The sequence below is a fragment of the Pipistrellus hanaki genome (genome assembly GCF_964339955.1).
Source record: "Pipistrellus hanaki genome assembly, chromosome: 13".
NCBI classification, from domain to species: domain Eukaryota; kingdom Metazoa; phylum Chordata; class Mammalia; order Chiroptera; family Vespertilionidae; genus Pipistrellus; species Pipistrellus hanaki.
The window spans coordinates 23,562,990-23,692,436 of record NC_140515.1 but is presented as its reverse complement, the minus strand read 5'-3'; the positions used below and the strand labels follow the sequence as shown (position 1 = coordinate 23,692,436).

The 129,447-nt window shown below is 54.3% G+C and overlaps 4 protein-coding genes across 5 annotated transcripts; 3 read left to right on the top strand and 1 right to left on the bottom strand.

Annotated features, from left to right (window-relative positions):
- The first annotated feature begins 7,246 nt into the window (after window positions 1-7,246).
- Window positions 7,247-13,047, top strand: GLYCTK (glycerate kinase). Of its 2 annotated transcripts, XM_084902533.1 has the most exons (5): window positions 7,247-7,335; window positions 9,753-10,168; window positions 10,394-10,545; window positions 11,337-11,512; window positions 11,852-13,047. In XM_084902533.1, exons 2-5 carry the CDS (start codon window positions 9,792-9,794, stop codon window positions 12,710-12,712), a joined length of 1,566 nt encoding a protein of 521 aa, XP_084758659.1. In that variant the 5' UTR covers window positions 7,247-7,335; window positions 9,753-9,791; the 3' UTR covers window positions 12,713-13,047. The 2 variants fall into 2 exon arrangements, with proteins under 2 accessions (XP_084758659.1, XP_084758660.1); XM_084902534.1 differs by lacking the exon at window positions 7,247-7,335 and having other exon boundaries at window positions 9,516-10,168.
- A 20,000-nt stretch (window positions 13,048-33,047) lies between these two features.
- On the top strand, window positions 33,048-101,653 carry DNAH1 (dynein axonemal heavy chain 1). Its single transcript, XM_084901864.1, has 78 exons — window positions 33,048-33,100; window positions 38,154-38,523; window positions 39,477-39,549; window positions 41,633-41,807; window positions 42,238-42,394; window positions 43,300-43,432; window positions 46,106-46,267; window positions 46,850-47,102; window positions 53,422-53,579; window positions 54,090-54,301; window positions 54,930-55,228; window positions 55,963-56,113; window positions 56,844-57,037; window positions 57,123-57,348; window positions 57,919-58,038; window positions 58,495-58,577; window positions 59,008-59,149; window positions 59,632-59,787; window positions 60,169-60,367; window positions 60,447-60,700; window positions 61,560-61,772; window positions 63,307-63,471; window positions 63,947-64,068; window positions 64,198-64,303; window positions 64,881-65,060; window positions 65,686-65,826; window positions 66,386-66,549; window positions 66,791-66,904; window positions 68,381-68,569; window positions 68,845-68,950; window positions 69,571-69,684; window positions 70,088-70,237; window positions 71,684-71,770; window positions 71,885-72,071; window positions 72,528-72,619; window positions 72,788-72,942; window positions 74,518-74,695; window positions 75,473-75,667; window positions 75,756-75,875; window positions 76,124-76,282; window positions 76,380-76,484; window positions 77,721-77,861; window positions 77,965-78,125; window positions 78,551-78,708; window positions 79,042-79,215; window positions 79,963-80,001; window positions 82,693-82,871; window positions 83,861-84,091; window positions 84,731-84,927; window positions 85,394-85,529; window positions 86,412-86,620; window positions 86,844-87,015; window positions 88,203-88,394; window positions 88,781-88,891; window positions 89,733-89,918; window positions 90,307-90,498; window positions 91,500-91,667; window positions 91,758-91,949; window positions 92,143-92,274; window positions 92,765-92,890; window positions 93,744-93,863; window positions 93,984-94,133; window positions 94,240-94,400; window positions 95,146-95,371; window positions 95,581-95,776; window positions 96,094-96,245; window positions 96,646-96,842; window positions 97,064-97,208; window positions 97,415-97,573; window positions 97,645-97,776; window positions 98,125-98,295; window positions 98,368-98,547; window positions 98,618-98,794; window positions 99,241-99,411; window positions 99,574-99,704; window positions 100,052-100,403; window positions 100,711-100,945; window positions 101,480-101,653. The coding sequence occupies exons 2-78, from the start codon at window positions 38,188-38,190 to the stop codon at window positions 101,599-101,601; spliced, it is 12,798 nt and encodes a 4,265-aa protein (XP_084757990.1). The 5' UTR covers window positions 33,048-33,100; window positions 38,154-38,187; the 3' UTR covers window positions 101,602-101,653.
- A 783-nt stretch (window positions 101,654-102,436) lies between these two features.
- On the bottom strand, window positions 102,437-111,321 carry BAP1 (BRCA1 associated deubiquitinase 1). Its single transcript, XM_084901865.1, has 17 exons — window positions 111,140-111,321; window positions 111,006-111,035; window positions 110,842-110,896; window positions 109,772-109,904; window positions 109,056-109,175; window positions 108,540-108,601; window positions 108,315-108,457; window positions 107,973-108,051; window positions 107,428-107,551; window positions 106,996-107,143; window positions 106,383-106,567; window positions 105,799-105,932; window positions 104,769-105,247; window positions 104,490-104,650; window positions 104,152-104,244; window positions 103,953-104,025; window positions 102,437-103,741 (listed from the first exon to the last, which is right to left on the bottom strand). Exons 1-17 carry the CDS (start codon window positions 111,174-111,176, stop codon window positions 103,608-103,610), a joined length of 2,190 nt encoding a protein of 729 aa, XP_084757991.1. The 5' UTR covers window positions 111,177-111,321; the 3' UTR covers window positions 102,437-103,607.
- A 260-nt stretch (window positions 111,322-111,581) lies between these two features.
- PHF7 (PHD finger protein 7) lies at window positions 111,582-126,606 on the top strand. The gene is given in 12 exon segments (XM_084903138.1): window positions 111,582-112,303; window positions 113,516-113,619; window positions 114,857-114,909; window positions 115,295-115,386; window positions 122,871-122,972; window positions 123,327-123,451; window positions 123,929-124,088; window positions 124,654-124,760; window positions 125,225-125,341; window positions 125,752-125,876; window positions 126,081-126,133; window positions 126,135-126,606. Coding segments are annotated over 11 exon segments (1,152 nt in total). The 5' UTR covers window positions 111,582-112,303; window positions 113,516-113,581; the 3' UTR covers window positions 126,315-126,606.
- The last annotated feature ends 2,841 nt before the right edge of the window (window positions 126,607-129,447 follow it).

The following is a 129,447-nucleotide window of genomic DNA, read 5'->3' as shown; positions in this document are numbered from 1 at the left end:
AAAGACAAATTTAATTCTGTATATACAGAGTGGGGCGAAAGTAGGTTTACAGCTGTTCATATGGAAAATAACACAACAGTGAATGAATAGTAATACAAGAATGAACTCTGTTTCGTGTACTTACAACTGTCAACTTATTTTTACCCCACCCTGTGTGTACAGGAACCCCACAAGGCCAGTCTCCGAGGTAGGCAGGCTTTGATACCATCCTGAGCTAAGGAGAAGGTAGGGGTCTGGGATCTCAAAAGGGGATAAGCCTTTCTGGTGTACCACGTTGTCTCTGGTAACAGCTCTCCCCCTGGTATAAATTCTTTTAGGCAGGTAATGGAGAAAAAGCTTTTCTCGAGGCTGCTGGCTTTTAACTGCCTTCAGCTCAAAACAATCCACACGTCAAAGTGGCCCCTTATGGAGAGGCTTGTTCTGCTGCCCCTCAGGTTTTTGCACAGGTCTTCACAGTAGCCAGAGTCAGGTGACTCTCTGGGAAGGCCGTGTGTGTGTGTGTGTGTGTGTGTGTGTGTGTGTGTGAGCTAAATTGCCAGCGGAAAAGCAGAATGTTGGAACATGACTGCAACCCACAGTAATTCTGAATAGCACGTTTCAATTGTCACACGCAGTCTCATATAACGGCTTCTTACCTGACAAATTGCTTTATTTTCTAAACGAATGCATCATTTCACTTACCACCAAAAGGAAATAAATGTTCTAGCATGACCATGAGCAGAAGTAACATTTTACATCAAATGGGGAAATTACAAACATCTTCTGTGGAGTCAAAGGCAACCTCAACAATGGTTTTAATTCATTGAAACACACTTTCTATTTGTTTCTTGCTTGTTTTATTTTCTTCTGATGACCAGATTAATATGTGCTTAAAAGCATTTTAAAAGCATAGAGGCCCTGGTCCATACAGCTCAGTGGTCAGAGCATTGGCCCACATACAGGTTCCATTCTCGGTCAAGGACAAGTACCCGGGTTGCATGTTCAATCCCTGCCCCAGTTCCAGGGGCACATGCAGAAGGCAGCCACTCCATGTGTCTCTCTCACTTCTCTTCTTTCCCTCTCTCCCCGCCCTCCCGCCCTCCCTTCCACTCTACCTAAAATTCAATGGAAAATATATACTCAGGTAAGAATTAACAACAAATAAAAATAAAACCGAAAAGGGTAGAATATTTACTCTGTCTGGTGTGGCTCCGTTGGTTGAGCATTCCTGGTTCAATTCCCAGCCAGAGTACAGGGTGGTGAACTCAATCCCCAGTAGGGGGCGTGCGGGAGGCATCTGACATGGTTTCTCTCTCTCTCTCTCTCTCTCTCTCTCTCTCTCTCTCTCTCTCTCTCTCTCTCATAGGCATTTCTCCCTTCCTCTCTCTAAAATCAATAAAAACATTTTTTAAAATACATTTTATTGCTTTTTTTTACAGAGGAAGGGAGAGAGATAGTTAGAAACATCGATCAGCTGCCTCCTGCATGTACCCTACTGGGGATGTGCCCGCAACCAAGGCACATGCCCTTGACCAGAATCGAACCTGGGACCCTTCAGTCAGCAGGCCAATGCTCTTTCCACTGAGCCAAACCAGTTTTGGCAATAAAAACATTTTCAAAAAAAAAAAAATTAGAACATTTGATTTTGTGGGGTTTGTTTGTTTTGGGGTTGTTTTTGTTTTGTTTTGTTTTTGCAAGGAGCCTGTGGCTGACTTCACAGAATTCCTGCAGCCACTTCTGAATTACAGGCCGTGCTTAGTTTTCTCAAGGAATCAGCCTGTGGGAGACCCATAGTGTGACCTTCAGCCACTGAGCGAGCCAGGCCCAGGGTTTCTAGGCCTCTTGCTTAGAGAGCTCTCCTGGGCCACATGGCCAGATGTACCTAACGGGGGAACTCAGACTCTGTCCTTACAGCCTCAGGGGAACTCAGACTCTGTCCTCACAGCCTCAGGGGAACTCAGACTCTGTCCTCACAGCCTCAGGGGAACTCAGACTCTGTCCTCACAGCCTCAGTACCGCCCCGGGGAGCAGTGCCGCCTCCGCCTCACCCAGTGTGTAACCTGGGCCCTCCTCACTGACGGCTTCCTCAGACAGGTCCTGAGACTCCCAGGCTATGGGGCCCATGACGCCATTCTTCTCCAGGTGGTAGGACTGGCTACATACTCTGCCCGACCCAGTGCAGAATAAAAAGATGGGCTCCCCCTCAAAGAAGCCATTAAGAATTGCGAGACATGCCCTAACCGGTTTGGCTCAGTGGATAGAGTGGACCGAAGGGTCCCAGGTTTGATTCCGGTCAAGGGCATGTACCTTGGTTTCGGGCACATCCCCAGTGGGGTGTGTGCAGGAGGCCGCTGATCGATGATTCTCTCTCATCGATGTTTCTAACTCTCTATCCCTCTCTCTCTCTCTGTAAAAAATCAATAAAATATATTTTAAAAAAAGAAAAAAGAAAAAGAATTGCAAACAAACTCGTAAATCAGGTGCGGGAGCCCTTTTGGCCTCCTTCCCGGGTGAGTAAGGGTCGCACACCCGTGAGTCTGGCCCAGCTCACACACAGTATGGCCGCAACGTGGAGCCTTCCTGAGCGCTCTCTGGACACGTTTCATGCTCCTAACCCCATTTCAATGAGGAAGACTCTGGGGTTTTGTGAGGTGAAGTAACTTTCCCAAGGTCACCCAGCCAGCGAGCCCCGGAGGCGGGTTTGCACTCTTCCAGGGCAAAGAGTAGGTAATTGTTTCCCTTGTAACTGAGTCGTTGCAGCTCAACAAAGCCTTCTTGTTGTGGAAGGAAGGGAGAGGAGCTTCCCAGATAAGCCGACTGCTCCGAGCCAGAACTGCCTCGCCTCCCAGAAGCTCCTGTCTCTAAGAAGGCAACTGTTTCCAAAGGCTTAACTGCCCGTCGGACAGCCCAGCCCACACAGCCTCATCATTCCTGCCCCCGTTCCCGGGGCACATGCAGGAGGCTCCGTTGGCTGAGCATTCATCAGTTACTCACCAGCCCAGGCTGAGCTGTTAGTATGCTCCCCTACTCCTCCTTAAAAAAAATAGCTTTAAGGGGTTTACAGTCCTCGCCTAAAAGAGCTGTTCCATCTCCTCCAGCACCGCCCGCCCGGCGCCTGCCCCCTGGAGAAGCCTTCACAATGCCATTCCAGCGCCAGAGCTTCGGGCTCCCAGGGCTCCCCGGGCCCTGCCCTGGCCAGCGTCCAGCAGTGCAGAGCCCAAGGCAGCGGCGGCAGAGGGTGGGGGGAGGTGCTCACTGCAGAGCTCTTCGGTGCCTCCATGCACTCTTGGGGGGCATTAGGGTTGAAAGCGTAGGAAGAGGGGGCTGAACCCCAAGGTCCCACATGTGGAGGGAGGCGGTGAAGACCAGGAGTGCCGCCCTGGGAAGGCAGCTGCCTCCAGTTTGGAGTTGATGATGGCACCCTCTGACTTACCTCAGGTTTTGCACGCATTAAAAATAATAATAATAATAATAATAATAAATCACAGCTTTACTTTCACAGCGGATTTTACGATGGCAGAGCTTTTTACAGGTTCTCTGTGAATGCACTATAATAATTCACAATACTTTTCAGGGCTGAATAACCAAGCATTGTTTACATCATTGGAGAAAAGACAGAACACAGTCATATTCACTATGTTTATTTCTGGTTCTAAAGCAATCCTGCATTTCCTGCTGGTCCTGAATGATTGCCATCGTTTACCTCTGTTCAGTCGCAGGTAGAGTGCAATAGGAAGGGGTAGGGGCAATCCTGGCCAGTGTGGCTTAGCTGGTTGAGCATTGTCCCAAGCACCAAAGGGTCATCGGTTCCATTCCCGGTCAGGGCACATGCCCAGGTTTTGGGTTCAATCCCGGGTCGGGGTGCCTCTCTCACATTGGTGTTTCTCTCTCTCTCTCTCTCTCTCTCTCTCTCTCTCTCTCTCTCTCTCTCTCTCGTCGATTGAAAAAAAAAAACATTTAGCCGAAACCGGTTTGGCTCAGTGGATAGAACGTCGGTCTGCAGACTGAAAGGTCCCGGGTTTGATTCCGGTCAAGGGCATGTACCTTGGTTTCGGGCACATCTCTGGTAGGGGGTGTGCAAGAGGCAGCTGGTCGATGTTTCTTTCTCATCGATGTTTCTACCTCTCTATCTCTCTCCCTTTCTCTCTGTAAAAAATCAATAAAATATATTTTTTTAAAAAAGAAAAAAAACATTTAAAAATACATAATCTTTTAAAAAAGGTGGGGGTGGGGGCAGAAGCCATATAAACTGATGGAATAAAAATCTGCCCCACTGCTGGAATCGAAGACTGATGCAAAGAATTTCTGTTTGTGAAAGCTGCTTTCTGTTTTGTGCCCCCGCTTTGAGGTATTAATCAGTGCACAAGACTCTCCTGAGTTTGTGTATACGAGAAAAATGTTCTTGATCTCTTCGTTGGTGTTCTATACCTCAAGAAAAGGTGTGCAAGCATGAACAGTATGTGACCTGAAGCACGTCTGGCAAGGGGAATGCCAATGAGAACAGACATTTTCTGGATGATCTAACACCGACAAGAGTAGATCTAGCTTCTAAGATGCAGGTCTGCAGGATTAAGTGAGCTTATCAGCCAGGATGGCGCAGTAACACAAACCCCATCGTAGTGATTCAAATATCAGGGGTTTATTTTTTTATATGTTCAGTATATGTTTGTTGTAGGTTGTCAGGGAAGCTCTTCCTATTGCTCATTCAGGGTCTCAAGTTGAATGTTGCCAACTGCCAGGTCCAAGAGAAAAAATGCTCAGGAAAACCTCACGGGCAAGTAAATGGCCAGAAATGACCCTCATCACTTCCACTCACAATTCATTGGCCACAACTAGTTGACTGCCTGAACTAGACCACAAGGGGGCAGGGAAGTGCTGGAAGGGGAGAGACCTGGATTTTGGGGTAAACTGCTCTCTTGGTTGGAAGCTGGAATACAACAGGATGAATGGGAGGAGGAGGAGGAGGAGGAGGAGGAGGAGGAGGAGGAGGAGGAGGAGGAGGAGGAGGAGGAGAAAAGAAATTCCTTTTTTGTGTCTGGTCCTATGCAAGGCAGTACAAATACAAAGTAGACCAAGTCATGACATTCCAGAAGCTCATAGTCCAGTGGGCATCTACTAGTAAATCTTATGCTGTTGTTAAATGCATCTTGTGAGTAGTTGCAGGGTGTGGTGGGAGGTTAAAAAATGGGTACAGTTAGTCCCCTGCTTACATTCTGACAGAAAAGCACTGTACATGGTGTCTGTTTATGAGTCTCTGGCACTAAATAATTAGTGAGGTGCTCAAATTTACACTCCTCTCACCAATGTGGGAATGTAATTACAAAAGCAGAGTGCATTTCCCGTCTGAAAGAACCATGTCTTCCTCACTGCAGTAGTTACAGCACTTGGCCCACATGGAAGACACTCGGGAAATGACTGTTGAATGATGGAGGGGTGAATAAATGCATGCATGGATGAAGACAGCTTACTGTAAGCAAGAACAAATTGAAATTTTAAGTTTTTACAATCTCCCCAAATCTACAGAAGATCTGGGGATATAAAGTAGAGCATAGGGAATATATCAATAACATTGTAGCCCTAACTGGTTTGGCTTAGTGGATGGAGTGTCGGCCTGCAAACTGAAAGGTCCCAGGTTCAATTCCGGTCAAGGGCATGTACCTTGGTTGTGGGCACATCCCCAGTGGGTGGTGTGCAGGAGGCAGCAGATTGATGTTTCTCTCTCATCAATGTTTCTAACTCTCTATCCCTCTCCCTTCCTCTCTCTTAAAAAAAAATAAAAAGTCAATAAAATATATTAAAAAAAAAATAACATTGTAATAACCATGAGTGGTGCCAGATGGGCACTGGAAACATGGGGATGGAGGGAGAAAATACTGTGTAAAGTATCTAATTATCTCACCTCTATGCGGTACACCTGAAACTAATACAAAACAATACTGAATGTAGCCGAAACTGGTTTGGCTCAATGGACAGAGCATCAGTCTGCGGACTGAAAGGTCCCGGGTTCGATTCCGGTCAAGGGCATGTACATTGGTTGTGGGCACATCCCCAGTAGGGGGTGTGCAAGAGGCAGCAGATAGATGATTTTCTCTCATCGATGTTTCTAACTCTCTATCCCTCTCTCTTCCTCTCTGCAAAAAATCAATAAAATATTTTTTTTTTAAAAAACAATACTGAATGTAAACTATATTTGAGAAAAGAATAATAATAAAGGCAACTCCTCCTGAAGGTGTCTGTGCTTGGATGATGGGGTGGAAAAGCATTTAGGAGCCGTTGATAGAGAATAAAAGGTCCTCTAGTTACTATCTAGGGCAGTGGTCAGCAAACTGCGGCTCGCGAGCCACATGCAGCTCTTTGGCCCCTTGAGTTTTTAGCAAAGGCCAGCTTAGGAGTACCCTAATTAAGTTAATAACAAAGTACCTACCTATATAGTTTAAAAAATTTGGCTCTCAAAAGAAATTTCAATCGCTGTACTGTTGATATTTGGCTCTGTTGACTAATGAGTTTGCCGACCACTGAGCTAGGGGATATCCCTATAAAGAGTCTAGTATAAAGGCAAAAGATAATCCAGGGAGACAGCTAGGAAGGTGGAAGGAAGAGTTTATGACAAAAGCAGAGCATGGTGTGGAGACCTATGGAGAGATGTGGCAGCTGCTAGGGAACGGGTGTGAAAAATCTAAGATTTTTAGGAAGTCTATTCTGTGATTTGTCATGTAGCTCTCCCCCATACCTCCCCAGGAAAACGTAGTAAAAATAATGTGCCCTCCTGTGTCTTTGGAATGTGTGAGGCATCGCGCCCTGCTCAGCCTGAGCGCAGGGTGAGAGCAGGGACTGTGTTTTACAAGCCCCTTGTGTCTCGGAACTGAACTCTCTCGCTGAGTCGAGCTGGTATTTGGACGCGAATAAATTACTTGGGACCACAGCGGTGGGAGGGGCGAGGATGACCTACCCTGGCTCCGGGGCGGGTGGGTTGGGTAAGGAGAGATTCTGGGGTTCTGGCCCGTTTGCTCAGTCCGGTGCCAGGCACCCAACAGGAGCTTGGGAAGTATTTGCAGACTGATTGCACCAAACAGGGAAAACGAGGGGACGGATCATAGCAACCAGTGAGGCGGCAATTACTACCCCCATGGCAGCGAGGAAGAAACCGGGGCGCCCAGCGACTCCCTCCACGTTCCTCCGCGGCCTGAGCGGAGCCGAAGCCCAGGGCCTCCCTCCGGAGACTCCCGCGCACCTCCCAGCACCATTCACCCCGGTTACCCCCACCCGCCCCGCCCCCCCAGCACTTCCGGATTCCGTCCCGCCCACCAGCGAGTACTTCCGGCCTCCAGCGAGGGGAGCCGCAGCCGGGAACCGGAGGTAAGTCTCAGCTGCGAAACGTGCGGAAGCAGTCCTTGGGCCGGGCCACGGCGGGCCCAGGCGGCAGCGGGCTCCTGTTTCTCGGGTTACCACCCAATAGTACGCCCCAGTCATTTCCCTCGCAAAGTCCTGCTCCACCGGCCAAGGTGACGTCACTTCCGGGGCCTGTGCCAGCAGCAGGCGACGCCGGAAGTGGCTCTAGCCCCATCTGGCGGCGGGGAGGAGTCACGGCGGATGTTCTGGGAATCCACAGATTTGGCGCTGTAGTGCCTGGGAGTTTGAGTTGTCCTGATTAGAGTTGCTGGGTTTAGCAAATAAAAATACAGGAAGCCCGTTTAAAATTTGAATCTCAGAGAAACAACAAATAATATTTCAGTATAGGTATGTCCCAAATATTCTAGGGGATATCCCTATATTAAAGCAATTCCCTAATCACTATGTTGTACACCTGAAATTAATATAATTGTTTAAGAAAAAAAATCATTTGTGTGAAATTTAAATTTGACTGGACGTCCTGTATTTTCTCTGGCAACCTTCACCTTGAATGCCCTCCTCCCCTGGGCTCTGCTATCCAGTAGCAAGGCAGGGATCCTCTAGGCCTGTGTCCATTTGGGAAATAAGTACAAAGTTCACCCAGCTTTGGCTAGATGCTAAGATACTTTTAACTCCAGGCCTAAAGGGGGTCAGCACCAGGAGCCCCCTGGAAAAAGCTGGGCCCATTTTCAGAGTCTGCATGGTGGTGCTCTCTGTTTTCTTTTTTCTTTTTCTTTTTTTTTTTTTTTAATATATTTTATTGATTTTACACAGAGAGGAATTGAGAGGGATAGAGAGTTAGAAACGTCCATGAGAGAGAAACATCGACCAGCTGCGTCTTGCACACCCCCTACCCGCAACCAAGGTACATGCCCTTGACCGGAATTGAACCTGGGACCTTTCAGTCCATAGGCCGACATTCTATCCAATGAACCAAACCGGTTTCGGCTCTTTGTTTCCTTTTACAACTGGGGGATGAACAGAGTTGGTCTCTTATAGGAAGCGAAAAACCAGCAAGCTAAGTGGCAGAGTGCTAGACGTTGCCGGTTTTTTTGAGTGTGGGATAAATTGGTGTTGGGTGTCCAGGTTTTGTGTGTTAACGGTGGACTGCTTCAGAGAGCCCAGGGACTTCAAGGGGGAAACATTAGTCTTAATCTTATCCCACTTCTCATTTTTTTAAAGGAAAAAATTTTTATATATAGCTGATGCTCTATCCACTGAGCCAAACCAGCCTAGGGCTCCCACTTCTCATTTTGCAGATGAGGCCAGTGAGAGAAATGGAGCTCTCCCAGCCTCTCAAAACACCTCTCCCAGCCACTCAGGGAGAGCTGGAACCCGATTCCCAGCTGCCTTCCCCTGCTCTGTCCACACACTGCCGCAGTCAGCTGGCAGCCTTTATGGTGGGCATTCATTAACGTAGATGCCTTTTTAGAGATAAACTCCTCTACAGCCTCCTGACCTTCACCTCAAGGCTTCTTTAGCCTTTTCCCTGCCCCGAGGGGAAAATGACTACTTGGGCTCCGCTGTGGGAGCCTGGCCTTTCCCTGCTGTAGCCATTTGGCTCTCGCCGCTGTGGGTGGCGTGACCCAAGACTTGTTTTGTTCTGTGGGAGCCAGAAGGCATGCTTTTATCAGGGGTGGGTCTGGCCAGCCATGTAGGTGGAAGGGCAACTTTTTCAGTCTGGCAGATTGGGTCCCCTGGTACATTGCCTCATGGGGTTTCTTAGAGGTTCCACCACGGGTGGCACTTTGCTGCCACTTCTGATTTGAAACGGAACCTTTGCTGTACTGGCCGTGAGTGCTGGGACTCCTCAGACTGTACCTGTGAGGGCCCCGGCGATCCTGCAGCCTCCCCACACACACCCATACGTTAACGAAATGGAGCAGGTGGGAGGTCACCGGGCTTGAGTCAGCTGGTGGGACAGCCAGCAGCCTCCTGGCACCAGAAGTGGTGAAGAGGCGAGGAAGCGGTGCCAGAAAGGGGCGTTGCACCTGGGCCAGGGCTCGGAGTGAAGCGGTGGACAAGGGGCGGGGCGGGAACCCGCTGATAGGAATTGCTCCCTCTGCGAATGATTAACCCTCAGCCAAAGTGGGTGACCCAGGAGGAGGGCCAGCTAACAGGACCTTTGGACTCCAGGCAGAGCGGCCAGAGGACCGCCGTGCGGCCTGCGCAGAGGAGGACATGGCTGGGTGGCAGGCCTGGGCTCCGAGGGCCGGAGTGAGATCCATCAGCTGGGAGCCCCGGGACGTCTCCTGGGACTGGCAGATGGTCCATTCTTGCAGCAGCAGCAGCAGCAGCAGCTGTGGGGTCCACTGCCCCTGAGCCCTCAGGGGCACCCTTCTCTAACCTTGCAACTGCCTCATTCGTGTATTCTTCCCCTGCAGGCGGCTATGGGTGCCAGGCGGAGCTGAAAGCAGTGGGGCATGGCTGTAGCCCTGCAGGCCTTGCCCCGCTTGGCCCGAGCCCCATTACGCCCGCTCCTCCGGGGGGGCCCGGGGGCACGGCTGGCCAGCGGCATGGCGTTGGCAGAGCAGGCTCGGATGCTGTTTGAGAACACCATCAGTGCCGTGCTGCCGGGCCCCATGATGCACCGGGCACTGTCCCTGGACCCCAGCAGCGGGCATCTGAAGGTGCGGGACCGGAGCTTTCAGCTGCGGCAAAACCTCTACCTGGTGGGCTTCGGCAAGGCCGTGCTGGGCATGGCCGCTGCCGCCGAGGAGCTGCTGGGCCAGCATCTGGTGCAGGGAGTGATCAGCGTTCCCAAGGGGATCCGTGCTGCCGTGGAGTGCAGCGGCAGGCAGTAAGGAGCTTTGGGGGGCTGCTCCCCGCTCTCCGTCTGGAGGGGGAATCTGGCTGGATCGGGGCCTCCCTTCCTCACCAGCTTCCCTTTTCTACTGGGTCCAGCCTGGTGCCAGGACGGGTATCCGCAGGCATCCTTGTTCATGCCCCCCTCACCTGTTCAGCTGGGAAACGACTGGGAGGAGAGGAGCCCGCCCCCTCTCTTACTCTGTTCTCTCTCCCCGAGGGAGATGCTGCTGAAGCCACACAGCCGTGTCCAGGTGTTTGAGGGCGCGGAGGACAACCTGCCGGACCGGGACTCGCTGCGGGCCGCGCTAGCCATCCGGCAGCTGGCGGAAGGGCTGACGGCTGACGACCTGCTGCTCGTGCTCATCTCAGGTGTGGGCGCCAGATTGGCTGGGGAGAGATGGGGGGGGGGGGGGCGGGCAATATCAGGTCTTCAGAAGCCATTGGTCTGAGCCCCCAGGGACACAAAGCAGGGAAGGCAGTGAGGAGCCTGGATGGCTGACTTCTAGACGGCCCTGGGCCAGTGGTCTGGCCTCCCTGAGCTGTGGGTCCTCCCCTAGACAGGTGGTGGGCAAACTGCGGCTTGTGAGCCACATGTGGCTCTTTGGCCCCTTGAGTATGGGCTCTTCCACAAAATACCACAGCCTGGGCGAGTCTATTTTGAAGAAGCGGCGTTAGAAGAAGTTTAAGTTTAAAAAATGTGGCTCTCCGATGAAATTTCTGTCGTTGTCCTGTTGATATTTGGCTCTGTTGACTAATGAGTTTGCCAACCACTGGGTTAGACTGACCCGTTGGCAGATCATGAGGGCACACAGGGAGCACCTACCTCAGAGTCTTGCAAGGAAAATGTCACTGCTGTTGTTGCTGTCTGTACCGATGTCACCTGGGGCTAGAACCCAGGCCCTGCAGCCCCTGTGGGGCCTCCTTGGTTCTCCATCCCCTCCCCCATATCTGCTGCCTATACCTTAAGGAATAGTTCTTCCAGTGCCTGCTGGGGACCTGGGGTACCCCAAGGCAGGGCACAGCCTCAGGTGCCCAGGTGTGGTGACTGTACACATTCCCTACACGTTCATGTAGGGGCACCCTACCTCTACCTTCCAGTCCCATCCCTTCCCTAAGGTGTTCGCTGTCCCCTCTGTCTGAGGTCCTCAATGTCTCTGCAGGTGGGGGCTCAGCCTTGCTGCCCGCCCCCATCCCACCCGTCACACTGGAGGAGAAGCAGACACTCACCAAGCTGCTGGCGGCCCGCGGAGCTACAATCCAGGAGCTGAACACCATCCGGAAGGCCCTGTCCCAGCTCAAGGGCGGGGGGCTCGCCCAGGCTGCCTACCCCGCCCAGGTGTGTGAGCCCCGGGTTAGTGGGACCAGGCCCGCACGTGCCCAGCAGCTGAAAGCCTGAAACAGCTTACAGATCAGCAGGGGCCTGGCATGGAGTTCACAGGGCCATCCGAGAGGGAGCTCAGAGGGCAAAGTTGAGTCCACATGGCCAGGTGTTCTGCAAACCCACTCGAGAGGGGTTGGAAGCGGGCCGGGAAATGCAGCAGGTGGTGTAGGGTGTAGGGACACACATGGGAAGTGGGGGAGGAGGGGGGGGTGGGAAGGGGCAGTTTGCCCTCCTAGCTCTGGGGTGAGGACCAGGCAGGCGGGACTGAGCTTTGCCTCTTCCACCCCTCCCCAGGTGGTGAGCCTGATTCTGTCAGACGTGATAGGAGACCCCGTGGAGGTGATCGCCAGCGGCCCCACCGTGGCCAGCGTCCACAACGTGCAAGACTGCCTGCAGATCCTTAACCGCTACGGCCTGCGCGCCGCCCTGCCGCGCTCGGTGAAGACCGTGCTGGCCCGGGCCGACTCGGACCCCCGCGGGCCGCACGCCTGCGGCCACGTCCACAACGTGATCATCGGCTCCAACGCGCTGGCGCTGGCCGAGGCCCGGCAGCAGGCCGAGGCGCAGGGATACCGGGCCGTGGTGCTGAGCGCGGCCATGCAGGGCGACGTGAAGAGCGTGGCCGCGTTCTACGGGCTGCTGGCCCGGGTGGCCGGCGCCCACCTCGCCGGCGTCTCCGCGGAGGAGGAGAAGCAGCTGCACGAGCAGGCGGCCGCGCTCCAGCTCCCGGACCTGCAGCTGGAGGAGGCCCTGCAGGCGGTGAAGGAGGCCGGGGGCCCCATCTGCCTGCTGGCCGGCGGGGAGCCCACCGTGCAGCTGCAGGGCTCGGGCAAGGGCGGCCGGAACCAGGAGCTGGCCCTGCGGGTGGCGGCGGAGCTGGGGCCGCGGCCGCCGCCGGGGGCGGTGGACGTGCTGTTTCTGAGCGGCGGCACCGACGGCAGGGACGGGCCCACCGAGGCCGCCGGCGCCTGGGTCACGCCGGAGCTCGCCAGCCAGGCCGCCGCGGAGGGCCTGGACGTGGCCGCCTTCCTGGCCCGCAACGACTCACACACCTTCTTCCACCGCCTGCAGGGCGGGGCCCACCTGCTGTACACGGGGCTGACGGGCACCAACGTCATGGACGTCCACTTCCTGTTCCTGCGGCCGCGGGGGTGACACAGGCGGTGATCTGGGAGTGCAGAGAAGGCCTACCGGGCAGCTTCTGGGGCAGAGCAGGGTCAGTCCCTAGGGCCTCCCCAGGCCTCAGGGCCCCGGCTGCGCGGCTGGCCTTAACACGTCTCACCCAGGGCCTCTGCTTCACGTCCGTTCCCCCAACCAGAGTGGTACGATGGCGGCTCTCTCCCGCCCCTTATTTCAGCCGCGGCAGCAGCACCCCCGAGGCCAGTTCGCTGTTCCCGGCATTCCCCAAGCAGCCCCACTGCTGAGCTCCCGAGCCTGTTTCTCTGTGGGGCGGAACAAGAAGGACTGGAAATAAAAAGGACCGCTCACTCCGCGGGGTCTCAGTGCATCTTCCCTCAGAGCAAGGGCTCACAGGGGCGGCTGGGGAGGCAGTGGGTCCGGCTGCAGCCACCCCAGCAGGACCTGGTGGGAGCTCCCCACACAGCACACCGGGCACTTGTTTCACCAACAGGAGACCGGGAGGGTTGAGCCTGGCTCCCAGCATGCTCCACGGGGGTGAGCAGAGACCCCAAGGAGACAGGCCTAAGGACCACCAGCTGTGGGGCCTGGGAGGGACTGGCCACCCTCCCAGCAGTAACTTCCCCCGTGGCATCCCTGCCCCGGTCTCCAGGCTCCGCCATACGCCGCACTGGGTGTCCGCTCACTGCCTCCCTCCAGGCCCCCTTCCCGCTTTGGACAGCTTAGCCACAGAGCACCCCTTCTTTGGTTGAGCAGACCTCTCTCTGGGGGCCGCCCAGCCTCATAGGACACTGGCCCTGTTTCCTTGGAGCAGCATTTTCCCCGGGCTGAATACCCCGAGTTCCTTCAGCCACTCCTCTGGGGACTCAGTCCCATTCCTGGTCCCCGCCTTGCTATGGGGGTCAGCCTTGGGTGGTGGGTCAGAGCAGTGATGGGGTCCTTCAGTCCCCTCCGCCCGTGGGGAGGAAAGCAACAGGAGGGTCCCCTGGGCCAGGCCAGCCGCCTGCGCTGAGGAAAGGTGGCCGCTGTCCCCGTTCTCCGCGGGCCCCTCGCTCCGTATCCGCGCCCTCCGCCGGCCGCCCCCGCCGTGCGCCACGGCTCCAATCCCTATATGAGTGAGCAGTAGAATCACATAGGAATAAAAAGCCATAGAGAACAGCGAGGCCTGGGCTGCTGCTGCTGGCCCCTCTGCCCCCCCGGCCACCGCCTCCTTTCCGAAGGCGTGAGGGGCTCTGGCCTGCCCTCCCCCGGGGAACAGCCTTCCTGCCCCACTTGAGCTCTGGACAGCCCAGCTTGCAGACGGTTCGTGACCGGGGACGGCAGGCACCTCGGGCAGGCTGGGGACTGAGAGGGAGGGGAGCAAGGAGAGCTGGGCGCTGGGCACGGAGGTCTGGGGAAGAGGAGAGTGTGCACCACTCCGATGCAGAGGCGCCAGTTCCTCCTGTCCTGCACGGAGTCTCTGCGGATGGGGGTCACCGTCTCGGAGGGTGGTGTCCCCATGTGACAGTGCCTGTGAGCTGGCTCTCCTCTGCCAACCTCCACACATGCCCTGACTCTGCTCCACTCCGTGCTCTTGGGACCAGGAGTCTCAGCACCGGGTGTCCGGCTCCAGGCCCAAGCGGAAGAGGGCTGGCCTGTGGCGGAGGGCCTATCTGCCACGTCCCCAATGTATTCGTGTTGGCATGCCGAGAGGGGGATGCATGTTTGTATTCATAGAGCAAATGATATTTCAGCACAAGAGATGCTGCTGCGTGCCCATGCCTGTGGACACAGCTGCCGAGGGGCTGGGCGGCAGTGGGGCCTTGCCAGCGGCCTGCCCGGTGCCACCTTGGCCCCTGCCCTGTGTCTGTGGGGACTGGGAGGCCAGGGGCTGGATCAAACCTCACCCATTAGATTTGGTACCCCAGAGATAAAAGAGCACATATTTGGCCTCAATCTAGATGAAAATATGAGGTAAACCCTGTATGGTGGGTGTTCATAGGGCTTATCATTTGCTCCATAAATGTCAAGTTGCTCCCATCTCGTGGCTCTTGGCTTCTCTGTCTCTCCTGGTTCGGATTCCTTGCACCCACCGCCATCTCTAGCCCCGGACTCTTCCTGGCCCGGCGGGAGCTCCTGTGGAGTGCCTGGCACCCTCAGCTGCTCTCCCAGGCCCTCCCGTTCTCGAAAATGGCCACGGACCGATAGCAGCTGGACCGTGAGCTTGGGTAGCCCCTAGGTGTCGGCTCATCCAAATTCCTTTGCTTTATAGTTGGAAAAACAGAACGGGAAGGTGGCGTGTCTGGGGCCACACAGAAAGTCCTGACACAGAACAGAATCAGAACCTGGGACCCAGTTAACCATGTTCTGCCCACCTTCTGGGGCTCAGAGACCCTGGGGTCCAGCGAGAGCTGGGCCAAACCCGGGGACCCACTCCTGACTCCCTTCTGCCCCTCAAAGGCTTGGGGATGGTGACGTCTCCAGGGATCCATAAATCAGAGTTGTCAGACCCTTCTCGGCTCAGATTTCCCAGCTCCGTGGTGTGTGTGATTTGGTAGGAAGCCACACGCACACGCAGTTGGGTGGTGGGCTTTGATACAAAGGTGTGTGTCTGCATGTGAACGGCCCGGCCTGGGAGAGAGCCCTCACGTCCCAGAAAAGCAGGCAGGGCAGCCTGACCCCTCTGGGCCTGGATCACGTGAAGGGTGTGATGAAGCCCAGACCAGGGCACACGTGTGTCTCGTTGAACCCATCACCAGCCACTGAGCTGGCCTCTGAGCTGCGCTCTGCTCCGTCCCAGGGTAGGGACACACAGCAGTTAGAATGTTGGGGATAAGGTTAAGCAAGATGGGCCAGGAGGCCTCAGAGGTTGGCACAGGCCGATTGGCAAAGGGCCTTGTGCGTCTGGCCACGGGGTTGGACTTCACGTTGGCGGGGGTAACAAGCCTCGGGAGGATGTTTGACAAGGCCTCATGCCAGGAGGCGTTTTAGGACTTTGCTACGGAGGCCTGCCTTGTGCGGGGCTGGGGGACGGGGCCCGCAAGGAGGTGGAGGAGGTGTCGCAGGTGGGAAAGAGGTACGTCTCCAGCTCAGGAACCTCTCCCCACCTCCCCTTCGCCTGCCCCTCTGCAGCTTTGTCCCAGCAGCCTTCAGCCAGCCTGGGCAGCCTCCCTCCCCTCCTAGGGTAACCGTGCCCCTCTGTCCCTGCCAGTGCCATTAGGGTCTTGAGGATCTAGGGGGCAGAGAGGCTGGGCACTTTGGTCAGCCTCGCTACCCTGTTCTCATGTAGGCACTCACCAGGGTGTCAGTCAGAAGTCCTCGGTCCTTATCCTGGCCTTCGTGTTCTCCTCCGACTGGGGACAGCATCCTTGTCCGGCTCACCTCTCTGAGGAGGCGTCAGCAGCCGATGGGTCTGCGTAAGAAATTGGTGCCAGTTGGGGGCTCAGAGAGGGATGAAGAGAAGGGAGAGGCGCTGACCTCTTCCAAGGGAGAAGCTGGGGGCTGTCAGCTGAGGGAAACCACCTCTGTCCAGGCAGCGCCAGGCTTACAGCCAGCGAGGCCTACTGACTAAGACCATGCCCAGGAAGACTGCCCTCCAGTCCTGGACTGGCTGCTCGCAGGGGCTGGTATTTGAGTCTTTAATGGCCGCTGGGGCACACAGTGCCCTGGGAGGTCACGGAGCCCTCGGCAGAGGGTCAGCTGGAACTAGAGTAAGCTGGCCCCGCCTGGGAGAGAGCCCTCATGGCTCAGAAGAAGAGGCGGAGCAGCCTGATCCCTCTGGGCCTGGATCACGTGAAGGGCGGGATGAGGCCCAGACCAGGGTGGGGAGACCGCCCTCGGCCCCAGGGCGGAAATCTTTGGCTCAGCCCCTCCCTGGAAACCACTGGGGCCGGTCCTGAGGCTTTGCTCCCCCAGTTCCCCATCCCCTGGCTCAGGCCGCCCTGGGGCCTCTGGAGGCTGCATGGGGTCGGCTAGGGATGGACCACCTGGGCTCTGGAGACTCTGATTCCATCTCTGCCTGGGAGGGGCTGCTGCCTGCTCAGAGGAGGAGGCTCTGGCCAGGGAAGAGGATGAGGGAGAGGTAGGCCCCAGAACAGGTGTCCCCTTCGCCCGCTCCTAGGCAGACAAGCATCCTTAGCTCTACCTCGTGGGATCTCTACCCACTACGGACTTGCCCACTGCTGGTCCCTGAGGGTTCAGGGAGCTGTAGGATCCAGCTCTGCCCTGGCCAGAGAGCCAGGGGCAACCCCCTGCCCCTCCCCCCCGCCAAGATGCACTCTACTGGAAGTTTCCCTGGACCCCACACCCGGCTCTCCACTCTCCTCGGCAGCCAGTGGAGCCATCCTGAGGGAAGGTGAGCCACGCACTCTGCGCTCACCTAGCCCCGCTGCTCCATCCCCAGCTTCGCTGAGAGGGGGCGGGGCTGCTGGTAGCGGCCCATGCCTCTCCCTCCACTCCACCCCCCTGTCCCGGCTTCAGTCCCAGGACCTCCTCCTCGCAGTTCGGGGTCATCTCCGATGACCGCACTTGTAGCTCACTCAGGATTAGGGCTCTGCTTCCACCTGCCCCCCAGCTCCCCACATTCCACCCTGCCCCGTTCAGTTCACCCCCTGGAAGCTGACCTCCAACGCATCTGGGCTCTGGCCTGAAACCTACTGCTTTGCAATCTGGGTAAAGCTGTCCTAGGAGACCCTCCTAGGGGAGGGAGAAGGGCCCCTCCCCCCCGGGCTCTGTGGGACTGGCAGTCAGTCCCTTGGGGTGAAAGCAGCCAGCCTGTGGTGGGGGCAGATCTCTCCTCTGCCTACTCCCCCACCCCCCACCTGGGCAGTGGGAGCAACCCAGCAGCACACCCCTTGTCCTGCAGCCAAAACCCCAACTAGGGACAGGCACCTGTAGGGGTCCCAGGCTCCCTGACAGCACCATCACCCCCTGCGAGGACTCCATGCAAACCCTGAGGAGTGGCGGTTCCGGGAGCCCAGCCCCTGCCCGCCCCGTCAGGTCCCCCGGAGGGTCCCCCTCAGCCCGGGACCACCCACAGAAGCCAGCACTCGGGCAGGGACAGAGCCCGTTAGCTCCCGAGCAGCTTTGTCCACCGCCAGCCCCTCTGCCCTCGGCTCCTCCTGACCACGGGGCACCTGCAGCTGGCACTCGAGGCTCCCGCCGCCCTGGACAGATGAAGGGAGTGGGGCTGCCCGCTCTCCCCACCCGGCCGCCCGCCCCCGGGCTCCGCTGCCCGCCTGGGTCCCCGTCCCGGCTCACCCCGGCGGCGCTGTCTCCTCACCGGAGGGCTGCGGTGTGGGGACTGTCCCGAGGAGCCGGTTCGCAGCTGAAACAAAGAGGTGGGGAAGAGAGGGGGGGCAGCGGGAGAGGGAGAGGGTGAGTGAGCAGGCGAAGGAGTGGAGGCTGGAGGGGGAGAGACGGGAGAGGATGAGAGAGGAGAGGGAGGGGCGGAGAAGGCTGGAGAGAGATAAAGCCTGACTCCCAGGGACTGAAGGGCCAAGAACAGAGGGATGGGGTGGGGGGGGGGGGGGGGAGAGAAGGAGGAGTGAAGGGCCAGACCCAGAGAGGAGAGATTGTTAGAGAGGCGGACACGGAGCAAGTAAGGGGGCGTGGGCAGGAGAGGGAGGGGTGGGAGGCAGGTTGCAGGGGGCAGACAGCTGGGCTGGGGGGGCTAGAGCTGCCTCACCACTGTCCCAGGATGGGGTCTGGCATGTGAGCCCGCAAAAGACCGGGAAGGGGACTGGCAGGGAGCGGGGAGCAGCCGGGCCAGCAGCGAGGCCCGGGGCCGGTGGGCTGGCTGGAGGGACAGGGGCCGGGGACAAAGGCGGGAGGAGAACAAAGGTGTCTGAGTGCAGGAAGCGGCCCTGCTGACCTCAGGGTGCCGCAGGCCGGAGCGTCCAGAGAGTCTCCTGGGCTGAGGCGGGTCCGCTCTGGGGCGGTCCAGCTCTGGGGTGGCAGCCTGGGGTCAGGGGGAGAGGGGCTGGGCTGTGGGGGGGCGGGCCCCCCTGCGGTGCGAGCGGGGAGCACACCTGTGAGTGACCACACACGGGGATTCCGCCCCCGCCGTGTCTCTCTGTCTCCTTGGGAGGGGGGCGGGGGAAATCCAGAGCTGGACTGGGAACTGGTAGGGGAAGTGCCCTTTTAGGAAAGAACATTGGGGGCCCCCAGGGAGGAGGGAAGGCTGGCAGGTGCAATGGGCAAGAGGAGGCTGGGGATGGAGGGATGGGCAAGCAGGGCATAGGGACGGGATGAGGGGGGAAGCGGGATGAGGGGGCAGGTAGGATGAGGGGGGAGGCGGGACGAGGGGGCAGGCGGGATGAGGGGGGAGGTGGGATGAGGGGGAGGCGGGATGAGGGGGGAGGCGGGATGAGGAGGAAGGCGGGATGAGGAGGAAGGCGGGCTGCAGGAGCTGCAGAGTCCCCTTCCCCATCCACAATCCTCAGACCAACTAATCAGACCAAGGATGGAGCTCGGAGCCGCCTCCCTCGGCTGCCCTCGGCTGGGCACTGCGGTGGCAGGCCAGGGCACCGGGGCTGCCTGTGGCTCCCGGCCTGGCAGGAGGCTGGCCCAGCCCAGGGCAGCTGGGCATAGGTCTGTGTCGGCGCTGCTGAGGCAGGCGAGGTGCGGTGGCCTTGCCCGTGGCTGCCCCATCCCTCTCTACTCCAGGGCACCCTGCCCTGGGCCGGGCCAGTCTGCTGCCACTCCCGGGGCCACAGGCGGCCCTCCCAGGCCCCTGACCAAGGCAAGTGCCTTGTGTCCCGAGGGAGGCTCCTCATAGGGACTCCAGAGCGCCCGCCTTCTCTGGGGGGCCGGGAGGAGAGGGAGCGTGGGTGGAGCCTGGAGCCTGGAGTACGGAGAGGGAGACTCAGCCCCACCCCACCCTGCTACCCTCCCCTCAGACTCTGCGGACCCACTCCCTGCCGCCTCCTCAGGGAAGCCCTGCCCCACCCCACCCTGCTACCCTCCCCTCAGACTCTGCGGACCCACTCCCTGCCGCCTCCTCAGGGAAGCCCTCATGCCCCGCAAGCAGGGCCACATCAACCTGCTGCCACTGGGCCAGCCGCCTCGTCTTGTAGCCTAGAAACCATGAAAGGAAAGGACTTTCCGTCCTCCCTCCCTCCTTTCTTTTCCTTCTACTTTTTTTTTTTTTAAGAAATAATTTAAAACTTACAGGAAAGTTGTCAGAATAAGAATAGTATGACACCCATATACCCATTAGTCATATTTGTAACATTTTGCATCACTTTCTCTCTCTCTCTCTCTCTCTCTCTCTCTCTCTCTCTCTCTCTCTCCCTCCTTCCCTCCCTCCCTCTCTCCATATGTGTGTGTGTGTGTGTGTGTGTGTGTGTGTAGTCATACATCAGTTTTTTCCCTGAGCCATTTGTGAGGAAGTTGCAGACATCACAGCTGAAAAGACAGTTTGTTTGTTTCTGTCGCCTAGAGCCGGCCATGGAGCCCAGGCCACACTGTGTGGGATGAGGAAAGGCCTGGGACAGGCACTGGATAAGGGGACATCACCCCCTGGGCGCCTGAGGCTGGGAGCGGGAGGGGCTTGGCCGAGGCTGCCGTGGAAGCCGGGCCGGTGTAGAGCTAGGCCCCACGTCCTCGTGTTCTGCTCCCTCCTCCAGCCTGGGCGGCAGGGAGCCATTGCCCACCAAAGTGAGCATGTGGTGTTTTCTGGGTGTGGAGCCGCAGCATATGTCTGCGGAGATGGCAGCAGATGGGCGGGGTGGAGCTGGGAGAGCAGGGCTGCCCACGCTGCGGCCCCTGGGCCCGCTCAGGAGCCTGGGCACAGAGTGGGCTTGAGAAGACCCAGCGCTGGAGGCCCCAGCCACAGGGCCAAGGACATGAAGGACAGGGAGGGATGGGGGCCCTCCTTGACAGCTGGCCCTACTGATCAACTCGGAGCGGGGAGGATGGAGGCTGTGGTCAACCTGGGGCTTATGGAATGGTTCCTGGCATAGGACTGGCATTCCTGTGTCCTCCAGGCAGGCCCTCAAAGGGGTTAGATTCCCATCTGGAGGCTGTCCTTCAGATAGCTGCCTCTTATCCCTCCTCACCCCCACTCAAGGTTATGGTTAAGAAGTCTGGCATTTAAAAACCACATCTGGAAAGATAATCTGAGCTCTGAGGCCCTGATTTCCTTTTTCCCTCTAGGTGAAGTCCTCCTCCTTCAGGAAGTCCTCCAGATTTCCTCAGATCATCCACCTCACATGCCAACACTGTTTGTTCCTTTGCTGGTTCACACTGACATTGTCCCACCACCACCACCTGGGGCCTAAGGCTTTGCTCAGGCCACCAGGCAGAAATGTAACTGCTGCCCCACAGAGGACTGACAGTGGCTCCCCCTGATGCCACTGTGCCCAGTATGTCTCAGAATCCACAGGCTCTGGACCGGCTGGGGTTGGGGGTGAACTGGGAGACCCACTTTTTCACTTGAGAGAGGAAAAAGACTTGTTCAAGACCACGAGCCTGTCAGGGCAAAGGCAGGCCTCCAGCCCGGGTCTCTGACCACGTGTTCGGCAGCTTCCGCGTCCTCCTCGGTCCAGGGCGGTGACCGAGGGTCCTCACCTGGGTGACCACAGGACCTGCTGAACTAAGGGACACGCCCCCCTCCTCCTTCTTCATCCTCCCTCCCCACCTCTCCTGCCTCCAGCCCACCCGTCAGATAACCCGGGGGACACCGGCCTCCTCTCCCTCCCTCCAAGGCCCCTGAAGAAATTCCAGCCAATTAGCACATACAGTATTTACTTAATTAGGGTAATGGCATAATTAGTGCGATGTGGGCTCCATCACATGGCTTCCACATGCAACTGGGAGCCTCAGTGGGAGGCGACGTTGTGAAATGCTCCTTCAGTTTTGGCTCCAGCATGGGAGGCCGCAGCAGCTGTCTCTGCTCAGAGGGGAGGCGGGGGCGGCTGCTGTGCGTGTACACGGGGTGGCTGCTGGCAGCTGACGGCCGCCTGGGACGGGAGAGTCAGGGAGGACGGAAAGGCACAGTCCAGGGCTGATGGGGTCCCCGACGCAGCCTCTCCCATCCCATCTGGGCATCGCCAACCCGCACAACCCCGGCGTAGAGACCTGGCTGGGGTGGCTGAGACTCGGGGCCTGAGTGTTCTAGGTCCTTCTGCCCTCCGTAGGGTGCTGTCTCTTCTCTCTTCAGGGCTTTGCTGCTCACAGGAGCCACTGTCCCTACATGGTGACCCTACTAGGCCACAGGTCTGGGATGCCTACTCTCTTCCTTATTGGACTAGGGGGAGACTGAGATTTCTTGGGGTTGCCATGTGCCAACCCTAAAGGCAGCCCAACGTGGCTAGAGATGCCTCAAGCCCAGGTAAGTCACCCTCAGCTTTAGGGAGGTCTCCTGCCCCCATGGAGGGGGCAGGGCTGCCTTGGGAATCAGCCTTCTCCACCTTCCTCTTACCGCCTTCAACAAAGCTGGGAGGCAGGTCCCGAGAGCATCACAGCCTTCCCATCAGGGAGCCTCACAGCTCTGAGGGAAGGGGGTGCAGGGATGTGAAAGAGGATGGGAGCCCATGCTCAGCAGCCCTACTCCCCACCTGGCTGGGTCAGCAGGGCTGATCCCTTATCTCGGGCCTCAGTTTCCCGGTGTGAAGAGTCTCAGATATCCCGGGCCTTCCCAGAGCCTGTGCGAAATGGGACCCAAGCAACTTGCCATCTATCGTCCCTCCTTCCAAATTACATCATCACATTCACCCATCCCTTTGTGTCCCACTTAGTTCTGACTGGCAGTTCTGTGGGCCCCTCTGGGCCCCCTGCCCTTCCGAACTGGGTAACCCGTGTCTCCTGTCTGGGAGGCCTGGATTCTGACCTTCCCACTCAGCGGTGCTCCATCCTATACTCCATTCCCCTCGCCATCTGGGCCCTGCTCTTCTCAGAGCCCCTCCTCAGGTCTAGAGCCACAGGTGAGGGTGAGCAGACTTGTGTGCTAATCACTGACTATGGGCCAGCCACCTTGGGCCTGGCTGCTGGGGCAGGATAGGGGGGTGACAGGCAAGCAGAGATGATGGTCACCACTTCCAGAGACTTATACCTTCTCAGTACAATCAGACCCAGGCCCAAGGAGTCTCCTCCGAAGGATAGGCAGAGATAGGTGCAGGGAAGAGCCACGGCCTAGGGCCGAGCCAGGCGTACAGTTCCGACAGGCAGAGGTCCAATGCTCTCCCTCACTGGTCAGAAGCAGCACGGGGCCTGGGAGGCAGGGTGCCCTGCCTCAGCTGATGGGGAAAGGAGCACTTCGGGTGTTGAGGGCCGTGTGAGCTGAGCCCTGGGGGCCAGGGTAGGATGTGGGGATGCCATGCTCAACTGTGAGGTGCTTGAGTGGGCCTGGGGAGCTCGAGGAAGGTGGTGGGGACTCTGGCTGTTTGGAGGAAAGTCAGAACATTCCCTCAACATCCACTCAACAGAAAGTCCCTATGGTGGGCCAGGCATACGGTGCCGTAGGCTAGGGATTCAGCAGCGACCAAGACAGGTGAAGTCCTTGGCCCCACGCTGCCTATTCTCTAGTTGTGGGAGACAGGAAACAAGAGCAATGTCATGTAGGTGCCATGCAGGAGCTCCTCATACGGTGATATGCCAGGAGACCAGGGTATGGGGCCAGGAAAGACTGCAGTGACATTTAAGCCAAGATCCGAGGGACCTAGAGATCAGGGGGAAGAGCATCCTCGGCAGAAGGAGCAGGAAGTACAAAACCCCTGAGCTTTAGAGGCACTAAAGGGCAGCCCACGTGACCGGAGCAGGGACAGGAGAAAGGAGGTGATGAGACCAGAGAGGCGGGCAGGCACGAGAGGTCAGGCTAAGGCCTCTGGACCTTACTCTGTGTGGGACAGGAAGTCCTTGGAGGGTATTGAAATGGGAGTGACTTTTGAAAATCACTGTGGCAGCTGTGTGGACCGTGGGTTGTGGAGGGCTGCTAAGATGGGAGATGAGGGTGGCCAGGATGGGGTGCTTGCTGGGAAGTTGGTATCCGGGGATGCTGATTGGACGCATGACCATCAGGACTCCGGACAGGTAGCTGTGGGGTGTCCAGGGTGGCTCTCCGTTCCTGGCCTGAACACATCCGTGAATGGCGTGGCCACTTTCAGAAGAGGGGAATGCTGGGAAGAGCTGGCCGCTGAGAGGGACATCCAGGGACAGGTAGGGCTGGAGGAACCAAGGCAACAGTTGTCAGATGTAAGCCTGGGCTTCCAGAGAGAGAGGACCGCTCCAGGGAGAGAGGGTTGATCCATCTTTAGCCGAAGTCCCCTCAGCCCCGGGAACCCAGAGACCCAAATGGGCCAAATCATCTAGGACCCACTCTTCCCACTCGCCCAGCACCCCCAGCTCAGCAGGGCCAAGGCAGAGGCCAATTGGAAAGGACCCTCCTCTCCATGCCTCCCTCATATCTGCCCAGTGAGCCAAGACCACCTCCCCTCGCCCCAAAGCTGGAGAAGTTTACACAAACTGTGTTTGTTTGTTTTTTGAGCCAAGGCCCAACGAGGGGTGGAAGGTGCTGCCATGGAAACCCTGGAGGCCAGCTGTACGGGTGACCCTCTGTCCACCCGTACCCGGCCCAGCGTGGGAAGGGCTAGACCCCGCCCTGACAGGATCCTATCCTGCTTTGAAAGTCTCCTTCAGAGGGACTCCATCCCCACACGTTAGCTGTGTGTCCCCAGGCAAGCCCCTTACTGCTCTGAGCCTGGCTCCCCATCAGAGGCAGTTGGAGAAATAACTCCGAGCCCCACCGGCCCCTGCCAGAGGTCTGTGAGTGCCAAAGCCAGCCAGGTCCTGCCTGCCACACCCTCAGCAAGCCGCGTGCATTAGCCCCAGCTGGGGCAGGGCAGCCAGAAGGATGGGACTGCATGAGGTGGGGCGGGGGGAGAGGGGGGAGAGGGGGGAGAGTGCTATTCCCACAGGCATGGCCCTTGGTTCCTGCCTCACCCTCCACCCCCAGACTCTCTGCCTCTGGGGGCCTACGCCTGCCGCCTGCCCGTCAGGCATCTCTCCCGGCATCCTTTCCGCAGAGAGAGTCTGCCGCCGCCAAAGCCATCCTCCAGGCCCCGCGCCTCCACGCAAGCACATTTACGGGATAATTAAGTAAAAATAGGCCTTCCGACCAGTGTAGCTCATTAAGGCCTAATTAACTTAATTCGTTCCAGGTGTGAATGGCTGAGGCTCCAGTGAGGCAGAGGCTGCTGGGCGTAATTGCATTTTCACAGAAGCAGGGGTGGTGGCGACAGCAATGGTGGTGGCAAAGGTGGCGGCCTCCTCCGAGGCCTGGACGCCGGCCAGGGAGTCAGGAGGCTGCCACTCAGCTGGGAGGGGGGCGGGGGCAGCCAAGCAGGCCGGGGGGGGGGGGGGGGGAAGACCACTCGGGGGGAGAGTGGTAGCTGGAGCTTCCGGGTCAGCCAGGCCAGGGAAAACCTACTGAGCTCTCCAACGTGTTCCGCTGTCAGGGGTCGGGGTGGGAGGTTGTACGAAGCCACCAACAGGCCTCTCTCCCCTCTGGCTGAGCAGAGTGGGCACAGCACGGCTGGAACGTGGTGGGCACACTCCCATTGGCTCATCCGTTCGGCTGTGGTTCACCGAGCATCTCCTCTGTGCGAGGCGACTAGGGCCAGGGCTGGGGACACAGGCTGGGCAACTCAGGTGGGACCCTGCCCCATGGTGTCTTTGGTTTTTTATTTATTTTTTAAAAATATTTTATTGATTTTTTACAGAGAGGAAGAGAGAGATTTAGAAACATCGATGAGAGAGAATCATCCACCAGCTGCCGCCTGCACACACACCACCCCCTCCCCCCACACTGGGTACATGCCCCTGACCGGAATCGAACCTGGGACCTTTCAGTCCGCAGGCCTATGCTCTATCCACTGAGCCAAACCGGTTTCGGCGTCTTTGGGTGTGTTGTTGTGTTTTTTTTGAGGACACACGCACCAATGGCTCCCGCCACACAGTTTTGTGGTGGCCACGGGGGCACAGGGGCACTTCACCCAGACCTGGGGGGAAAGGGCCTGACTGCGGTGACTATGACCCTGGTGAGGAGGGGGCAGGTCCTTGGTGTGTGGCAGGAAAAAATAAATGGGCCTCCCTGTGGCCAGAGGACAGCACCAGGTACCAAGTGGGGAGAATGAGGGACCCAATCAAGCAGGAGTGAGGGGCCGTGGAGGAGCCCATGCAGGGCTGCTGGGGAGAAGAGGTGCTGGTACCTGGCAGTGAGGAGGCCAGGGCTGCGGCTAAAAGTCTGGAGAGGAGCAGCTGAGTGGGAGGGAGGCCAGCAGAGCTGCCGGCCCCTGAGAGGGGCCTCGGGAGTTGGGTTGGGCTCTGAGACATCCCCATAGCACCGGGACTAGGAAAGGGACGTGCCCAGGATGCAAAATTTGGGATGCTTACTCTCCGCCTTGTGCTCCCACCTGCGCTCTGTCCCTGGTCCTCTGAGATTTCTCACTAAGAAAGTGGAAGTCACCCCTGGAGACGGGGCAACAGGGGAGGAGTTCTGGGCAGAGTGTCCCCACTGTCCCTCAGCCCCCTCCTGGAGATGCTGCTTTCTCTGTACGCTCCAGGATCGGAGTGGGTCTCACACACTCCGGACTAGTACTCTGTTTCCATTCTGATGCCTGAATGACAGGGCTCCAGCCAGCTTCTCCTGGCTTGTCTCTCATGACAGGGAGCTCCCTGCCACCTGGGTAGCCTTGACTTGGTCCATCACAAAAAGTTTTCTCTCTGCCCACTGGTTTGGCTCAGTGGATAGAGCGTTGGTCTGCGGACTGAAGGGTCCCAGGATCGATTCTGGTCAAGGGCATGTACCTTGGTTGTGGTACACTCCAGTAGGGGTGTGCAGGAGGCAGCTGTTTGATGTCTCTCTCTCACCAATGTTTCTGGCTCTCTATCCCTCTCCCTTCCTCTCTGTAAAAAAATCAATAAAATAAAAATATATATTTTATTTAGGGAAAACATAACACTGTTTTCCCTTTCCTGTCAATGTGGCTCAGAGGTTGAGCATCAACCTATGAACCAGGAAGTCTCGGTTTGATTCCTGGTCAGGGCACATGCCCTGGTTGTGTGCTTTATCCCCAGAAGGGGGCGTGCAGGAGCCAGCCGATCCATGATTCTTATCATTGGTGCTTTTATCTCTCTTTCCCTCTCCCTTCCTATCTGACATCAATAAAAATATATTTTTAAAAAAATGTTTTCCCTGAGCCCAAATATGCCTTGCACTATCTTCTACCTAAAAGTGGCCTCAGCTCCAGCCTTCCCCATTTCACAGGTGGGTCTGCTGATCTCCTTTCCCAAGACAGCTTAACCTCTCTGGGCTGGTGCAAGGATTAAATGACATAATGTGCATAGTCCTCATGACACATGCTAAGTCCTCGAGAATGAGAACATCATGCACAACGACAATGATCAACTACAGAGACGGACACCGTCCTCCTGGTGAGGGTTGCCCAGCGAGGCAGCCTCAGCTCAGGATTTGGCATCCAAATGCTGGCCTCAAGGACCAGACCCCACCGCTGCCCCCTCTCAGCTCCAGCTCGGGCGCAGAGCTGACCCCAGAGGAAGATGTTCACGGGGGAGAGGAAGTGACATTTTCTTGAGATGGCCGAGCCCAGCCGTGCTTTGAGGCAGGGCCTGCCCTGCTTGTGGGAATCGGTTCTCTGTTCAGTATTCCTCCAGATGCAGGGGCCCGTCCCTTGTGGCCTCCTGCCCCTCAGCTTCATTCAGGGAGCCAGTAGTGGCAGAGAGGGAGGATGCAGACCCACCCTGAGGTGTCTACCTGGAGGCATCTCTGGAGCGTGTCACCAGACCCCGTCATGTCTGGTCTGTCCTGAGTGTGAGGGGCCTGCAGGGCCCCAGGTCCTATGGAGGGTGGCAGATCCTGCAGAAACTCACTCCAAACAGGCTAAGCTCCTCCCCGTGGGGGTGTCAGAAGGAGGGATGATCGTGAGGCTCAAGTTGCGTTTGCTTTGAGGGGTCTGATGCCTTGATGTCCTGGTTTCCCTGCAGGCCTGGCTCTGCCACCTGCTTACTGTGCTGTGATCCAGGCCAGGGCCCAGCTTTGCTGCGTGCCTCAGTTTCTCCAGTTGTACAGGGGAGTTATCCAACCCTGGTTGGCCCACGCTCTTTCACTTCCCGTGGCCACAGTGCACCAGGGGAGAGGGGCTGTTCACAGCTGCACTCACAGAGGAAAAATGAAGCTCAGGAAGGGGACAGGAGGGCCTTGGCCCCAGGTCACCCCCAGGCTCGCAGACCCTGCTCAGGGGGTGTGGTCAGCCACTGGGAGAGGAGGCTGCAGGGGTCAGGGGCCAGCAAAGCCCAGTCTTTTTTTTGTCTCCAGTTTTCTTCCACCTGCCCTTCCACCCCCTCTGCTGCCACTCACAACTCCGCCCCCCTGCGTGTGTCCTGAGGCAAGGCCCCCTGCTCCATGCCCCCAATCATGGCTGGCCCACAAAAGCTGGACCGTGACCAGACAAAAGGACAGGGATGAAAGTGCTGGTTGTCATGACAACCCGGCGCTCGCTGGGACCCAGGGGAGGGGCTTGGCTGTGTGCCTGAGCCCAGGCATCTGGACGACCTCTGAGCATCAGCCAGGGTGGCCCAGGAGCTCACAGGGAGGGACCCCCTCCAGAGCCAGGCGGACAATGGCAGCCTCACCCCCTCCATGGCAGCACCTGCTTCCTGGGTCTCCCCCAGTGGCCCCATTATCCTGCACCTGCTACCCCCACAGACACCACACCTGCTCCCCAGCCCAGGCACCCTCCTCACGGCAACCCCTGCCCAGCCCCAGGCCCAGCTGCCTGCTCCGAGGGTCAGCCAAGAAGGGCTATGGAACCAGAATGGGTAGCTGGGAGGTCCCCAGGCAAGAGCAGAGGATCCAGCGGCCAAGCCAGCTCTGCCTGGTCAGCAGTGTATGCGACCTTAACAAGGCCTCTAGTTCAGGGCCTCAGTCTTCCTTCCTGTGAAATGGGAGCATGGAAGGAGATCTGAGCTGGGATGTCCCCAGAGATGAACAGCTCTCTGTGGCTTCTCAGGGCCCCATGGAAATGTCGGAAGGCATCACTGTCCTGTCGCCTGTCACCCGGTAGGTAGGGGACAGTGGGATGGCCTCCTGGCAGCTGCTCCTGGAGCCTCAGCATCCTGGACCCTGTCCCCTGCTGTGGTCTGGAAGTCCAGGTCAGAGGGCGGCGATGGGGGTCGGGGTCGTGCGCAGCCGGGCTGCTGTCCGGGCCACCACCTTCAGCGGGGTGGCTGCGGTGTGAGCTGCTCTGCCTTCTAGTCATGCCCGGAGGGTCTCTCTAGGAGTGACGGGTTGGCAGGGCTGCTGGGAAAAGCAGTAACCCTTGGTCCTGTCACTCCAGCCCACCCTCCGGCTGGAGGACACAGCAGTGAGGTCTGTGTGGTTGCCTACCAAGGGGCACTGACCACGGCCCTCTGGGAGAGTAGGAGCGAGCTCTGTGGGCTGAGGGGGGCTTCCTGAGGCGGTAACTGAGCTGCGATGGGAAGTTGTAGGGAGACTAAGAGGAAGGAGGTTCCTGCTGGGAAGTGCAGGTGGGAAGGAGCTTCAGCGGGGGAGGGGAGGGGAAGGGAGGGGGGCTGGGATGGGAACTGAGCATCCATGGGCCAGTGCTTCTCAATCCCACAGCCCCCCAGGAATTCCTTCCCACCCTCCTCCCTGTGATCCGGGCTGTCAAGCTGACCGTGTGGATCAAGGGAGGATTTGTTTCCATTTTTATTCATCAAAGGAAATTCTGGTCAGAACTGCTGAGGCCAGCTGGCCAACGGCAGGGGCAGGGGGGCAGGAGGGCAGGGGAGGCCTGAGGAGAGGGCGAATCCCAGACCTCACCAGCCCTCTCTGGCACCCCCAGGCCTATGACTAGGTTTTCCTTGGCAGCAGCTCAGAGCCCCTGGCCTGGCAAACCAGAGGGAGATCCTGGGCCCCCAGGGCGGGTGGGGAGCAGGTAGTTCCCCCTCCTGTCACCCATTCTCGCAGACTTTCATCTCGGCAGGCTGGGAAGCAGGCTCAGGGAGGGAGCACAGGGCTGCTCTATGGCCTCACATCCCTTGCCCAACAGGGCTGGGCTGGGCCAGGGCACCCACAGCCATTTGTCTGCCCAAGCCCTGATCCTCCAGAGAACTGCCGCCGCCTACAAAACTCTGGCAAAGTCAGGTTTCCCCTCATTTCAACAAGAGCAAATCTGACCCCCTTTCCCGCCAATACAGGGCAAGAGGCTGCCCTCCCACCACAGCAGGGGCAAGGAGCTTAGGGTGTGCTCATGGCCCAGCCCCTTGTTCTCCTCCCAGGGATCAAGGTGCTATGGCGGCCTCCAGGGCAGGGCAGGGACATCAAAGCCTGATCCCGTCCCCAACCTTTGGGGAAGATGGGGCCATTAGGGGGTGGGCACGGGAGATGCAGATGGTGCCACGGTCTCCTGCCAGGGAGAGAGGGAGGCAGTCACACCCACTGCCCGCACCTGGAGAGGCGCAAGGTGGAGCTGCCAGGGCTGCTGGGAAAAGCAGCACCCCCTGGCCCTCATTACTCAAGTCCACCTTCCAGCTGAGGGATGCCACAGGGGTCATTGCACAGTAGGGGTGAGTGACTCTGGGAGCCGAATCTCCTGAGAGTAAACCCTCTCTGCGGTCGCCGGTCTGTGTGCCCATCCGCCATGGCCCCTGTGATGTCACCAACCCACTGTGTTGCTTGGCAACTTTCGGGATTAGCACTCTGCCTCTGTCATCCCTGACGTCCCGCCATGGGCTGATGTTGCCCTGGCAACCAGATGGGTACTGCAGCTTTTTGGACAGCTGTACCCAGTGTGGGAAATGCCGGGCAAAAGCAGGGAAGCAAGTGCCTCTGCACAGGCCAAGTGGGGCACACAGTCTGACCCCAGGCTGCCCGAAACAGGGCTTTGGGGGGCTCCACCCCCAGAAGAGCTCTGGCCACTCTTGCTTCCAACCCCCCTTACACATCTGTTGCCCATTCCTTCCACAGTGAGCGAGCATGGGTTCCGCCTCCTTCTTTCCTTCCACAATGATCACTATCCACCATGTGAGCGCCAACAAGAAACGCAAATAGAACCGTGGCGGGGGCTCAGAAAAGGCTGCACCAGCAAAGGGTGTTGAGGAATGAAAAGGAGTTGGCCAGCTGAAGCCAGTTTGGTTCAGTGGGTAGAACGTCGGTCTGCGGACCGAGGGGTCCCGGGTTCGATTCCGGTCAAGGGCATGTACATTGGTTGTGGGCACATCCCCAGTGGGAGGTGTGCGGGAGGCAGCTGGTCGATGTTTCTCTCTCATCAATGTTTCTGGCTCTCTGTTCCTCTCCTTTCCTCTCTGTAAAAAAAAAAAAATCAATGAGATATATTTAAAAAAAAAACCAAAAAACAAAAAAAGAACAAGGAAAAGGAATTGGCCAGGAGCAGGAGTAGGTCACAGAAGTCTGTGCAAAGGTTGACTCACTGTTTCCAATCACATCTGATGCCTTCCCGCTGAGTTCCTCACGCCTGGCCACTCCGGCTCTCTTTACTCGACAGGCCTTTTATGGTCGGGACAGGGTCCAGTTCAAATCAAAGACACTTAATGCTCAGCACAGGCCTGGCACCAAACTAGCATTACTAAGATGTCAAATAAAATAAGACGTCTATGTAATGGGCATCAGGTCCTATTACCTCCTCCGACAGGAATCTCTCTTACCAAGCCTCAGTTTCCCCACCGGTGAAATGGGGCCAATTCTGAGAAGGCTTTGGGCAAGGCTGGGGTAGTTTTTATTTTATTTTATTTTTGGGGTTTGTAACCCATCTCTTTTCGTTACAGAAAAATTGAAAGACTGGTAGAGTGGACATCTGTAAACCTTCAGATTCCCTAAGTGTTAGCATTAGACCACTGTTGATTTATCTCCTACCTATATTTATTTATTTAAATATGTATTTATGTATTTATTTATTCATTTATTTATTCATTCATTTATTTATTTGTTGATGGGAGGGTCGGGGAGGGAGAGAAAAACACTGATTTGCTATTCCACTTATTTATGCATTCACTGGTTGTGTCCTGTATGTGCCGTGACCAGGACCAAACCCACAATCTGGGCCTATCAGGAGGATGCTCTAGCCCAGTGGTCCGCAAACTGCGAGCCACATGTGGCTCGGGAGCTGCGATTTGCCGCTCTGTTGACTAATGAGTTTGCCGACCACTGTTCGAACCAACTGAGCTACCAGCCAGGACCTACCTACACTTACCCATGTATCAGTTTTGCTGAACCATTGGAAAGGAAGTCGCAGCTGCAGACATTGTAACATCTGTTCTGAACATGTTGAGTCCACACCAGCTAAGACAAGGACAGTCTCCTGTACAACCGCAATACCATGATCACATCTAGGAAAATTAAACATAATTCAATATCCAGAACAGGCAGGAGGATAAAAGCCCGAACCTATACCAGGTCCTGGGAGCAATGGGCCCATGAAACTAGGGAGGGGAGCAGGCGCACCCCTGCCCACCCTGGGAGATGGAGGAGGAGTTGGGTGGGAATAGCTGTTCCTCTGAGCGCCTCCCCTTCCCTTCTCTCCCCCCCACCAAAAAAAAAAAAAAAAGAACCAGAAGCCACAGAAGCCACGGTTTGGGCGATGATCTGACCATCAGTCCTTCAGCTGTGGCTTAAATATAAACGTCCAGTTCGTACATTTCCCCTATTATTCTCCCCCAATTATTTAGACAGCTTTAAAAAAAATTAAAAAAAAAAAAAAAAAAACTGGCCGAGACCGGTTTGGCTCAGTGGATAGAGCGTCGGCCTGCGGACTGAAAGGTCCTGGGTTCAATTCCGGTCAAGGGCATATACCTTGGTTGCGGGCACATCCCCAGTGGGGGGTGTGCAGGAGGCAGCTGGTGGATTTTCTCTCTCATCGACGTTTCTAACTCTCTATCCCTCTCAGTTCCTCTCTGTGTAAAATCAATAAAATATATATTAAAAAGACAAAACAAAACTGGACTCATCCAAGTTCTCACAGTGCACTTGGCTGTAGAGTAGTCTGGGATGGGAGGGGGATTACAGGTAACGTGACCAGACGTCCCGCTTTCTAACCATGTGTCCCGCGGCGTTTTTAAAAAATCGGGACTGTTTTAAGACGCCGCGGAGACGCGGGACACATGGTTAAAAATCGGGACTGGCGGGACGTCCGGTCACCTTAATTATAGGGCCTGAATCTGAGACCCCGGAGGCTGACACGCCCGCGTCTCCGGGCGCCCGGCGCCAGGGGAACCTCCGGTAGGAGAGGCGGGAGGAACCCAGTCCCAGTGAGGGGGGCGGGGCGGGCGCAGACTGGGGCGGCTCCGACGGAAGCTCCGCCCCCGGAGCTCGGTGGTCCCGCCCCTTAGCAACCGGCCCGGCCAACCCCCCTAGAGACCGGTGGCAAGACGCGACGTTGCTCTGTGCAGCCGGTAGGTCGGAGGGTCGGTAGGTAGGTCGGTAGGTAGGTCGGAGGGTCGGTAGGTCGGTAGGTCGGTCGGTAGGTCAGTGGGGTGGAGGCTTGGGGGGCGAGCACAGGCAGGGCCCCCCCCTCTGGTCAGGCGCAAAGGTCCGTGGACAGAAGGAGGCCGCTCTCCCGTCCCCGGGGCCACATCCCTGCCCATGAGTCTGAGCTTCTTGTCCTGAGCCTTGGCAAGTGGGAAAGGAGTGGCGCATTTTAATATATATATTAACAATTTGTCCCACGTCCCGCGGCGTTTTAAAAAAAGTCTTGATTTTATATATATATATATATATATATATATATATATATATATATATATATATGCAATAAGCTCCAAAAAATATATATATATTACTGATTTTAGAGAGGGAGGGAGGGAGGGAGAGAGAGAGCGCGAGAGCGAGAGCGAGAGAGAGAGAGAGAGGAGCATCAGTGATGAAAGAGAATCACCCCACACTGGGGACCAAGCCCGAAGCCTGGGCCGGTGCCCTGACCAGGAATTAACGTGACTTCCTGGTTCATAGGTGGAGGGTCCACCCCTGAGGCCCGCAGGCCGGGCAAATAGGCCCTGTGTTTACCAGAGCGGTTTGAGGGACTCTGCTCCTCGACTCCCACCTCCTGTGGAAGCCCCAAGAAGAGACACCGAGATCCTGGCCCTCATCGGCCAAGCAGTCGCCCTCCCCTGCCTACCACATCGTCTCCTTAGTCCTTGGTGTCCGCATGTAGAAATTGGCACAGAATTGAGGCACCTATCTCACAAGTCGCTACAGAAATCAACAGCCTCCATTTCCTTCCTCCCTCCCTCCCTCCCTCCCTCCTTTCCTTCCCTCCCACCCTCCCTTCCTTCCTTCTTCCTTCCTTCCTTCCTTCCTTCCTTCCTTCCTTCCTTCCTTCCTTCCTTCCTTCCTTCTACAAACACTTTAGGCACCTACCCTGTGTGTGCAAAGCCTGTGTCAGTCCCCAGCTACGTACCAAAGTTCTAAAGATCAATGTTCTAGAAACTTCCTCTAATTGCAGCCCTCATCCTCAGCAGGCCAGTGAGTCAGGTGTTTACCTACAATAAGGGACATGTTCACTGGTGGGAGGAGCCTCACACGGGTGGGAACACAGAGGGGGTCACATCAGGTGAGTGCTCCATAAAGGAGAGAGCCCCAGCCTGAGGGGGTTGTTAGCACCCACAGTACTGTTTGCCAGGACAGATACTTCCAACAACCTTAAGCCACAGATCCATTTGTCAAGTGAGGTCTTACACGGAACCCTAGTACGTGAAACACAAAGGTACAGGGGTCCTTGTTGAATCAGGGTGGGTGGCTCACCTCCCCACGGGTTCTCACTTAGCAAAACTGCAGGGTTCCTTGGTACACAGTTTGAGAACCACTGTCATGGGACACGGACGTTTGGTTCAGCCAGAGGTGAAGACCTCAGTTTCCATTCTGGTTCTGCCAGTTCTTGGCTGTGTGTCCTTTGCAAGTCTCTAGACTTCTCTAGACCTTAGCTTCCTTGTTTGTGATAAAAATAGTACCTGTTGTGAAGATCAAATACACTTTTCATCCGTGTCCATTCAGCCCGGGACCTGCCAGGTTGTTGGGTCACATGGGGTTGAGTGTCTGTGAATCTAACCTGAAACTTCCTCCAGCTCAAGCCAGGAGAGCTCCCAGGTGATCTGACTGGGGAAAAAGAATAAATTGGGTTCAAATTCTAACTAAGCTTCTTGGTGGCTGTGTGACCTTGCATAGGCCACTTACCTTCTCCGATCCTTGTTTTTCCCACTTCTGAGAAATGGAGATGGTCTCAGCTCCCACCTCAGAGTTTAAAGAGATGACACATGAACTACATTTAAACCTCTTAATAGCATTCATCGTCCCCAACTCTAGCATCTTATGGCCAGTTCCCTCACACCAATGAAGGAGAGTGCCCAGCAGAGGTCTTGCTGGGAGCCATGTCCTCTCCCTCTTGCTAGCCACACTCATTCCCATGCAGCAGCTGCCATACCCATGGGCTGTGACAAAAGAGAGAAGTCTGTCAGTCTGTCTGTCATAGGCCCTGTGCACACTGGTCCAAAGCTGGGATGGGTGGGACTGGAAGAGAGCTGTTGATCCTTGTGGAGGGTTGACAGAGAGGAAACAGGACTCCCGGGTTTGCAGCTCACTCTTCCATCTTCCTTACTGGGACATGCCTGGATGGGTGCTGCCACTGTCAACCTATTCAGAGGGAAATGGCTCACAGAGGCAGCAAATCCCCCAGTCACAGGCTCCCCTCAGCAGCACTGATTTCCTGGACATTTCTGCATCTCTCTCCATCAGTCCTTATAATACACTGAGTGGCCAGATTATTATGACCTCTAAATGCATAATAATCTGGCCACTCAGTGTGTGTGTATATATATATCTTACCTAATAGTAGACAAACATGTAAGTTGACTGTACCTCTGCTATGCCCACAGCCAATCAGAGTGAGTATGCAAATTAGAAGGCCAAAGATGGTGGCCGCCCAGCAGCTCCAGGTGCAGAGTGGCCAGGCGGGCCAGGATGCCTGCTATGGCAGGGCCGGGCCTGGGGTGGTGGTGCATGAAGGGATATACCGGAGCCGAGTGCTACAGCGGAAAACAAAACTGCAGACTCCGGAGTCTGTAGCAAAGATGAAGGCAGCAGTCTGCAGCAAAGATGGCAGACTCCAACTGGAGTCTGCAGCAAAGACAAGATGGCAGACTCCAGCCGGAGCAAAGGTCTGGGTCCCGGATGTCAGAGGAAAACCAGTGCTGGAAGCCAAGGGAAGGAAGGCCCATTGCACAAATCTCTTCGTGTGTGTGTGTGTGTGTGTGTGTCCCAATGCATGAATTCATGCATGGGTGGGGTCCAGCCAGCCTGGCCAGGGAGAGGGGACATGGGCGGTTGGCTGGCCTACCTGCTGGTTGAACTCCTGGTTGAGGGAGCAATTTGCATAGGCATTCAGAGATCATAATAATCTGGCCATTTAGTGTATACCAGTGAAGCAGCCGAGCATATTCAAGCCTATTTGGGAGCTGGTGAAACCAGGGAACAGAATGCTTTCCGGTGGAACTGGGACCTTGGCCTCTCCAAGGTCTGTGTTGATTCTGTTCAAGGATGAGACAGCCATCTGTAGGTTGGCAGCTGTGATGGGGCTGATCCCCAGTGGGACCTCTGTCCTTCAGGATGCTCTAGAAAGAGCATCCTGGTGACTGCTAGAGAGGTGGGCCACACTTAGCATTGTTTTCAGCACCTGTTCTGGGAGGCAGCTGGCTACCAGGAGTGGGATTCAGGGAGCAGAGTTCTGGTAACTCCCAGCATGCTTAACTGGATAGAAGCTGGTCAGCCTTTGGGCTGAGTCTGGGACTAGGAAGCCAGAGCTCCATCTGCTCTTCACAGTCCCTCCAGTTGTCTTGCCAACTCACCATCCCCTTCCAACTGCAGGCTGCTTCAGCATTGCTGGGGAGCTTGCACCAGACGGCCCCGACTGCCTACCTGCCTTCAGGTCTGTCCAGGCAAGATTCCCCTGCCATGATCCAACAGGAGGCCTGCACGAGCCAGTCCCTACAGTGGCTAAAATAGAGATGACGGAGCATGGAACTCCTAGTCAAAAGAGTGACCTGTATTGCAAATTCAGCCTCCTCCCAGCATGCATAGGGTGGGAAATGGGGAAGGGGAGAAGGTATTACTTGGACCAGGCCCTTGTGTCCTTTTGTTAAGACGTTTCGCTTTTTTTATTGACATTTAAATATATATTTTTTAAAATTGATTTTTTACAGAGAGGGATAGAGAATTAGAAACATCAATGAGAGAGAAACATCAATGAGCTGTCACTTGCACACCCCTACTGGGGATGCCTGCAACCAAGGTACATGCCCTTGACCGAAATTGAATCTGGGACCCTTCATTCCGCTCAATCCACTGAGCCAAACCAGTTAGGGCTTTACTGACATTTTTTAGATAATTGTAAACTCATTCATTTTAATTTTTGCATGGGTATTATATAGAAACCTCTTCTCTCCCATACCTTTGTCCAATTTCTTACAATGCTCCCCTGGTGCATTTTGAGGTAGCCAAGGGCTTGTTCACCCAACAATGAAAATTCTGCTCACCCTTGACCTTAGAGTGGTGGTTGATCGTGCAACCCAGTGGCACTTGTGTTGCTCCCTTTGGGGGAGACTGGGAGCGGGGGTGTATGTTTCCTAAACTGGCTGACCCTGAGCAAAGTTCCTGGCAGTGGGAACTGTAGGCGGTGGAGAATCGTGTCCCTCTGTGGAGGCCACTTTGTCTTCTGGATCCTGGGGTATGGTTGGGAGGGTAGGCATGGGTAGGGGAGGCATCACAGCCAGCAGGGCCGGACTGAGGGTACCAGGGCTGCCAGTGGGTGAGTCATTTTAGGGAAAACCAAAACAGGGCCCTCCTTTTTTTTTTTTTTTTTTTTAATATATTTTATTGATTTTTTACAGAGAGGAAAGAAGAGGGATAGAGAGAAACATCGATCAGCTGCCTCCTGCACACTCCCTACCGGGGATGTGCCCACAACCAAGGTACATGCCCTTGACCAGTATCGAACCTGGGACCTTTCAGTCCGCAGGCCGATGCTCTATCCACTGAGCCAAACCGGTTTTGGCCAGGGCCCTTCTTTGAGTGAGTGAGCTCTGGGCCGCCCTCTGTCCCCGTTGTGAGAAGCCAGGCCTAACTCTCTAACACGGGGAGAGGGGGGAGCAAGTGCAGGAGGGTGCATCGGGGTAGGGGCATTTGCAGAGCTTCTCAGTCTCTCTTACTCAACCCTGACTCTGGGGCTCATTTCTCACAGGCAATCTGCAGGGAGGGCCCTCTCTCCTGATGGGACCCTCCTGCTCTGTGCCTGTCCAGACTAGGCAGAGACCATCCCTTCTCGGCGCTCCCTCTCCTCCTATCCATGCATATAAGGCTGGGACTGTCTTGGGTGGCAAACAGGCATCCTGTATGATGGTGTCCCTGGGGACGGAGCAAAGGCTGGCGAGGCCCAGTGATGCCAGTATCTTCTCCTAGGAGCTCTGGCTGGGACATTGCCCCGAGAAGCAGCATGGAACGGGCTAAGAAAGAAAGCTTCTGTTCAGGAAGTAGCTCTAAGAAATGCAATATTCCTGAGGCCTCACGGTACAGTGTGAGGAAGACGCCTGCCAGTCTAGAGAAGAACCTGAGGAAGAATTTTCTGGGACCAGATTCTGAGCTGGAGAAGCCTCCAACCCCTGAGCTCCAGTTCCCAGGTGCAGCCTGGCCGGTAGTCCCGCCCACACTCCCGGATTTGGAGCAGCTCCAGAAATTGCCCCTGTCCAGCTCTGGTAAGCAGTACCCACTGATGAAGCAGCGTGGATTCTACTCTGACGTCCTCAGCCCTGGATCCTTAGATGAACTTGGGGTGAGTGTGGCTGCCATCTCCTATCAAAACTGAGCCCTCCTTATGGGTTCCGTTTGCCCATTCTTTTCCCTTCCTTCCATCTGTCCATCCACCCATCCACCCACCCACCCATCAGTTCATTTGTTTACTTATCCATCCACCTGTCGATCCATCCATCTATTAACTTGTCCATTCATCCACCCACCCACTCAGCCACCCACCCTTCCTTCCGTCCTCCTGTCCACCTATATATACTCATTCAACAATTCATTACTGAGTACCTGCTGTGTGACAGGCCCTGGACTGAGCACTGGATGCAGTACAGATGAGAGATGATGTCTCTGTTGTCATGGGGCAATGGCTTTGGTGGAGAAGTTATGACTCCCCAGCTCTGGTTTGGGAGGGGTCCTTGGATGAGGTTGCATACTGCTGAGATCTAAGAGATAAGATGATGTCTGGGTGGGGGGACAGTTCCCAGGCAGAAGGTACAAAGGCTTAGGCTCCCTGACAGAGCTCATGGCCCATGTGGAGGAAAGTACACAGTGAGAGAAGACATAGAGGCTTGGGGCAGGAGAGGACAAAGAGGGGGTTCACTGAGCCATTCAGGCAGCAGACAGTGTTAGGAAGGTTTTAGGCGGGGGAGGGGCCAAGAGAGATAGGACAAGGACCCACTGACACCCACTGTCTGGAGACGGGAGGTCCACACAGATCCTGCTGGCCTTGCACACCTCTGCCTTGCGGCTCAGTTCCAGGACCTACACCAGGAGTGCTCTCGGAGGGAGGAGTGCCAGACCGGAAGGGGTAGGGCTCACTGCAGCCCGAATGGGGAATTGTACTAACTCTCAGGTCCTGCCCCATCCCCATTCCCCTGTGGTGCTCCCCAGTGAACTCCAGGGAGACACCTGGCCTTGGGGTCCCTTCCCAGGTCCTACCTGTCCCCAGGATGTTTATGCCCTCTTGGGGTTTGCTTCTAGGAAGTATGCTGTGGCCCTTACATGAACCAGAACCTCTTACGGCAGGCCGACCTTGACAAGTTCACCCCAAGAGGTCAGTGCCCTGGAGGGCTGGGTGGGCGAGTGAGGTTAGAAGCAGGGCCTCTAGCTTCAGGGAGACCCTGGCTGCTGGTCTCCTCTAATGTGAAATGGGGATAACAAGGGATGAGGTGCTTTGCAAGGGCCCTGCTCACTGAACTGGGTGCTGAGTGAGCTGCTTTATCACACTCTCTCAGAGCTGTAACGAGGGTACCGCGTGGAGGGCGTGGGTGCTGAGGGCCCGGGCTCCTGTTCCCTCCTCCCAGCTGGGGATGGCAGGGCTCTTACATGTGCCTTTTCTGCCTCCCCTGGGACGGGGCTTGGGGAAGGCCAGGACTGGGTCTGAGCTGTTCCCTGCTAGGGCCTCAGCACCTCGAACAGAGCCTGGCACAGGAGCTGTTTGCTGAGAGAGGACAGAAGGACTCTGTCCTGTGTCTGTGGTGAGTCTGGTAAGGACCGGGACAGGTCTGCAGGAAGGGGGGCAGTCCCAGTGGTGGAGGGAAGAAAAGGCAGCGAGCAGGGTGGGTCCTGAGTGGCGGTGAGGAGTGTCCTGCTGGCAGACAGGACAGCCCTTCATCAGGCACAGATGTCCCACGGTCCTAGCTGTCTGCCCCTGCTCTCCAAGCCCAGCAGAGACCTGGCTCTTCGTTGGCGCCACTCAGATTAATCCTGCCAGGACCCATGGGTCTCGTGGCATCTATGAACCCCCAAAGTGGCAGAGGAAACATCATATGTGTGCATTCTGTGATCTGAGGATCCAGCCTGTTGTGTTCAACAGTCTCACAAGTACATGTGGCCCAGGAAATGGTTATAAACCACAGATGTAAGAGCTGTGAGGGTGCTGGGAATGGTGCTGCCACCATCCAAGGTAGGGAAGGTGGGGTGGTCAGCAGCTCTGATGAAATGCCACAGGGTGGTGTCAGTCAGGGTTCTGGGCAGCCAGCAGGAGAAGTCCTCTGTGCTGCCAGTAGGCTGGTCCAGGCTGCAGGGGCCAGAGGCCAGGCCTTGCTTCCTCGCCCTGGCTCTGTCTTGGCCCTGAGACTCAGGGCAGGCCCAGCAGCCCATGTTCTGGCAGTGAAATGGTGTCATGGACCCACAGGCTCAAGAACAGATGACCAGGGGTCTGAAAACTGCCTTCTTGGCCAGACCTTGTGCTGCGAGGTTCCCTGAGCACTTGGCAGTTCTGGCGAAAGAACGGGCTCAGCTGAGCCTCTGGAGGCTTTTGTGGGGCCCCAGAGAGAGGGGGAGGCACAAGGAGAGTCAGAGGCCCCCAGGAGATGGAGGGGGGCCATCACTGAGCTGTCCTGAGCCCCTGCAGCCCCTGAGTCTCTGAAGCATCTTCCCACGCCTCATTCCCCAGCGCCATGGTCTCAGTTTTCCTGGAACTTTCCACTTAACAGCCTGAACCCTGAGCAACACCTCAGCGCCAGGCAAGCTGGAATGGTCACCCTACCAATGAGTCTCTCTACCAGCAACCCCAGACATGGCATGACGCCTCTGTCTGGCCTGGGTGTCTAAGGAGAGGTGTCCATTGTGTGACTTGAAGGTGCCCAGGGCCCATTGGTGGTGCCTCTGCCCTGTGGCCACCAGTTGCCCTGAGTTTAAAACGTTCCCAGGGAGTGGCTGGATTCAGACTGATATCCTTTGGGTGGGGGGAGGGGAGGAGGGTGGGGATAGCAGGAACCCATCCCAGATGTGCAGGGAGCTATGCCTTTGCTTCCTGGCCAGTTGTAGTCCTCACGGGAGGTTTGGTTCAGCATCTGGCCTGAGTAAAGGCCACTGGTGCCGGGGTTGTGGGTGGCGTGGAAGGGAAAGATGGAGCATGCTGGCTCTGGGCAAGGAGGGCAGGACCAAGCAGACTTTCGGGAGGCTTCGTCCCTCAGGCTGGCACTCCCTTGGGTGCCTGGCGCCATGTCTGGCTTCTCCCACCACTGCCCGGCCATAGGCTAACATACACACCATGTCCCAGAGCAGTGTGAAAGCCTCATGCCTGCCTAGTGCTTTGCTTTTTTTTTTTTTTTTTTTTTTTGGGGGGGGGGGTTGAGCTCCAGCCTGAGTCTCTGCAGCTCCTGCCCCCCGCCCCCCCCCCCCCCCTGCAGTCAGCACCTTTGAGCTTCCTGAGGACTTTGAGGAGCGCCTGAAGTGGGAGCGCATCGGCGCCACCACCGAGGTGCTCACCCAGGCCGACTTCCCGCTGCATGCCTACGAGCCCAAGGTGCAGGTGCCCTTCCTGGTGCTGCCAGGCCAGTGCCCGCGCAAGATTGAGATCGAGAGGTATGGCTGGTGGGCTGTGGGAGGGCCTGCCCTCTGGGAGGCTGTGTCCCCACAACTTGGGGTGAGGGACAGCGGGCAATTCAGTGACCCTTCCCACAGAGGTCACTAACATGAGTCCAGGAGCAAGTTTTCACATCAAAGCCTCTAAGCCTTTGGTCTTTTAATAGGAGCAGAGTGCTTTCCTTGCTGTGGAGTCGGGGAGGGTGGCATTTGGGTCAACATGGTAGAACTGCAGGCAGGACAGAAGGGCAGTTGGGGTCCAGTATACCAGCTCCAGTCCTTGCCTGCTTCCTGATGCGTCTCAGAGGGGCAGAGGGCTCTGGAGAGGTCCCTGGGCCAGATCCCTGCCACCTCGATCCTATGGGCTTTGGCTGACATTCTCTCTGTTCACACAAGCCATCGTGAGATTTCCCTCGTCTTCCTCTACCAGGCGGAAGCGACTGTACCTGAGCCTGGACATTGAGCAGTTGCTGGCCGATGAGGGCATCGACTCCGACAAGCTCATGCCCAGGCACCCAGACCTCTACCACCCGCAGACCATCGAGCAGGGCAACGACCCTCTCTTCCCCATTTATCTCCCCCTGAAGGTGAGCCCAGCTTCCACGGAGGACTGGTGGTCAGGGGGTTGGGGTGCAGGACCTTAGTTGAGGGGTCAAACCAGAAAGCGGTCCCCATGGCAATCACAAGTACTTGTCAATCATGGCAACTGCATCATGGAGTCCCCTAGGGGTCTCAAGCATCCCGGGCTGGGACAGAGGGGCCCGAGGACTAATGGGGTGCTGCTTCTCCACTCCTTCCCTGGGAGCCTAGGCAGCCTGTAGGCCTGCTCCTGCCACCCCCCCCCCCGCCCACTCCCCCCCCCCACAAGGCACCACAAAGCAGCCCAGCTGGACTGTGGGATAGGTACAGGCCTCCCTGACACCGTTCTAAGCTCACTGAGATGGGGAGATGGAGTGGAGGACATCATTGCAGCCCCTTTGGGGTACCGATGGGGAAACTGAGCTCAGGGAGAGAAAGAGGGAAGATAAGAGCCCTGGCTTTTACCCGCCTCCCCATCCTTCCTCTCCACGGCCCTGAGGTCTCTCGGGGAGGCAGAGCTGAATCCAGTTGCACATCGCCCTGCTAAGAGTGGCCTGACAACCCTGGCTCCCATCATTTCCAAGTCTGGGTGGGGTGCTCAGGAAAACCCAAAGGCCACCTCTCGCCTCGGACCTGAGCTAGGTGATCCTGAGCAGTAGGAGGGATCCCCCTGGGGGTCCCCAGGCACCCTTCTGCCTGAACCTCCGGATGGTTCGGTTTGACAAGGATCCAGGCTCCATGGACAGAACTCATGGGCCCTGTGGACAGCAGAGGGGTGCTCAGCTCTCTGGTCCCCAGTCTGCAGCACCTACACCTGGAGGAGCCTACGGAGGTGCCCCATCCTCTGCCTGCCCAGCCACCCAGGCCCCAGTGGGTGGGGCTGCCTTCTCCTACATCTGCTGCTTTCTTCCAGGTGTTTGACAACGAGGAGTTTGACTGCCGGACTCCCAGCGAGTGGATCAACATGGGTTTGGAGCCAGGCGCTCAGGTCAGGAGACCAGTCCCAGGAAAAGCCCTCCTGCCCACCGATGACGTCCTGGGGCATGGTGAGCAGGGCCCGCCTGGGAGGGGGCAGGACCCTGGATGGGCTGCCCTGGGACCTGGGAGCCCTGGGAGGTGAGGACCCCACCTTTTTAGACTTCCCAGATGGCATTCAGGCCCAGGGGATGGCTATACAAAGGCCAGAAATGCAGGGACCAGGGGTGACATCAGTGGAGGGCTGGGGAAGGGACTGCTGGATGGTGTCTAGAGTTAAAAACAAAACAACTTTGACTTCATGGTAATAAAAAATGTACGTCTGTTAGAGATGTACAAGTGTGAATAGGGGCACAGTTTGAACCCTTTCATCCCGCCACCCAGAACTCACCATTGCTCCCGCTCAGATTGTGGCCTCTCAGCCTTCACCTCTACATGAATAATGCACACACTCACACACTTGCAAACTCTCAGAGACATAATCACACACGTTCGCAAGCACACTATCCCATGCACCATTCCACACACAAACATGCAGTCTCTCTCTCTCTCTCTTGCAACACACTTGCAACTACTATCGCACCCCTCCCCCACCCCACATACCTACACTGCTGCCCAGGTTTGCTCAGCCTTATCTGTGTTGGCATGTCCTTTGGAGCGGGGTCTGCCTGGGGGCCGGGAGGCTCTCTCCAGTTGGCTGCTGCTGGGAACAGTGCCAGGGTGAGCTTCCTCGGCCACACACACACACACACACACACACACACACCCTCCCCCCCCCGTCCTGTGTGGCTGGCTCTGTGCAGGCATCTTGGAAGGTCTGGGTCATGTGGTTGGAGTTTGGAGGTGGCCATGCCCCTGTGCGAGGCTGAGGGTCACTCTGCTTCCTGCCAGTGGCTGGACCAGCCACCATGGAGCACAGGAGGGGGCCGGGTGCAGGTAGGCGTGCGAGAGCCATGTTGGTTTTCAGGCTGCTCCGCGTCCAGGGGGCCCTCAGTGAGTCCGTTAAGCATGCTGTTAACTTTATGTTTCAATTTAAAATCAGGTTAATGCTGGAATCAATTTCTCTGAACTAGACAAGAAGCCTAGAATGTTCCCTTTATTTTTTACTTAATTACAAAAATAATTTAACTCAATTGTTCCCAGATTGCCAATTCCTGGTGATAAAGCAGAAGGTTTGGGGCTGCATTAACCTTAAATGCACCAAGTAGCAGCCTCCCGGAATGCTTCTGCTCCTGCCCCTCGGGGGCCTGGCCTTGAAGCTGGAGGAGGGCTGGCCGGGAACGTCTCTGCCAGAGCGCTCGTTTTCCGTGGGGCTTCTGGTGATGTCTTCTCCTCTGAGTTGAGCCAGGACAAGGTCATCATTTTCAAAAAAAAAAAATGAACTTGCAAAGAAAGGAAAACAAAAACAGAGCCAAAACCTGGCTCGTGTTGCTCAGTGGTTGATTGTCGATCCATGAACCAGGAGACCCCAGTGAGATTCCTGGTCAGGGCATATGCCAGGGTTTCAGGCTTACTCCCCAAGGATGTGCAAGAAGCAGCCAATCAGTATTTCTTCCTCATCGATGTTTCTATCTCTCTCTTCCTCTCTCTCTAAAGTCAATAAAAACATATTTTAAAAGCCCAAGCAGAACCACAGCCAGTGAGGTATTCCACAGCAACCTCCTGTACTCATCTAGCCAGCATCGGGCTCAGGGAGCGCTTTCCGGGAACGCCAGCCCTTCCTTCCTCCGTCCACTCTGTGTTGCCCACATTTGTTTTAAGCCGCTGTATTGAGGCCTTCTCTGCCAGGCACCATGCCATGTCTGTCTTAACTTCTATAAAAGGTGATTGAGCACCTACTATAAGTACCAGATTCCATTCTAGGTATAGGGATGCAGCTGTAATCAAAGTGGGACAACGGTCACTCCTGCCCTTGGGGCGCGGACGCACCAGGAGAGGCTGCTGCACTGTGTGACCTGAGCGCTCAGAGTGCCTGGGGCAAAGGCGCTATTTTAGGCAGAGAGGCTTCTCCCAGGGAGAAACCACTTGAGCAGGGAACAAACCAGCAATAAGGTAACTCAAGTGAAGCCTGTTGGCAGAGGGCACAGCCAATGCAGAGGCAGGAGCGAGCTCCAAAGTCTCAGGGAGAGCCAGACTCCAGGAGAGAAATGTGTGGGGTGCAGTGGCAGGCGGGAGCTGCAGAAGCAGGCTTTCAGCCTGGAAGTGGAGGAAGGAGGCTCACCCAGACCCAATAGGCCCGAGGCCCCGTGAGGACATCACAGGGCGGCGGGCTTCTACTCCCCCTTAGGCTGTCCTGATAGGAGGGGCTCGGCTCAGCTGAAACAGGCAGCCTAGGGGGAGGGTGCAGGTCGCTTGCCCTTCCTCGGCCTATGGGGAGGGCATACGTCACCCGGACTTGGTCTGTTTAAAGGGGTCTAGCTCAGACATGATGACCTTTACAACTGGACCCTCTATAGGTCTGTTGCTATGGCTTTCCTGTCTCTCTCTCTGCCCCTTTGGGGACATGCCGAGCGCAAGGGCTGAGAGGCCTGCTCCATCTGGCTCCTCCTGCCGCCCGGGTTCTCCAGAGTCCAGCTCAGCTGGGAGGAAGCAAGGACTCCGCTCTGCTGGGGCCAGAGGGGGTCCTCCTGTGGGAGTGAGGCCAGACTAGTGACCTCTGAGACCTGTTTCCAGCCCCTGCTGCTCACACTCAGAGGCCCCTCGCCCCGTGCAGGGAACACTGGTGGGTTCCCATCCTATTTCAGAGGACCCCAAAAGTCAGGAGCTGAAGTACAAATGGTGCAGTGTTGGTGTCCTGGACTACGACAAGGACAAGAAGCTGTACCTGGTGCACAAGACAGACGAGAATGGCTTGGTGCGAGATGAGATGGGGCAGCCCATCGTGAACGGAGGGGTCACTGCTGAAGGTACAAGCTTCCTGACCCTGATCCAGGCCGACCCCCAGCTCAGGTTGTGCCTGGCCTCTGACTGAAGCCAACCCCCACCATGGGCACAGCCAGCTCTGGTTGGAATTCTTCCTTGCTCCGTTTGTCCTGTGGCTATCTGTTCCTGACCAGTGAGATCAGAGGGCCCATCACTCAGAGACCCCAGGAAGGGCAAATGGCCATTATTTGATATGTGCCACCTTTAGCATGATGCTAAGAAGGAGCCCGAGGCCCTCCATTGGTGATGCCTGGTGTGCCCACTCCTTGATGCCTGGTGTGGCATCAAGGAGTGGGCACGTAACCAGTCACCCCTGTATAGTTCCTTGTTTGTGCAAAGCTCTTTACAGTTTGCAAAGCACTTTCACATCCATCCAAGACAACCTGGGAGGTGGGCAGGGCAGGGAGTGTCATCAGACCCATTTCACAGATGGGATGGGGATCAGAAAAGGGAACCACCTGCTTGGGGCTACCATGCAGCAGCCACGGAGCCAGGCTGCAGCCTGGTGTCCAGCCCAGAGGTCTGACAGAGTATTCTCTCCCCCCCGCCCAACCCCCCGGTCTCAGGAAGACCACCCCTCATGAGCTGCCAATACTGGGTGCCACGGATCCAGCTTCTCTTCTGTGCCGAGGACCCACGTGTGTTTACGCAGCGTGTGGTCGAGGCCAACGCCCTACGCAAGAACACGGAGGCGCTGCTGCTGTACAACCTCTATGTGGACTGCATGCCCTCCGAGGGCCAGCAGCTCCTCAACGAGCAGAGCATGAGCAAGATCAAGCAGTGGGCCATGAGCACGCCCCGGATGCGCAAAGGGCCCATGTGAGTCCCTGCCAGACCTTCCCCAAGCCCAAGCATTGCCACCTCTAGGAAGCCCTCCCGTGGGGATCTAGTGCTGCCCGGGGGTAGTGCTCCCTTCATTCTTATCTGTTCAGGGCTATCTTGCCCACTGCACTATAGACTTTTATATATATACTATATTGATTTCAGAGAGGGAGGGAGGGAGGGAGGGAGGGAGGGAGGGAGGGAGGGAGGGAGGGAGAGAGAGAGAGAGAGAGAGAGAGAAAAACATCAATGATGAGAGAGAGTCAATAAATGACTGGCTGCCATCTGTACATTCCCTAAGGGGGATTAAGCCTGCAACCTGGGCATGTGCCCTTGACCGGAATTGAACCGGTTATTAGCTCATTGCTACTGGAAAATCATTTCTTTTTATTTTTTATTTCTTTTTATTGATTTCAGAGAGGAAGGAAGAAGGAGAGATAGAAAGATCAAGGATGAGAGAGAATCACTGATCAGCTGCCTCCTGCATGCCCCCCGCTGGGGAGTGAGCCTGTAACCCAGGCATGTGCTCTTGACCAGAACTGAACACAGGACCCTTCAGTCCACAGGCCAATGCGCTATCCACTGAGCCAAATCAGCTAGGACTACAATATTTCTATTATATAAAATTTGCTGATGTTTTCTTTGTGACCTAATATATAATCGGTTTTTGTGAATATTCTATTTGTACTTGGGAAGGGACATAGTTCTAATATTAGGGTATAAAATTATATCAATTATTAGGGTGTATTATACTCTAATAATATATATTATATATAATATACATAATATATATTTCATAAAAATATATAATATATATTATATATTTTATACATTATATATTCCATAAAATCTACTTTATTGATTACTATGTTATTTATGTTTTCTATATCTTCACTTACTTTTTGTACACTGAGATAAAATATTATATCATTATTATAAATTGCAGCTTTTAGCGTTAAAAAGTGTCCTTTATCAGGCCTACTGCTTTTTAACTTGAATTTTACTTTGTTTGATATCAGTATTATAATCTGGCTTTTTTTTTTTATTACTTCCATCTTTCTGATGCATCTTTGTCCATCCCTCTATTTTTAGCCTTTTTGTTTTAGAGAGGTCTTGTTATCAATATATTGGGTCTTTGTGAGTCAAACTAAAAATATTTTTCTTGTAATAAGTGATAGAGCTGATATGTTTAATCTCAATTTTGTCATATTATTTAATACTAGAGGCCTGGTGCACAAATTTTGTGCACCAGGGGGTGTGTTCCTCAGCCCAGCCTGCACCCTCTCCAATCTGGGACCCCTTGAGGGATATCCGACTGCCTGTTTAGGCCTGACCCCAGTAGAATAGGGCCTAACTAGGCAGTCAGACATCCCTTTCACAATCCAGGACTGCTGGCTCCCAACTGCTTGCCTGCCTGCCTTCCTGATTGCCCCTAACTGCTTCTGCCTGCCAGTCTGATCACTCCCTAACCACTGCCCTGCCAGCCTGATTGATGCATAACTATTCCCCTGCTAGCCTGATTGCCCCTAACTGCCCTCCTCTGCAGGCCTGGTCACCCTAACTCCCCTCCCCTGAAGGTCTGGTCACCCCTAACTGCCCTCCCCTGCTAGCCTGATTGCCCCTAACTGCCCTCCTTGCAGGCCTGGTCCCTCCCAACTACCCTCCCCTGCTGGCCATCTTGTGTCCACATGGGGGCATCCATCTTGTGTGTTGGAGTGATGGTCAATTTGCATTTTACTCTTTTATTAGATAGGATTTTAGTTATTACTAGAGGCCTGATGCACAAAATTCATGCAAGAGCAGGCCTTCTTTCCCCCAGCTGCCAGCACCAGCTTCCCTCTGGCACCCGGGAACCGGGTTTTGCTAGCAGCTCCGGCTTCATCCAGAAGGTCATCTGGAAGGATGTCTGGAAGGAAGTCTGGTTTAATTAGCATATTACACTTTTATTATTATAGATGCTATTTTTCTCTACATGATGTATTTTCTTTGTTCTTGTATTTTTAAAATTCATTTTGTTATTTAGGAAAGTTTGTACTTTCATTTTAGTGGATTCTTTTGTACTTATCCTCTTTATAATGCCTGTAAACCCCTGCTTTCCTACTTAACCTTTTAATATCCAGTTTGTCAGTTTTTAATGGTATTCCTAACTCTCTTCTATTTCCTATGCAACAATCCTCAATCTCATCTGCTTTTTCCTTCCATTTTTTAGTTGTTTTTTTCTACTGAATATTTTAACATATTTTTCATGATATTTTTTCAGTCTCATCTGTATCTTTGTGTAAGCCTCAAGTCTACAATTAAGTATTCTATATTAAGCATATTAGTCTTCTTTCCTGACGTTTCCCCTATCATTTCATAGGGGAGGAAGAAAGTCCTTTTTCCTTACACGTTTCTATTCCTTCAGCTTAAAACATTCAGTATGCGAAGGCCCATATTTTGGGGTAATGTGTCTGGAACCCCATTAGTCTCTTGGTTGGGTTCAGCTCCTATTCCATTATATTCTTATAAAGGCTCAAGAGTATAGCATTCTAGAGTTCTTGCATGTTTAAAACTTGAAGGACAACCTGACTGAATATAAAATTCTTGGTTCACACTTTTATTCCTAGAGGGTTTTGTTTATTTGTTTGTTATCCTCATTGGAAGATATTTCTTTCCATTTATTGATTTCTAGAGAGAGTTGGAAGGGAAGGAGTGAGACATAGAGAGAAAAAAATCTATGTGAGAGAGACACATCAGTTACCTGCATGCACCCTGACCAAAACCGAACCCGGGACCCTTCAGTCCGTGGCTGATGCTCTATCCACTGAGCAAAACTGGCTAGGATTTGTTTTGTTTTAATGCTTGTCTTGCTTTGTATGTTGCTTTTGAAAAGCCTGATACTAGTCCAATGCCCCATCCCTTGTAAGCTATTTGATTATTTTGCTTGAAGTCCTTGAGGATTTTTTTAATCTTTAAAGCCCAATCATTTTACTACAGTATGCCTCAGAGTTGATCATTCTGGGTCAGTTTTCCCAAATACACAATGGGCCTTTTAAACACAGAAATTCAGATATTCTTTTATTTCTGGAAATTCCTTTTGAATTACAGGTGTGTGTGTGTTTTCCAGAGCCGGAAGCTTTTGTTCTTTTTAGACAAAGAATCAATAGATTTGTGAAGAATGAAGGAAGAGAGGGGTTGGTTTAGGATGGGGGTGGGGCGTCCCTGGTGAAGAAGTAACTAGGAAGATAGGGGCTAGTTTGACAGGGTTGTTGGTATGTATGGACGAATGGCTCAGCAGCCCCAAATTCTCCAGCTGTCTACCAACTGCACACCTCCTCCTTCTCCTGAATATTGGTTTTAAATATTAGTTTTGTCCTATTGTTTTGTTTTTCTTCATCAGAGATTCCATTATATCTATCTATCTACCTCTCTGTCTTGCTGCTTCTTTGCCAATTTCTAATTCAACCATTTTCTGATCCCTTTTAGTTCTTTTTCTTTATCATTTTTATTCTCTTGGTTATATTCCTGCCTTTCTTCAATGTACTTTATTACATTTTTTATTGACTCTATGATTACATTTATTTATTTGGCTCTCTTCTTCCTTGGGCACCTTGTAATTTAACCTTCCTTCCTGAGAAAATTTTGTTTCTTCCATTTATTTTCTTTTCAGTCAAATATCTTTTCTTCCCATTTTCTTATTTCTGTGTTGTGTTTTTGAGTCTGATTTAAGGTGTTTTGTTCATGTGCCCAAATACTTTTTGAAGATGTTTAGTTCAGTTTGAAGAGCTGTGTTAGTTTTCTCCATTTGTTTGTTTGTTTGTTTGTTTGTTTGTTTAAGGAGTGCATGAGACTTTTTATCAGTTAAAGTCTTCTCTCTCTTTTTTTTAAAGTAACTTCAAAAATTGTACTTCACTTTCACCTACTCACTTCAGTGGATTTGGGATGTTTTCCAACAGAATAAGGTTGCCCTCTGCTGTTAGTGTAACAGACTAGTTTTCTGTTTTTAATGGATAGCTCTGTGTGTGTGTTTGTGTGTGTGTGTGTGTGTGTGTGTGTGTATGTGTGTATGTGTGTATGTGTGTGTGTGTAAGAAGAATTGTGTGTCCTCCAAAATTGTGTGTCCTCCAAGTTTTTTTTTTGTTGTTGTTCTCTTTTCTTTTAGGACTCAAATTTTTCACTTTTACTTTTTTCCCCAGTCATTGTCCAATCTCCAAATGACTCCTCTCTCCTGTCACCTTCCTCCTCATGAGTCATGCCCTTCTGAGAAGCTACGTTGAATGCATGCATGTCAGTTTCTTCCTTATGCCTTTCCAGGACTCTTGCTCAGTATATCTGCAGGTGGGGATGGGCTTGCTCTTTCTGGCAGGACTTTAGATCAATCTTAGGGCTACCACTACTTCCTCTTTCACAGTTTCCTCAGTCTTCCCTTGTTCTCCAGGAAGGCTTGCAGCAGGAGTTGATGTTTATTTTTCTACTTCAAAATAATGTAAAGTTTGAGCCTTCTCTCTATTCTATTTATGCTAAAGGTGTTATTTGTTCTTGCTTTTCTTTTTTCTTTGTATGTAGGTATGTATGTATGTATGTATGTATGTATGTATGTATGTGTTTTTGAGTATGTGCTGGGCAAGTTGAATTGATGTAGCCACTATTACCTTTGTTGCCCAGAATCCCATTTCTTCAGTTTTAGGTTATTTAGAACATTTACATATAAAGATGCTGGGCTCAGATTGGCTTAGACATCAGGGAAATACACTAGTACACTACTTTAGTTGTAATAAGTAATCTGATGCAGGCGGCCTCAGGCTCGGTGTGTGGGGCTCAGCATGCCTCCAGTGCATGCTGGCTTCATCTCCCAGCTGGATGGCAGCAGCTGTTTCCGAAGCACAGGCTCAGGGTCCATTAAGTCCTGCCACAGGTCAGTCCCTAGAAACAAAGTCTGATTCGGGCATTCTTGTGTAAGCGATTGATTTGTTGATGAAGTCCTCTCAGGAGAAATCTGTAGGGGAGAGAAGGATATGGTAGAGGAAGCAATGAGGCAAAGATGTGGATTTAGAACAAGTCTAGCCTCTGATCACATGGGGAACTCTAAAGCATGAATGCCACCACAGAATTTATCCTGAGGGAGACAGGACAAGGGGGCTTGGTTTTTTGTGTTTGCCTCAGTTATTGGTCATTGGAGGAAGGAAGCAGCACTTGAGCTGGGTCTGCTGGACTGGGCAGCAGAGAAGCACAGGAGAGCTGCAGGCCAGGGACTGGTGAAGGAGGTACCTGGCCAACAGGAGGGCTCCTGGATGTCATGGGCCACCTCCCACAATAGCCTTACCTGCTTGTCATATGGGGCTCTGAGCCATGGACATGCTTTCATTTGTTTCTTTTGTTTGTTTGTTTGTTTATTCTGTTGAAAGTATTATATAAGTCTCCTTTTCCCCCCGTTGATCTCTCCCACCTGCTCTTGCACCACCACCACCACCACCAACCCCAGCACAGCCCCTCACTCATGTACTGTCTGTGTCCCTTGGTTTTGCTTATATGCATGCATACAAGTTCTTTGGTTGATTTCTCCCCCATCCTCCTCCCCAAACGTCCCTTGCCTTCCTCTGAGGTTTGGCAATCTGTTTGTTGCCTCTAGTCTTTGGATCATTCATTTCTTTATGTGTGCACTCAACACCTGCGTACTGGGAACCCTTTGATACAAAGCCCTGTTGAAGGCTCTGCAGAAATGACCATAAGCTGGACATATCCCATGCACACACTGTTCCTCATCCTGTGCTTACTGACCAGAGGGGACCAAGAGTGTCAAGGCCAGGAGAGCACTGTGGGAGCATAAATGGGGCCTTCCTTCTCCCAAAGAGGACAAAGATGCCCAGGACAGAAACCCCCAGGGAGGAGCAAGGCTGCTCAGGTGGAGTTGGGTCTGGATCTATCAGGTGTGGCTGCCAGAGGGAACAGCGTATGCAGAAGCTCAAAGATAATGTGAGAGCTTGGTACCTCTATGAACTCAGGGGCTGCCTGGGCGTAGACTAGGTGGGAACAGGGAGTGGATTAGAATGGGCAGGGTGAGGGTGAGGGTACTAGACAGGGAAGGTGGCCTGTGCTAGATGATTTTGAGAAGTGAGAAGTGCGAAGCAAACTGGGCAGAGGCAGGGACTGATGTGAGGGTGGAATGTCATGAAAGAGGCAGCTGACAAGGGTAATGAGGTCAGTGGCCAGGGGTCTAGGTGGGAGGTGCGTCCACCAATGCCAGAGGAAACCCCAAACCCATGTCCCCAGGCCCATGCCAGGGTAGATGACAGGGTGTGTGGAGCCCCCTGACCCCTCTCTCGGTCCCCATGGACAGGGTTCTGGAGCAGCTCAGCAGTCTAGCCAGAGAAGTGAACCTAGACTATGAGCGCAGCATGAACAAGATCAACTTTGACCAAATTGTCTCTTCCAAGCCCGAAACGTTCTCCTACGTGACCCTGCCTAAGAAGGAAGAGGAGAAGGTGCCTGCGCAAGGTGAGGGCATTAGGCAAAGGAGGACCTTAGGTCCCCCCAAGTCCTCCTGGCTTTGAGCTCCCCAATCTCTGCAAACTTCTTTCCCTGGGGTCCATCTTCTGCATGTATAAAGGGCCCGGTAAGCTGGGGAGGGCATGGACAGTGGGCATTCCAAGGGTCCTGGTTGCCCACATCTTTTCTTGCTATCCCACGGTAGGCCCAGATGGGCCTCAGGGGTTGTGTGCAGAGTGGGCAGGAGTGGATGGGGAGAGGGTTCACAGTTCTCACCCACTTCAGAAGGTCTGTGACCCAGAGGGACCTGGAGGAAATTCATTTCCACACCCGAGAGCAGGCACCTCATTGTGGGGCCCTAGGGCCCCTCTAACAGACCATGGAAAGAGAGAGGTTCTGGGGACATGTGTGCCTCTTCCAGGGAGGGAGGCAGGAGCTATGTCCCTCTAGATCTTTCCTGACCCCGGGTGTGTCCTAGGCCCATCTGACACTGGTCTTTGCCCCCCCCCTTCCCCCCAGGACTGGTGAGTGTCCCCAAGTACCCCTTCCGGGAGCAGAAGGGGGACTTCACCTTTGCGTCCTTGCTCACGCGGCCAGAGGTCATCACAGCCCTCAGCAAGGTGCGGGCTGAGTGCAACAAGGTGATCTCCATGTCCCTGTTCCACTCAAGCCTCTCTAAGTACAGCCGCCTGGAGGAGTTCGAGCAGATCCAGTCACAGACCTTCGCCCAGGTGCGTGGGCACCCAGGGCACATGAGCCAGTGGTGAGGCTGGGAGCCCTGCTCTCCTACAAACCAGGCCTCGCCTCTTCCTGCACCTCTGCTAGGCTGGGGTGGGTGCCAAGGGGGGTGGCTCACCCTGAAGAGAAAAGGAGAGCCAGTCACTTTCCATCCTGACCCTAGTGGCCTCTGAAGCAAAAGCAGGAATGCCATGCACCCTGTGTCTCCCTGAGGATCGGGTACCAGAGAGCAGGGGTTCCGCCTCATGGGAGACCCTGCCAGGTGGCCTGAAGGCTTCCTCTGTCTCTGCCCCTCTCTGCTCCATTCTATGTCTCTGCCTCATTTCTGGTCGGTCTCTCTCTCTCTCTCTCTCTCTCTCTCTCTCTCTCTCTCCCTTGGCTGGAAGGAAAGCCCTGCTTCATTTCTCCTTTCTCCCTGCTTCCCCAGAGCAGCCTGGTTCACAGGGTCACCGGAGGGTGTTGGTTGGCAGGGACTGTCCATAAGTTTGGCTTGGGGGAGATCCCTGTGTAGTCTGAGTCCTGAGGCCACTAGAGCACCCTGGTGCCCGGAGTCCCTGAGCATGGCAGCTGTGGCAGCGGTTCCCTAGGGTGGCCACATGACGCCAGCTTTGGCCACTCCAGGTGCAGATGTTCCTCAAAGACAGCTGGATCAGCACGCTCAAGGTGGCCATGCGCAGCAGCCTGCGGGACATGAGCAAGGGCTGGTACAACCTCTACGAGAACAACTGGGAGGTGTACCTCATGTCGAAGCTGCGCAAGCTGATGGAGCTGATCAAGTACATGCTGCAGGACACATTGCGCTTCCTGGTGCAGGACTCGCTGAGCAGCTTCTCCCAGTTCATCAGTGACGCCTGCTGCAGCGTGCTGGACTGCACTGAAGATATGGAATGGGGCGAAGACTTCATCAACAGCCCCTACAGGTGGGCCCCCTGGGCTGAGGCTCCTGTTGACACCAGAACTATTCCTTGCCAGGCCCCAGTGGCTAGGATGGTGGTACAAGGTGTGGGGACCAAGGGGACCAGTGTCAGGGTGCCCATCACTGCCAGGCCCTGGACAGCAGGGAGATCCTGGCTTCCACCCTGGTTGTTGGCTTCCGTCCTGGCTTGCATTTCTTGTGTGACCTTCATTCTGGCTGCAGGGGGAGCAGACAAGGCTGACTCTGGTGTTCACTCCTAGGACCAAGCCCCAGGGGGAGCTGGCAGGAGTCAGGGGACACGGGATGATTGAAATGCCATCAGAAGTCCGGGTGGGTGGGTGGCAATCCGGAATGCAGAGGGGAGGCCCAGCTAGTACCCAGGTTTGAGACTTGTCAGATGTAGTGAATATTGGGAGCCAAGGCTAGAGGCCCCCAGGGAGAGTGGGGACCCACAGTGCCCAGGGTGTGGCCAACCTGTCCTGATGAACTCCAGACCACACAGAGGGTCCTCCCCCTCCCTGGTGCACATGGAACTCTGGGTAAGTGGCCAGAGTCTATCTGGCTGGTCTGGGGCTTTCTCTCTCATAACTTGGAGGTTTCTGGGAGAAGGGAGGAGGCAAGTCTCATGCATGGAGAGCTCAAGAGCCACCATGGTGGCAGAAAGGGCAGAGAGCTGGGCCTTTTGCACTCAAGCCTCCGCAGGCCCCTGCCTATGGTCAGCCCGCCATTGCCCCACAGGCCTCGGAAGAATCCTCTTTTCATCGTGGACCTGGTGCTGGACAACTCAGGAGTGCACTACAGCACGCCGCTGGAGCAGTTCGAGACCGCTCTGCTCACCCTCTTCGACAAGGGCATCCTGGCCACCCACGCAGTGCCCCAGCTGGAGAAGGTACCCACAAGGCCCAGGCACCTGCTGCTCCGCTGCTAGTGGCTACTGCAGCCCCAGGTGCTGCCCTGAAAGTTCAGCTTTATCCTGGGCCTCACCTGGCTGCAGGGTGCCCCGCCCTTTAACTCTTGAGTAGCTCATTTGATCCTCACCACGGCTGAGTTGGGAACCATCCACATCCACATTTTGTCGTGAGACTCAGAGAAGTTTAGCCAAAGGTCACACAGCTGCTGTCAGACTTGTGATGCCAACTGGGCTCACTGGTCCACTTCTGCCACAGCCATGTCTGACCCAGATCCCACCTTCTTGACCCCACCCCGCTCCTGACCTCTCCCTTCAGCTAAGATGTGGACACGGACCAACCTCCACACTCTCGTCAGAAGTCCCCATTTCATTACCAGATCTGCACAGAGCCCAAGCCCTGGTCCACAGCCTCTGTAGCTCCAGTTCCCTCCTGTCTTCCTTGCTGGTCAGTCAGAGCCATCACTGACCTGGTTGTTCCATCTGTTTCTTTCCTTGTCAATGGGCTGAGTCAGGTGCAGATGGAAAAAGACAGTGCCCCTTGGTGGACTCTATGGGGCTTTTGGTCTTGTATTGATCCACAGTCCTGCCATGTCCCCACCCCTCCATGCTCTATGTGTGCGGCCACACTCAGTCTTTGGATCACATTTCCAACTCCTCTGCCCACCTGCTCATGGCTCATCCAGTTCTGTGCCCCACCTCCACTCCACAGCTGGTGATGGAAGACATCTTCATCAGCGGTAACCCCCTGCTGGAGTCGGTGGGACTTCACGAGCCCCTGGTGGAGGAGCTGAGGACCACCATCGCCAACGCTGTGCGCAAGGCCATGATCCCACTGCAGGCTTACGCCAAGAAGTACAGAAAGTACCTGGAGCTGAACAACAATGACATCAGCACATTCCTCAAGTGCGTGTGTGCCTCTGAGTGTGTCTGTGTGACCCCCACCCACACTCTCACCACCCTCTACCCCTTGTGTGCCCATTGTCCACAGGGACTACCAGACACGATCCCCGTCAGCTGAGGAGGTGCAGAAGGTGGTGCTCACCCACCTACAGGAGAAAGAGATCCTGGACAGCTCGCTGCCCAGCAGCCTCATCATTGGGCCCTTCTACATCAATGTGGACAATGTCAAGCAGAGCCTGTCCAAGAAGCGCAAGGCCCTGGCCACTTCCATGCTGGACATCCTGGCCAAGAACCTGCACAAGGAAGTGGAAGACGTAAGTGTCCCCCCACCCGGTCCAGCCCCAGTGACGCAGCAACACCTGTAGCCTTGTGTCCAGGGTGAACTCCTACAAGCAAGATGTCTCCGGACAAGGTCAGGGGTGTCTGCAGACACCAGGCCAGAGGAAGGGCCTGGAAGTCATCCTGCCTTGACCCTGCCTGTCTGCAGAGAGCTGTCCCATGGGGGGGGGGGGGGGGGCAGGACGGGAGTGCTGCTACCTCCTTCTCTAAGCTTGTAGAGAACTGGGACCTTCTCATGAAGAACACCCTGAGGTGGGTTGTTTCACAGAGCTGAGGATGTGTAAGTGCAGGCTTCAAAAGTCGCGGTGTGTGTGTGTGTGTGTGTGTGTGTAGGCTCAGCCCAGGAGGCTGGGAAAGGTGAAGTGTGCTTGGTGATGCTCTTGCCCCCCGCAAGGCTGCAGCTCCCCAGTGAGCCGGCTACAGGATGTGGTAGAGTGGGAGCAATTTCCTATCTGGAAAAACTGGGGACCAGTAAGGGGGAGCAGGTCCCAGGGAAGGTAAGAAAGAGGCACCCGGCCTCCCTAGTGCCCTCTTCCCACCGCCAGATCTGTGAGGAGTTTCGCAGCATCAGCCGCAAGATCTATGAGAAGCCGAACAGCATAGAGGAGCTGGCTGAGCTTCGAGAGTGGATGAAGGGCATCCCTGAAAAGCTGGTGGGGCTGGAGGTGAGGCACACACATGGAAGCTAGGGAGCGGGGGGACTCCTGTCTGAGATCTTGATGGGGCTAGAAGTCAGGTGGGCAAACCATGAACTGGGGAGCTGGAAGCCATGGACCTTTGTTCAGGTCTGAAGGCAGGGGCTGGGAGATCGGGAACACGGAGGTGAGGTAGACACAGAGGACAGGTGGGGCTAGGGAGAGCTATGAGGCTGGGTACACAGTGAACGTTCAGAGCTGTGCTGTCTAGGAGGTGAGGAGGATGGAAGATACGGGTCCGGGGCTGAAGGTTGGAGGTGTGGTGGCCATGGCCCTTGAAGCTCTGAGCCCAATGCTGGCCTTGTACCCCATGCCGCCTCCCCAACCCCAGGTCTCCCCTCTCTGGAAGAGAGCAGCCTCTCTAGCACGCGTTCACCTTGGGTAGCCCAGGCACACAGGCATTCTCATCACTGCCTGTCCCTACAGGAGCGGATTGTGAAGGTCATGGATGACTACCAGATCATGGATGAATTCCATTACAACCTCAGCACAGATGACTTCAATGACAAGTGAGCAGGAGCTTGGTCCCCACCCTCCCTAGGTGGGTGGTGGACAGCAGGAGGTAGGAGAAGAGGTGCTAAGCTACAGTGGCTTTCAAATATCTTTGTGACTATGGCTGTGCAGTCAGTCACAGCAGAAATGCCCTGCCAAGATCATTTTAAAAAATATATATTTTATTGATTTTTTACAGAGAGGAAGGGAGAAGGATAGAAAGTTAGAAACATCGATGAGAGAGAAACATCGATCAGCTGCCTCTTGCACACCTCCCACTGGGGATGTGCCCACAACCAAGGTACATGCCCTTGACCGGAATTTAACCTGGGACCCTTCAGTCTGCAGGTTGACGCTCTATCCATTGAGCCAAACCGGTTTCAACCAGAAACCATCTTGATTTCAGCTTTGACACCCCTCACTAACTTTCACCTTTCCCCCATCCAGATGGGCTGCCAACAATTGGCCTACTAAGATCCTTGGGCAGATAGATTTGGTGCGGCATCAGCACTTTGAAGATGAGGAGAAGTTCCACAAAATCCAGGTTATGGATCAGAACAACTTCCAGGAGAAGCTGGAAGGGCTGCAGGTAGGGTTTGGCTGAGACTCTGCTGGGATTGGCTCCCTGTACACACACACACACACACACACACACACACACACACACACACACTCCAGGGCTGGCCTTGCTTCTTGTATTCAGGAGTTGCTATGTCAATGTTTGATGGAAGAATTGGTGAATGAATGAACAACTGTCTGAAAGAATGAACTGAAAAAACAAAAAAACAATTGAAAGCCAGAGGGGTGTCTGGGTAGCAAGCTCCAGAAGAATTCAGAGTAGCAAAGAGCCCCAACTCTTCTGTTGTGTCCTTTGGGCAGTGGGCTCAGTGTTCAGGTCACTGGGTCTTTCTCTGATCTTGCTGTGACCACAGGGTAGTCAGCTGCCTGCTCCCTCTTGGAGAAGAAGGTGCCCTCAGAACTGGGAGATGCTTATGCCTAGCGATCTTGGGCTTCTTGGGTGCATGTGGGCATGGGTTGGGCCACAGAGGCCTCTGACTCTGCTCCTTGCAGCTTGTGGTAGCTGGCTTCTCCACACACGTGGAGATTGCGCGAGCACACGAGATCGCCAATGAAGTACGACGAGTCAAGAAGCAGCTGAAGGATTGCCAGCAGCTGGCCGTACTCTATAACAACCGCGAACGCATCTTCGGCTTGCCCATCACCAACGTAGGCTCCTGTGGGCACCCTGTCCTCTAACTCCCAGAGTTTGAGAGTGATCCCATGTGTTTGTGGCTATATGAGAACTCAGCTACCAGGTTGCAGGGCCCTGGCATTTGGGGGCAGGACCAAGCAGGCTGCAGGGAGGAGCTAAACCACCCTTGGTCCTCAAGGCAAGGAAATTGGATAGAACCAGGCAAGAGACCTGAGGGTCAGTGCAGGCATTGCTCAGCCTCTCAGAGCCCAGAGCCTGAAGGGGTCAGGAAGAAGGGAGGCCAGGCTCAAGTCCACGGGGCAGCAGCCAGGAGTAAGGATGGGGAGGGGACCTGGCCCAAAGCAGCAGCATAGAGAGATCACCCTACGGCAGCCCTGGGTCTCCTGTCTCTGCAGTACGACAAACTGTCCAGGATGGTGAAGGAGTTCCAGCCCTACCTGGACCTCTGGACCACCGCCTCTGACTGGCTGCGCTGGTCCGAGAGCTGGATGAACGACCCCCTGTCAGCCATTGATGCTGAGCAACTAGAGAAGAATGTTATTGAATCCTTTAAGACCATGCACAAGTGTGTGAAACAATTCAAGGACATCCCAGGTAGGTGACCAAGCCAGTCCATCCCCTGCTTCCCTGCCTGTGCTGGCTGCTTCTCACACCCGCCTACCCTGCCCGGCAGCCTGCCAGGATGTGGCCTTGGACATCCGAGCCCGCATCGAGGAGTTCAAGCCATACATCCCACTGATCCAGGGGCTACGAAACCCTGGCATGCGGAACCGGCACTGGGAGGTGCTGTCCAATGAAATAAACATTAACGTCAGGCCCAAGGCCAACCTGACCTTCGCCCGCTGCCTTGAGATGAACCTACAGGACCACATTGAGAGCATCAGCAAGGTGGCTGAGGTGGCCGGCAAGGAGTACACCATTGAGCAGGTGGGCAGCCAGCAGGCTCACCCTGCCCCCCCCCCGCCCCAGGCCCTGCCTGACAGCATAGGACAGGCGTCCTCAAACTTTTTAAAGTAGGGGCCAGATCACGGTCCCTCAGAGAGCTGGAGGGCCGGACTATATGAACTACTAATCCCTACTGTAACACCTTGGCTGCGCTCACTGCCCAAAAAACCTGGCGGGCAGGATCAGACTCCCCTGGGGGCTGCATGTGGCCCGCGGGCCGTAGTTTGAAGACCCCTGGCGTAGGAGGACAGCAGTATTGGGCTCCATCCCGGAGGTCCTTCCCCAGTTCTAGGGGTTGAGGTTCATTCTGTTCATTGAGTTAATAACAGTCCTGTGAGGGCAGGGACAATATCCTCTGCTTCAGGTACCCACATGGGCCTGGCACAGAGCTGGTCATGACACTTGGGTGGAGAAGACCAGTTATTACTAAGGTACTCCTCTCAAGTTACTTCCTCTCCCAGGGAAGAGTTAATAGCATTGCCCTCATTTAATTGATAAGTAAATTAAGGCACAGAGAGGTTCAGCAAATGGTTAGGGTGACTTAGCCAGTAAGGGCTGTAACTGAGACAGAGCTCCTAACTAGCACCTTAGCTGTCTCCCAATATGCTTGTTGTACTCAGGTAGCACATGTGTGAGAGCCAGTTGGCTTTTAATTCAGATAAGGGTCCATGGGGGACTTTTTGGCCAGACAAGCAGAGAGTATTTGCCAGAGGGACCCAAGTGAAGGCCATGGCCAGGTAGCGTTCACCTTGGGTAGCCCAGGCACTTTCCTGCAGTGCTAGTCAGACAGAATGTAGGCCAGCCCTTTTCAGGACCCAAACTGACTTGTACCCCACCCCAGGCACTGGACAAGATGGAGAAGGAGTGGTCATCCATCCTGTTCAATGTGCTGCCCTACAAGGAAACAGACACCTACATCCTCAAGAGCCCAGATGAGGCCTCTCAGCTGCTTGACGACCATATTGTCATGACCCAGAGCATGTCCTTCTCGCCCTACAAGAAGCCCTTTGAGCAACGCATCAACTCCTGGGAGAACAAGTTGAAGCTGACTCAGGTGGGCCCTCCATGGCCTTCCTTTATTCCTCCCTCACCCTGGCAGCATCCGCCCCATAAGTGGCTCTTTATGGTGTCTGGGTGTCTGAAACGCTGGAGAGCCTTGTCCAGGTTTTCACAGCTTTGGCTGTCTGACAGGATCCTTGTGAGGGTGACTAGAGTGGGGCTCTCCATCTCTGAGGTTTGGCTGCTAGAGAAGGCCATTCAGGATGTAGGGGTGGGCTACTGATTGGTCAAAAGCTGTGGCTAAGGAAGGGCCTGAAGCCTGCCAGCAGACCTCCGAAGGACTGCCTGGACTTGGAACAACTAGAACCTCCACTCTTGGAATTTTCTGGCCTGGACACCACAAAGCCCTGAGGTTCCCTAAGCCTTCTCCCACTCTGCCCTGGGCCTCCCACTCCTGTCTCATTCAGAGCCGGCTTGGGGTGAGGTTGCCAGGGCACTAGGGACTGTACCTTTTAGAGCTTTCAAGGTCAGAGGCAAGGGCTGTCTGCAGAGCCTTGGAACACTGTGCTGGGGCTAGGCCAGCCTGTGTGATTCTGACAACCCCTTCCCTGGGGCCTCCTTGGAGCTTTTTGGAAACCTCCAGGGAAGGCTAGAATCCAAGTGAGGAGGTCTTGTGTGTGTGTTCCTTAGACCACCCAGAGATACCTGAGCTGGTCAGTATTATCCCTGGGTTCCCTCTTTTGCTCACTCTGTCCCCTGCACCTGGAGTTCCATCCCTACTGTCCATCTCCAAGGCTCAGGATCAAGCAGTTCTCGCTGATTCCTCACCCCTGCCAGGAAGGCGTTCCCATCATAGCCCTTGGTCAGTGCCTCTTACAGGGTCTGTCGCTCATGCCAGGCTCTTGGTGATTCAGAGGCAGAACTGGCCATTTAGTGGGCTGTGGGCTCTTAGAGGGCAGGACCACATCCTGTTCCCCTCTGCTTCTCCTGGTGCCTACATGGGCCTGGCACAGAGCTGACCATGACATACATCTCAAGAGGAAGAGAATGAACGAATGAATAAATGAATGGAATGGAATGGAATGAAATGAATGAGTTTGCATTGATAGGAAAAGACAAGAGATAAATCCTGAAAGGGGAATTTGGAGGCAAAATTTGGGGCGAGGAGGGGAGGTAGCCTGCTTTGAAGATGTCTCACTCTGGAACCAACGTTTCAGAGTATTTTAGAGATCTCAAGCTCAAGTTCTAATACACCTCAGAGACTTCTGGGTCATAGGAGTCTGATTGGGCTTCCATGCACTGGGGATTTTTCCTCTGTTACTTGGGGGTTTGTTGGTTTGGGAGTGGCTCCTCCTGGGAAGAAAGGCTCCCAGCTCTTTTGGGGGGCTTGGGTTTCTCCGGAGGGCAGGCATTGATGCAGCCTCTTTGTCCCTGAGAGCACTGTGGCTGACATTGCCATCTAGAAATTTCCCACAGACACTGGCTCTGATGTCATCCTCTGCCCAGCACTCGGTGTGTGAAATGTCTGGGTCAGGGGGACAGAGCCCCCCTCTTGGGCCCTGGGTGCTGACAATGCATGCCTTGCCCAGGAAGTGCTGGAGGAGTGGCTGAACTGTCAGCGGGCCTGGCTCTACCTGGAGCCTATCTTCAGCTCTGAGGACATCAATCGGCAGTTGCCCGTGGAGAGCAAACGCTACCAGACGATGGAACGGATCTGGAGGAAGATCATGAAGAACACCTATGAAAACCGGGAGGTGAGCTCACACAGGGATGGGATGGGAATCTGTGACCCCGAAAGGCCCCCGCCACGTTGCTGGGAGCCTCCGGGTCTCATCTCTCCCTGAACAAGAAAGATTAGAGAACAAGTCCAAGGCTTTGGTCTTGGCCTATGTTTCCAAGTGAGCTTTCCCGTCAGAAGAGAAACTTCTGAGAAACACAAAATTATTTTCTTCATGGAATTTTTCCGTCCACATTAGCATTTTAAAGTTCTGCAGCACATCAAACCCCTTGATTTTGTTTAATTCTAACTTTTTTGACCATTGGCTTTTTTTTTGTGGTACTGACACGGGTGATAAATGCAATCCCTAGTTCAGGGCGGTTTTCCTGCCTCCGTTCCTTCCCAGGCCCCACTGAGGGTCTCTAGCCCATATGGGTGCTCTTTGAGCCCACCTTAATGCCTCCCACTTGGACCATGCTCACTTCTGGTTTCTCTCTGGTCCGGACCACCAGGTGATCAATGTGTGCCCTGACCAGAGGCTGCTGGACAGCCTGCGGGATTGCAACAAGCTGCTAGACATGGTACAAAAGGGCCTCAGCGAGTACTTGGAGACCAAGAGGAGGGCCTTCCCCAGGTGAGCACCACCTGCCTCACACCCACTCTGTCAGTGGCTGGGGCATTGAGGATCCCACCCAGGCTGAGCTGCAGGGGTTCAGTTGTACTGACCCACTCCCTTATCAGATTCTACCCGTTCCCTTGGCAGATTCTACTTCCTGTCAGATGATGAACTACTTGAGATCTTATCCCAGACTAAGGACCCCACTGCTGTGCAGCCTCACTTGCGCAAGTGCTTCGAGAACATTGCCCGGGTGGGTGACTGGGCCTGGGGCTCAAGGCCTTGGGCTCAGGGCCAGAAGCATTGGGACTCCTTCCCAAGGAAAACAGCTCTACTCTAGCCCAAGTCCTTTATTAGGAAATGAAGTGGCAAGTGAGATGCACCTGGGACCTGTGGGAGGAAGGTCTACTGCATAACTCCCAGCTCAGGACTGGGAGACCCTGCTCTCAACTCATCCAGGGAAGGCCAGGCCCCACAATACATTGAGGTGCTGCTGGATTGAGAAACCCATGAGGCTAGAGGCTCCTGACTCTCGTTGTCCTCATTGTTACACACAAGGGGGGCTGCACAGACCTGTGCAAGAGGGGGACTCGCAGGCAGGGTTAGCCTCTTATCCCAAGTGTGCTGGCTGGACCACAGCTAGGGACAAGGCAGACCCATCCTGCCTGAATATTCAGTCAGGGAAGGCCGAGCCAGACAGATGTGCAGGTAGGCCCCTTGAGGTAGGGCTGTCTACTGGAGGTGAAGGGCAGGTCAGCTCTGGGGATGTGCTGGGGGGAGCCTCTGGGCACACCTGGTGCAACCCCCACCTTGTTTGCCCCCCCACGCAGCTGCTGTTCCAGGAGGACCTGGAGATTACACACATGTACTCTGCAGAGGGTGAGGAGGTACAGTTGTCCTTCTCCATCTACCCATCCAACAACGTGGAGAACTGGCTGCGGGAGGTGGAACTCAGCATGAAGACCAGCATACGGGACATCATTGAGAGGGCCATCAAGGCCTACCCCACAGTGAGCCATGCCTCTCACCCCTGCACAGCCTCCCAGCCTCGTCATCCTTCTGTTTGCTCTTAGCTCTGTCGTGGTAGCTGGGCTGCCTGCATGCCTCCTCCTCAAGCTATAGCCTTTGGGATCTCTGGAGAGAGGGGGTCCTTGGGTCCTACTCAGGGAGGATCTGAAAATAGCCTCCAGAAAATGAAACTTGCTCCCAATAATAATCAATTGCTATTATGTTTCAAGCACTCACTATGTCCCAGACCCACGTTACTTCTCCCAGCCCCACAGTCACCAGCAGGGCTGGGAATTAACCCTTATCCTACAAAGTCAGTTTAGAGATATTTTCTGCCCAAAGGCCTGTAATTCACAGGAGGCAGAGCCAGGGTTTGAACCCAGGGCTGTATGTCCCTGATTCTGGGCTCCCAACCCTCTGCTTCAAGGTCTCTGTTGAGGAAGTGATGACTGCTGCACCCCTAAGGGGCCCAGAGCTTATGGTTTCTCTGCTTTTTTGAGGTGGAATTAACAACTCGAGCCCAGAGTTCAAAAGAGGCCGAAGCCCAGATGATGTGTTTAAGGGGGAAAGGCTGCAGGGTTGGGACTGCCAGCTGCCTGGGTCAGCTCTGCCTGTGTTGTCTTCCAGATTCCCAGGACCAAGTGGGTCCTGAGCTGGCCTGGCCAGGTGACCATCGCTGGGTGCCAGACCTACTGGACTATGGAAGTGGAAATGGCCCTGGAGGCCAGCAATATTGGTGACAAGCTGTTTCCCCAGCTCGCCCAGCAGGTGGGAGTCAGGGGATCATTATCCGCTCCCCACGTATCCCGGCCTGGGGAGAGCCCGTTCCCTCCAGGAGCTTTCTCCTGTGCTGAGCCTGAAAGAGGCCTTGGGTTAGATCCAAACAGCAGGTCAGACACCCCAGAAATGAGTGTCTCACAACCAGCCACCAGCGGGAGGGACCGGGGGTCTGAGGAGAGCTCTGAGTCCAGGCAGGTACCCTCGCCAGTTGGTCACTGAGGGAGCCACGTCTTGCACCATCCTCACTACAGCTGCTATTCCACATCTTTCCTCAAGCTCCTCACCAGGCACCACCACCTGGCCATTGAAGGCTCAGATGGCACTGTACACTACAGGGAGCAGATGCCATGTGTGTGTCTCCATTTCTATTTACTTCCCTGCCAGACTTCTCATGCTACCATGCCTTCCCTGTGCCCCTCCCATCCCAGACCATCAGAAGCCCCCAGGATAGAGGGATTGCGCCTGACAAAAGCCCACCCTCTGTGCAAAGGAGAGAGACCCTACCCCTCGCATGACTCTGCCCGACAATGTCCCCCAACTCCTGCAGCTCAGCAACCTTGTGGCCCTGGTGCGTGGGAAGCTGTCCCGCATGCAGCGGTCGGTGCTGTCAGCACTAATTGTCATCGAGGTCCATGCCAAGGATGTGGTGGCCAAGCTGATCGAGGAGAAGGTGGTCAGTGTGAATGACTTTGAGTGGATCTCACAGCTGAGGTGAGGAGGCAGAAGACCTTGGCCCAGACACCCCCGGGGTCAGAGCACCTGCAGGCTGGGACCAGGGGAGGGTGGAGAGTCAATCTACAATTGATGTTCCCAGTCCTCAAGACCCCAGACAAGCTGGGCAGAGGTACCTAATGCCCTTATTCACCAAAAGAACCACATCTCCTCAACCACATACCCTGCCCAGTGGCCTATGGTTCTCATGGCCTGGGAACCCATTTTCCTGCAATTCCAGGTACTACTGGACGCAAAACAACCTGTACATTCGAGCCGTGAATGCTGAGTTCATCTATGGGTATGAGTACCTAGGCAACAGCGGGAGGCTGGTGATCACACCCCTCACAGACAGGTAAGAGTCTCCCTGCCACAGGCCCCCTGCACGGGGACCCGTCCCCCAGCCCTAGCTGGCTCAGAAAAGCAGGGACAAAAGGGACAGCCAGTCTGTCAGAGCATGCAGGGTTATGAGCATGGGCTGCAGGTTTAAAACCAGCTCTGGAGGCACAGAGCTGAAGCGCCCGTGGATCTAGAGTCGAAAAGGCCTTCGAAGAGCTTCAAGCCAAAGTCATTGCCACTCAGCAGAAGGTGAAGCTTGCAGGCATACAGACTGACCCGCTAAACAGAGCAAGCAAGCATGCCCATCTTGCAGATACAGCGATTATGGCTTTGGTAGACGAGACTAACATGTAGGAAGGTGTAGGAAGAATGTTTATTCTTCAGTCCAGGGAGGAAATTTACAGCCAGCTGTTACAGAAACAGAAAATAGCAGAAGAAAAAAATTAAAGGATTGGGACAGGAAAAAATCCTACCTGGCACCCAGCATGAAGAAAGCTGAGGACACTGGAGATGCTGATGACAGAGGGGCACAGTAGGAAGCCTCTATGGCAGCTCTTCCTCCTGAGCCCTCCCATGCCCTGCGAGGGAAGGGGCCTGTGCCAGGAAAGGGGCTCCGCTTTACCCTGATGGACGTCTTATCTGGATGGTCTGGCAACCCTGTGTTTTTACATCACCCTGAGCCCCTTTCAAATCCCAAACCTGTTTTTTTATCCTGGCTCTGCCTACACACACACACACACACACACACACACACACACACGCACACGCACACACGCACACGCACACCCGCCTCAGACACTCCTTTCCCCTGGGGGTGAGTTCTGAACTCCCTGGAGAGGGAAGATGGGGGCCAGAACAGATTGGGGATCCCTGCCCATACCCCCTACTTGTCATGCTGGTCAGACCAATAAAAGGCATGCAATACAAATAAAAGAAAACAAAACAAAACAACAAAAACAACTCCAACTGTCACAGGCTGAGTGACCTCGGACAGGTGACTCAACCCCTCTGTGCCTCCGTTTCCTCTGCGGCTTCCTCCGGGTGGTTATGGGAGTTTCATAAGCTGATACATAAAGCTCATACCTCAATAAACACTAATGGATGTGAGTTTTGCAGTTTTTTTCCACCCAAATATTTTTAACATGCCAGAAGAATAAGCCGTTTCCTCTTGCCAACTGTATTTAGTAGCAGGTTTTTAAGCTGAGTTTTGACTAAGGGAAGTGGTGTGTGGCCACAGACGAGCCTTCTCAGTGGGTGTCTATTTTCTATCCTGGCTCTGCCTGCCACCCTGCCTAAGACACTCCTCTCCCCTGAGGGTGAGTCCTGAGCTCACCCCCAGGCCACCAATTGGGGTGAAGAAGCACTGTGCAGGGGCTGCCATCCTGCGCCCTGAGAAGGAGAGGCAAGAGCTGCTCCTCCACGGGGCCAAGCAAGGGAGGCTCTCTTCCTGTGTCTGTGGGAATCCCGTGTGCACCTCCTCTCTCTCCTGCAGGTGCTATCTGACCCTGACTGGTGCCTTGCATCTCAAGTTTGGGGGCGCCCCAGCTGGCCCCGCCGGCACAGGGAAAACAGAGACCACCAAAGACCTGGGCAAGGCCTTGGCCATCCAGACTGTTGTGTTCAACTGCTCTGATCAGCTCGACTTCATGGCCATGGGCAAGTTCTTCAAGGGCCTGGCCAGGTGAGGCTGGCGTGAGGGTGGCACAGGCCAGCGCAGGAAAGCTGAGCTCTCCTGGGGACACTGCTGAGCGGAGCCTCACAGGATGGGGAGGGCACAGGGGAGGATGACAGGAGGCAAAGGCCCAGCCCCTGTGGGCACTGGGGATGGTGGTAGGCAGCAGGGTTGTCCTGGGTGGAGCCTCTATGGCCACTTCTTCCCAGTGGGGTCAGAGGGGCCCTTGGAGGTGTTAGGTGGGCTCTGAACTCATATCCATCTCTTGTTCTCACCCCATTTAGTTCTGGGGCCTGGGCCTGCTTCGACGAGTTCAATCGCATTGACATTGAGGTGCTGTCTGTGGTGGCTCAGCAGATCACCACCATCCAGAAGGCGCAGCAACAGCGGGTGAGCCATTCCCCTTCAACCTCCCCCCACCCCCAAGTCACCACCTCATCACTTCATCCATACCTGCCACACCTATGCCTTCTGTGACTCCCCACCCTGCAGGGTGAGAAGCCAGGCACTGAGCCTGCCCTGCACTCAGCCTCTCTCATCTTATACCCTTCCCCTTCCGAGAGCTCTCCCTGGGGCTGTTGTAGACAGTCGGGGAGCCCATATCCCTACCCCACTCTGGGGGTGGCTCCCACTCCAAGCTGCAGTAGATGAAGAGGCCCCTCCCTCTAGTCTTGCTCAGAGTGGCCAGCAGTCTTCCCTGGGAACACAAGCTGGGAGGCTGGCAAGTGCCACAACTTCAAACTCGTAGGGCCCTGGGTCCCAGTCAGAGCTAAGCTTGCTCAGGTCTGGGTGTGGGAGATAGGAGGTTTGTGAAGACCTCAGGTAGCCAGGACCTGGCAGGCCATAGGTAGCTACTGGGACCGGAGGTCTTAGGCCAGATCCTGAGAGGAGGCAGCTCATCATCAGGGATCCGGTCTGGGCTGACAGCTATAGTCAGGACAGGGCCTTCAACAGGGGATGAGGGGCCCATCCAGAGGAGGGGCAAGTGAGTCAACCCTGCTACTCTGTAGGTGGATCGCTTCATGTTTGAGGGCACCGAGATCCCACTCGTGCCATCCTGTGCGGTGTTTATCACTATGAACCCAGGGTATGCCGGCCGCACCGAGCTGCCCGATAACCTGAAGGTGAGTTCACGCCCGGTAGGCCACCCCGGGCACTGGGAGGCAGCGGAGCCTGTGGCCGGCCTCAGAGATGCTAAAGCCCTTATGAAAGGCACACAGCTGCCAGACATCAGGGCCTGTGGCTCCATGGCAGGCCTCCTACTCAGAGGTCCTGAGGCCCATCCCCAGGCATGGAGGAGGCTGCAGGTTTGTCCCTGGCTTGGGAGAAGTCAGGGGACAGATTCAGATCAGCACAAAGGACCAGTTTCTAATGGGCAGAGCGGTCCGGCCACAGAGGAGTGTAAGCCTCCGCTTGGGCAGGCATGCTGCCACCGAGAGGGATCTAAGCATCGGTGGGGGGAAGGAGGAGGGGGATCCATAATGCGGGGAGTGCTCTGGTGGGAGGTCTGCCTCTCCGTTCACCTAGGCGCTCTTCCGGCCTGTGGCCATGATGGTTCCGGATTACACCATGATCGCTGAGATCTCCCTCTACTCCTTTGGCTTCAATGAAGCCAATACACTGGCCAAGAAGATCACCACCACCTTCAAGCTGGCTTCCGAGCAGCTCAGCTCTCAGGTGAGGCCCTGCCCCAACCAGCTTCCAGGCTCTGAGAGCCGCTGTCTGCCCCCAGCAACCCCATGAGATAGGAATTACATCCCCATTTCTCAGCTGAGGACACTGAGACCCTAAGCAGCTAAGAGACTGGGCAGGCTCATGCAGTGCACAGGGGAGCGGGAGCAGGAGCCAGGAACAGATGCCCACCCTGCTAGTTCAAGGGCTGGGAGAGTCAACCATTAATGAGGAGGCCAAGAGCCACACAACCCACGGCTTCAGGTCAAGTGCATCTGGCCTCCTGGGGACAGAATGGGATAGCCAGCCCTCTACCTGAGCCGCCCAGCCATGGGCCTTGCACTCAGTGCTGAGCCCAGGTTTCAAGGTTAGATTCTGTTGGTTTAGGCACCGGCACTGGTGGACAAGCTTTCCTATTTGGCTCCATTCTCAGCATTCCCCTCGCCTCTTTGCAGTGGCAGAGATGAGCTCCAACTCTGTCTGGACTCATATGCTACCAGCTTAGTTTGTCTTTCCTAATAGTTCCAGAAAAAGTCTCTAGTATCACCTTCTCTGGATGGCCTATTCATGCCTGAACACCAATCACTATGGCTAAGAGGTAACCATATTGCCTTTGGCCAGGTGGAGCCCACCAGAATCCATGGGCTGGAGGAGACACAATCTATTACTGGGAAAACAGCTGTCCACCACAGTGCAAAACAGCTGTCTACCACCTTCCTTCTCACCATCCACTTTCAAAAATGCTTTCCTCTTTATTTATTTATTTTATTTTATTTTTTTAAAAGCCTTCCTCTTTAATAGAGCAACTATTCCCACATGGTCCTGGAAATACCCCTTAAATGACAGTGACCCCAAATCAAGCCCAGTCCCCTCATTCAAGTCCAAGATGTCTAGTCTGTGGGTCCAGATGTATTCTATGGCCTGGCACCATGGGGCATCTGATAAGTTTAACTGTTCCCAGCACCTGCTGTATAATGAAGAGAAACAGGACCAGCGGGAAAAGCCATGGTAGTGGGACTGAAAGAGTGGGTCTGGAGAGATGTTACGAGAGAATCTTAGAAGGAAGTTCAAAGGCACACATGGGAAACTCCTCCGTTCACTTTGTGAATAAAACTCGAGTGCCTCCCTGCTCTTGGAACCATGCTGGGACTGCGGGGATTTAGTTGCAACCCAGGCAGAGTCCTTACCCACAGGGAGCAAGAGTCAAGCAGGGGGCACTGAAGGGTAAGAGGAGAGGCTGCGAGGATGTGAAGAGGAGGTGGCAGAGGAGCCTGAAGGAGGGGGCCTGGCCTAGGCTAGGGCTGCAGGGGGTCATAGATGGCCTGCAGGGGAAGTGACATTTCAGCTGCAAGCTGGGCAATGGGCCAGATGCCAGGTGGGAGACAGAGTGTTCCAGGAAGAAGCCCCAAGAGGGGCAGTGCCCACCCACCCCCTCCTGTGCGGCGGCAACAGGATCACTACGACTTTGGGATGAGAGCTGTGAAAACTGTGATCTCGGCTGCTGGGAACCTCAAGCGAGAAAACCCCACCATGAATGAGGTAAGTGCCCTCCAGCGGGGAGGTGCCTGGGAGAGGGCTCAGGGAGGGCCCCAGAGCGGCTGGAGGGGCATCTGGCCTGGACCACCCTAAAGGTTCCTCCGGCCTCTGCTGCAGGAGCTGATCTGCCTCCGAGCTATTCGTGACGTGAACGTGCCCAAGTTCCTGCTGGAGGACCTCAAGCTCTTCTCCGGGATCGTGTCAGACCTGTTCCCCACCATCAAAGAGGAGGAAACTGACTATGGCATCCTGGACAAGGCCATCCGCAAAGCCTGTGACAAGAACAACCTCAAGGACGTGGAAGGTGAGCCCCTGGCCCCTGCTGGCTCCAGCCACCTTGGGATCTTGGCAGGAGAACAGAGACAGGCAGACCAGCCTCAGAGGCCCTCGGGCCTGGCCAAGTGTGCAGAGGGCTGGGGATCTCTGTCAAACAGCCCATAGGGCAGGGCAGATGCCCCAGGCCCTGTCTCCAAGCCATCAGATGATGGCTGTCTAGAAAAATCTCCTAGACTCAAACTATACTTCCTACACCAACCAATTCTGACTCTGGCTGGGTGTCTTAAAACTCAGTTCAATTTTGGCTCTGATCAGAGTTAGTATACATCCACAGCTTAAGGGCTCTGTTCCCAAGACTGTTCCCACTTCAGATGCCTCTTGCAAGTAGTGGGTCCCACAACTTCTGTCTGAATTGGCTACAGATCAGAGGTTGGGACCAAAGCCCATGCTCTAACCTCTGGGTCCCCCTGGCATGTCTCCCCAGGCTTCCTGACCAAGTGCATCCAGCTCTATGAGACCACAGTGGTACGGCACGGCCTCATGCTTGTCGGGCCCACAGGCTCCGGCAAGAGTAACGTAAGTGCAGCCAAGCCAGGCAGCCGTGTTTCCAGACAGTGCCCACCCTCTGAGGCTGCCACTTGTACCTCTTTTCTAGAATACCTCCTGTCCACTGTGGCCCGCAGCCACTCCAGCCCTGCTCTCTTGGGGGTCAAGAGGCTCACTCTTGGGTACCTGTCTCCCCAGTGTTACAGGGTCTTGGCAGCCGCCATGACAATGCTGAAAGGGCAGCCATCCATCAGTGGTGGCGTGTATGAGGCTGTCTTCTACTATGTGCTCAACCCCAAGTCCATCACGATGGGCCAGCTGTACGGGGAGTTTGACCTGCTCACCCACGAGTGGTGAGTGACCCCTGACTCCCGGCCAGTGACAGTCGTGCTCCCAGGTCTCCGGAGGCTGTGGGCCATGGGCCCCTCTCACTCCCCTAGCGAAAGGTCTGGAGCTTAGGCCCGGGAGCCCAAAGCCTGGAACTCTACCCACCACGGCACTTCCAGGCAGAGCGACCTTCCTCACCTCCTGGGCCTTGGTCCCCTCATCTAAAGTGGAGATAAAAACAGCACCATTATTACAGTGAGGAGAAAAGGAGCTTAACACAGGAAAGATCCCCAGACGTTGTGGCACACACCAAGTGCTCAGTGAATGTTGACTTCTGTCATTGTCCCAGGAGAGGCTGGTGGTCCCTCTCAGGGCCTCTGCTCCCAGGCTGAGGCGTGCATTTTAAATACCTTTTCATTTATTTCAGAGAAAGGGAGAGGAAGAGAGAGAAACATCAATGATGAGAGAGAATCATTGATCATCTGCCTCCAGCACACCCCACACACTTCGGGTGGAGCCTGCAACTCAGGCATGTGCCCTGACCAGGAATCGACTTCCTAGTTCATAGGTCAACTCTCAACCACTGAACCAAGCTGAGAGGAGTGCCTTTTAAAGGACGTGTGCTGAGCTGGCAGAATGGCAATGGGGTTGAGACCCTCCAAATATCAGCACTCCGGGTCTTTTCTCTGGGGAGATTCTGTATCTCCAAAGAAGTTTCCAGTCTCCTGCTGGGGTATCTGCTTGGCTCTAGGGTTCTGGAAACCCAGTGGGGGACAGGCACTGGAGGGGGAGTCACCCCTCTTTCTGAATGCAGGCCTGTCCTTCCCTCATTTCTGGTGAGGGGTCTCATCCATACCCCCTCCAGGCTCCTGTGTGGCCTTGGGATCAGATCAGAAGAATGCCCCCCTACAGCCCCTTCCCTGCAGATGGTGCCTCTGAAATCTGAGTCTTCTGGTTCTGTGGCCGGAACTAGAATCATCTCACAACCCACAGTCGCTTCTCTGCTTGGTCCTTTCCCTCTCTCCATCTCTCTGTCTTCAGAGCTGCATGGACCCCGTTTCTGCTGTTGCCTCCTCCCTTCCTTTTCCTTTTCGGGGTATCTTCTTTTACCTTCCTTTAATATCGCTTTACCGGGGATTCAACCAAGGGACTATAAACATCCATTTTCAAGTTATATAAAAAAGTTTTCTTTTCCCTATTACATTTTAAAATATATATATATTTTATTGATTTTGTACAGAAAGGAAGGGAGAGAGATAAAGTTAGAAACATCGATGAGGGAGAGTCATCGATCAGCTGCCTCTTGCACACCCCCCTACCGGGGATATGACCGCAACCAAGGTACATGCCCTTGACCGGAATCGAACCCGGGACCCCTCAGTCCCCAAGCCGACGCTCTATCCACTGAGCCAAACCGGTTTCGGCTATTACATTTTTTAAATGAATGAAGATACTGAAGAATGGGGGGGAGGGGAGACCAAAACAAAAACAAAAAAATAAGCAGAGCAGGGCCAGCCTGGCAGGCAGGTTTCCTTGGGAGCCAGCTGTGCTTGCCGCCTCGCCTCCCACACCTACAACCCTGCCCTCCCTGGTGGCTGCAGGACAGATGGGATCTTCCCCTCCCTCATCCGGATGGGGGCCACCGCGAGCGACACCAACAAGAAGTGGTACATGTTCGACGGGCCCGTGGACGCCGTCTGGATTGAGAACATGAACACGGTGCTGGACGACAACAAGAAGCTGTGCCTCAGTTCCGGCGAGATCATCAAGCTCACAGAGGTGCGTCCGCCTGTCCGCTCACCACGCCACTCTGCAGCCGGGCGGCCCGGAGGCCATACTGTGCTTGGCCAAACCCCTCCCTCTCGGGCCACAGCTGCATCTCGGGCAGTCACCCCTCCTGTCCCCAAGTTCCCGCACCTCCTGTGATGCTCTGGCCCTGGACTAGGACCACCACCCACCGCTCCCAGTGCTCAGCTGGTGCTGCCTTGTGCCTCCCAGGCCCACTTTCGGCCATGGGGGCCCAGTCTGAGTCACCATGCCATTCTGGCAGTGTGCCCAGAGACAGGGATGGGTGGTACAGACCTGTCCATGGGGTGCCTCCCTGGTGTGTGAGGGGCAGTCCTCAGAGGAGGAGGGTTATCACCTGGGAGTAAAGGCAGTTCACCGTGTCTACACTGAGCCAATCTCTTGAGCCCTTCTTTGAGCACCTGAAGGTCATTGTGAACTTACGTCCATGTACACAGGTGCGGGCTCAGGAGCAGAGCGTAGCTCCCATCAGATTTCCCCAGGCCTCTAAGGACCCCCAAATGTCCTGACCCCAGGCCAGAGAGCTCCCAGAAGTCTCCTGACCTCATGTTCCTCCTCAAGGCCCAAGGGAGGCCACATCATCAGCGGAAGGCCAAGTGGTTCCTGCATCCCCCACCCAGCACTGCTCCTGGCCCCCTGCTGGCCACTGCCCACACTGCAAGATGAGCGCCCCTCCCCATGGCCCTGCAGCCCCTTTCCTGGCCCCGGGGCTGGCAGCTGGCCCTCTCACACTGTTCGTTTTGGTGCCAGGAGATGACCATGATGTTTGAGGTACAGGACCTGGCAGTGGCCTCACCAGCCACTGTGTCCCGCTGTGGCATGGTGTACCTGGAGCCCAGCATCCTGGGGCTCATGCCCTTTGTTGAGTGCTGGCTGAAGAGGATGCCTGCCGTATTCAAGCCCTACCAGGAGCACTTCAAGTCCCTCTTTGTCTGCTTCCTGGAGGTGAGTGAGGCCACAGTATGCCTGGCCTGGGCGTGGCAGCAGGTCGCTGTGTCTGCCAGCCACGGGAGCTGGGTGCCATCCCCTGCAGGAATCCATCACTTTCGTCCGGTCTTCGGTGAAGGAGGTGATTGCCACAACCAACAGCAACCTAATCATGAGTCTCCTCAAGCTCTTGGACTGCTTCTTCAAGCCCTTCTTGCCTAGAGAGGTGCGGCTCTAAGCAGGGGGCTGGTTCCCTGTCCTTGCCTGGCTGCCAGAGGGCCCCAAATCCCAGTCCAGCTTCTGGAAGAGAGAATTGGATTGGCTCACCTGGGTCATGGGAACACCCTGCAAATTCTGCTGTAGACACAAAACTGTGCGGTGGAGACCAAGGGAGGGATGCCCCCCACCTGCCAGCTTCCTCAGGCCACTCAGTACTGTTCCTGCTTAGCTTGATGCTGTCCCTTCTGTCCCCAGGGCCTCAAGAAAATACCTCCTGAAAAGCTGAGCCGCATCCAAGAGCTGGTTGAGCCCTGGTTCATCTTCTCCCTAGTCTGGAGTGTGGGTGCCACGGGGGACAGCAACAGCCGGGTCAGCTTCAACAACTGGCTCCGGGTCAAGATGATAGTAGAAAACGTAAGAGGGATGCGTGTGCTGAATGCTGGGTGTTCTGGGAAAGTAACTACACAAAATTCTGGGCCTCACAACCTGACTTTCCTCCTGGTTCTCACAGATGACCATGCAGTTTCCAGAGGAGGGGCTGGTGTTTGATTACAGGCTGGAGGACGCTGGCATCAGCAATACGAATGATGAGGACGAAGACGAGGAAGGCAAGCAGGTGACTGCAGGCCTGCCCCACTGGGTGGTGGCTGTCCTTCTTGATGAATAATGACTGGAGAGAGCAGGCAATGTTAACGACCACAGGTCTCGGGTTAGAGATAGGTGCGTCACCTCATGAGTCCTCACAGACCCATAGGTGGTTATTTCCCAACAAGGAGACCAAGGCTCAGAACAGTCACACCCAGCTAGTCGTTGCAGAGCTGGACTTGAACCTGGATCTAGAAGATGTTGAGCACCTCCCTTCTCAACCATACGCAGTCTCCTCTTTGCTGATGTTGAGTCCAGGATTGGTTGCCTCTGTTTTACTTAAAAGCCCCATTTTCCCGTCCAGTGCGGGTCAGTGGTTGAGTGTCGACCTATGAACCAGGAGTTCATGGTTCATTCCCAGTCAGGCACTTGCCTCGGTTGCAGGCTCGATCCCCTGTGGGGGGCATACAGGAGGTATCAGATCAATGATTCTCATCATTGATGTTTCTATCTCTCTCTCCCTCTCCCTTCCTCTCTGAAGTAAATTTTAAAAAAAATATTTATTAAAGCCCCATTTGTCCAGGCCTGGGCTCCCCAGGAATGGGAGGGCAAGTCCCCATGACCTGCCTCACTGTTCCCATCCCTCCTATCAGCCATGAACCTAACCTCATACCAGGATCAGGATCAGCTCAGGAGGAGGAAGGGGCAGAGAGGCATCTGCAGAAATGGTCACAGTGCAGGGTCCTACTGGGAACCTCACAGGGCACATTTGGGTCTAACGGTCAGAACTGTCCCAATGGGACATGTCTGTGAGTGCCCCCGCCAAGGGAGGTCTGCAAGCTGGGTCAGGGCTCTGGGTAAAGGGATTCATGCAGGTAAGGATGGTGGGGGAGACAAGGCCAGGTGACCTCTGAGTGTCCAGGTGATGCCAGCACCCATGGTTCTGGCCCTCGTTCTCTTGGACAGCCTGAAACTCCATAGCAAAGACCTTTTCATTCTGTGTGGTTCAATTCCCAGAGTATCTCCTTCATGTAGAGAGCCTCCCACTGGAGGCAGCTGCGTGCAGAGAGACCTCCCATTCCTGGTGGTTTGTTCTAGAAGCCCCATCCCCGCCCCACCCAGACAGAGGGTAGGGCATGGGGCTTCCTATTTTTGTCAGAAGCAGCCCCTCACTTGGGTCTTCTTGCCAAGGCCCAGCAGTGCAGCTTGGCCAGGGGTTTGGTGGGGAGGGGTTCCAGGCCCAGCCCTGAGCCACCTGTGGTTCCAGGTTGCCTGGGTGAAGTGGATGGACTCTTCTGCTCCATTCACCATGTTGCCAGAAATCAACTACTGCAACATCATCGTGCCCACCATGGATACCGTGCAGATGTCCTACTTGCTGGGCATGCTGCTCACCAACCACAAGCCTGTGAGTGCCCCACCATGCCCTGCCTCACCCTACCCAAGGCCCAGGTCGGGGTGGCTGGCCCCTGCTCTGCACTGGGCCCTCTAAGAGATCCCCACACCCCCAGGTGCTGTGCATCGGGCCAACAGGCACGGGGAAGACCCTCACCATCTCGGACAAGCTCCTAAAGAACCTGCCGATGGAGTACATCAGCCACTTCCTCATCTTCTCAGCGCGCACCTCGGCCAACCAAACCCAGGACGTCATCGACGGCAAGCTGGACAAGAGGCATGTATACTCCTCGTTCCTTCCTAGGCTCCAAGGATCCCCCAGTCTGTCGGAACCAACTGTTGTCTCACCTCCCCACCAAATTATGCTCCTGGGTTTGCCAGAAGCCTCCCCAGTGGTGGTGGTGGGAGGTGGGGGACAGCTGGGCTCCCTTGCTGACTGTTCTGGAGCCGCCTTCCATCAGGAATTCCTACTGAGCCCTTCCCCTTTGGCAGGGCCTATTATCCATATGCCTAGGAGGCAAGACACCTTGAGAGAGACCAGACTTAGGGCAGCCAGGTGTGATGTGCTAGGACACTCAGAATAGGACAAGGGACTGCTCAAGAGATCCAGCCATTCAGATGCGGCCAAAGTTGATGAGGGCTTTCCAGAAGTTGCCTCTGAGTTCCCAGAGCACCTGGTGTTCACATAGCCCCTCCTCACAGGCGGAAGGGCGTGTTTGGACCGCCCCTGGGGCGTAACTTCATCTTCTTCATCGACGACCTGAACATGCCAGCCTTGGAGACATACGGTGCCCAGCCGCCTGTCGAGCTGTTGCGCCAGTGGATGGACCATGGCGGCTGGTATGACCGCAAGAACATCGGTGCGTGCCGGCAGCCTGGGGCAGTGGCGAGTGGGCAGGGCAGGTCATTCCTCCTTTAGGCATCGTAGGCGCAGGGCCGGGGCCACCGTACTTTTAGCGGGTCCACAGAAATGTTCTAACTTATTTCAAGCTCATGGGGCAAATGGACTTTTAGCTCCAAGAAAATTAAATGTATGTGAGTACATTTGTCTTTATACCCATGCTGTTGTAAATTACCATTTTAAATCATTTCTAATGGAGGAGGAGGCCCATCAAGGCAAAAGTGCCCAGGGCTCACGAAAGTCATACTGCAGCCCTGGGCAGGGCCCCCCTGACTTCCTGCCTCCGCTCCAGGAGCCTTCAAGAAACTGGTGGACATCAACTTTGTCTGTGCCATGGGCCCCCCGGGCGGAGGCAGGAATGCCATCACTCCACGGCTGACGCGCCATTTCAATTACCTGACCTTTTCTGAGTTGGACGAGGCCAGCAAGAAGTGCATCTTCTCCACCATCCTGGGCAGTTGGATGGGTGAGCATTGGGCGGGAGTGGGGGAGGCCATGGCAGAGGCAGAAGCCTAGGCCGGACACCAAGGACAGCTGGGCAGCCGCTGGAAACCACTGACCTGGCTCTGCCCCTTCTTTAGCTATGTTACCTTTGCAAATTCATGACCCTCTCTGAGCCTCAGTTTCTTCCTCTGAAAAATGGGCAATCATATCAGTACTCACCACTCCAAGTCCTGAAAAGTAAGAGAGACATTGCATGTAGAGCATCTAGCATGAAGCCTGGAAGGTGGGGACTGCTAAATATGATATATATATATATATATGTACACATATGCATTTAGCTGCCGAGAACCCACGTATCTGTTAGTACTTGCTCAGAAACACTGGTGGAAGGATTTACTTTTGGAACTTGGGAAAAGCCATCAAGATAGAATGGCCAGAGTGGTCCTGATCCTTCATGGGGTTGGGAGGAAAGTCCACCCAGGAGAGAGTTTTCCCCCACCAGCCCACCTCCCACCCAACACACTGTCTGTGAGCTCTACTGGGCACTCTGCCAGGTTTTGGCTGATGGGAGTCAAGCCTTCGGTCCTTGGGCCTTGCCTGCCCTGCCCCCAGGTGCTATAGGCCCGGTGTGCCTACATGCCCAGCTTAGGGGGGAGAGGGGACCACATTGCTCAAGGCAGGGGGTCAGTGGCTACTCTCAGAGCAGCCAACAGGTGGGCAGCAAGGGCCGTACCTAACTCCGAGCTCGTGTCTCTCTCCCACTCTCTAGCTGGACTCCTCGGAGAAAAGAGTTACCGGGATCCCGTGCGTAAGTGCAGGCCTGGGTGGAAGGGGCTCTGGTTCCAGAGTGAGCCTCAGGCTCCGGTTGGGTGTGGCTGAGGCTGGGACCAGACCGCAGTGAACCTTCCTCAGGCTCCTCTGGGGACCGTGGGCCTTCGTTAGAGCAAAGGTTAGCGCCGAGGCCATTGCCTTCCTAGGCTCACTCACCCCTTCTTCTGGCTGTCAGTCCTTCATGCCTGGGCTAGTGTCTGGCCCATAATAGCAGCCAAGTTTGGATGAATAAAGGATCCAACAGCCTCCCACCGTGTGAAGAGGCAGAGGCTCAAAGAAGAGCTGGCCTCTCCGAGTGGTAGCGTGGACCAAGAGCTGGGGGACCTGGAGGGGGTCGGGCATCCCTCCTGAGGCAGCTCACACAGGGCAGGGCTGCGGTCATTGCAGCAGGCTGTGGACACTCCAGAACTCTGTCCCCCTCTGCTCCCCCTCCGCTGAAAGAGGCTGTCACCAGACAGCACCCCCCCTCGGCCCCCACATCCCCTCTGACCTGCACCCAGGCCTCCCTCAGGGTTCTCTCCTGCAGTTTTTCCTACTCCCAGGAGTGAACTTCCCTACTTCCCCATGCGGCCAAGCCCTCCTCTGAGACCGGAGCCCCAGCCCCTGGTGCCTGCTTGAAGACCTGGCTCCCCCCCCACCTCCAACCTCTCCAACACCAGCAGTCCCTCCTGCAAACATGTCTTGATTTCTCTCATCTTAACATCTAAAAACAAAATCACCTCTCCAGGGCCCTTCCCACGTGCCCAGGGCATCACTCCATTTCTCAGCTCGCCTTGACAGAAAAACTCCTCAGAAGCCCTGTCCCCTGCTGCTGGCTGCAGCCCTTTCCTCCCATGTTCCCTTGAGCCCCTCCACAGCCCTAGGAGTGCTCTTGTCAAGTTCCTCGTTGGCCAGACCAAAGGTCAGCTCTGGGTCCTCCCCTGCCCTGGTTGTGGGCAATGACCCAACCTCCTTCTCTCAGGTATCTCCCCCCACCCCCTCCCCGCACTAGCCACCCTCCCTAGAGTGACTGGGGCCTGCTTTCCAGCCTCTTCCTCCTCTGACCTCACCCCCCTGGCCCACCATCTCATCCTATCCCAGCAATGAAGTCCATCCTGGTGCTGACCTCTCCCCAAGCCCCTGACCCCACATTGTCTCTTAGATGTCCACGGGGCGTCTCAGACTGAACATGTCAGACCCAGGCCCTCTCATCTCAGGTGACAGCGGTGTGTCTTCCAGTCACTCGGGACAAGAGCCTTAGCGTTCCCCAGCGCCCCCTCTCTCACACCACATCTGTCAGGGGGTCCTGCCGACTGTCCCTCCAGAACCCACCCAGCCACCCCATCCTCACGCAGCAGCCCTCTCCCTGGTCCCCTGCTCCTGCCTTCACCCTCTGCATCCATCCATCGGCTTCCATCTGTTCTGTCTGCCCATCTTCTACTTGCTGCCAGAGGGATCCATTCAAATGTTGAATCAAATAATATTCTCTCTCTCTTTCTCTCTGTGTCTGTCTCTCTCTCTCTCTGGCAAGCCTCCAAGTCCCATCAGTGGCAGGCAAAGCCACCCTATTGGCCCTGGTCCTTAACACCCCAGGTGTTCCCGCCTTGGGGTCTGTGCCCAGCCCACAGGGCCCTGTCTCTGAACCCTGTCTCCAGCTCTGGGGCTGCTTGCACCTCACTTGACGTTTCTGCTTGAAGCCCTTCCTCTGTGAGGTCCATGTCAGAACCCCCCAGCCCGGCTCTCCCAACCTCTCTCTGCTGCCAGCCTCTCCACGGCACTTTCTGTCACCTGTTTCTGCCCACTCGCTGGTGGATCTGTCCGTCTACCTCCCATGAGCATGCTCGCTTGTTGAGTGAGGAGTGTCTGTGCCCAGGACCTGGAGCAGCACCTGTGTGCACAGAACCCTTTTACTTTTCCCGTTTCTGGGGCCCCGCTCTGCCCCAGGTTCCTGCTGACAGAATTGTGGTTCCCAACAGAGAATTAGATCCTTTTCAAAGAGCAAGCAAATGGTTGTTCGGGAAGAGGCAGGCAGGCTGGAGGCTGGGCAGCGCCACGGTGAGCCTGAGGTTACCGTGAGCTCCAGCCCCCCATGGGCCATGCGACTCCCCGTGCATGGCTCAGAACTGGCCTGTCTCATGTCTGGGATACAGTCCCCTGGGGCTGTGGTCGGCAAACTGCGGCTCACGAGCCACATGTGGCTCTTTGGCCCCTGGAGTGTGGCTCTTCCACAAAATACCACAGCCTGGGCAAGTCTATTTTGAAGAAGTGGCATTAGAAGAAGTTTAAGTTTTAAAAATTTGGCTCTCCAAAGAAATTTCAATCGTTGTCCTGTTGATATTTGGCTCTGTTGACTAGTGAGTTTGCTGACCACGGCAAACAAGCCCATGCCTAGGCGCCAGGGCTTAGGGCTAGAGAGTCATGGCCGCCCAGCACTGAATGCATCCCAGTGCCCAGCGCACAGACAGGCGGAGTCAGTAATGAGGATGCCAAAGCGGGGAGACTACCCACCATGAGGTGGGGGACGTCAGGAAGGCCTGCTGGAGGAGATGGCATCGAGAGGAGCTGAAGGGTGGTGAAGAAGGGGTGTCTGGGTGGGAACACAGCACCCGCGAGGGCAGGGGCGAGGATCCTCAGAGGCTGCACAGGGAGCTCCTGCCTCTGTGACCCAGGCCCACTCCTGTTCCCACAGCCGGGGCCCCCCACATCGCCCACTTCACGGATCCCCTCGTGGAAGCGACCATCGTGGTGTACTCCACCATCACCTCCCAGCTGCTGCCCACGCCAGCCAAGTCCCACTACACCTTCAACCTGAGGGACCTCTCCAAGGTCTTCCAGGGCATGCTCATGGCCGACCCCGCCAAGGTCGAGGTGAGGCTCTGGCAGGCCCTCCCCGGTGTCCCGCCGAGAAGCACCCACTCTGCCCTCCCTCTCCTCTCCAGCCCCCCAATTCCAGGCCTCCCTGCCCAAACTCCCCCGCCCTGATCAAGCCAGGCCCCGGGAGCCCCGTGTTGGTGCAGCTGAGCGCCATCCTACAGGGCAAGCCCATGCCTAGAACGGCCGCGGTGACGGGCCACAGAGCAGGCCAGGCCAGGCAGGGAGGGCTCCTGATGGGGGGCTCGGGTGTCAGGAGATTGCAGGGAGAGTGAGTGGAGCACCTTCCAGCAATAAAAGGCACCTGGAGGCAGAACAGGAAGTACAGCAGGGGGCAGGTGTCAGGTGTGCTGGACGCTCAGGTGCACTGTGGGCTGCCAGGGGAACAGCATCCCGAAGGAGGGGTGGGCGGGGCGAGGGGCAGATCTGCATAATGGAGAATGGGTGGGTCAGTGTGTGCAGAGCCCAGGCTTGCAGGGAGAGAGAACAAGACGGGAGCCCCCTGGCCCCACCAAGCTATAACCAAAGGAATTGAGAGAAAAGACTGAGGGGTTCCTGAGGGTGGGCTCGTCACCCAGGGGAGGCAGGGAGCTGGGATGGAAGTGGCAGCAGAGACAGAGATGGGGCAGAGTCCGAGAGGTCAAATCAGTGGAGTTTGCTGAGTGGTTAGATGTGATGTATTGGGAAGGTATAAAAAAAAATCAGGCATTCCCCCCAGGCTTAGCTTTTGGGGAGCCCCAGGAGCCATTACAGGGGGGAAGTGAGGACCGGCTGATGGAGCTGGGTGCCCAGCAGGCAGCACTGCAGGGCTCGGCCCTCAGTCGGTCAGCAGGTGCACCTCCCGCCGCCTCTGCAAGAGGCCCTCACCTGGTCTCCGTGCAGGGCCAGGCCCGAGAGCTGCGGCTCCTCCCGCCCCCCAGTCCGGGAGCTGTGAGGGGGCTGAGGACCCCGGGCTGGGGCGGGCACTGATGCTGGGGTGGCCACAGGACAAGGTGCAGCTGCTGCGGCTGTGGTACCACGAGAACTGCCGCGTGTTCCGCGACCGCCTGGTGAACGAGGAGGACCGCAGCTGGTTCGACAAGCTCCTAGAAAGCCGCATGGAGGAGTGGGAGGTCACCTTCAGCGAGGTCTGCCCCTTCCAGCCCATCCTTTACGGGGACTTCATGTCACCAGGCTCTGACGTCAAGTCCTACGAGCTCATCACCAGCCAAAAGAAGGTCAGGGGCCTGGCTGCTACCCTACCCCTGGCAGGGCCTCCTCACTCTGCACCCCTGGGGCCCACGCCCTCTGCAGCCGGTAGTAACCGGGTTAGGCCAGTTCTGGGCCTTCAGGCAGCATTTGCCTCTGAGCCCTGGCTCCTCACCTGTCAGTTAGGTTCGGGTGGGCCCGTTGGCCCAATCCTGTGGTTCAGCTGAGACAGGCTCTGTGAACAGGGACCTGCTGTGCCTGTTTGGGGGCTCTCATCCACTCACAGAGGGCTAGCAGGGCCCCTGGCCCGAGTCTGAGTTAGGGCCCAGGGAGGCAGGCAGAGGCCTGAGTCAGAGGCTTAGGCTGCGAGGCTGCGAGCCTCCTGATGGCCTCGCTCCACACCTCTCTCTCGTTCCCAAGAGCTCCCACCAGGGTCCGTACGTCCTGGTGAGCACCAGAGAGAGAAGGCAGGGTCTGACCCTGAACTTCAGGCCTCCGTGTGTCCAGTGGGTCACGCCTCGTCCAGGTAGACCTGGCTTCTTAAGGCCCAACACCCTTCCACGCGCAGAGGAGCAGGGCAGGCTGTGGGGAGGAGCTCCCCCTCCGGGTCCAGGTGCACGGACAGACAGGGAGGACCCAGTTCTCCCCCCACACCCTACCCCACCCAGATGATGCAGGTGATCGAGGAGTACATGGAGGACTACAACCAGATCAACACAACCAAGCTGAAGCTAGTCCTGTTCATGGACGCCCTGAGCCACATCTGCCGCATCAGCCGCACCCTGCGCCAGGCCCTGGGCAACGCACTCCTGCTGGGCGTGGGCGGCAGCGGACGCAACTCCCTCACGCAGCTCACCTCGCACATGTGAGGGCCCCAGTGGGCAGGGGGCAGCTGGGGGCAGACTGTCGGTTCCATCCATGTCCTTCCACAGCGCGGGGAAGGCAAGGCAGCCCCACAGCAGACCACCCAGCCCGTGGGCTTCTGGAGGAGTGAGAACTGGAAAGACCGGGGGCCCAAGAAGAGGCAGCAGCAGTGCCCTGTGCTGCTGAGGGGAGGGGGTACACGCAGCATCAGGAGGGATGCTTGGTGGTGGCAGCTGTGGGCCTGCGCTAGAATCAGAGTTGGGAGGTTGGGAGGGAAGGGCATTTCAGGTCTAGGGAACAGCCTAAACAAAGGTCTGGAGGCAAGAGAGCAGGTCAGGGCCTAGAGAGTCTACAGATATGCTCGTGGTGGAAGCATGACTCTGGTTGACTGGGGTGGGGGTGAGCACCTACTAGCACCTCAGCACTTAGTCCCAAGCTCTGTCATTTCTCTCCCAACTCATCTCCAGGGCCGAGTACGAGTGCTTCCAGATTGAGCTATCTAAGAGCTATGGCATGACTGAGTGGCGTGAAGATGTCAAGAAGGTCTTGATTAAGGCTGGCATGCAAAACATGCCCATCACCTTTCTGTTCTCGGACACCCAGGTGGGCAGTGGTCAAGGTTCAGAGTGGGTGGATATAACCCCATCCATCCTGGTATCCTGGATGGTGTTCTCAGTCCTTCATGCCCAGGGCACTGCCAATGGGGCGGGTCTTAGGAGGGACAGTCGGGACCAGGGGGATCCACAGCTGAGTAGGTCAGGTACATGAGGCATATATCCTTACTATTCCCCAACTGTAAAGAAGGCCCCTGGCACTGTAGCTGACCACAAGCAGCACCCACTCACTGGCCAACAGCGTCCTGCCTCAAGGACCACCCAACTTGTGCCCAAAGTGCTGTGCCCATGGCTCCCCGTTAGGGGCTGCTCCCCCTGGAGCTCCCTATGCGTGAGGCCTCTCCCCACATCTCTGAGAGGAGAGGTTGTTGCTCTGGGGCCTCAAGACAAATAGAGCAGAGGTTAAACCTGGCTGGTGTCAGGTTGGGCCGTGGCTAAATCCCTGGGATGTGCCCCACCCTGACATGGACCCCTCTGCTCCTACTCCTGGATTCACAGAGTCAGCCACGGGAGCATGCCCTCTGGCACTGGCGCTGGCCAGGACCCATTGCTGCCTGTGGCCAGTTTCTTTCTGTGAGAAAACTGAGACACGGAGAGGCAGGAAAAACGAACAGGAAGTCGGCACAGCTCCCACCCAGAACCCAGGGCCTTTCCGCAGCCCAGTATGGTGCCCAGGGTCTGCTGGAGGGCTGGCCTGGAGGCAAGCCCCACACCACGACTTGTGAGATCACTTATGTGACCCTGGCATTCTCTGAGGCTCAGTGGCAGGAGGGGCTGTTGTGAAGGTCCAGTGAGACCATGGTTGTGGAGCCCAACACCTGGGAGCCATCTTCAAGGCTCAGCCCCCCCCCCCACCCCCATCCATCCCCAGATCAAGAACGAGTCCTTCCTGGAGGACATCAACAACGTCCTGAACTCAGGGGACATTCCCAACCTCTACAACCTGGATGAGCAGGACCAGATTTTCAACACCATGAGGCCCTACATCCAGGAGCATGGCCTTCAGCCCACCAAGGCCAACCTCATGGCTGCCTACACCGGGCGCGTGCGCAGCAACATCCACATGGTGCTGTGTATGAGGTACAGGCAGCCGTCACAGCCACACAGGGGCAGCAGGGCTGGGTGGGGTGCACTTGGCCAGCCCTGAGAAATGGCCTGGGCCTCGCCACCATACCATTGGGTCTGGGTGTGTCTGTTGCCTCCCGGCTGCCAAGCTTCTGGGCTATGGAAGGGCCTTGGGTCCTGGGTTCCTGGGGGTGTAAGTCGGTATCTCAGGGCCTCCTTTGGACTCCTGGCCCTCTAGTCCCATCGGAGAGGTCTTCCGCGCTCGCCTGAGGCAGTTCCCGTCCTTAGTCAACTGCTGCACCATCGACTGGTTTAACGAGTGGCCGGCAGAGGCCCTGCATTCTGTGGCCACCGCATATCTGAATGAGATTCCAGAAATGGAAGCCACCTCTGAAGTAATTGAAGGACTGGTAAGTGTCTTGGTTAGAAACAAGCCATCAGGGGGAAATGTTTAGGTTTGGGCTTGGGGTCACCGAGGCCTGGGTGAGAGTCCTAGGCCCACAACTGATGGTAAGCCTTTAAGTAAACAGCTTTATCTGTCTAAGCCTCAGTTTCCTTATCTGTATAATGGGAGTGCCACAAGATCATCACGGGGATGTAGGAGGTTGGCACACAGTTAGTTACCCTCTATCTTATTCCCTGAGGGCTTTGTGGCAGCTTTCTTCAAAGAACTCCCCGTCACAACCCCGGACCACAGACGGAGTGGGCGGGGGAGAGGCTAGAATTGTCTGGTCCAACCTGAGTGACAGGCACATGAAAGCCAAGAGTTGGGGTGAACCCATTTCCCATTTCCCTTCAGTTGTGCTGAGGCCTTGGGCCCTCCCATACCTCAGATCCAGTCTAAGAGGGGACCTCACCTTAGGGCTCTTGAAGAGTGGCAGGTTGCCAAAACCGGTTTGGCTCAGTCTGTGGACTGAAAGGTCCCAGGTTCAATTCCGATCAAGGGCATGTACCTTGGTTGCGGGCACATCCCCAGTAGGGGGTATGCAAAAGGCAGCTGATCGATGACTCTCTCTCATCGATGTTTCTAACTTGCTATCTCTCTCCCTTCCTCTCTGTAAAAAATCAATAAAATATATTTTTTTTAAAAAAAAGAGTGGCAGGTCATGGCGGCTATGACTGGGCCAAGAGCTGGGAGATGCTAACTCCACATTCAAAGTCAGCTCTGCTCTGACAGCCCCTTAACTTCTCTGGGTCATGGATTTTAAAAAAAAAAAACAAAAACGTCTTTATTAATTCCAGAGAGGAAGGGAGAAGGTAAGATAGAAACATCAATAATGAGAGAGAATCTCTGATTGGTGGCCTCCTACACAACCCCTACTGAGCCTGCAACCCGGCATGTTTCCTGACCGGGAATGGACCCGTACCTCCTGGGTTGATGCTCAACCACTGAGCAACACTGGACAGGCTGGGTCATGGGTTTTTATCTGTAGAATAGGTGAGGTTGTGAGGTCATAGGAGGGAGTGAGTATGTGGGGCATTTGAGGTTCCTGCACGTGCTCTCTTCTCGGGACCAGGCTACGGTGGCTTCCAGGGCACACTGGTACCCTTTGCCGGGGGCTCTACAAGGCCATCATCAGTGGTCTCCCCCCCACAGATTCAGGTTTGCGTGTATATCCACCAGTCAGTGACCAAGAAGTGTATTGAGTACCTGGCTGAGTTGGCTCGGCACAACTATGTGACCCCCAAGAGCTACCTGGAGCTGCTCAATATTTTCTCCATCCTCATCGGGCAGAAGAAACAGGAGCTAAAAACCGCCAAGAACCGCATGAAGAGCGGCCTGGACAAGGTGAGCTGGGGCGGAGCTTGTGGGCAACGGCCAGCTGCACGTGGCTCTGCCCCCTCAACCTTAGCCCTGATCCCGGCAGCCCAGCCTCGCCTTTCGGTTGGCAGCCGCAGTGTTTAAATGGGTGGCTTCCTTCTTTATCAAAAGAGCAAAAGCTGCCAGTCCATAGGCAAGGCCAAAGCGGATTTCTCCACAGATTCTCAGGGGACTGCTCCCTTCCTCTGGGCTCCACTGGGCAACCTCGAGGCCACTGAAGCTGCTGGCCACATCCTCTCATTAGTGAGGACAGCCCTGCAGGGCCCTCCTTCCAGCCCCCTCCAGGTCAGGCTCTCTCTCTCTCTGGTCCCCTGTCACACCTGATTTTTTTCCTCTGTGCCCTCCAACCCCAGCTGCTGCGAACTTCAGAGGATGTGGTCAAGATGCAGGAGGAGCTGGAGATTATGCGCCCCCTGTTGGAAGAGGCTGCCAAGGACACCTTGGTCACCATGGAGCAGATCAAGGTGGGGGTGTTCCGGCCAATCCCTGCTGTCTGACCCCTGCAGCTTGCTTAGCCTGTCTGTACCATCTCCTCATTCAGAGGTCATTGTTTACTCAACAAATGCTTGGTCAGAGCCTATTCTATGTCAAGCACTGCACCAGGCAGGGGATATGGTGAAGAGAAAGACAAACACTGGGAGGGCAGGGAGTGGGGGGGTAGGGGGGTTGGGGGGTAGGAGGCGGTTTGAGGTGGGTGGAGAACGTCAATAGGGGAAGGGGGGGGGGGGCATCTATAATTCTTTCAACAATAAAGATACATTTTAAAAAATAAAATAAAATTTTTTAAAAAGAGCAAGACAAATCCAAACCCTAATAATAACAAAAGGGCTAAATGGCAGGGCCAGCACAGGCAGCCATGCATACCTGCCCAGTCTCTCTGGGGGTGTCTGAGCCCCACCCCCACAGACATCGCAGATTTGCGCGGCCACTATGACAGCTTTCTGGCAGGAGTCCTGCTCTACAAGTCAGTGTATTGGAACTTTTCCCAGCAGATGGAGACGGCGGTGGGAGCAGCGCCTCCTCTGTCTTACATGGAGGTGCCCTGTGGGCGTAGGGGGCCCTGCCCAGAGGGCTGTTAGGCTCAATCCTGTAAAACCGAGCCCCAGGCCAGGCCACAGTGAGCACTCAGGATTAGAAAGGGCTCTTAGCGTTCCAGATCTCCAAAGCCTGTCAAAGTTAAGAGGGTCCTCAGAGGATGGGGCAGCCCAACCCTCATTTCCTTCCACCTGAGGAGACTGAGAGGCAAGGGCACACCTATCCCTGCCACTGGCCACCAGCTGGGCCCTCCCTGCCTCTGGTCCCCAGGTGGACACTGCCATTGCTGAGGAGACCCGGAAGTCAGTGCAGGCAGAGGAGATCAAGGCCAACGAGAAGGCCCAGAAGGCACAAGCGATTGCCGATGATGCCCAGAAGGATCTGGATGAGGCACTGCCTGCCCTGGACGCAGCCCTGGCCAGCCTGCGCAACCTCAACAAAAATGACGTGACGGAGGTGGGCGGGCAGGCATCTCCCAGACCGCCCCCTGGCATTTCTTCCTGGTGCCTCTTGGGTCCTGGTGTCCAGGCCCTCCCTCTGCACATCCCTTGGGAGTCATGTGCCGAGAGGTGATGGTAGAACTAGAGCTTGAACCCAGCTACCTGCCCTTACCTCCTTGTACCAGCCCAGGGCCCTGGGGAGGGGCCTTTGGGCCCTGAGAAGTGAGTACTGTGGCCGGGCCTGGCTACAGAGAGGAGCTGTGGGCTGAGGCCAGCCTCGAGGGCTCCAGGCGTGCCCTTTGTCTGTGGTTGGTGAGGCCCACCCTGCCTGGCAGCTGTCCCTACCCAGGGGTGCCCACTCAGCAATGGATTTCCGCCTTCTCTGCTCTTGGCTGGGCCCGCAGGTGCGTGCCATGCAACGGCCTCCCCCAGGCGTGAAGCTGGTCATAGAAGCTGTGTGCATCCTAAAAGGCATCAAGCCCAAGAAGGTTCCTGGAGAGAAGCCCGGCTCCAAGGTGGATGACTTCTGGGAGCCCGGCAAGGGGCTGCTGCAGGACCCCGGCCGCTTCCTGGAGAGCCTCTTCAAGTTTGACAAGGTGAGCACGCCAGGCCCCTGGCAGCCAGTGAGTGAGGGCTCCCCAGCTGGGCAGTGAAGTGGGGAGAGGAGCCTGCCCCACCACAGTCTGTCCTGCCTCCCCCTGCCTGCATACACACGGGCGGATGGCCACAGAGCTGACAGAAACCAGATCTTGGCCTGGAGGAACTCTTCACCAATAGGCGGGTATGGAGGACGAAATCAGGACCCAGGCAGTCTCCTATGCCCGTAGACACCACCCTCAGTTACTCCCAGCCTGGAGATTCTCGTGCCCTTTCCTCCCTGCATCCCCCATGGCCTTGGCCGAGACATTCACCATCTGTTTGATCGTTGCCTCGGCCTCAGCCTCAGCACCCGAGATGAAGCTTCCCCTGTTTGGCTTTGGGTTTCTCTCCCTGTCCGTCTGGGGCTTTCCTTGTCCGTGGGCATATGCGTTCTTGGGAGACGCTCCTGGAGGGCCCCTCTCCAGCTCAGAAATTGGCTGGAGGACAACTGTCTGTCTTATGTGGGCCACCAACACCAACACTAGGTGTTGGGATTGGGGCCCTAGGCACTTCCCCATCTCTCCTCCCCTTCTTCCATCAGACTAGAAACCAGAGGCCCCACAGGCCTAATTAAGGCCAAATCAGGAGCGCTCAGGGCCAGTGTCTGGTGGGACAAGAGCACCACGGTGTGGTGACCTCTTGGGGCAGGGATTATTATCCTTGAACATGACTTGTCCCCTCACCTACAAGGAAGCAGCCCTAGGTGAGTTTTAAATGGGGTCTGTGTATTATCAGATTTTGAGGCTGCATCATTTCTCAAACCTCTAATTGTGTTATCTGAAATCCTGGAACACAGAAGTTCCTCTTCTGGCCAGTTTTTTGGATCATTTTCACCCCCCAAAACACACCTGCACTGAGGCCTGACGGAGCTGGGGCACAGGATGAGGGTAGCCTTTAGCACCCACTACCCCGTCCTCCCTGGGAAGCAGCCCTCTGAGGCCCTGTTTTCCATGTCCAGGACAACATTTCAGAGGCGGTGATCAGAGCCATCCAGCCGTACATAGACAATGAAGAGTTCCAGCCCGCCGCCATCGCCAAGGTGTCCAAAGCCTGCACCTCCATCTGCCAGTGGGTGCGCGCCATGCACAAGTACCACTTCGTGGCCAAGGCTGTGGAGCCCAAGCGGGTGAGGGCTGGGTATCGCTGGGAGGCAGGGGAGAGGGGTGAGGGCTCCCCGGGGCACTCAACAAGCTGTCCTTGTGCCCTGTGCCTGCAGCAAGCCCTGCGTGAGGCCCAGGATGACCTGGAAGTGACCCAGAAGATCTTGGATGAGGCAAAGCAGCACCTGCAGGAGGTGGAGGACGGCATCGCCACGATGAAGGCCAGGTACCGAGAATGTGTCGCCAAGAAGGAGGAGCTGGAGCTGAAGTGTGAGCAGTGTGAGCAGCGGCTGGGCCGAGCTGACAAGGTGCACACACCCCTCTGGAGAGGCCCTGCAGACGTGGCTTGTCCCGTACAGGGGCTAGAAGGGTCTGGGTGGGGGGGGGGTCCTAGGGTGGCTGTCTGCACCTCCTCCCCGGCAGCTGGGGGCTGCTCTGGGCAGGGACACCCAGGCCCCTGGCCTAGCCTCCCAGAGCCCACCCACGGGGCTCCCTCTGCAGCTCATCGGCGGTCTGTCGGATGAGAAGGTGCGCTGGCAGGATACAGTGGAGAACCTGGAGAACATGCTTGACAACATCTCTGGAGACGTGCTGGTGGCTGCCGGCTTTGTGGCCTACCTGGGCCCATTCACGGTAAGGAGCCCCCGACCCTGCCCAGGCAGCTCACCTCTCAAAGAGGCTCCATCGTAAGGTCTCACCTCCCTGAGGGACAGCCTGTGAGCAGCTCTTTCCTCACTCACTCATTCAACAAGCACTTACCAGGCGCCCTGTCTGAGCCAGGTGCTGTTCCAGGCACTGAGGAAACAGCCAGAAAGCCCACCCTGGTGGGGCTGGCCTTCCGGGGGGAAATGTGAGCTCGCTCTTCCGGCCTTGCTGTGTGCATGTCATTCAGCCCTCACAGAAGCCCTGACAGGGGGCATTGTTATATTACCCCTGATTCACACATGTGGGGCTGAGGCTTATGGAGGCCAAGCAATTCACTCGAAGTGGAACTAGAGTGCAGGTGTCGGCTCTATGTATGAGCTCGTATCTCTGTACAACTGCCACGTGCTGGAGTGCGGAGGGAGGTGGGAGGGGTCACAGGTGTCATGTTGGGGTGGGTCTGAGTCTGGCATCTCCCCAGGGCCATTACCGCCAAGTGCTCTACGACCAGTGGGTCAAGCAGCTCGTAACCCAAAAAGTCCCACACACCACCGAGCCTTCGCTCATCGGGACCCTGGGGAACCCCGTGAAGATCCGTTCGTGGCAGGTACCCACCCGGGGGCTAGAGCGACTGGGCCGGGCCTGTGGTGTGGTACAAGCGGGGCCAGGAACCTCCTGCCTCTTTCACCCTCTTTCCTTCATCTACTCAGAGATGCCACCCCTGAACCCACCCAGGCCCAGCAAGAGAGTGGTGGGCAGGAGAGGAGAAAGCTGAGCGCAGTGTGGCTCAGATGCTAGCTAACCATGGGCAGAGAATTCAAGCAGTGCTTGAAATGTGGGGGTGAAGCTGGGGAGCAGTGTCTGGATGGAGGATTAAGAAAACTTCCTAAAAGAAACTGTGTCTCAGCTAGACCCTAAGGATAGGTAGGGTTGGCAGGTGAGGGCTGGGAGAGAACCAAGAGACAGCAGGTAGAGGTCAAAGGTGCATGGGCTGGGAGGGCCGATGGGCTGCAGGCTCTGTGGCGATGATCTAAGCAGTGTTTCCCAAAGTGTGGTACGCGTACCCCTAGGGGTACAGGAGGAGTTTGGTGGGGGTACGCGTTGCACTGGCATTTGGTGGGGATATGCACTGCACCGTGCTTAGCTGCGCCTAATTCTTCGTTCTCATGAGTACGAGGGGTACTCGGCATTACGAAAATTATAGAAGGGGTACACATATTTCAGAAGTTTGGAAAACACTGGAATGGAGTGAGGGCTCAGTAGGCAAAAGTTCAGGGAAGCCAAGTGAAGGAGGGTGTTGGGACTCAGCCTAGGGGCACACTGGCACCTGCCCTCACCTCCAGGAGGGCACAAAGAGGAGAGGACAGGCAGAGCCAGGCATGAGGCAGGGAGTAGCTGATGCCCCAGCTGACACCGTTCATGTGAGAGCCCCGCCCACGATGGCGCCTGGTGCCCCACAGATCGCTGGCCTCCCCAACGACACGCTGTCAGTGGAGAACGGGGTCATCAACCAGTACTCCCAGCGCTGGACCCACTTCATTGACCCTCAGGGCCAGGCCAACAAATGGATCAAAAACATGGTGAGTCTACCTGCCAGCTGCCACCAGCCCTCCCACCAGGCTTAGCAGGCACGAGAGGAGTAGCGGAGCCTCAGGGTGGCTCTCAGCCCCCACCACTCCTCCCTGTCCCCGCTCCCACAGGAGAAGGACAGTGGGCTGGATGTGTTCAAGCTGAGTGACCGCGACTTCCTGCGCAGCATGGAGAACGCCATCCGCTTCGGCAAGCCCTGCCTCCTGGAGAACGTGGGCGAGGAGCTGGACCCCGCTCTGGAGCCCGTGCTGCTCAAGCAGGTGAGGCTGCAGCACGGGCAGGTGGGAGGGCACTGACAGCCTCCCTCCCCTGCCGCACCCATGAAGCCGGGGCCACAGACAGCTCTGCCCATCCCGCCCGCCACAGACATACAAGCAGCAGGGGAACACAGTGCTGAAGCTGGGGGACACAGTGATCCCCTACCACGAGGACTTCAGGATGTACATCACCACCAAGCTGCCCAACCCACACTACACACCAGAGATCGCCACCAAGCTCACCCTCATCAATTTCACCCTGTCTCCCAGGTAAGTCCCCGGCCCCCAGGCTCCCAAGTATCAGCTACACCTCGGCCTATCCAGCTGCCCCTCTCCTACCCTCAGGCCAGGAGTTAGAGTCTTTCCTCCACTCAGAGGCTCTGTCAGCTTCCTCCAGGCCTTTCTAGCCCCTCCACTAAATAGCATTTCCACTATTTCCACCTAAAACCCCCACCCCCAACTCATCCTGATCCCTCGTCCCAATCCTACCCCAGCCTCCCGCAAGAGCTCTCGTCTCTTCCCCTGCAGCTCAGCCCTTTGCAGGCCCTTGTGCGCTCACCGCCCAAGCTGTCCTGGAGCCCTGGGTCAGGCACCCGGCCCAATCCTGCCCTGGCTGCTGTGAGCCAGGCACTAGGGCCTTCACTGACCACCCACAGACCCCGAGGCATCGTGGCCACAGAGAACCTCTCCACAGAACGGGGGTGGAAACGCCCTTAAGGCCTGTCGCTCCCAGTCACTCAGCCCCTTCCTGCTGAGAGGGAGTTTTTTCAGAGACCCCAGCAACTCACACATCCAACCGCCTGGCTCCTTCTGGGCTCCAGGCTGCCACCCAAGGTCTCTGAGAACCGATCACTTTAGAAACAGCTCGGCATTCTATCTGCCGCCTGAGACAGGCTAGGCCTCCCAGGCTGACACCAGCAGGGACTCTGCTCTTGGAGCCCAGGAGCACAGACAGACAGGGGGCCGCCTGGGGGCCACCAGGTATTACAGGCAGGGTGTTCCCCGCCCCTGGCAGTGGCCTAGAGGACCAGCTGCTAGGCCAGGTAGTGGCTGAGGAGCGGCCGGACCTGGAGGAAGCCAAGAACCAGCTGATTGTCAGTAACGCCAAGATGCGCCAGGAGCTGAAGGACATAGAAGACCAGATCCTGTACCGGCTCAGCTCCTCCGAGGGTAACCCGGTGGATGACATGGAGCTCATCAAGGTGTTGGAGGCTTCCAAAATGAAGGCTGCGGAGATCCAGGTCGGCCACTGCCTGCCCACCCTGCCTGCCTCTCCCCACCCTGCATGCCTTTCCCCACCCTCCCTGCTTCTCCCCACCCTGCCTGCCTCTCCCCACCCTGCCTGCCTCTCCCCACCTGCCCCAGGCTGGGCCCCTGTCCCCCCACACCTCTACCTGCTGCTCTTTGCCAGCTACCTGGGTCTGATCAGGCCCCTTCACTGCACCCCCAGGCCAAGGTCAGGATAGCAGAGCAGACAGAAAAGGACATTGACCTCACGCGCATGGAGTACATACCTGTGGCCGTCCGTACCCAGATCCTATTCTTCTGTGTGTCTGACCTGGCCAACGTGGACCCCATGTACCAGTACTCCCTCGAGTGGTTTCTCAGCATCTTCCTCTCGGGCATCGCCAACTCAGAGAGGGCAGGTAGCCCTGGCACACATGCACATGTGGACACAAACGCCGGGCTCTCACCCTGGCACAGATGGGACGCGTGAACACATTTCCACAGAGGGCACACACACAAACTCACACCCGAGTCACTTGCACGTGCTCTCATCTCACACACTCAACAGACAAACACAGCCCCCTCCCTACCCTCCCTGGAGCCCTTTTGCTGGGCACTCCAAATGCCCCAGGGGAGGCTCTGACTGCCCTGTGGCTCCTGGGAGCCTGGCTGCGCTGGACCCGGGCTCCCGCTTCCCTCCCTCTCCCCGGTGCTGCATCCCCTCTCTGCCTTGCAGACAACCTGAAGAAGCGCATCGCCAACATCAATCGCTACCTGACCTACAGCCTCTACAGCAACGTCTGCCGCAGCCTCTTTGAGAAGCACAAGCTGATGTTTGCCTTCCTGCTGTGTGCCCGCATCATGATGAACGCAGGCAAGATCAACCAGGTGCATGAGCAGAGAGGCAGCCGGTGGGCCAGTGGGCCAGGACAGTCTGAGCAGTTGCCCTGTTGTAGGGCCTGGGAGCACAGGGTGGAAGGAAAGGAAAGGCCTTTCATGGAGCAGCAAGAGCAAAAGGGCAGAGGGGCAGAAGCACGGCTCCTTGCTTAAAACAGTGGCCCAAGAGTCCTGAGAGCAGATCTCTGAGCCTTGAGTGTGCTGGTGGGCACAGAGGCAGGCCTGGGCCTCCCAGCTCATGTCCTCAGGAGCCCCAGGCATTTCGTGATGTGTTAGAAAGCACAGCCAAGTTAGTGAGAGTGACAGCCACCACTGCTCAGCCCTCACTGTGTACTGGGTGAGCTCATGGGTATACAGGGCCTGGCACTAGCCTCCCTCTGTCCCCTGCCAGTACGAGTGGCGCTACCTCCTGTCCGGGGGTTCCACCCAGATCATAGCTGAGAACCCTGCAGCAGAATGGCTGTCAGACCGGGCCTGGCGAGATATCCTGGCACTCTCCAACCTGGAAGCCTTCTCCTCCTTTGCCATGGACTTCGTGAAATACCTCTCAGAATTCCGGGATATCTTCGACAGCCCGGAGCCCCACCGGTGAGCTAGGCCCCAAAGCACGGCAGGGTGGGCACATTGAGGGGGTGAGACCCCAGAGACAGGAGCAACTCAAGGTTGCCCTGCGGCTGTGGCCACACCTCTTCCACGCCCCTGGCCACATATCCCCAGACACCCCACTCTCCTGTCATCCCGCCAGCAGAGTCTCTGTGGCCAGTGCCCTCCCACAGGTCAGCATTTAGGGGACATGGGCACTATTGCAGGGAGCCATTGCCTGGCATCTGGGACAAGTACCTGGACCAGTTCCAGAAGCTGCTGGTCCTGCGCTGCCTGCGTGGAGACAAGGTTACCAACGCCATGCAGGACTTTGTGGCCACCAACCTGGAGCCACGCTTCATTGAACCCCAGGCAAGTACCACTAGCTAACCCCCACCTGCGGTGCCAGGGGCCTGGCTGCACCTGGACAGGCCAGTTTGCAGCCTTGGCCAGACAAAAGTCCTAGCCCTACCCCTCCTGCCCCACTCATAAGGCCCCTGGGAACTCCCTGGAAGCCCCGAGCTCTTTTGCCAGGGTCCCTGTGCCTCCTTATCCCAGCATCTCTCCCTGCCCTGCAGACAGCCAACCTGTCAGTGGTGTTCAAAGACTCCAACTCCATCACACCCCTCATCTTTGTGCTGTCGCCTGGCACTGACCCTGCCGCCGACTTATACAAGTTTGCTGAAGAGATGAAGTTCTCCAAGAAGCTCTCTGCCATCTCCCTGGGCCAGGGCCAGGTAGGGGTGGGACAAGGAGGGATGAGGGGCCAGGCCAGCTGGTCCCGTCACTCAGCATTCCCGTCCCACAGGGCCCTCTGGCAGAAGCCATGATGCGCAACTCCATAGAGAGGGGCAAGTGGGTCTTCTTCCAGAACTGCCATCTGGCCCCAAGCTGGATGCCAGCCCTCGAGCGCCTCATTGAACACATCAATCCTGATAAGGTGCGCCAGCCTCCTCTGCTGAGGGAGTCCTGAGTGTCTCCCCAGGACTGGGAAGCTAAATGTGATGGTCCCACAAAACGCTCAGGCACACAGGCAGTGCTTGGGAACCGACATACAGAACGTGCATTGATTGCGTTAATCTCCCCAGGTCACATTACCGGTGGTGATGTGACTCGCCCAAGGCCACCCAGCACAAACCAGTGACCCTGGAACTTGCCAAAGCTCATATTCTTAACTCGTGGTCCAGGCAGCCTGGCCAGCCCAGAGGGAAGGGCGGTCAGAGGAAGCCTGGCATTGGGGAGGCCACCAGGTATGGGGCCTGATGCTCATGTGAAACATGGCCACCAGGTGCACCGGGACTTCCGCCTGTGGCTCACCAGCCTGCCCAGCAACAAGTTCCCAGTGTCCATCCTGCAGAATGGCTCCAAGATGACCATCGAGCCGCCACGTGGCGTCAAGGCCAACCTGCTCAAGTCCTACAGCAGCCTCAGCGATGACTTCCTCAACTCCTGTCACAAGGTGAGGCACTGCCCTGCCTACCTGCCCTGGCCCTTTCCCCTCCCTCACGCCCCCGCCCCTCACCTCTCGCAGACGATGGAGTTCAAGTCCCTGCTGCTGTCCCTGTGCCTGTTCCACGGCAATGCTCTGGAGCGCCGCAAGTTTGGGCCCCTGGGCTTCAACATCCCCTATGAGTTCACGGACGGGGACCTGCGCATCTGCATCAGCCAGCTCAAGATGTTCCTGGATGAGTATGAGAACATCCCCTACAAGGTGGGCCGGGGACAGGCTGGGGGCAGGGGGCCAGGCGCTGGTGGGGCCCTCTCACCCACCCACCGCATAGGTCCTCAAGTACACGGCAGGGGAGATCAACTATGGGGGCCGCGTCACGGACGACTGGGACCGCCGCTGCGTCATGAACATCCTGGAGGACTTCTACAACCCCGAAGTGCTCTCCCCCGAGCACAGCTACAGCACCTCGGGCATCTACCACCAGATCCAACCCACCTACGACCTCAACGTGAGCGCAGCCTGGGTTCTGGGGTAGTGGCCACCTGAGTGTGGGTGAGAGGAGTTGTGCCCCCTGCCCTACACTAGCTCCTTCTCAGACTGATCCATCCCACAGAGATAGTCACCAGTGCCCTGGGGGCACTCAGTGAGGCAGGGGCAACCCAACCAGCCCACAGTCAGGGAGCCTCCCTGAGGACACACTGCTTCAGCTAAGCTGTGTGAGGAGCGGTCAGGGGCTGGGTCAGCAGTGGAAAGGAGGGAGAGTGACAGGTTTGAGCAGCCAAATGAAGGAGCTGGGAGACTGATGACAGTGAGAAGGGGGGCACCCAATGATGCCTCAGCAGCCTTGGAGTCCCAAAAATAATAGGGTTATGACCAGGGTGATGGGGGAGCGTGCTCAGTTGGAGGGCTACCACAGGCCTGGGCTACCACAGGTTGTGCCTTCTAATCCCCCAGGGCTACATCTCCTATATCAAAGGCCTTCCCCTCAATGACATGCCTGAGATCTTTGGCCTGCATGACAACGCCAACATCACTTTTGCCCAAAATGAGACTTTCGCCCTGCTTGGTGCTATCGTACAGCTGCAACCCAAATCATCCTCTGTGGGTGGTCATGGCAGAGAGGAGGTAGGTGACAGTGGGAGGGAAAGCGCCCAAGGGTTGGGCAGGGCTAATCTCCTACCCACCACCCCGCCTCCTCTCTTGTGGGATGGAACTCTGTGCATGTGGAATCCTACACAAGGGTTGTGGGAGTCAGCCCTGACCCCCACTATCTCTTTGCCCCTACAGATAGTGGAAGATGTGGCCATGAACATTCTACTCCAGGTACCAGAGCCCATCAACTTGCAGTGGGTGATGACCACGTACCCCGTGCTGTATGAGGAGTCCATGAACACGGTGCTAATACAGGAGGTCATTCGGTAATCCCCCACAACCCCCAGCCCTGAGTCAGCGGACCACTGGGCTGTAGAGAAACGACAGGAAGGGGTACTATGGGCCAGGTCCCATACCAAGTGCAATAAATCCATCCTCTAACTCAGCCATAGTTTTATTCTCCCATTTTACAAATGAGAAGCCAAGACCCAAAAAGGTTAAGTGAACTAAGGTCACATATGTGCTAAGGATCAGAGCTGGGATTGGTACCCAGGCTACCCAACCAGTCAGCCATTGTTTTGTTTTGTGCTTTTTGTCTATGGCCCACAACTGGGGTGTAGATGCTGCTAGAGGGCCCTGGCCCACTGCCTGCCTCCTTGCCACTGGCCCATAGGTACAACCGGCTGATACAGGTGATCACACAGTCGCTGCGAGATCTGCTCAAGGCACTCAAGGGGCTGGTGGTGATGTCCTTGCAGCTGGAACTGATGGCTGCCAGCCTGTACAACAACACTGTGCCCGAGCTTTGGAATGCCAAGGCCTATCCATCACTCAAGCCACTATCCTCATGGGTCATGGATCTGCTGCAGCGCCTAGAATTCCTACAGACCTGGATCAAAGAGGGCATCCCAGTTGTTTTCTGGATCAGTGGATTCTTCTTCCCCCAGGCTTTCCTGACAGGCACCCTGCAGAATTATGCCCGCAAGTCTGTCATCTCCATCGACACCATCTCCTTCGATTTTAAGGTTTGGATACAGCTAGGGCTAGGTCGGGTACAAGTTGGGGTACAGCCCAGATGGGAGGAGCCTAAGGCCACAGCTGGCTGACAGAGTCAGAGGACCCCTGAGCCGAGGTTGCGGGCAAAGGACAACCAGGCCAGGAGCCCAGGGAAATCACGAGGGGCAGGACATAGACTGCAGGCTACCAGCTAAGATGGTGGGTGTGATGGGCAGGTAGGCAAAGCTCAGGAGGGAGTTTGTGCCTTTGGATCCAAATTCTAATCCAGATTCTGAACGTTGATATGTGTGGGGCATATTTGTGTGCTCACCATAGGTAATGCCCCAAGCAGTGTCGGAGCTCAAGCAAAGGCCAGTCGTGGGGTGCTACATCTATGGACTGTTTCTGGAAGGTGCCCGCTGGGACCCCATGGACTTCCAGCTGGCCGAGTCTCGACCCAAGGAGCTGTACACGGAGATGGCTGTCATCTGGCTCCTACCTGTGCCCAACCGCAAGGTTGAGGACCAGGACTTCTACCTGTGCCCCATCTACAAGACGCTGACCCGTGCTGGTACGAGGCTTAGGGCAGGGAGCCTACACCCCAGGGGCCCAGGCCTGGGCCAGCTCAGGCCAGTTAGCCTAATCCAGGTTAGCTGAACAAGATGGCCGAGGTCAGCCAGCAGTCCTTAGACCAACCAGGCAGGACATAGCCTGGCAGCAGCAGGCACAGCAGTGTCCAGCAGCTGGCTCAGTCTATGGTGGCCTCTGAGGTCACCATCTTGTTGCTTCCCTCAGCAGATCCACTGTGGGTCCTGGGACCCCTAGCCTGACAGTAGAGGATCAGAGAGGATAACTGAGGCCTGGAGAGGAGGGATGGGCCTGAGCTGAGTCCAACAGGAAATGAGTAATGGCGTCAATTCTCCCATTACTGCCTGTCCTCATCGTTGCATTAACCCTGGACAGGCCTGAGCCAGAGCCAGACCTCCAAGCAGGCTTGCCCTTCGGGATTCCTTCCTTGTCCCCAAATCTGCCAAGTCCATTGCCTTTGCCCTGTCCCTCTCTAACTGTGGCAGACAACTTAACTCTCCCCCATTGCCTGTTCCAGGAACATTGTCAACCACAGGCCACTCCACCAACTACGTCATTGCTGTGGAGATCCCCTCCCGCCAGCCTCAGCGACACTGGATAAAGCGTGGTGTGGCCCTCATCTGTGCCCTGGACTACTAGACTTGGATAAAAGGGTGGGAGCCATTAAAGTTGAGTTTTCTTTTCTTTTTTCAAATATATTTTATTGATTTCTTTACAGAGAGGAAGGGAGAGGGATAGAGAGCTAGAAACATCGATGAGAGAGAAACATCAACCAGCTGCCTCCCGCACACCCCCCACTGGGGATGTACCTGCAACCAAGGCACATGCCCTTGACCAGAATCGAACCTGGGACCTTTCAATCCGCAGGCTGACGCTCTATCCACTGAGCCAAACTGGTCTCGGCAAAGTTGAGTTTTCTAAGCAGTTCAGCTGAGCCTTACCTGCTTACACCAACCCCTTTCTGTAGGACTCACTACCAGGGAAATGGAACAAGGGGCTGCAACAGCCTCAAGAGAATGTGGTTAGCAAGGGGAAGAGGGGGCAGAGGTAGCAGCTTTGGCCTGCTGGACCTGTCCAGGTGCAACAAGAGGAGAGGGACCCCTCCAAGATTCCAGAGCCCCTCCAGGGAGAGCACACCAGCAGGGCTAGAGGCAGCCCTCCTCCAACCCAGAACCCCAGCCTCTCTCCAGGCTGCAAAGTTATCAGATCTGGTGAAAGCTTTGGCATGGCCTTCCCCTCCCAAAGTGCACCTTCAACACAACTCTTCACATTCCACAGCCCACCAGACGCCCCTCCTCAGCTCAGGTCCTGAATTCCAGGCCTACCATCCCCAAAATCTCTGCCGCAGAAAGCTGAATACCCAAGAATGCATATTTCTCACCTCTGGTCTTTGAGACTTGGGCCCAGGCCTGGTTAGCCCCTCACTCCCACCTTCACCTTGACTACAAACCTCAAGTCAGCAACCACAGGAGGGTTTGTTTTTTAGGCGAGTTTTATTCACTCAATGATCCAGTATTTACATGGGGTGGAGGGGTCAGGCTATGCTCAGTGCAGAGACAACTGCCAGGGCTGCCAGCTGTTCCCCACCCCTCTCCCAGATCACTATGTACAGGTAAGGGGCCTCCTTGGATCTCTTTCAAAGCCATCTGGCAGAGGGTACGGGGCTGTAGTTGGGGGCTGAGCTCCAGACAATTCTGGGCATCAGGCCCTCTGGGAACATAGGGTTTCCAATGGGTTGTCTTGGTCCTGCAGAACCCACCCTGAGAGCCTTGCAGAGGCTGAGGAAGCTAGTGTGGCAGGGAGAGCTGAGGGGTGCCAGTCTCCTGCAAGCAGCCCTGTCTCTGCTACCCTAGGAGGGAGATACGGTAATACTGAGGGGCTGGGCAGAGGCTCCTCTGAGCCCCAGGCTCCAGGACGGAGCCCAGGAGTCCAAGGCAGGCCCAGTGCCAGAGCCACAACACTGAAGGCAAAGAGCCCCAGGACCCTGCTGTGGACAGCAGACTTGACAAGCCTGACTATAGCCAGGAAGGGACCAAACCACCAAACAGCTCAAACGATCTCTGCTCAGACCATAGGACCCCAGCAGGTTGCTCCTCTCTCCCCCACTGGGATACCCCACTCCCAACCTACCAGGAAGCCAGGTCCCTGAGTTTTGGAGCTCTCCCAGGAGGAATGAAGAGCAGACCTGGCTTCCTCATGAGACAACTGGCCACTACAGCTAGAGCTGCAGGCCCAAGCCACCCAGGCCCCACCAGGATGGCAATTGTTAGGAGAGAAAGCAGTCAGGAAGCCGGCTATGTCAACACAGTGGTGGCAGAACGGGCCAGAGCCCAGAAAAAATAGACGTCTCTGTAGGTAAAATATATATTCTGCTGTCCAGGCAGAAAGGCCAGGTCCTGCAGCCCACAGCCGGCTGTGGAGGCAGCTGCAGCACCTCGCTTTCCCAGCTCCAGCTGCTGCTTCCTGATCACTATGGGCTTATCCTACCCGAGTACAATGCAGGGAATCCTGGCCTGGCTTCCCTTTCCAGGGTCTGAGCTCTGGCTGGAACCATTCAGTAATACTGGGAAGGGGGAGTGGGGCAGGGAAGAGGCCCTGGTGAGGCCACAAGGCAAGAGCAGGCTGCAGAGTTGGGGCCAGCATCCTCATTGGCGCTTGGCCTTGTAGGGGCGTGAACGTTTCCGCCGGTCAGGCTTCCGCTGCTTGTGGAGCCGGCCAATGCTGACGCCTTGGCGCCGCCGCACCGAGATGTTCTGCTCCACCAGGTTGGCCAGCATCCCTGCAGAGGCAGAGGCCCGTGAGCAAGTGGTGGATGCCCAACAGCCATCTGCTCAATAGGCCACAGACTCAGGCCAAGAGCAGAGGGTCTTATGGGCCTCCCTGAGACCCACCGTCTGCTCAACCCCCAGCAGAGGCTGGCAGAGGGGGGACCTAAGCAGCATGGCCCTCAGCAGGGTATGCCGGGTAAGACGCAATAGTGAGTACCCCACCTTCTTGAGCTAGCATGGAGATGAACGTGCAGATGAACTCGTCATAGTTGTGTGTCCTCCTCTGGTCATCAATCTGTGGGAGAAAAGGATGAGGACACTGCAGCACCTCCCCAGAGCTGCCACCAGCTGACCTCTAGAAGTCGCACCTCCAGGAAGACAGTCATGGACAGAGGACCAGGCAGGTGGAGAAATTACCCACCTTGAATTTCTTCCTCTTCTCCACTTCTTCCTTGAGGCAAGCCTCATAGTTTGCAATCTCAGCCTCCACACACTTCAGCAGTGCCAGCAGCTCCTGCCAAAACCCAGCATTGCACCTATGGGAGCTGGCCAGCACCAAAGCCACACCACCAGGAAGCAGCGAGAGGCAAGGAGAAGCAACCAGAGTGCCTGGAGCTGACCGAGGCTTCTTACACTACCTACCCAGATAGGCTTCACAGCCACCAACCTCCCCACCAAAACTCCAATCAAGAACCGAGCCCCAGGCAGCAGCCCCCAGGCCCTTCCCTCTGCCAGGGTTAGAGAACTGCAGGGGCTCACCTTGGGTGAGTACTTCTCCCCACTCAAGGGCTCACCGGTCCTGGCCAGCCCAGACTTCTCTCTGCCATCTGCAGCTTCCACCACCTCCTTCTCCTCTGGGCCGCCGGACCCCTGGCTGCCCTGGTTTGGTCTGCTGGAGGGCGAGGAACCCTTCCCACCCTCTGGGAAAAGAAGGCATGAGAAGACGCATCAGAGTGCAGGACACTTGGTGGTCACTTGGCTACCTCCCTCTTCCACCCTCGGTACACCAAGTGGCCAGTGAGTCCGCACGAGGCGCACCTGTCAGTGCCAGGGGACCCAGCACACCATCCTCAGCCAAGTGCAGCAGGCCCGTGCTGATGACAGGACCCAGGTCACGTACAGCACGATTGTAGCGTATACAGTCAACACGCAGCAGGCTGTCATCTTCTCCAAAAAGCACCTTGGAGATGTGGGAGGTGACAGGGCTGGAGGGCCGTGTGGGGTTGGCTGAGCGAATGGGCGAGCGCAGTGGTGAGTTGAAAGCGCTGCCGATCTCAGAGGCTGTGTCTGTGCTCTCGTTGCTGGGGGTGGGCGAGGGCTGCGAGTGCATGGGCACCGCCACAGCCGGACTCGCAGCGCCGCTGCTGGTCTTGATGGACAGGGGGATCGAGAGGTCTTTCTGGGACTCTTTGAGCTTCTCGGCCAAGACGTTGATAGTGTTGGGCTGCAGCACCGACAGCTGCCCTTCCCCGGAGCCACTCAATGGCCCTGGCTTTCCTGGCCCTTTTCGCTTGTACCTGTGGGGCCCAACGAGACATGAGCCAAGGGAGTGGGTCAGATGACCACACTCCCAGCAATGCCTAGAACTGCCTGCACACACCCTGGCACCCAGGGACTGACCCTGCAGCTCCTCATTCGGTCCAGCAGCCTGACCCAGCCATGCCAAGCCTGGCACCCTAAGCTCTCACAGCTACAGCCAGGTGTCCTCAAAGGACGCCTTCTCTATTTCAGCTGCTGGCCTTTTGCCAATGCCAGGTCTTCCAGAAAATCTACCCCTACCCCATCTCCTCCTTCCATTTCATCCAATTCTTCTTCCAAAACCTAACCAAAAGGCCACCTCCCAAGAGAACATATTTTGATGTCTGGTTAAATGTGCTCAGCCCTCCCCGCATCCCTCCAACAGCTTCTTGGGACCTGAAATCAGCCCCTTCATGCCAGCCTTCCCAGGACCCTGTATTCAGCAGGTGCTCAGTGTTGTCCATCTGCTGAAGGGCATTCTCAGATACACACTGAATAACCAAGATAGGATCTGCAGCGCTCAGAGCGTCCAGCCTAGAGCTGAGCTGACCTGATGGCAGGGTTGGTGTTCTGCACATCGTCCTCCTCCTCATCCTCATAGTCATCCTCATCGTCCGAGTACTGCTGGGGTGGGCGAACTGGAACTCGGCTACGGCCCACACCTGCTGCCAGGTCTTCCTCCTCCTGAGGCAAAACCCAAAGCAGCCATGAGCAGGGGTCAGCCAGCCCAGGCTAGGCATCGCATTCACAGCCAGAGAGAAAGCCGGAATGGCTCTCAGGGCAAGTCCAGAACCCCTCCAGGTGTTCCAGAGCCATGGCTCTGAGAAAAGCTGCTGCCCACCCCACTACCTGCCTACACAGGCTTCGGAGAGTCTTGTGCCTTAATTTTGCAGCAGAATCCCTGAAGCATGTGCCTGGATTTTGCAGCAGAATCCAACCCACAGAATTGTACCAAGGAACATGACCCAAACATTTAGTGCCATAGCTGTGTGGCTGGACTCAAAGTCAGTGGAGTTCTCTCTGCCTAAGCCCCTGCCTTTGTGGGTGCTTCCAAGTATCAGAGGAAACAGGTCCGGGTGGGGGCTGAACAAAGAACCACCTGAGGACACTCCCGTGGCAGCTCTCCCAGCTCACCTGCATGGGGGACTTGGCATAGTTGTGATTGTCCAGAAAAGCTGGCAGCCGCTGGACGATGGGAGTGGGGTTGGGGGGAACACCATTGAGGCTGCTCCCTGAAGGTTTCACCACCAGCTTGGGCTTGCTGGGAGGGCTGTGGGTCGGGGCTTGTGGGCATGAACCAGCCACCACCTCCACACCATCTGAGAGAAGCACAGGCAGGACCTTCAGCCAAATCCTCAAAAAAAGCTGTCCCCAGCCCGCTGTCTCCCCAGTCCTGTGACAGCGGAGCAGCTGGTTAGATGGAAGTCAGTCATGGGCCCAGAGCAAGACAAGAGAAGAACAAGATGGAAAAAGAAAGGGAGGCAGGAAGAAAAAAAGGCTTGAAGAAAACCAGAAAGGGAATATGTTTACAGAAAAGGTGCAGGGGCCATGGTAATGGCAGCCCTCTGCAGATGCCTTTCTTTAGGGAAAACTGCTCTCCCTCCACGTTTGGACGGGAGAGGGATGCACGCACTGGGCTTCAGGCCTTCCATAGCAGCCTCTGAATCACTGCCCAAGTGCCTGAGCTTCCGGTCAAGCTATGAGGGGTCACTCTGAGGCCCATAAGAGGCCCTAAGACCCCTAGTACCTGTGTGGGTGCCCTCCGAGGACACTGGGCCCCTGCTCGCCTCCAGAGCCACGGGGGACTTGCCACTGGCTGGTTTGGACTCCTCAGGCAGCTGGGACTCTTGAGACTTGTGTGTCTGAATCAGCTCTGGTTGTGTTACCCTGATCACCTAAAAAGAGAAGCCAAGGCTCAGAGGAGAGAAGGCAGCCCCAGCCTCTACCTTGGACAGCTAAGGGCCTTAGCTCTCCCGACTCCCTCACAGAAAAACACAACAGTCAAACCCAAACCTCCTTCTAGAAACTACTTTCCCTCACCACCCCTTCCCCAAAAAGGGCTCAAAGAAGGAGTGGTTAGTTGAAGCCCAGATCCATGATGATTTGGGAATGACAGACAACTGCCCCCGTGAGGGGAAGGAGAAAATGGCTGACAGGGACCAGACCGGAGAGTACCCACCTGCTGCAGAGCCTCCAGTATTATCTGACGGTTCACCTTGAGGACATGCAGCCTGGCCTCATACTTGATCCTGCGGTCGGGCACCACCGCCATCAGGTTGAAGCGGATGTCATGGTAGGGCTCCCTGCAGGCACAGTGCAGCTGTGAGAGCAGCTCGCACCCCGGCCCCACCACCAGGTTGAGGCAGAGAGCCTGGCAGGGCTCCCTGAAGTCACACCTGCAGCCATAGGTACAGGCCCCACCCCAACAGGCAGGCAGCAGGGGACCATGTATACCGGGCACATGAGCAGGTGCCTTCCAACAAGCTGTGTGAGGGGCCTGGCAGGAAGTGAGCCAGCATCCCTGAGCCACCTAGGGCTCCACCAAGCCCTGCCCCTTCCCAAAGCAGGCCACAGAGCAATGAGTTGGGAGCCCAAGATTCAAGCCTGATCCTGCCAGATTCACCATGGCACGAATCATCTGGCTTCTCTGCTTTGGTTCCCTTTTCTGTGCCCATCGCAATGGGGGCACAGCTCCAGAGGGTAGGGTAGGCACAGGACTCTTACCCTGCAGTGGCGAGGCCGATACGCTCCATGATGACCCGCCGGGCCTTGTCTGTCCACTCCTCATCCTCACCCCAGGGCCCTAAGGAACACCAAGACAAGGAGTCAGCAGGTGGGAAGCCCTGAGTTTGGGCAAGCCAAGAATGGGAGGGAGGATGGAGAGTAGTTGAGTCAGGGAGTCAGGGGCTAATAAGGCAATGCACTGCAGGGTGCCATATGGTCAAAGCCAGATGTCCTGAATACCCAGCCCCCACCACTGAGTTCCAAGCACCTGAGGACCCTAGACCCCAGCTCCTTAAGAGTTAAGCAGAAAAACCCAAAGAGCCCCCAGCTCAGAGTGCTTACCATGGTCAATGGGATAGACCTTGAGCCCATCCAGTTCAAAAAGCCGGCCTGTGATAGGCACATAGCTGACAAAGTGGAATGCCTCCATGGTCCGCACTGCACTAAGGCCATTCTGCTTCTCGGGGAGGTGGCGTGGCTCGGGCCTGGGGAAGGACCCAGTCAGGGCCCCGAATGAGACAGCCCTTCCTTCCCCCCACCCCAACAGCTCCCACAGCTCCCACACACCTGGCATGGCTATTATGTGCCTTGGCCAACTCCGGGGCATTGCCAATCGCATATCCTTTGCTCTAGAGGGAAGAAAATGAGACCACATCAGAACAACTTCTCAGCTGAGCCTCTGGGTGGGAACCAGAGCTTAGACGAGCAGGCCTGGAGGTGTTCCAGGAACCTGAAGCACAGGTGGACTCTCCTAAAGGGCAGAAGAGAGCTCTGGAGCCCGCAAGAGATGGGCTCATATGGCCTTGCACAGTAATAAGCGGACACTGGGAGCAACACGGACTCCAAAATGCCGACAAAGTCCTAAAATGGTGTCACTTGAGCAATCTTCCTTCCTTCCCTAGGTTTGTCTCCTTTCCTGACAATTGGGCCTAAAACCAACTGCCTTCCACAATTAACTTAAGAGTCAAATGTGTAAATGAGCATGTGAAAAGTAAAAAGCCTCACAGTGCCAAATGTCATGCAGTGGCATCACCAGTGGCCCTGGAGGTCAGCTGCGAGCCAGGATAAGGCACGGTGGCATACCTCAGGGCTGAAGCCTTTGGTGAAGTCCTTCATACGGCTCAGGGTGGGCCCCAGGTCCACATTGCTGCAGTTCAGGAGCACGCTCAGCAGGGCATGCGTGGCACAAGAGTTGGGGATCAGCTGTGAAACCAAGAACAGTCACCCATGCACAGCATCCCTCAATCGAAGCCCACATTCATCAGGAAAGGGAACCCAGAGAGGGACAGTCATATCTGGACAACAACCCTCATCTTTGCCCCAAGTTTGTCACTTAACTAAATACCCATCCGGTGTCTGGGGACCTGGAAAGGAGGTTCAGACCCCACACTGCTCTACAGAGTCTTCCTTTTTTTTAATATATTTTATTGATTTTTTACAGAGAGGAAGGGAGTGGGATAGAGAGTTAGAAACATCGATGAGAGAATCATCGATCAGCTGTCTCTTGCACACCCCCCACGGGGGATGTGCCCACAACCAAGGTACATGCCCTTGACCGGAACAGAACCTGGGACCCTTCAGTCCGCAGGCCGACGCTCTATCCACTGAGCCAAACCGGTTTTGGCAAGAGTCTCCCTTTTTTAATGAATAAGAGCTCAGTTCCTTTTGCCAAGGGACTTCTATACCCACCACCCTCAGTAACTGCCTATCTCTTCCTCCTGCCCGTACCCACTCCCACTTCCCAAGCAAAGAAAATAGCAGCTTCCCACCCTCCAGACAGAACACAGAGCCCAGCACACCTGGTGGGCAAAAAACATATTATTCACAATATCGTCATCAATCACAGATGTGTCATCCACCAAGGTAGAGACCTTGCGACGGGATCGGCGCTCTTCGATCCATTTGAACAGGAAAATGAATCCATACACGGGGCTGGGGAAAGGAAGAAGCAGCCAAGTTGGAGAAGGAAACCAGCCCCCCCTTTTTCTCTCCCCCTATTCCCCTGCACTGTGTTACCACTCAGGAGCCCCTCCTGTAACCCCATCTCTCTCCTGGTTTCTTCCCCACACTGCCCAAAGTGACCCTGAGCCCTCACACCCCAGAGGCCTGCCCCAGGCAGGCTAAGCAACGGCTTCTGGCTGTGGTTCTCCAGTGTCCTCCTGAAGTTTATGGTTCTGGGATAAGAGAAGAAAAGCTGGAACCAATGGCCCAGGACAGGGTAGGAACAGACGTTAAGGTGAGAACAAAAACTCTGATGAGGAACTGAAACACTAATTCTCACTTGTGAACCCCAAGGCCTGAGCCCCAAGGCAGACAAGGAAGAAAACGAACACCCATACGAGCCCCTCCTGTGGGAAATAAAAGCAGACTTCTCAATTCAGTCATCACAGCGGTTCCTCCACACCTCCATTTTGCAGGACCACCAAAACAAGGCCCTGAGGTTGGTCACCCAGGAGGGCCTTGTAGGTGCCAACCAATCTACACCAGATCCTTGTGTGGAGATGAGAGGCGCTGGCACACCGGCACTTTAAGCAGTAATTAATCATTACAGCTGCTCAAAAGGCAGGTGCGATCTGGGTCTAGATAAGAGAAGAAAAGGGCCTGACTTCCTGCTCCAGACCAGAAAAAGAAGCTGAACTATATTCCAAAGGATGGTTAGAATTGTTATCGATTGGGGGAGGTGCTACTACAGAAAGGGAAGTGATGAGGGGAGAAAAGAAAAATACCAGCTTGATCAGGAGAACACTCAAAGAGAAGGGACGCTTCCTTACGTTAGATTTCACAACCTGGGGCTCCTGATACTACCCCCCTGGGGGGACACCTCTAGGCCTCGAGGTGTGAAAGGCGGTCCTGCAGCCAAGCCACTCACCCCTGGCACTTGCTCTGAAGGTCATAGATCTCCTCCACTTGCACCCCTTTCACACCTGCGATCAGGGAAGAAAATAAGTCGGGAAGGGCAGCTTCGGGCCATGCAGCGAGGGCGGGAAAGTGAGTCCCCACGGCCGGGGTCCGGCGGGTAGGAGAGGCTCTTACCGAAATCTTCCACCAGGAGGGTGAAGAGGCCTGGTGGGGCGACAAGAGGAGCGGATGATGGTCAAGTAGGAGCCTGGGGTGGGGAGAAGGACCCCCAAAACCCCCACCCCCGGCCAGCCGGCCCCCCTCCTTACCAGGATCGCTCTCCAGCTCCAGCCAGCCCTTATTCATCTTCCCGCGGGGCGGCCCCTCAGCGCCATGTCCAGGCCCTCCCGACCCACCGCCGCCCCGCCGGGAGCCCCCGACGCCCCCGGGGCCCCTAGCCCCGCACACAGACAACGGGTCCCGTCGCGTCACTTGCTCGCGCCAGCCGGATACGTCACCACAGGGCGACCGTCTCCCCCCAGGCTTCTGGGCGTGTCTTCCTCTGGTTAGCCTGACGCTAGAGCTCTAGCGCGGGGCGGGGCGATAAGAGGGGCGTGGCCAGAGGAGGGGGCGGGCGAATGGCGTTGGCGCCAGTGGCGCGGGAGCGCGCGCCGTGAGGAGGCGTGGCTAGAGGGTGGGCGGGGCGCGCCGTGAGGAGGCGTGGCTAGAGGGAGGGCGGGGCCCGTGGCGTTAGACCCTGCGGCGCGAGGGGAAGGGGCGAGGCGGGGAGATGGGGGGCGGGCGCGCGGCCTTTAGCGGTTCCCCTCCGCCAACGGTCACCGTAGCGGTAGCCCCCGGGCCGGGGCCGCAGTCCCCCTGGGTCGCCGTCCGCGCGACCCGGCCCCCGTTTGCGCGCTCGCCCCTACGCCGGCGCAGTCACCGCGCGGGGCGGCCGCCCGTGAGGAAGCTACAACGAATAAAGCTCCGAGACACAGGCGCCCTCGTCGACACCTGAGCGGGCGGCCCTGGCCGGGAGCGGCGGCCCGAGTGCGCAGTGAGGAGCGAGCGGCAGAGGCGACTCCGGCCCGGTCCGCACCAGCCTCCCCGCGGGCGCGGCATGACCCTGGCCTGGCACTCCCGGGATGCTTCTTGAGCCCCTTCGCCGGCGGTTACCTCTGGGGGACGGTTGTGGCCACACCGACACCTATTTTGCAAAGTAATCATTGTTTTATTCTTGTGGCGGCGGGGCCGAACACGCTTATTTATTTTTAATTATCTCAACAAGCTTTTTACCCAGCATCTGACCAGCGAAACAGCGTGGTAACCGTTTCAAAGGAGCCTCGCCCGGTTAGGAAACCTCCGCCCGAGCCGCTCGTGGAAGCCCGCCTTTGCATCGTCCCTCCTTACATGCTTCTTCCTGAAACTACCAGTGTGCACGGAACTCCCTGCAAGAAACGTCTTAGTCCAGCGATGCACAGAGCCGAAGTTTCAAGGTTTTATGTCTATTGCTAGACCATCAGGATCTCCCCAAAACTCGGAACCGCTCAGTAGTCAGCTCACGTGGACCCCCTAGTGCTCGCCCTTCTCTTCGCGCCTGTCCAAGCTCTTTGTTGAGTAAGAGGCCATCCAATGTCATTGCTCCTTTAAAAAAATATTTTTAATTGATTTTTTGGGAGAGGAAGGGAGAGGGATAGAGAGTTAGAAACATCAATGAGAGAGAAACATCGATCAGCTGCCTCCTGCACACTCCCCACGGGGGATGAGCCGGCAACCAAGGTACATGCCCTTGACCGGAATCCAACTGAGACCCTTCAGTCCTCAGGCCAGCGCTCTATCCACTGAGCCAAACCGGCTAGGGCAATGTCATTGCTTCTTGCAGGTGCAGCTTGTGCGTTAAAAGAGGAGACAGAGAAAGGAAGGGCGGCATTGCCTCTGGCTGTGTTCATCCAGAGCAGTTGGAAGCCCTAGAAGATGCTCAGGGCTCCCCAGGCATGAGACATGGCCCTGGGGTGTTTGTCCCTGGAGTGACCTGATTCACTCAGTTCTCCTCTCCCCTGACTAAACAGTCCTTCCTTCATAGGAATGGGTTTTGCTACTTTTGTCCCCCTGGCCAATGAAAACTCTGTTTCCAGTCTGCTGACACTGGGGGAGGAGGGAGGACTGGCAGGGTGTCAGTCTCCACAGAAAGGCCAAACCTCAACAGCCACCTGAGCCTGGGGCAAAGCGACCGTTTGTCAGTGTTACCACTCGTCTCCCACTAGAGGGAGCCCTTGCTTTAAGCAGCTGACATACCACCAGCTCCTCCCTGGAAAGGACTAGCTTGGCTCACTTTTACTGGGCAGAATTAAGGCACCCATACTTGGGGGCAAAAGAAGTTTTTCCTGAATGCCGCCTTGTGATCTTAACGGGCACCAAGAAAGCAACCCGCTAGCCAGTTCAGGCTGAGTGATAGCGGCACCTCTGACTTGAGGCAGGTGCCTCTCTGTGACCTCCCTGTGCCTCAGTCTCATCTTAAAAAATGGGGAAATAATGGCATCTAGTGCCTGGGTGGGGGAATAGTTCTTTGCACGACTGAATAGTTATTGGCCATTACTACCTAGCACTGATACTGGGTGGGTCCCTTATATTCTATTGCTTTGACCCTGTGGAACTTGATAACCAACTGTAGGATTAAATTGCTGACCAAACCCTGTTTATTTTCATAGCTGGAAGAGCCTCTATTATCCTCATAATAAATAGAATTTCAAGATAGGAGACAGAGGCTGCAGCGAATGAAGCCTAGAAAAGGGAAGGCATGTCGGAGATTCAGGTAAAGTAGGTGGCATAAGGGAGTTTGGGACACATTATTCAATGTGGTATACACTGCACTTCCCCCCTTTGCATGGCATTGGGAGTGAGGGTTGGGTAGTGTGGAAGCACACACCATTGGTATTTTAGAAGCTGCCCGGTAACCTATCCTTCCAGGAAAGTGCTGGCTCTTGGACCCTACTCCTAGGTTCATACTGGCTCTAACACTTGCTAATGAGGTGACCTGGGACAGGTTAATTTATTTATGCCTTCATTTCCTCATCTGGAAAATATGCATAATAATAGGATGCACTTTTTAAAAGATTTATTGATTTAGAGAGAGAGCAAGGGAGAGAGAGAAATGTCCATGTGAGAGTAAAACATTAATTGGCTACTACTCCCCTACTGGGGATTGAGCCTCCAACCTGAGCATGTACCTGATCAGGAATCGAACCCACAGTCTTTTGGTACACCAGACAACACCCACACAACTGACTCACACTGGTCAAAGCAATAGCACTTTTAAGAACATTCTATAGATTCATTGAGCTAACACATGAATAATGTCTAGCCAAAAATAATGTCTACAATAGGAAATTATTAATCCAATTTAAGTATTATTTTATTATGCTTTGTGAATGTGATACCACCCGAGATTCAGAGTAGATGGCAGAAGAAACTGTAAAAGGGCATTTGCTTCTGAATTCATTCAATCACCATAGTCAATACAGGCACCAGAAACACTATCTCACACAACTCAAGCAATTCAGTAGGTATATTTTATGCTTTCAAAAAATATGAAATAGAAACCCTGGCTAGGTGGCTCAGTTGGAGCACCATTCTGTGTACCAAAAGGTTTTGGGTTCAATTCTCAGTCAGGGCACATACCTGAGATGTTGGTTCCATCCCTGTCAGGGTGTGTCCAGGAAGCAGCTGATCAATGTATCTCTCTCATATTGATGTTTCTTTTCTTTCTCTCTTTCTCTCTCCCTCTCTCCTCCAAAATCAGTAAAAACATATCCTCAGGTGAAAATTTAAAAAAAAAAAAAAAATATATATATATATATATATATATATATATATATATATATATACACACAATATATATATGGAATAGAAAAGGAAACTGATGTCTTAGTCTTTAGGTATTCTGGTACTTCATCAGACCCATGGATGGCATTTTGAGGGAAATGTTACAAGAGATGTTGATAGAATGAACCCTCAAAGACTACCTTGTACTTCTTCCTTCTCTTATATAGAAAATCTGCCAAGACGAGGAGGGTGACCCAGAGGAAGCCATCTTTAGCGCCTGGTAAGAAAGACTAGATTTTGTTGAGCTGATTCCTCTCAACCTCAGCAAAGACTACCTGTGTAGGGCAGCAAACTTGGTTCTCTCACTGTCGATCCTACTTCCTTCCCAGATTATCTAAGATGCTGAGGACTCAGGGTGCATAATTTTTAAATGTCACATCCAAAGTTCAAGAAACAAGTTAATAAGGCCACTTAAGAAACTATGAAGTGAGCAGTTGTAGTCAACTCCTTCAAATGTGGCCAAAATAATATAAAGACCAAGTAATACCAAGTAACACTTCACCCTAACCTCCCTCCTTATCCAAATGGCCCCCTTCCCAATACTGCCCTCCTCTGAGAGAGATGGTTATGCTCCCAATGTGAGTTCTTAACATTCTGTCTTCCAGTATGCCGGCTATGCCTTCAAGAACCTGGGGATCCTGAAAAATTAGGGGAATTTCTTCAGAAAGACAATCTCAGCGTGCACTATTTCTGTCTTGTGAGTATAAGGCCCCTTTTGCTTTGAATATCTCATCACTTTTGCTATATAGTCTGTTCTCTGTTTTTTTTATCCTGCCTCAGATCCACAACCCTGTTTGTTTTTCTTAGTAGTTTTTTTCTTTTAAAATCTATATTTCGAATAGTAATATTGGTATAAAATCTTAACAATATAAAAATATATACAATAAAAAGTTTCTTCCCAAAACAGTATTTCCCATCTTTCTCCCTTTCCCCATCCTATCCTATATAATAAAAGAGAAGCATATAAATTGACAGTACCTCTGCCATACTCACCAGCCAATCAGGAGTGAGTATGCAAATTAGCCTGACAAAAATAGTGGGTTAATTTGCATACACAGGCGCTGGGTGGAGAGCAGAGAGGGAGAGCTGGTGGCTTGGAGGACTTGGCAGAGCAGGAGGACGTGGGACAGAGACAGAGCAGGAAGGGAAAACCAAGAGTGCAGGGAGCACCAAGAATGCTGGGAATCATAGTTTTGGTGGTAGATGGATAGCCTAGAGCAAAGTGAGCCTGGAGCAAGCTACTGTTGCAGTGGGGGATGGAGGAAAAGCAAAGGTGAGAGACATAAGTAAAATCAGAGTGTCTAGGAAAAATTAAGGGAAGATATCCTAAAACTTCCATGAAATCTCTATCAATGAAGCAAAGAAAAAAAAACAGCTTCTATTATTCTGTGAGCAACAAACCAAACTGGGTTGGGGTCTCAGACAATTCACTCAAATGATTACAAAGACAGAAGAAACTCCCGGATTGAGAGGGCTCCCCTGAGGGTTCCCAGATTGGAGAGGGTACAGATCCGGCTGAGGGACCCCACCCCCCACCCCCAAGCATGAATCTTTGTGCACTGGACCCCTAATCTATATATATAAAACCCTAATATGCAAATAGATCAAATGGTGGAACAAATGAGCAGTGACCACCAGGGGTTGCATACAGAACATGGCAGGTGTCAGCAGCAGGGTGGTGGAGCAGGTGAACGAGGGGACGGTCGGGCGGGGGGGAGCAGATCAAGGCAGGGTGCCAGTTGCTGTCATCGGGGTAAGCCTCTGGTGGTTACTGAAAATTCTTTGCTCCCGTGCCAAGGTCCCGCCTGGCACTTGCACCAGGTGCCAGCGCCAGCCCTGCTTGCATCCACTGCTGGTGCAGGAGCCACCAGTTGTACCTGCTGCCGTCTCTGATTGCTCAGTGCCTCAGTGGATGCGAGCAGCAGATGCCAGCCCTGATCGCCCCTCAGGGCTTCTCCCCCCACCCTGCTCCTAAGAAGAGATCAGAGCAGCAGTTGCTGCTGGTCCTGGCCCCAATTGCTCAGCGGGTGCAAATGGGGCCGGCACTGTCAGAACATGGGAGTGGCGGCGGCAGGAGTGGGGCTATGGGCAGATGGACTGGGGGCCCCGCTGTGGGAGGGTCTGGGTCGGGGTGCGGAGGATGGCCCAAGACCCCCCCACAGCAGCCTCACGACCCATAGTTCCTTTCAAGGTGCATGAATTTGTGCATTGGGTCCCTAGTGTTATAAATAATGTATGTCCCCATGTAAACACTGTCTGAATCAAAATAAATATTTCCATCATCCTACAAAGTTCCCTCCTCCCACTTCCAGTCAGTCCCCTCAGAGATAATCACTGATCCATAGATTACTTTTGCCTATTATGCTTCATATAAATTGAATCATACAATTTGTACTCTTTTGTGTCTGGCTTCTTTCACTCAATGTAGTGTTTTAGAGATTGATCCATGTTGTTGCATGCATTGGTAGCCTTTCTATTCCCCAATAGTAGTCTGTTGTATGAATATTTAATTTGTTTATCTATCCACCTGTTGATGGGCATTTGAATTGTTTCCTTTTGGGGGCAATTATCCATAAAGCAACTGTGAACATTCATGCACAAGTTTTTTTGTGAACATGTGTTTTCACTTCTCTTGGGAAAATGCCTAGGAGTAGAATTACTGGTTGTATGTTAACTATGTGTTTAACTTTATGTGAAGTTGCCAAGTCACTTTCCAAAGTGGTTGTACCAATTTACACTCCCATTAGCAGTTTATGAAGTTCCAGTTGCACAATATTCTTACTAGAACTTGATATTGTCAGTCTTTTAAATTTTACCCATTTTTAAGAGGTGTGTGCACTGTGTTGCATTTATCTGATGACTTGAGATATTGAGCTTCTTTTCATGTGCTTATTGGCCATTTACATATTTTCTTTTATGAAGTGTCTGAACAAATATTTTGTCCATTTTAAAAATTGGATTCTTGAGACCGGTTTGGCTCAATGGATAGAGCGTCGGCTTGGGGACTGAAGGGTCCCGGGTTCGATTCCGGTCAAGGGCATGTACCTTGGTTGCGGGCATATCCCCAGTAGGGGGTGTGCAGGAGGCAGCTGATCGATGACTCTCTCTCATCGATGTTTCTAACTCCCTATCTCTCTCCCTTCCTCTCTGTATAAAATCAATAAAATATATTTTTTTAAAAAATTGGATTCTTTTGTCTGATTGAGTTGTAAGAGTTCTTCCCCCCCCCCCCCTCATATGTTTTTTATTGCCCTGACTGTTTTGGCTCAGTGGATAGAGTGTCAGCCTGCAGACTGAAGGGTCCCAGGTTCAATTCCGGTCAAGGGCATGTACGTTGGTTGTGGGCACATCCCCAGTAGGAGGTATGCAGGAGGCAGCTCATTGATGTTTCTCTCTCATCGATGTTTCTAACTCTCTATCCCTCTCCCTTCCTCTCTGTAAAAAATCAATAAAATATATTAGGAAGGAAGGAAGGAAGGAAGGAAGGAAGGAAGGAAGGAAGGAAGGAAGGAAGGAAGGAAAAGGATGTGTGTGTGTCTACATTTACATATGTAATACAAAACTATTAAAAAAAATATATGTTTTTTATTGATTTGAGAGAGAGAGGAAGAGAGAAGGGGAGTCCATATGACCTGACTGGGAATCAAACTGGAGACCTCTTGTGCATGGGTAGATGCTCAACCACTGAGCCACACGAACGGGGCTTTAAGTTCTTTATATATTCTGGCTACCCGTCTCTTTGCAGATAAGTATTGTGACTATTTCCTTCCTGTTGTGGTTTGCCTTTTCATTTTCTTTTTTTTTCTTTTCTTTTTTTATTTATTTATTTTTTTTAATCAATCTTTATTGTTCATATTATTACAAAGGTTCCTCATTTCTTCCCCCCTCCACCATGTTCCCACCCCACCCTCCGCCCCCCTCCCCATCCCCCATTGTCCTCATCCATAGGTGCACAGTTTATGTTCAGTCTCTTCCTCCCTCCCTTTCCCCGATAGTAAATCCCTTTTCAGATAGTAAATCTGTTACTTAGCATTTTCTCATATCAATAATACCTCCACATGCCCAATGGTACACTTCACACAAAAGACATTTTCAAATAGGTCAACCAGCCTCATCCAGGCCGCACCCAAGGCACTCACAGATCAACACCCCAGCGCTATACTAACTCAACACATCCAGATCTAAGCCTTCACTTTGCCTTTTCATTTTCTTTAGACCCCAGAGGTTTCAGTGGGCAACCCCACAGCTGAGATATCCCTCTGGAACTTCAGCTGCTGTCTGGGGAGCCCAGCCAGCCCTTTTGCATCTCCACACTGTCTACAAGTCTATGTAGTCTCCACTTTCCATTCTTGGTTATCAGGGTTCTCTTCAGTTAGTCTTCAGATTATTCATTTTTCTTATTTTAGTTGTAATTCCAGTATGGTCCTGGGAGCATGTCAGTGTAGCTTTTACTTACTCTGCCGCCATTTTGGAATTTCTGAGACAAGTAAGTTTTGATGGGAAAGAGAAGAGTGACTGAATAAGTCTATCCTAATTACAGTTTTAATCTCTTCCAGAAATGTAACCTTAACTCATCTAGAATTTTCTATTTTCATTTTATTTATGATGCTGTTTGAAGAACATACGTTTTTAATTTTGATGAAATCAGTTTATCAATTTTGTTTTTATCATTAATGTTTTTTTGTGTGTCCCAAGAAATCTTTGCCTACCCATTGAATTATCTTGGTGTTTTTTTCAAAATCAATTGACTATATATCTGTACACCTCAGTGATCTATTTATATTATTGATTTGTATGACGATCCTTATACCAGTGCCACCAGTGCAACACTGTCTTGATTATTGTGACTTTAGTGTATCTTGAAATTAAGTATTGTAAGTTTGCAGTATTTTCCAAGATTGTTTTGGTTATCAGTTCCTTTACCATATAAATTTTATAGTTAGCTTTAAATTTTTCTCTTAAAAAAAAAAAAGAGCCTTTTGGAATTGTGATGGGGAATTGCATTGTAGAATGGACAGACAATATTGAATCTTCCAATCCATGAACATGATACAATATACCATTTATTTGGATCTTTTAAAATATAATCTTAGCAATTTTCAAATATGTTTTTATTGATTTCAGAGAGGAAAGGAGAGGGAGAGAGAGAAACATCAATGATGAGAGAGAATCATTGATCAGCTGCCTCCTGCATGCCCCCAAATGGGGATCAAGCCCACAACCCAGGCATGTGTCCTTGACCAGAATCAAACCCAGGACCCTTCTAGGCTGACTCTCTATCTACTGAGCCAAACAAGCCAGGGAGAGAGATAGAGGTAGAGGTAGAGGTAGAGGTAGAGGTAGAGGTAGAGGTAGAGGTAGAGATAGAGAGATATAGAGATAGAGATAGAGATAGAGATAGAGATAGAGATAGAGATAGAGATAGAGGTAGAGATAGAGAGATAGAGATAGAGATAGAGATAGAGATAGAGATAGAGATAGAGATAGATCAATGATGAGAGAGAATTACTGATCAGCTGCCCCTGCACATCCCACACCAGGGATCAAGCCCACAAACTGAACATGTGCCCTGACTAGGAATGGAACCATGACCTTCTGGTTCATAGATCGAAGCTCAACCACTGAGCCACGCCAGCCAGGTAGCAATTATTTTTAATGAAGAAGACTTGCACATTTTTGTTAAATGTATTTCTAAATATTTTGTGGTTTTATGCTATTTTAAATTTTCATTTTCAGGTTTGTTGCTGGTATATAGAGATGCAACTTGTTTTTGTACATTAATTTTATATCCTGCAATCTTATTAATTTCACATATTAGTTCAGAAGCTATTTTCGGTGCATTTTTGTTGTTTTTATAAATGCCTTAGGATTTCCTATGTATATAATTATGTTGTATGTGAATAAAAACAGTTCTATTTCTTCCTTTTCAATCTTTATGTCATTTATTTATTCTTCTTGACTTTTTGTACTAGCTGGGACCTTCAATCTAGTGTTGAATAGAAGTTATGTGAGTAAATATCCTTGTCTTGTTTCAACATCAGAGGACAGTATCTAATTTTTCACCTTTAAAATTTGATGTTAGGTATAGGTTTTTCATGGGTTCTTTTCATTAGATTGAATAGGTTCCCTTTTATATCTAGTTTGCTGGAGGGTATCATGAATGTGTTTTGAATTTTGTCAAACTCTTATTTATGCATCTATTGAGATGCTCATGATTTTTTTCCTTAATTTGTTGATGTGATTTGTTTTATCCATTGAATTATTTTATATTAAACTAACTTTGCATTTCTGATATAAACCCTGCTTGGTCATGATGTTTTATCCTTTTTATATGGCGCTGGATTCAATTTGTTGATAATTTTGTTTCATTTTTACATCTACGCTCATGAGAAAGATTGATCTGTGATTTTCCTTTCTGGTTTTGATGTCAGGTCTTGATTAATTTCAGTGCATTTACAAGCAAATACACATTCAACATAAAAACACACACACTATACACAGTGTTTTGCATTTGTGTTTTGCTTTTTTATGGTCATTCTATATTTAACATATTGATCTAGTTTTTCTTTTTATTTTTTTAAAAATATATTTTATTGAATTTTTACAGAGAGGAAGAGGGAGGAATAAAGAGTTAGAAACATTGATGTGAGAGAAACATCAATCAGCTGCCTCTTGCACACCCCCCACTGGGGATGTGTCCGCAACCAAGGTACATGTCCTTGACCGGAATTGAACCTGGGACCCTTCAGTCCGCAGGCCGACGCTCTATATTCACTGAGCCAAATCCATCAGGGCTAGTTTTTTCTTTTTAATAGCTAATTGGTATTCCATGGTATGGTTATGCAAAAAAGTATTAAAGCAAATCTCTATTAAAGGACATTTAGATTGTTTCTAATCTTTTTAAAAATATTTTTTTATTGATTTCAGAGAGGAAGGGAGAGAAACATTAATGATGAGAATCATTGATTGGCTGCCTCCTGCACACCCCCCTACTGGGGATCAAATCTGCAACCCAGGCATGTGTCCTTAACTGGAATTGAACTCGTGACCCTTCACTCCATAGGCTGACATTCTATCCATTGAGCCAGACCGGCTAGGGCTGTTTCTAATCTTTCACTGTTGATTTTCCTGTTTATTGAAATAATGCATGCTCATTGTAGAAAACAGCAGTACTTAAAAGTATATGTAAAACTGATATCACTCATATAGTCCAAAAGCTCTGAGATAATTAGTGTTAAATAAATATGTTTTAAGCCTAATTAAGAGTATATGGCTATAATCCAAGTGTCAAGTTATCTAACCTTATAGGGTCACCTTTTTTATCATGTTAAAATAACCTGAATTTCATAAGATGTAATTACCAGCACTCTCTCCAGTATTTTTGGAAGATTCTTGGAGTGGGGTTGGGGTGTTGACATTCTTCCAATATGTGTACATATGCATTGTTTATGAGTACATAACAATTTAGCTTCTTTTTCCTTGATTTCCCATTCTAAACTTTGCTTTGGGGGCCTTTCAGAAACAAAAGGACCCTTTTAAATGTGTTTAAAAGAAAAATTTCAATTCCTCCCCTTTCCCAATAAGGCAGAATGACTACAGTTAGATCATTTTAAAGCCCAGTTTCCCTTCTTATACAAAGCATTTTTCTATAGTATTTATTCTACACCGAGGGGACAGTACAGCAGAAGGGGAATGAGTATGGGTTCTGGAGGCCTGGATGTGAATGCCAGCTCTGCTGCCTCCTTGCTGTGACCCCAGCCATGCTTGCTTACCGTGCTGCACTTCTGTGGCCTCCTCTGTAAGATGCAGATCAAATAGCATCTGTATCACAGGGTTGTGGTGAGCATAAAATGGCCAACACACAGGGCATTTCCCCAAAGTGCCAGCACACAAAAGTCCTTAATAACTGAGGCAGCACAGCACAAAGATGGGTAAGAGCTCAGGCTCTGCAGTTCTGTGTCTTGAGCATGTCTTGAGGATTAAATGAGTTCATATTTGAAAAGCACTTAGAGCATCCAACTTATAGTTAATAATACATAAGCCTTTATTAAGTAAATTACTCGGTAAATGCATATATATTCCACCAAGCCATATTTCTACTCTGTCCTCCTCTACCCCACTGCACTTTTTCACTGATCACCAATGTTGACAGCCTGGTTCTGCTGGCCCCCCACTCCCCAGATTCTATCTAGCAAGCTGCTTCAGCGGGGCCAGTCTAACAGAGGTATCCATGGATTCCTGCCTGAAGACATCAAAAAGGAGGCAGCCCGGGCTTCTAGGAAGGTTAGAATCCCCTGGAATGAGGGCCTTGGGCGAGGCCTCTTTTCATACCTCCCTGGTCCTCCCTGCCTTGGTTCTTTTCCCCTAGTTTCTAATTTAGAGGGATTTCCCAGCTGGTCCTTCTCTTAAGTTCCATGCTTCTCTGGGGCGTAGTATCCTAAGTGAGGAGAGGGAGTGACAGCCTGGGAAAACAAAGTAACTCAGTGCTGCTTGAAGCTCCAGAGCTAACAGGTCCACCGAGGAAAGGGGATGCTCATTGCTTCACAGACTTTCCATCCCAAAGAATAATGTGCCACAGAATGTCTGTCTGTCTGTCTGTCTTGGGACCCTGAACACAGCCTGGGGTCTCATTTGCAGATCTGCTTTGTGTGCAAGAAAAAGGGAGCTGCCATCAACTGCCAGAAGGATCATTGCGTCAGAAACTTCCATCTTCCTTGTGGCCAAGAAAGGGGTTGCCTTTCACAATTTTTTGGAGAGTACAAGTGAGTGATGAAGGGGAAAAGTCGGGTTGCCCTTTTGCAACTTGCTTTTAATTAGCCACTAATCAAATCAGAGTCTAGTTCTCACGGGCCTGTTTTGATTCACCAGGGAATCTGTCCCTCTATTCATTAATGAGAAACAGTGTCTTGACTTGGCAATTTCACAGGGGTTACTTCTTCCTTCCGTCCCCTTCTTAAATTACAAACAGCTGAGGTTCTTAGACAGCTGCTCAGAAGGAAGTAGGGCTTTCAGGAATGAGAGGGGCTGTAGAGATGATCCGGGAGTTTTGCTCAGTGGGAGAGCAGCTGTGAGAAGGCTGTTCTTCACCCTCCTCCCCTCCTCCCTTCCTCCCCTTCCCTCTCCTCTGAGCACGGAGGAGGTGCTCTGGGCACCAGCCTGGGGAGTTGATTGCCCTCCCTCAGGCAGCTGGAAAACTCCATCAAGATAAATGAAAACCAAGTTTATTTACTCTGCCACAGATCATTCTGTGAAAAACATCGCCCAACACAGGACATCCAACGGGGGAATGTGGGAGAGGAAAGCTGTGTCTTATGTTGTGAAGACTTGTCCCAAGCAAGTGTTGAAAACATCCAGAGTCCATGCTGTAGTCAAACTCTCTACCACCGAAAGTGCATACAGGTGGGGCTCTCTCTGCCCAGGGGACTTCCACAATTGTCCTAATTCAGAGCCCCCTGGGAATGTTCAGGCAATCTCAACAGGAGGCCTGCATGAAGGGCTGGTTCCAGGAAGTCAGAGGAAAATCAGCCCAGTCTTTGGTCACCCCTGACCTGTAGGACCTCCTTCATGATGATAAGATTTAGACTGAGTAAAAAATCCTCAGGATGGCTAGAGCAAATGAGCTCATCGTAGAATGAGTCAAGTGGCCTCCAAATCAGTCTTGCTTCCTCGCATGGAAGGAAAGAGAAACGTATTCAGGTCCCCGAGCCCTTCTGGGTTAGCACTGCTAAGCCTAATAGCCAGAGATGACAGCTGAGGCACTCCTGGGAACTTTCTTAAGCTTTTGGTCCCTGGTCTGGCACCGGAATATGCAGCCCTCGCCCTAACACACCCAAAGTCCTTTTCCTGTAAGCCCCAGGCAAGCTTTCTTAGCAAAGTCCTCTTTGTGAGATGAGGGTGGAGGTGGAAATGAGGTGATCAAAGATAGAGTCTTTACAAACAAAGTTTTTCCATGTTTCTCTTACAGAAATATGCCCACACATCGGCAAAGCATTTCTTCAAATGTCCACAATGCAACAATAGAGAAGAGTTTCCTCAAGAAATGCTAAGAATGGGAATTCACATTCCAGACAGGTAGTGGAAACTCTAAAGCAGGAATTGAGCCAGGGAATGGGTTGCCTAGATTTCTAGAGAGGAGGTGAGCGTGAGGATAGTTAGAGAATGAAGAAGCAGCCAAGGCATTGTTATATGGTGAAAAGGAAATGGGTAGAGGGAGAGCTTTTCAAATATCAAAAGAAAAGAGGATTGAGCGTTGGGGGATAGGTGTGTTTCTGACAAGGGTGCTTTGGGGATCAGAATTCCCTGGATGAGGGGTAGGTTCTCCAGTTCTCGTGTCAAACTAAGGAACCCCATGTTCCATTCATTTGGCTTCAACCCTCTCCCACTGTCAGGCCACCTTCCCAACCTTGCTGAAATCATTCAGGCAGCCTGTTGAACTCCTTTGCTGTGCTAGTTTGACTTCTTCCTAGTTCTTCCCAGGAGGAGAGTGGTTTCACCAACCAATGATGTATCCCTTACTGTTTCTTCTCCCACTGCAGAGATGCCGCCTGGGAACTCGAACCAGGGGCTTTCTCAGAGTTGTATCAGCGCTATCAGCATTGTGATGCCCCCATCTGTCTGTATGAACAAGGCAGAGACAACTTTGAGGACGAAGGGTAGGGAAAGGCTTCTGGCTAGAAAGTTTTCTCCTCAGTGCCAACTTAGAGTTAGACCTTGGCACAGTTATTAAGAGCAAAGAATTCACTTTTGTCTACAGACCTCAGGGCAAACACATCGCAGCCCGGGACTCATTCATGCGCAGGTGAACAGGTCCCTCTGCATATTTGCTTCTCCCTGAGCCCAGTGGAGAGATACTCAGGACCAATTCCTTTCCAAACCCACCTTTCGAGTGTCTGTGCCTAACTGCAAGGTCCTGAGATCAGCACACAGCCACACATTCATCCTGGGTAAAATGTACAGCAAAAGATGCCTGGGAGGCCCTCAGCAAAGGCTGCCCCGTAGTGACATCCCGAAGCGGTAGAGAGTGTTATATTTGTGCCCACAACCCTTCCTTGTCTTCCTGTAGGAGGTGGAGCCTCGTTCTATGTGCCACATGCGGATCCCGTGGAACCCATAGGGACTGCTCCTTTCTTAGATCCAGCAGTAAGAAATGGGAGTGTGAGGAGTGCGCACCTTCGCCTGAAGGCTCAGGTGGGACTGAGCGGTGGTCTGGTCTAAGAACTGGGGTGGGGTGGGGGGAATTCTGGTGCCTAAGAAAGAAGGAGGGCATGCCACCAGATGGGGACTCCGTGGTGCCGTTAGTGTGGGAAGGAAAGTGGCTATGGAAGGGCTTGAGGACCTGCACCTGGGAGAGAGAGGGCTGAGTTTTCCCCTCCCACCTTTCTCTCACCACAGACTACTTACCTGAAAACTCAGGTGGCATCCCCCGCCGCAGCACCTTCTACTCTGGGGGGGCATGACTGCAGAGACACCAGCCTGGAAGAGAATTCGGGCCCTTCTTGGACTGATTGGCCAGAACCTTCTTTATTAGAGAAACCAGAATCCTCTGGTGGCAGGAGGGGCCACTTCTGGTGGTCCAAGGGTGTCAAATCACTAAAAGCTGCAACCAATACAAGTAACAGCTTCTAAGTAGTTGCTGCCAAGCACATTTGGCTACAAAGCTGTGCTCCTCCACCAAGTTTGGGGAGGGAGCCCTTTGGGACTGTGAGACTATGAACAAGGAAAGAGAAGTCCCAGAGAGTGAGAACAGAGCAGTCCAGATGCCAACTGCAGAACATGTGTATGGCTATGAGAGCTAGCACCTCTGTTCTTTCTGTTTCCAAAGGGTCCTTTTCTTCTCTTCCACCAAGATTCTTCCACCCTAATCTGGTGCTCCTATGCCTCTTCTTACTTCACCCAAGTTTGTTATGCAAATAAAGGCTTTCTCTCCATTGGTGTCTCCTTATAAATTCACTCTGGATTTTATCTAGCACAGTAGGAATCTGGAGGGTAGAAGGAGGGAATAGGAAAACTATAAAATTCAAAGACTTAAATGTAGAACTTTCCATTTAGAACATAGACTCTGCTTTGGAGGGAAGCATTTTACAGGAAAATCGACTTTATAGAGACATTTCATCATTGTGCAAATAAACACACAGGTTCTCATTAGGGAGGTGAGCCAGCAAAGAAGTCCACATAGACTGAGAATAGGCCATTGCTACAAGGTGTGGGACCCGGGACTCCATGCTCACGTAGTGCAGAAGGGACTCCACTAACCTCCACAGCACGAGTGAAGACACACCTCCACACACACACCTTCAGCCTGGTGGCTCAGGCATTTCCAGCAGGTAAGGGAGCCAGGCCAAGATAGTTACATTAAGCAAGGCAGCTAGGATGAGAACCTGGCTAAAGGTCTTTGGAGAAATTGAATAGAGCCTATCTCATGTTTGTTTGTTTATGATGATTTTGTGTGATTTGGATTATTAGTAGGGCAAACTCAGGACCAGCACCAGATAGTGAATTCTAGGGGGCTCGCTGGGTCATTGTCACTAATGGCAGAGGATGGGGTTTGGGGTTCAAATATTGCTGTTCCTGGAGACTTATATCGAGTTGTGCATGGTGCTCGTCTTCAGATTTGACCAGTTTGACTTAGAACACATGACAGTGGTGAGGGGTTGTAATCTGCATCTTTTTGTTATTTAAGTATATAAATAAAGTAATATAGACTTTTAAAAATCTTAAAGTACAAAAAGGATTATAATGAAAACTAGTCTATTGACTCACCCTTCCTACTCTTAGTCCTCCCTAAAGGCAACAACTTTCCACTTCTTTTAGCCACTTCTTTATTTAGTAATCTTAGACATTATTGACTTCCTATTATGTTACATAAATTTCTAGCACCTTTAAATCTTCCCCTTTTCATTCTATTTTATAATTACATCACCTTTTTTAAGCCAGACAATATACCATGATTATTTTTCCTCTCTTGTACATTTTTAATTAAATAAATACCTGCCTTTTAAAAGAATATCTTTTTGCCAAAACCGGTTTGGCTCAGTGGTAGAGCATCAGTCTGCAGACTGAAAGGTCCCAGGTTCCATTCCGGTCACGGGAATGTACGTTGGTTGCAGGCACATCCCCAGTAGGGGGTGTGCAAGAGGCAGCTGGTCGATGTTTCTCTTTCATCGACGTTTCTAGTTCTCTCTCTCCCTTCCTCTCTGTAAAAAATCAATAAAATATATTTTTTTAAATAAAAAAATATCTTTTTATTGATTTCAGAGAAGAAGGAAGGGGAGAGAGAGAGAGAGAGAGAGAGAAAAACATCAATGATGAGAGAAATTGAGCCCACTGGGGATTGAGCCCACAACCCAGGCATGTGCCCTTGACCAGAATAGAACCTGGGACCCTTCAGTCCACAGGCTGACGCTCTATCCACTGATGTTCTATCCACTGAAGCTCATTCCACCAGCTAGGGCTCCTGCCCTTTTTTTTTTTTTTTTTTTTTTTTTTTTTTTTTTTTTTTTTTTTTTTTTGCTATATACCCATGCGTAATTCTTCCCAAATGTTCCACATGATCAGTTGCTTCAAACTACAATTTTCCTTATAGGCTAAGTATCAGATCACTTCAGTTGCACTTCTTTTCTGGAAGATCTGCCTCTGAGAACCTATTCCTTCTGAGCCACTGCTTCCTGGGCCTGCCACACAATACCAGCCTAGGTCTCCCCATAACTATGCCCCCTTTCTCCATCTTCTCTCTCCTGTGAGTTTGAGGACTCCATGCTATGCTTCCTTTCCTAGGTGTCCAAAGACTATGTCAAAGCTCTGTAAGTGATAAGGTTTTTTAGTTGTGGACTTTTATTTCTGAAACAGTATTTTGCTTGCCCTGAAGAATCAACTCTTGCAGTGATCATTCACAACTGAAAAGACACTTTTCAAGATTAAGACTTTAGTTTCTTAATCTAGTGTTTCTCCAGGCATATTCTCAGACATCAAGGGTAGTATCTTTTCCTTTAAAAAGAGTTTGTACACTAAAGTGTGAGAATCATAATCTTAACTGAAAGTAATGGTCCTCTAACAGTGCCCTCTGGACTCCGGCTGCGGTGGTGGGAGGTGGAGCGTGTGGCGGGAGTAGTAGGGATAAGTGGTGCTTTTTGTCACTCAAACATTCAGCTACCCAGTCTCCATGTGCAATTGATACACATACACACACACATGCACCTCACACCTATCAACCATTTCTTATGCCTTTATTCTCCATTGATGTGAATAGCCAACCTCATTGTTATAGGCTAGAAAGTCCAACTTTGAAATGTTCTATTCTTCATCTGGGCCTCATTATAATCAGTCGTTCTCTACTAAATAATTGGGATTTTTTTCTTAAATTAATTTTTAATTTGGGATAGTTTTAGATTTAAAATTTGTGAAAGTAGTAGAGGGGATCCCCATTTATCCCAAACCCAGTTTCCCCTATTAGTAACACCTTAATTAGTGTAATACATTTGTCACAATTAATGAACCAATGTCCATACATTGTTATTAACTAAAGTCCATACTTCAATCAGATTTCCTTAGTTATTACCTAATGTCTTTTTTCTGTTTTAGGATCCCATCCTGGATACCACATAGAGTTGAGCCATCATGTCTCCTTAGGTTCCTCTTGGCTGTAACAGTTTGTCAGATTTTCCTTGGTTTTGATGACCTCGACAGTTTTGAGGATTACTAGTCAGGTATTTTATAGAGTGCCTATCAATCTTGATTTCTCTGATGTTTTTCTTATGATTAG

Excerpts from the sequence above, each read along its gene's own strand:
- BAP1 (XM_084901865.1), bottom strand. The coding sequence starts at position 111,176 with ATGAATAAGGGCTGGCTGGAGCTGGAGAGCGATCCTG. Across the intron at positions 111,036-111,139 it reads GGAGCTGGAGAGCGATCCTG|GCCTCTTCACCCTCCTGGTG; the intron begins GTAAGGAGGGGG and ends TCGCCCCACCAG. Across the intron at positions 107,552-107,972 it reads ATCGGCCTCGCCACTGCAGG|GGAGCCCTACCATGACATCC; the intron begins GTAAGAGTCCTG and ends CTGTGCCTGCAG.
- DNAH1 (XM_084901864.1), top strand. The coding sequence starts at position 38,188 with ATGGAACGGGCTAAGAAAGAAAGCTTCTGTTCAGGAAGTAGCTCTAAG. Across the intron at positions 72,943-74,517 it reads GACCTGCTCACCCACGAGTG|GACAGATGGGATCTTCCCCT; the intron begins GTGAGTGACCCC and ends TGGTGGCTGCAG. Across the intron at positions 96,246-96,645 it reads ACGCAGGCAAGATCAACCAG|TACGAGTGGCGCTACCTCCT; the intron begins GTGCATGAGCAG and ends GTCCCCTGCCAG.
- GLYCTK (XM_084902533.1), top strand. The coding sequence starts at position 9,792 with ATGGCTGTAGCCCTGCAGGCCTTGCCCCGCTTGGCCCGAGCCCCATTA. Across the intron at positions 10,169-10,393 it reads GTGGAGTGCAGCGGCAGGCA|GGAGATGCTGCTGAAGCCAC; the intron begins GTAAGGAGCTTT and ends TCTCTCCCCGAG. Across the intron at positions 10,546-11,336 it reads GCTGCTCGTGCTCATCTCAG|GTGGGGGCTCAGCCTTGCTG; the intron begins GTGTGGGCGCCA and ends ATGTCTCTGCAG.